The 144,179-nt window shown below is 36.3% G+C and overlaps 2 protein-coding genes across 4 annotated transcripts; one reads left to right on the top strand and one right to left on the bottom strand.

Moving 5' to 3' along the window:
* Positions 1–13,019: 13,019 nt before the first annotated feature.
* LOC145683518 (uncharacterized) lies at positions 13,020–39,227 on the bottom strand. Of its 3 annotated transcripts, none has more exons than XM_081754874.1 (3): positions 39,095–39,227; positions 24,051–24,563; positions 13,020–13,182 (listed from the first exon to the last, which is right to left on the bottom strand). In XM_081754874.1, the coding sequence occupies exons 2-3, from the start codon at positions 24,494–24,496 to the stop codon at positions 13,020–13,022; spliced, it is 609 nt and encodes a 202-aa protein (XP_081611000.1). In that variant the 5' UTR covers positions 24,497–24,563; positions 39,095–39,227. The 3 variants fall into 3 exon arrangements, with proteins under 3 accessions (XP_081611000.1, XP_081610993.1, XP_081610988.1); XM_081754867.1 differs by having other exon boundaries at positions 38,931–39,212; XM_081754862.1 differs by having other exon boundaries at positions 38,975–39,211.
* Positions 39,228–68,458: 29,231 nt separating this feature from the next.
* On the top strand, positions 68,459–131,447 carry LOC145665928 (calcium and integrin-binding protein 1-like). The gene is made up of 5 exons (XM_081733035.1): positions 68,459–68,638; positions 87,373–87,475; positions 121,769–121,916; positions 125,023–125,159; positions 131,143–131,447. Exons 1-5 carry the CDS (start codon positions 68,553–68,555, stop codon positions 131,251–131,253), a joined length of 585 nt encoding a protein of 194 aa, XP_081589161.1. The 5' UTR covers positions 68,459–68,552; the 3' UTR covers positions 131,254–131,447.
* The last annotated feature ends 12,732 nt before the right edge of the window (positions 131,448–144,179 follow it).

The raw sequence follows: 144,179 nt of genomic DNA, 5'->3' as shown, positions 1-144,179 counted from the left end.
CCTACGGCAACGAAAGCACCATTACCGATTATTATTATCCGTAGGGCATGACTGGAGATCTACGGTGCAAGATGATCAAAAAAAAAAAAAAAAAAGAATCCAAAATTTGGAGGAGGGGATAAGCACAATACTTTGCCTTCACTGGTTGACGGTATTGGTTCTATCATAATAAAATAACGAAACGACGCGCGTACACATACACGCTCACGCAAGCGTAACCACGAAACAAATAAAAAAAAGAACTAGAAAAATACACTGCACACGCACAAGCGTATGTGTACTGTAGAGAAAGACAATAACTGAAGTTCTCCCGCTGGTTGTTGGCGCGATCAACCGAATGTCGAAGGCCTTAAAAACACAATGCTAGGCTGCATTTAAAATGCGCGCGCTCTCTTCACTGCGTGACATCATTACCTGACCAGAATGTATTGCTGACCTGGGACCAATTTACATAGGCTGGCAACTATGTTTAAACTTCCAACCTTCTTTCTCTCGCTCCCAGAGGAAAAAACGAACACATGTTGTCCGTACATACACATACCTATTTTTCGTAATGGACTCTTCTACTTCTGTCATGCACAGAAGTGTCGAGGGACCTAATGTCCGAGGGTAGACAGTATTTCTGTTTTCTCCATATATTGTTTTGCGAAGGTGTGAAACAAATAACTGTACCATGCGGTTGGTAGGAAAATACTTCCCTCTGAGACATATAGTTATAATGATATGTATAAGCGAAAATATTATTCGCTCTAATACTAAGGAGTGCCTTTGACTTTATTTCAGACACACAATGTCAAATAGGACTTTGAAAGAAGAAGAGGCTTTGGAATTTCTATCTGCTCTTCCGGATGAACCGGTTGAAAGAAGAAGAGGATTTGGAATTTCTATCTGCTCTTCCGGATGAACCGGTTGAAAGAAGAAGAGGCTTTGGAATTTCTATCTGCTCTTTCAGATGAACCGGTTTAAAGAAGAAGAGGCTTTGGAATTTCTATCTGCTTTTCCGGATGAACCAGTTGAAAGAAGAAGAGGCTTTGGAATTTCTATCTGCTCTTCCGGATGAACCGGTTGAAAGAAGAAGAGGCTTTGGAATTTCTATCTGCTCTTCCGGATGAACCAGTTGAAAGAAGAAGAGGCTTTGGAATTTCTATCTGCTTTTCCGGATGAACCGGTTGAAAGAAGAAGAGGCTTTGGAATTTCTATCTGCTCTTCCAGATGAACCGGTTTAAAGAAGAAGAGGCTTTGGAATTTCTATCTGCTTTTCCGGATGAACCAGTTGAAAGAAGAAGAGGCTTTGGAATTTCTATCTGCTCTTCCAGATGAACCGGTTGAAAGAAGAAGAGGCTTTGGAATTTCTATCTGCTTTTCCGGATGAACCAGTTGAAAGAAGAAGAGGCTTTGGAATTTCTATCTGCTCTTCCAGATGAACCAGTTGAAAGAAGAAGAGGCTTTGGAATTTCTATCTGCTCTTCCGGATGAACCGGTTGAAAGAAGAGGCTTTGGAATTTCTATCTGCTCTTCCAGATGAACCGGTTGAAAGAAGAAGAGGCTTTGGAATTTCTATCTGCTTTTCCGGATGAACCAGTTGAAAGAAGAAGAGGCTTTGGAATTTCTATCTGCTCTTCCGGATGAACCGGTTGAAAGAAGAAGAGGCTTTGGAATTTCTATCTGCTCTTCCAGATGAACCGGTTTAAAGAAGAAGAGGCTTTGGAATTTCTATCTGCTTTTCCGGATGAACCAGTTGAAAGAAGAAGAGGCTTTGGAATTTCTATCTGCTCTTCCGGATGAACCGGTTGAAAGAAGAAGAGGCTTTGGAATTTCTATCTGCTCTTCCGGATGAACCAGTTGAAAGAAGAAGAGGCTTTGGAATTTCTATCTGCTCTTCCAGATGAACCGGTTTAAAGAAGAAGAGGCTTTGGAATTTCTATCTGCTTTTCCGGATGAACCAGTTGAAAGAAGAAGAGGCTTTGGAATTTCTATCTGCTCTTCCGGATGAACCGGTTGAAAGAAGAAGAGGCTTTGGAATTTCTATCTGCTCTTCCGGATGAACCAGTTGAAAGAAGAAGAGGCTTTGGAATTTCTATCTGCTTTTCCGGATGAACCGGTTGAAAGAAGAAGAGGCTTTGGAATTTCTATCTGCTCTTCCGGATGAACCAGTTGAAAGAAGAAGAGGCTTTGGAATTTCTATCTGCTCTTCCGGATGAACCGGAGAATTCAGGTACAGAATGCGACAGCTCAGACAAGAATTTGAATGATGATATAACTGAGGAAATGAGGGAAATACGCACACAGTCCAAAGCTAGCTCGGATTCTGACATGAGTGTTCTCTCATCACTTTATATGTTGGAAGCAGTGACTACTTATGAATCTCCTACAAGTGTTTGCAGCTTCGTCAGTCAATGACAAATTGCCGTCAGACATGAGTTTAAATATGTTGTCCCCGCTTCCGTTGTCAAGTTCGAACTTCGATACTGTAAACGATAACTCAATGAACGCGAAACACCAAACTACCCTTCCTAAGAATATTCCTGAATTATTTGATATAGATGATGACCAGCTTTCAGATTTGAGTGATGTTCCTGAAGCTGATGTTGTTCAAGCACCGTAGACTGAAGATCTGTAGTTATCATGAGAAGATACTCTTGTTTTCAGCAAAATGATTTTCCACTATCGTTCTCTAAATCGCCGGAAGTTACGTTTTCATTCAAAGATGATGCAAAACCGGTAGATTTTTTCGCAAGATTCTTTTCATTCGATGTCTTCGACATTATAGTTGAACAAACAAACTTGTATGCGAGACAAGTGCAAATACATCATTGGAAAGAAACATCAGTGACAGAAATGAGAGCTTTCTTTGGTGTTATGATCAGGATGGGCATCAAAAAGCTGCCTCGTCGTTGTGATTATTGGTCAAATGATCCTGAACTTGGAGATGCATCGATGTCGTCTGTCATGACGAAAACACGATCTTGGCAACTAATGTCAGCTCTACATTTGAACAACAACGATGCAGCTAAGAAACGAGGGAGAAGATGGCTATGATATTTTAAATAAAGTTCGACCATTGATTGATGCTTTATCAGAAAAATTTCTCATGGGGTATAAGTCAAGCTCAGTTCATTCTATTGATAAAAGTACGATTCAGTTCAAAGGTCGAAGTTCATTACGACAATATATACCTCTCAAACCTATAAGGTAACGAAGTCTGGTGTCGTGCTGATCCAGTTACTGGATACGCAGAAAAATTGTAAATATACACTGGCAAAGAAACAAGTTCATCTGGAAAAGAAGGACTAGGATATAGAGTTGTGATGTAATTGTCTCAGAATCTGCAGAACACAAAATCTCTTGTAGCATTTGATATATATATATATATATATTTTTTTTTACCTCAACGTAGCTAATGGAAGATTTATATAACAACGGAATATACTCAGTCGGTACTGTGAGATTTGACAAAGTTGATCTTCCCGATTTTATGAAGAAAGAGGGGAAAACTGCAAAGCAGTTGCCAAAATTAAAACAAGGAGAATTCCGAGTAGCTACAAAGAGTCATACATTAGCTATTCAGTGAATGGACAAACGATTTGTAAATGTACTTACTGCAGCGCATGACACCGCAAATGTGATTACTGCTCGGAGAAAACTGAAGGATGGGAGGAGAGTTAATGTTTTTTTGTAAAGCTGCTATTAGAGATTATATTGAGTTCATGAGAGGTATAGATCGTTTTGATCAAATTTTAAATTGTTATTTCACATCCCAACGAGCTAAGAAGTAGTGGCTCAGAATATTTTTCTATCTATTGGATACGAGCTTGACAAATGCACACATTCTCCACAAATTATTCTTCAGTCAACCTACGGACCATGTATCCTTTCTCTTGTCAGTTGCATGGGGATTACAAAAGAACTTTAGTAGCAGGAAAAGAATGCGTCACACCCCGTATCAATTTCAGAAGCGTTTTCAAACATCAAAATCTTACGGAGTTCCTGACAGTGTAAGGCTGGAAAACGTCAGAGTTATCTGCCAAACTATTTCTTACCATCGCTGTCGATTATGCTTCACGAAGGCTCACGAAAAACGTTCTAATCCGGAATGCACAACATGCAAGGTACCACTCTAATTTCATTTATCCAAGAATTTATGCCATGCATACTAATAACTTATACTACCGAGCAAGATTCCTTACGGCATACAGTGAGTGGTAGTGAGACGTAGCCGAGAGAAGACGTGTTGGTTTAACACCCCAGTGTACAGTGAAGTATGACATGGAAGTATTGGTGTATGGAGTGCCAGAATTGGCTTGTTCAGAAATACTGGGAAGGAAATACTGTGTAGTAACCCAGGTGTGGGTAGTATCTCAAAATCGAACAAAGCGTACTATGTGTATGGGTTCTTGCTATATTATTGATTTCAGAAATAGAGGAGAACCCAGGACCTCCTAATTCACATAAATCTGATATAGCAGAGATTAAAGATATGCTCGGTGCTTTGCGTAATTCGAATGATAGTGTTGTGTCAGAAGTGAAACGATTAAACGATACTGCGGCTAGACTATTGGACACACTTGAAAATATTGAGGGCAAGTTCGAAAGAATGTCAAAGGAAATTGGTGAATTACAAGATTACACGAGTTATCTTGTAGGTAAAGTAGAAGGCTTAGAAAATAGGAGCAGGAAACATTTTTTTTCCCCCATGGAATAAGTGAAAGTGCTAATGAAACATGGGGAAAAAGTGAACGCAAAGTTTCTGAAGTGATACGGAAATAAATGAACTTTATCTCGCTAGAGTCCATAGATTGGAGAGAAAGACCGAAACAAGGAATCGTCCTACAATATGTAAATTTTTAAGCGACAAGATAAAAAGAGTGTGTGCTACGAAATAGAAGCAAACTGAAAGGCTCAAAACATTTATATTGAACAGGATTACTCCTACAAAGTAAGACAGGAACGTAGGAAACTGCAGTTTTATTTAAACAATGCTAGGAGAGCGGGTTCGTATGCATATCTGCAGTTCAGGTACTTAAACATAGACGGGAGGAAATTCGCATTATGGGATCTGGAGAATGGAAAACACCAAAGAGACCTGGAGCACGAAGACAATAGGACAATTGTGTCGCCAGCAGAAAAGCCGGCGGTCACAGTCGTTCAACGTTCAATTGTCAGTAAGGAAACCCAAAATAACCCCATCCCTAACTCGTTTCCCTCCCCCTCAAGACAACGACGCAGAGTGCAAATTTGGTCAACCAAAAATCAGACTACACTAGATTAGAAAAATGCCTGAAGGGACAGTTCCATGTGAGTACAAACAGCAATGTCCATCTACTTAATCTTTCTTGTGACCATATTGAAGATAAAAATAATAAAAGTGGTGAAAACAAAATCAAAGCGAGAAATAAACATTTTTCATTTTATTTTCAAAATGTGAATGGATTTAGGAGCAAACAATCTGAATATTTTGCAAATGTACTATCAAATAATTATGATATAATTGCAATTGTTGAAAGTGAGCTGTGTGTTAGTTTTCATAATTCGGAATTTTTTCATTGTAGATACACTGTATTTAAGCAAAATAGAAATCTTGAAATGCTTGGGAAGTCAAAAGGTGGAGGGGTATTACTGGCGGTACTTAAAATCATAGAATATTTCATGTTAATTTAGATGGCAATGGATTTGGATGTATTCTCACAAAACTTGTGACAATAGTGTAACTACGAGGGCGGGGTGAAAAGTTCTCGACCTGACAATTAAAGACTGCGGATTTCAGTTCAAAAATAATTTTATTTTTCGACATAATCTTCCTTAACTTCAATACACTTGGTCCAGCGTTTCCTCAACATCAGCATTCCTTCCTGGAAGTGAGAGTCTGGAAGGTTGTGAAAACAGTTATCCACGACCCTCTCAACTTTTTCATTCGATGTGAAGCCCTTCCCATAAAGAAATTTCTTCGAGTTTAAAAACAGATAGAAGTCCGATGATGCCAAATCAGAAGAATATGAGGGATGACCGTACAAATCGTACCCCAAATCCCACAGTTTTCCCATTGCCAACACACCCTTGTGCACAGGTGCGTTGTCCTGGTGAAAGATGATTTTCTTCTTCTTCAAGCCAGGCCTCTTCTCGCGAATTTGGGCATCCAGCTGGTCAAGAAGGTTGGAGTAATATTCGCCTGTAATTGTTTTTCCTTTTGCAAGGTAATCAATTAACAGGATCCTTTTCGCGTCCCAAAACACACTGGCCATGACCCTTCCGGCCGATACGATACTCTTCGCTTTCTTCGGCGCTGCATCACCGGCTTCCACCCACTGCTTGGACTGCTGTTTCATTTCTGTCGTGTAGTGGGAACCCATGTCTCATCCATTGTTACATATCGCCGCACAAAATCGGTTGGATCCCTTTTGAATCGGTAAAAAAAGTTGCAAGTTGCTGCGAAAATCGTTTTCGCATTTGCTTTCGATCGGCAGTCAGCAAATGCGGCACCCATCTTGCGCAGAGCTTTCGCATCCATAGTTCTTTGTGCAAGATGTTTTACACCCGTTCCTCCGATATCTTCACACTCTCAGCTATCTCACTCACCTTCACTCGCCTGTCGTCCAACACATATCATGCACTTTTTCGATTGTTTCCGGTGTGGTTGCGGTTTTCGGCCTTCTTTTACCGTGGGTCATCTTCGAGAGATGTGCGACCACGTTTAAATTCAGCTGCCCACTTTTTAACGGTTGACATGGAAGGAGCAGTCCCCGTAAACTTTTGTCAACTTCGGATGAATTTCCGTAGGGGTTAGTCCATCCAAAACGAAAAATTTGATTACCGCAAGATATTCAAGTATATTCATTTTCACAACACGCAAGACGTCTAACTGCAACAATGCCTGCACACAAACTATGTGAGAGAACCAGTTGACACTTATACGAACAACTGAATAGCGCCCTCAGGCGAAAACAATAAAATTTTACTAATTGGAGTGCCATCTCTGGGTCAGGCCGAGAACTTTTCATCCCGCCCTCATTTGTAAGTTTGTGCTGTTTATATACCACCCGACTCCAATTTAATAGTTTATGAAATTTTTTTATCAATTCACTGAATCCAATTGCCTACTAGGGAGCACTATTCTTTGTATGAGAGACTTTAATCTTCCAGAGATAAATTCAAGTTTCTCCTTTTTGAATTCATCAGGCGCCTGGAAAAGTATTTTCAATTTTATTAATTTATTTAGTCTAAATTCGATTAACAATGTACCGAATAAGAATGACTACACATTGGACTTAGTAATTACTAATATTGATGACGTTTCTATTGAAAGAGTAGAGCATCCTTTGGTTTCTGAAGATAGGCATCATCCTGCTACCTGAAGGCTTATTGTACCTAAATCAACCATCAATAAGAGATAAACTGCAAAAAACAATTTGCAAGGTTTTAACTTTAGAAAGGCAAATTTTACTAAAATATACAATCAGGGTGGATTGATTTAAATCAGTCTGGTTTAAATCACGATTTAAACCAATATTTAAATCACTTGATTTTTTGAATAAAAATTGTTGATTTAAATCAAATTCCGAAATAAATTAATTTAAAGTGAAATAAGTAAAATCCCGTTTCTGTTCTGTTACTTCGATTATGGAACATAATAATCATATTACAATGAGACTCAAATGTATGTACAGCACAGTATGAAAACGAATGTTTCGTGCAGACGATGGTTAGAGAAAATCCCGTTTTGAACGGGTAACGGGGCAATCTTGCTTTCTTCTCTTCGTAACATAGGGTTTTTAAATCGTTAACTATTCCAACAGGGAAATCACCATAGACATTTAAGACGAGAATTCTTTTGTGTGCGAATCTGTTTGTTCCCAGATAATAGGGGCGTATTTAGAGGGGTCCGATCCCCTCTCCGAAACTTTTTAATTTTGTAACTTTAGGCGAAATTTATGTTTTTTACATGTATTTCGTGCCGCAAGCTAGTTCCAATTTTTTAAAAATTAGCCCCTACTAAATATTAGTAACAGTGTCATGTTGATAAACGTTGCTCTATTTTTATCTTAATGCTTAAGAAACACTGGGACTGAAATAGGTTAACGATTGGGGATTAATTCAAACTTCAACCCCAATACTTTCATTTAAATGGCATAATTAACATTTAATACTAATTCCTAATGTTTTTTCTTCAGTTCGCGACTTGTATTATATGAGGAGAAAGATTTGATTTAAAGCCACAAAATCGATTTAAATTTTAAAAAAATAAACAAAAATGCTTTTTTTAATAAAAATCATGATTTTTTTCCACCCTGTGTGCAATGAATTACTAAACGCTATCTGGAACGGCGTCAAAGATCTGAATGATATTAACGTGATTGTTGATCAGTTTTATGAAATTATTTATAATGCGATACGTGTAAGTGTTCCTTCTAAAAAATTCCTGAACAAAAATTATCCCTGTTGATATACGTCCAATATTATTAAAAAAATTAAATGTAAGTCCTATCACCATAAAAAAAAATGAAGAAACGGTATGGGTGATTTTTCGTTTCACAAATGGGAATTTTGTAAACTCCGGAAAGAACTGAAAACAGAAATAGCGTTAGCGTCTAAATCTTTCGTTTTTGAATCGGAACCCATGGCCCTAGTCAATTCTGGAATTTTATAAAAAGTAAAAATAGGTATCTTTCTACAGGCTTCCTTACGTGTAATGGTAAGGAACTGAGAAACAATAATGATGTTGTAGAGGAATTTGTTCGCTATTTTAATTCGGTTTATAGTAATGGCATAGCGCATTATAGATTCATGCCTGATGAGACAGCTTTCGCAACATTAGATATGTTTCTTTTAAATGAAATAGCTCTAGAAGAAGTCGAGGAAGCCATAAGAATGTTGAAACCCAAAAAAATCTTGCGGATCAAATGATATACCACAATACATTCTTAAGGGTTGTATACACATTTTTTAAACATCCGCTATATGCAATTATAAATATATCATTAAAAACAAGCGTGTTTCCAAACACGTGGAAAGAAGCCATAGTTTGTCCTATCCCTAAATCTATTGATGCGAAAGATATACAGAATTTTAGGCCTATTTGTATTTTATCAGCATTGCCAAGGTGTTTGAAAAAGTAATATTCAAGAGGATAATGTGTCATGTAAAACTCGTCATATTAGTACCAGCATAGCTACTTAAAGAATAGATTAACATCCACTAATTTAGCCATTATTACAGATTTTATTGCAAATGAATTGGATAGAGGGGGTCAAGTGGATGTGATATATACTGACTTTCCAAAAGCCTTTGATTTGGTAGACCATGATGTACTGTTACAAAAACTAACGACTTTTAATTTCTCTATGCGAGCAAAAAGTTTTTTCGCATCCTATTTGCAAAATCGTCAACAGGCCGTTATGTACAAAGGATATGTATCTAAAAAATTCACAGCCTTATTTGGAGTGTCTCAAGGTTCAAATCTTGGTCCACTCTTATTTCTATTAGCGTTAAATGACCCACCGCCTTACATTCATTATTCTAACACTCTTCTATTCGCTGATGACCTTAAAATATTTTCCAAAATCAATTCGCTTAAAGAATGTGCAAAACTGCAAATAGACTTATGCAATATTAAGAACTGGCGTGACAATAACAAGGTTAAGTTAAACGTGAATAAATGCGAAACTCTTTCCTTTACCCACAAAGAAAACAGCATTGAATATGGCTATTCTATTGAAGGAACTATTTTAGAGAAACCTACTTTAATTAAAGATCTAGGAGTGCTATTTGAGCCTAAATTAGATTTTACTTACCATATTGAAATAATTGTTAATAATTCATACAGAAATCTTGGCTTTGTTATGAGAATAGGTAAACAGTTTTAAAAGGATGCCAACGTTAATGAAACTCTACTTGTTTTGTAAGATCGCAATTAGAATATGCGACTCTGTCTTGGTCATCAAAAACCCTAAAACACATAGATATGACTGAACGGATACAATCAAAGTCCTTGAGATTACTTGCTTATAGAAAAACGGGCATGTATCCAAAATACGCCTTATTCAGAAATAGCACAAAACTTCAATATGAACACGTTGAAACAACGGGGAGAACATACAGATCTTTTACTTTTACTACATGATAAAATTGAGTGTCCGAATCTTACTTCGAAGGTTTAATTGCATGTCCCGTCAGGTAAAACCCGCGTAGGAAACAGCAGTACATTTTGCTGCAAAAAGGCAATAACAAATATTCTCGGTAAGTCTCCTATGTGGAGGATGAGTGCTTCCTACAATGCACTTGAAAGAATATATGTTATAGATGTTTTTGGAATGTCGGAGACAATATACAATAGCCTTAAAAATATATAAATGTATAACCTTGTTAAATACGTATATATATATATATATATATATATATAACTATGGGTAGATATGTTTTTAAGGAAGAACACTGTAACTGGGCCTAGAACCTGCTGTGTTGAATAAATAAATAAATACACTCGGGGGGGGGGGGTTAAATATGATGTCAATTTGTTTTCCTCTTCGTAAGTATAAACAACATCTTTACAATCTTTAGGTGTAAAAGTGAAACAAGAAGAAAGAAAATATGTATCACATTTGTCCGTTAGAAAGAGAGCTTTAGCAAAACTCATTAATGGCATTCTTTTTCTTTATTTATTACCAACTATAAAATTTTATTCGTTAACTAAATGGGATTTCTTAGTTCGTACTTTTCTTTTGTTAAACGGAATGAAAGTATGGAGTTGCGAAGTCTCAATATAGAAAAGAAACGTAAAGAATAAACGTAATGGCCCTGTTGATTACGTTTATAATTTAGAAAAGATATATTAAACTACTTGCACTTCCTCTTTGTACATACTTCCTTCAATCCAAATATTTTAATAACGAATCGTCATATCGCTTCTAAAGTCTAACATGAAAATCCAATTTTTATTATTAGTCTGTTATATAAGGTCTTTCTAATTCCAGAAATTGTTCAGAAAGTAAGATACAAAAAAAAAAAAAAAAGTCTTAAAAAGGATTTTTTACGTGGGCTCAACCTGAAGAAACCCCCACTGTAGCGAACCCTGACTAGTACCAAACAATGTATTTCATATCTGGCCATTCTGAATACACTCAACATATATAAACAAGTAAATATACAAGGTGATTGATAATTATGTACATAATGATTGACTGAATATATAGTATTTGTATTTCTGTACAAGATGTTTCGATATGGTAACACTGTAGCCTGAGAATGGAGATAACTGTCACTGGACTTGGAACCATTAGTGTATGACAAACAGGATGGTGGGGCTGAACGAAACATTCCCGAACAGCTGGATCGGTCGACGTGAGTCTGTGGAGTGTCCAGCTCGATCTCCCGACTTGCCACCACATGACTTTTTTTTCTTTTCTGGGGTGTTTTAAAACACAAAGTGTATCAACATCACATACGCAATTTGGCCCAACTACGAGAAGCTATCACGTAAGAGTTTTACAGGATACCAGTATGGGTACGTTAAGCTGATAACGTTGTGATAACGTTGCTTTTCGCCTCCAGGCATGTATCGATTTCCATGGCACTGGTGGACCGTACCATGGACAACAGAGATTAAAATATTTGTGAGAAAAAGTATGAGAGTAAGTGTTTATGTTCAAGTACGTTGCTAGTTTCTTTACCGGAGTCTTTGAAACACCATACACATAATACGGGTCACCCTGCACATCACAGGTATCATAATATGACTTATCTCCTTGATTGTCTGAAAAAAAAAAAAAACTTTTTTTTTTCTTCTAACACCTGACGCTTCCCAAGCTTCTTTATTTCTGAAGATGGTTTCCTTTCTTCAGCCTTTTTCTACCATCATTTTTAAATCTGCCTTGATTCTCTGAAAAAATCCCTGACTTTTTATGACTGATTTTATTTCCCTGATGTTCCCTCCCTTTTAAGATAAGTGTGAATCCTGTCAGTCCTCGAAAAACAAAATTACGTAAAATATCTATTAAGCTAAATAATACGTACCTTAAAGTAACTACCAGACGCTCTTCTGCTGATATTGATTTTCGGAATATCGTGTTTGCTTTCGTAAGTTTGTCTTCCAACTTCTTCAGCAAAATATCAAATGTGTTTCTCGTCATTCCCAGATAATCAAAAAATCTGTCATCACAATTTCTAATATCTTTATAAAGACGATAGAATTCGCCATCAGTCTCTCTGGTAGCATTTACTTCATTAACCCATATTTTTTTCACCTTTCCTCCTTGCTGCAATTTCTTTAACTTTCGTGGACGATTGTTAGAGATGACGGTCGAAGGATCTTGCTGATTTGTTACCAACAACGGGTCACAATTCATAGTAGAGCTATGTCCTTCAGTATGTACGAAAGCTGAATTCAACGTACACCTAGAATTGGAAGCATTAATAACACATGCATCTGATTGGATCTCATTATGGCACTTATCAGAAATATCGCTATGAGCTACTGTAGGACTTCTAGGCGCACTCATTTGCACAGAACTGGAATTTGATCCCTGAGAAAGAGAATTCTCTGAATGAGAGTGTTGTGCATGAATAGAAAGATGACTCTCTACTGCTTTTCTGGTCGTAAACCGTTTTTTACACTTTTTACACTGATACGTCCTGACAGTATAGTGCGTTCTTACGTGTTCTTTAAATAAAATTTTACTTACAAATGATCTATTACAATGTTTACACAGATACGAGATGCCATTCGTGTGACTGCGCATATGAATTTTAAGCATGCCTGGTTGTTTAAACTTTTTATTACAGACTCTGCATTCTAATCCTTGGCATTCATTATGGATGTTCATATGTGCAATGAAACTCGACTTCAATTGAAATTGCCAGTTACATATCTGACATTTATATGATTTCACGTCAGGATGCGTCAACAGATGTTCGTTAAGATTCTGAACTGATGTAAATCCCTTCTGACACTTTAAACAAATGTATCTCTCAATCTCTTCACTACGATTAGATAAAGTTGGATTATTTCTATTTAGCTTTTTGTCCGTATGTCACCGAAACTGTTTACAAACTTGCAGTTTTACTTGAGAGCCGTCGTTAAGGTACAAAATTTCCTGCTTTATCATTGTGTCGTAAGATGCTCCATCATATAGCTGCATATCATCATGATCACCAACGTCTTCTGAGGGCACTCTCTGTGTGTCGTCAACTGTCCTTTAAGAAAAGAAAGAAAAAAACTAAATTGAATTCTTGCAACTTAACCCCAAAGTAGTGTTGCCAACACTCAACGAGAAAAAGTAGCTAAAATCAATACCTAAAAATGGCCAGAAATGGCTAGAAAAAAAAATACAAGCTTCCGCGCTGAAACAATAATATATAAATCCAAATCCTATAATAACATAAAATTAAAGCAAAGAGATAAATATAATTATCTTCTTCTTCAGGTTGAGGTGAAGCTTCTTTTGTCTCGGTTTTTTGTACTGGACAGCTTTTGTTTCAACTAGTTGCAAAAATGTGGATGAAATTTCGTATAGAGAATAACACTTTCGCATACGGTTCAACACAATTCTCGCCATTAAAATTAAAGAAAGTGTTTTCGTTCTCAATCTGTTCCTGAGTCTGTTTTTGACTTTATTCACCTGTTTGAATACACGTTTCATTTCCGCGTTCGAATGTGGAAGTATTAAAAAAAAAAAAGTCAACGAAACTAATTCTGAAAATAAATTCTCTCCTCCAGCATCTGTGTAGCGATTTACTTCTTTCAAAAATTCTTCAGTTGAAACCTTATTTACTCATTTCATGAAATATATGTTCGCCACTGATTTTTAATTTTGTCGATATTATCTTCGAATTTCAGAGTAAAAGCTGAAGCTAAATCAGTAGACCTTTTCGCACGTTACAAATCCTTATTGGCATTGAAAAGAGAATTTTCTGAAGGATGTCCATATTATCAGGAAATCTATTTTGAATTTCTTTACTGAGATTGTTACTGAGACACGTCTTCCCCGAAAATTTTACTTAACGTCTACTGGTAACTTCCACGATTTGAGCTCATTCTCTGCTGTCTAACCAAGGTATGAGAAGGGATCAATATAACCATTACTGCTGTATTTTGGGGGGACAATTTTAGAAGTGGGATTTAGAATGTTACCACTTAGAGAACGAATGAAAATTTAGAAACTAGCAAAATGACACACAGAATATATCAAAAAAATGGTTCGAGTCAGAAAAATGGCTAAAAGCAAGAAGCATACGGCTAGAAAAGCCACTAATGGCTTTTTGGAAAATTTGTGCCTAGCCAGGTTCTCAAAGTGGCCAGATCTAGCCACCAGCTGGCTAAATTGGCAACCCTACCTCAAAGTTAGACTAAACCAAAGCCACTCTTACACAGTTTTGGAGAGGAAACCTATAATCTGCAACTGTACCACAAATTACTCTTTAACTACTATTCAAAACGGAGTAATTCCACATTCATAAGAGTATGTTCCTAAGTTCTGCGTTAGGCTTAAGCATCTGTACAGAACTAACTTCAACACACTATTTACTTAAAGAGAAATTTATTACTCTGTACTTCCACATTCCATAGATGAGTATCTGATTCTAATCTACTTCAACTAATGCTCATATAATCATATTAACAAAATGGAAGAAAGAGATTCCACTATGTGAGAGAACATACGAGATTCCATGAATCCTAATCCATCTTGATCTGATTAAAATTCTCCATGAATTGTTTCCATAGTATCTATGCTAGCAACCAGTATTCTAAGGCTAGTTTTAGACGAAAGCATTTATCGTAGCATTTCTCGTAGCAGATGTGCTGCCAAAAATTTCATATAATATTCTATGGCATCAAAAGTATATGGTGCTTTTAAACGGTAGCATTTTGATAAGCATCTGTCGTGACGTAGCAAACAAATCACTGGAGAAGAGCGCAATTATGGCTCTGAAATTAAGCGTGAGGTAGCTAAAGCTATAGTAATTGTAACAACAGTTCTCGCCGGTCATATTAAAAAACGAAAAGCACAAAGAAGTCTGTGGACAAAGAGGATCCCTACTCCAACTCATTTTTCTTTATTACAATTCAATTTCCCACACAAAACAAAGAGCACGGATATTTGGCACAAAATCTTTCGCTTCTTTTTAACACACCACGGCGCTGCAATCGGACTAGAAATGCTGGGGAAAATGCTTCGAAATAGAGCAGGTTCTATCGACAAGAAATGCCATAGGATATGCCATGGCATGGAAAATGCTATAGCATTTGCTACTTTACACGGTAGGATATCGATGATACGATTTTTGCTATGAGAAATGCTTCCGTCTAAAACTAGCCTACATCGAGGCATGTGCCAGTATTCCGTAACGTTGTGTCCCCGAAGCCTTGTAGCCTCATTCCAAACAGGGATTTACTTACATCATTTTATGAGTCAATTAACTGTACGGAAATACATGTATAGTATGCATACAAACAAAACAAACGTTTTTATCGTTCAAGATCTCAGGGAAATATTAATTCACAGAAAGGAGCACGTTGATCTCCCTTATGTCTCCTGATGGCAACAGCAAAAGGCTAATTTTCTTAACAGTGGCAACATTCCATTCGTTGAGAGTCCCAACTCGCGTGATTGCTAACACAATTTTGACAATTTTACTGCTGAAAAGAAAAGTTTGTTTAGATTGTAATTTTACCATATAGGCAACAAACATTCCCTTGAATTCATGAACATATTAACTTTACATATAAGAAAAGATTTAGTCTTTTAAAATTATTTTATAAAGAGCAAGAGCCAATGTTGTATTTAAGATAAGAATATAGCACTATAAATCAGTGACGGATCCAGCGGGGAACGATCGAATCGATCCCCCCCTCCCAATAGAGGAAACTTTCTTATTTTATGTATATAAATAAAACCCATCCCAGAGTTTGAAGCTCTTAAAAGTAGCTCTAAGTAGCCATGTGACAACCCACCGCCCCCCCCCCCTCCAGAAGTTGGTCCTCGATCCCCCCCTGCTATAAATAATCACTGAGTAGCGACCGTGTATTTAAATGACGATCCTCTCCTAAAATGTTACAATAGAACACTTTATATTAGTTGCGATATACCGGTAACTGCTATGGTAAATGAAAATGAAGAATTTTGAACCGATTAACACTGAAATATAATTTTTTTAATTAATCTTACTTATTTATGTTTGGCAACAGTGTTTGGTTTGGTAACACTACACATCTAGAAATTTCAAGTGCCCATCGGCTGATGGACATTATGAAGATACGTACAAGAAGATAGAATTAAGTGATTCCTAGCAAAAAAAAAAAAAAAAAAAAAAAGTTTAGTTCATTCATATATTGATAAGTGGATACCTCATATAAGAATTTATAACGTATCACTGTTAGTTTAACAACTATGTTACGATTTTCATACTGGTCTTTATAATACTCAACCATCTTCATAGAAACGGTTACAGAATTACACATTGTCCTCTACCCGCAGTACCTCTTGCATTTTGATTTCAGTATACCAAAGCTACATACATGGCAAAGATGACACAGATGGTGGTAAGTCACGTGAGGTATTTTACCTCTGAACAATTTCTAGGCCGCTAGATTGGGCGTTATTCTCCTACATCTCCGTCTGCATTGAAATAGTCCTCGCGAAGCCTGAATCTTACAACACCTCATCGTGGAAATAATCAAGTCGCATATCTCTCATTGTCGTAGGCACATGTTGATGCTAGTGGTCTACTAATCCACGCTTAATTGCATGCATGGAGAACATGCCCGCGACCGTTTAATGGATGGGTTCCGCGAGAATGTAACGCACCCCGCCCGTGGTTGCTCGTGCTTGGACGTAAGTCCTCGTGCACAAGTGCACCGCCAAGATTTGTCCCTTAATCTTGACACCTAAGTGTGTGACCCCCATTCATTGAGGGAGTGGGATACGCCCACTACGCGGCCAGACCGAAGTCCTGAGTGCCTACCAGTTAACCTACTGGTGGAGGCGGTCCTGCTAGCGAGTCAGGCCCTACCATACTTTGCAGGCATGGTGCCCGAGCGTTATAAGGCGAGCTCACCTCCCGCGCATGTTCACCGTTACCCAGGTTCTTGGGATTAGTTCCCATGCGCTACCGAATCCCACGGCATGACCAAACCCGGCAGAGTCCAACCCAATCCGGGAACCCCAGGCAATGCCCGAGGGGGCTCGTGTCCCGGCCCTGCCTGCCTCGTTCAACTGGCAACCGCCGTGTGTAGAGGTACCACACACACGTCGAGATGCTGTGCATCTCATCTCGGATGCAATGGTACGTGTTAATTCACCATTTGATTTTGGAACCGGCCCATATCCTGCAGGGTTACCTCCCCTCCGCGGAATTAGTACCGTTACCCAGATATCTGGGATTGGATTGGACCTTTCCCGTTTCCGTTTGGTCTTCCTGCAGGCAGGAGTCCGACTCTCCCCTCCCGGTAGGATCGTCCAAGCAATTCGGGACTACCTCTCTTTTACGTGACAGACGAAGAATTGCGAGAAAGGGAGGAAAAAAGCCTTTCGATTAGGATTAGGATTAGATTTCTAGACTTTCAACATCTATGGCCATGACAGTCCGTCATACATATGAGGAATGACATCCCTCGGCGAGCACATTGCCCGGGAAATTGGAGAGGAAGAAACGAATGAGGAAAGAAGGAAGCAGCCTGGGATTCTTAGTTAGGTACCATCCCGGCATTTGCCAGATGTGAATGAGGAAAACCCAGGAAAAACCTCACTCAGGATGGCTGACCTGAAAAAAAAAAGTGTTACACCATTTCGACCTGTCCCCACCGTGAATCGAACCCAGGACCGCTCGCACTAAAGGCGAGGGCGTTAGTGACTACGCTAACGCGAAGCCACGGGAATCCTTTCCTGGGACCTCAGATGCTCTGGAACATATCAGGGAGATTTTGATTTGATTTGTAGTTTAACGTCACTTCGAACAGCGAGGCTATATGAGACGGGACCTACTGATTAACGTGGAACCCGAACCACATGAGCTCCCGCCGGGAATCGAACCCGGGTCTCCCGCGAATGATGAAACACACACACAAACCCAGTGGATACGCAATTCCTATACGTCAGTACTCAAACTATAATATGTAGTAAGTAAATAAATATTCTAAAATCACAATGATATTGGTCTCTGTGGTACTCAAACTCCGAAACATCATGTATGGCTTAAAATGTTGCTTTATTAAGAACTTTATTACTTTTATAGATTGCACACGAACTAACTTGCGATTACATAATAATTAATCTTCAAACCTAAATACGATTACCATCCTTAACCATAATAAATACAGAGGAAAACACATTCATGTTGAGCACTTCCTTCCCAAAGGCAAATCTAAGCACTTTATTTTTCACTTCGTATTTCTTCTCTACTCGCCGTTGACGATCCTTTAGAGGCTAACAAGCTTAATATTTTCACTTAGTACATACAGAATGACCATGTAAGTACCTTTTATTTTATTATATCGCTCAATTACATAATGTTGATACACAGATAGGTTCAGATACCTATAGATACCGGGTTATTTATAAGTAAGGGTCAGTGAGGGTAATTATGAGACAGATTTCACAACTTTTCCACGTTACTCAACTTACATTAGTTTTGAAAGCAGTTAACCTAGGCAGCAGTTTAGGGTGCCAATAGAGTAACAATTTGCTGTCAAGAAATTTCCTGTCATTTCATAAGTTGATGAGTAAATATCAAATTTGTGCTATCTTATAATTTCCCTCCAAAAGGATAATTATGAGACACCGGATGGGTAACGTTTTACGTCCCACGATTATGCCGGCTAGGCTAAAGGAGACGGTGATAATGAGAAATGAATGAAATGGTGGAATGAAGAAAGTGGGAGGAAACGGGAGAACTCCGAGGAAACCCACGCACACTGTGTTTGTCCCCAGCTTTCTGTATGTGATACTGAGGTATGAAGGAGCCCAATTGTGAGAGAAAGAAGTCTTCGTTATTTTATGTTAATTACATAAAGATATACAAATATTTGGCAGAGTTATTAGAAAATAACTAAAGAAAGTGGAAATAGCTACTGATGTTATTCTAACATTTTTGTGGGTTGACTAAAAATAGGCCTGGTAGGCTAATAGGCCATATAAGATAGTTTCAGGTTACAAAACAGGCTTATGAAACAAATTTAGACCAAGTTCTAGGCTGTTTACTAAGAAACAACTTAGGCTGCTTCTATTTCTTTATGTTTAAGTACAGTATATTAATATGCAGCCTAAGTTATTTTCAACAAAATAATGTAGGTCTACAACTTCGAAAGTTACTAAGAAACAAAGATTATAGGACTACCTAAACTACAGAATACAGCTTTTTCGATACTTAACATAATAGGATACAGAGACAGATTCCAGAATGCGTCTCATAATTACCCGCCATATAAGCAAAATGAAATATAACAGCAACAAAAATTTGTAACTCTGAAACAAAAGAACAAAATACAAATTCAACTTAGCCTGTAACTGCTGACCTACCAGGCTTCCACCAAAACCCATTGGTTTCACAATATTGATATTACTGGACGAGTAGATATAAAAGTTAATGATTAGTGAATGATTAGTTAATTGATTTCAAAACAATTTTTTTAACGAGTTTGTTAAAAACAATTGGTACACCCAAAGTTTTGTAAACTGAAACTTAAAAATGTAGACAGAGCATTTTGAAGGATGTTACTCTATGCCTGTACTCTTAATTTGTATTTATCCTACACGGTTGAAGAGCAGTGAGGTGTGTCTCATAATTACCCTCCATAGGCAGTGTCTCATAATTACCCTCACTAACCCTATCTGAAACATTTTGAAAAAAATACAACAAATAAACTATCAAGCGCATACTTGATTTTAAAATGCTGACATACAGATACACTCAATCAAGCTTTTGTTACACATTTTAGAGATACTTGACAGTGATGACGCCAGCTTTAATTTCTTGGAGGGCAAGCAAAGTGACAGAGTTTTGGGAAGACTTTTTTTCTTTCTTTTAATACCGAAGAGGAATTATATCTCATTAAAACAAATATCTAGGGAGGCAGGCGTAGCCACCGAGGAGCACTTGCCCCTTCTTAATGATACTCAATGTGTTATTTTAGGTAATACTGCATAAATCTATACAATAATCCATTTCATTGCACGTCTGTGTTAGCATATCAGCGTCAAGTGGCCCTACGTAGTGTAGTCGCTAATGCTCTCGCCTTTGGTGCGGACGGTCCCGGGTCTGATTTCCAGTGGGAACACTCGGTCAAAAATGCTTTTTCAGGTCAGCGACCCTAAGTAAGGTTTTCCTCATTCACACCAGACAAATGCCGGGGTAGTACAGGTTCCAGGCCGCTTCCTTCCTTCCCTTTCGTCGCATAATATGATCGCCGAGACACATTATTCCTCATACGTTACGGGCTAACATGGCCACAAATGTTGAAAGCCCAGAAATCTAATTTCTAATACTAATTCTATTTCCCATATCACCGTCAAGCAGAGCCATATTAGCAGTGATACGGTAGCGAACATCCTGGATATTAGTCTGTAATAAAACCATGTAGAAGTAACAGTTTACAAACTCCCACAACATAATGTCATAAGACTGTTTAAGACCGAGGACCTGGTTGGCAACCGTATTACAGTTACAGTTATTGGTTATTAGCTCTGTCTCTACGTTTGCAATTTCTTTCAGATATTGCAGAAACCAAACAATGATACTAACATAATTTGTATACGTTACTTTCGAGACCTTCGTTCTTGCCCATTCGCCGCCGAAGTTTGAAACGTCGTAACTAATTCAAAGACCTATTCTTTCACAATGCGGAACAAAAATGAAATGAAATCTTTGAGTTTTACGTCCCACGATTATGCCGGTTAAGCTAAAGGAGTTGAGTTGATTTTAGTTTAGCGTCCCGTTCAGCAGCGAGGCTATGAGACGTGGACCTACTGATTAACGTAGAATCCGAACCACATGAGCTCCCGCCGGGTTAAGCTAAAGGAAACGGTGATAATGAGTAATGAATGAAATGGTAGAATGAGGAAAGTGAGAGGAAACGGGAAAACCCCGAGAATTCCCACACACACGGTGTTTGTCCACCACAAAGTTCACTTGGCGGGGGCTGGGATCGAACCCGGGATCCCAAGCATCAGAGGTGAACGCTCTACTACTGGGCCACCGCGGCCCCACAATGGGGAACATATCGACATTTATATTTTATTTATTTTTAATTTTATTTAGTTATATATTACATAGTGGTCCAAGATGACAGCACCGACCTCGAGAGTGAAAGAGTGACTGTGCTGGGACGTGGACTGTGTGGCGTAGTGGTCAACGCATCGGCACGGTACGCGTTGATCATTGGGCCATAATTTCCGTCCAGTCCTGGTCTAGTCAGTCACTTTCTCTCTCTTTGTGTTTTATTTATTTAGTTAGTTGTTCTCAGCACTCTCTCACTCTTTTGTGTTTTATTTATTTAGTTAGTTGTTCTCAGCACTCTCTCACTCTTTGTGTTTATTTATTTAGTTAGTTGTTCTCAGCACTCTCTCACTCTTTGTGTTTTATTTATTTAGTTAGTTGTTCTCAGCACCCTCTCACTCTTTGTGTTTTATTTATTTAGTTAGTTGTTCTCAGCACTCTCTCACTCTTTGTGTTTTATTTATTTAGTTAGTTGTTCTCAGCACCCTCTCACTCTTTGTGTTTTATTTATTTAGTTATTTGTTCTCAGCACTCTCTCACTCTTTGTGTTTTATTTATTTAGTTAGTGGTTCTCAGTACTCTCTCACTCTTTGTGTTTTATTTATTTAGTTAGTGGTTCTCAGCACTCTAACTGTGTAATTCAAAATTTAACTTTAAGTTAATGCCCAAGTTGAAAGTTCTGACTTTATCACGCACATCAATGTTTAGTTCCGTTTGAAAATTTCTGTACTAGGTAATTACGCCAAGAAAGTTTAGGTTTATTCTTTAAACTGCCCAATAATTCAAAGAAAGACGTGGAGAAATGGGGTAGAACTTTTAAGTAACCGTAACGCATCACCACTCTAGTTCTAACAAATGTTTCTGCCAAAGTTTGATTGAGATATCTTTCACGTCCTTACGTTAACAAGTCGGAAAACTGTCTTCATTCCATTCTGTCATCAGCCTATTTCACATGTTTGTAAATAACTTATTCTAGCCATTGTGGAGATTTCAAACAAACAAAAACACAGAAGTCTTTCGTTTTCGCTTTTGAAATTGAGCAGGAGACATTAACTTTTGATAAGTCCCGCTAATTGAGCAGGATACATTAACTTTTGATAAGTCCCGCAAATTGAGCAGAATACATTACCTTTTGATAAGTCCCACAAATTGAGCAGGAGACATTAACTTTTGATAAGTCCCACAAATTGAGCAGGAGACATTAACTTTTGATAAGTCCCACAAATTGAGCAGGAGACATTAACTTTTGATAAGTTCCGCAAATTGAGCAGGATACATTAACTTTTGATAAGTCCCACAAATTGAGCAAATAGATAAGTCCCGCACACACTCAAGTGACTTCGTAAGAATTCTCAAGTCCCTAAGTTGTTCATATTGTGTAAACTCGCCATTTCAAATGCATGAATTCCGAAAGGTGAAGTGTTCCTTTGTCACTTGTGATGAGCAAGTCTGCGATACCGTCAACTTCACATCTCTTTTGCTTTTTAATGCAGAAATTACGATGCACGTCTTTATCATTTTTGCTAAGATCCTGATACAGCTCAATCCTGAAAGGCTTACATTATTACTCTGTTACGAAAACCCGCCCCAGTTAATTGCGAGAATCCCTAGACTTGTGAGTGGCCAGCTGCTAAGCTTCTCCAGCACAATTCAATTCCTTACCTTGATCTTGGGTTCCGATCAAGGAGTAATAGACAGATAACTCTGATCTCTGAATTTAGCATGAAACGTCTTGATTGATTTTATTGAATCAGGCATCCTCTTCTGGAATTCTCACTGAAAAGGTCATTGCACAGTCACACCGGACGTTTTCTACATATTCCAAACCAATCATCCACTGCCAAACCACTGACTTAAAAATTTTACATACAAAAAATAACCCAAAATACATAACGGTTCAACATGCATAAGGGTATGTATACTATACATGGGAATATTAAAAAAATATACATGAGAATATTAAAAATATATATACACATATGCACTTACAAATATTTAAGACCCCGAATGTTACGTTTAGTGATTTATTATATAAAACTGAAAGTCACGATGTTTGTGACTTCACAACTCTTGAACCACCCAACCGATCTCGGTCAAATTTCCAACATAGATTAGGTTTGGCCCTGGGATTTTTTTTTATCATTTCATTTCGACGGTACAACGTAGGGGAGGGGGAGAGGAGCGAGAGGATATATAAAAATAAATAAAACTTAATAACTCTTGAACCATACGACCCATCTCGATCAAATTTAAAAAAAAAAAAAAAATATACGAGGTTCGGGATGGTTTTTATCTTTTCACTTTGATGATGCAACTTAGGGGAGGTGGGAGACATTTAAAAATGACTGAAACTGGCCGATATTAGTATCGAATATATACTTTTCTGGATCGCTGAGATGAACAATGACATTTCCGATGTCGTTTAAATCTAAATTCAACCCTGCAACTTGGGGGAGGGAGAGATAAATAAAAATTATCGAAAATGACCGATATTAGTGTCGAATCCATAGTTTTCGGTGTCGCTGAGATTAACAATGACACTTTCGATGCTGTTTAAATCAAATTGAGCTCCGCAACTTGGAAGAGCGGGAAATATATAAAAATGATCGAAAATAACCGACATTAGTATCGAATTCGAAGTTTTCGGGGTCGCTGAAGTAAAGAGTGACACTTCCGATGCCGTTTAAATCCAAATTTAGCCCACAATAATAATATTTAATTTTTACTATCATTTATGCCAAACACATGACATAAGGAAATGTGCTTTTAAAGTTTTTATTTCAACCCAGCGAAATGGGTAATGGACGCAAGTACCTTATTAAGACTCAAAAATAGTTAAAAAATATATTTACCTTATATTTTGTAATCCACCACCATCTAAATAAATATTTTCTAGGGATTCTGAAGATGATTTTGTTTCTTTCATTATTAAATTTGTATCGTTCATTGCTCCATTTTCCTCATGGGTAAATATATTTAAGCCATCGATTTCTGATTTTATATAAGAATTATTGGTTTGTGACAACTCATTCGCCTGTGCCAAAATTTCAGACGTCATATTTTCAGATTTTATTAGCAGTTCGTCATGTACAAAATCATTCTGACATTTATAATCCAACTCAGAAAGCAATGAGTCTTCATTACGTGCAAATGGAAATGGAGCTTCCTGCTTAGCGTTACACTGCAATGTATCGGATTCTTCCTTGAAATGATGGTCAATTTCAGGTAGATCCTCCGGCAGCAACTCTTCTTCACCCATCTCATTCTTGACTGCCACGAATTCCATTGTGCAATTCATTTTGACTTTATAAAGTTTATTTATTTCTCTATTGTCCTCGCTGTCCAAGTATTCATAACTTTGTCACCTTTAAAAAAAAAAAAAAAAAAAAAGATATATAAGTGACCTTCAATAATTATAAAGTGCAGCTAAAACTAGAATTAACAATAGGAGTTACTCAAAATTAAAGACAAATCAGATAATAAATATTTATATATTTTATTACGTGTATCAGGTTATGACGTATGCTGATGATGTATATATAATAGAGGACGGTAGGAGAACAATAGAAAGAAATGCAGAGGTCTTATTAAACGCTCGCAGGGACATGAGTTTAGAAGTAAATGCAAAATACACTAAATACATGGAAGTGCGTCGGGATCGTAATACTGCAAATTATGGATGCATTAAAATATTAAATAATACTTTTGATAAAGTGGATACTTTCAAGTATCTAGGATAAATATTAACAGACCAAAATCATATTCAGGAAGAAATTAAATTTAGACTAAAAGCAGGGAATTCGTGTTATTATTCAGTTCAAAATCTCTTGTCGCGAATTCTGTCGAGAAATTTCAAGCTTAAAATATATGAAACGATAATCATGCCTGTTGTTCTGCATGGTTGCGAAACATGGTCGCTTACTCTGTGGGAAGAACGTAGACTAAAAGTATTTGAGAACAAGATCCTGAGACGAATATCCGGACCCAAGAGGAACGGGAATGGGGAATGACGGAAACTTTATAACGAGGAAATACGTAATTTATAGCGTTTACCAAACATTGTTAGGGTCATCAAATGTAGGAGGCTCAGATGGGCAGGTCATGTAACCAGCATGGAAGAAAGTAGAAACGCTTTCAAAGTTTTAACTGGAAATACAATCGGAAAACGACCATTAGGAAGCGACCTAGACGCACATGGGAATACAACTTTAAGATGGATCTCGCAGAAATAGGATTAAAAAGTAAAAACTGGATCCAGTTGTCTAAGGATAGAAATCAATGGAGAGCTTCTGTGACGGCGGCATTGAACCTCCGGCTTCCATAGGCAGTAGAGTTAGTTGTTAGTTTTTTTTAACTTCCTATCTTTATTATTAACTTATTTTGGAGATAGTTTCAACAACCAGAATTAGCATGAAGACCTGTCTTGAAGGATTCATGTATAGTGAATAAGAATTCAAGTCTTATGTACAGTTGTCATGTTATAAAGATCAAACTACTCTTATCCGAATTTATTAGACGTACATATAATTGACGTAAAGTGACATAACAATCGTCGAAATCTGACAATGTGAAGAAAAAAAAAATATCTTGATTTTATATGAAATGATCCTGATAAAAGGAATGTCGATGTGGAAATTTGCCTCGCCAAACAAACAATGCAAAACAACGTTTGCAGTGCAAAATAATTCAATGTAACTATTAACAAATATACTCGAAAATCATCACAGGGTGAAAAAAATGACAACACCCTGAGATTAAAAAATGAAGTAAAGCCTAAAAGAGGAGTCTTTATTGTATGTTCAAGGGACGAGCAACAAAACTGAAAATACTGAAGAAAGACATCATAATAAATATTAGTAATTTATTATTATTATTATTATTATTATTATTATTATTATTATTATTATTAAAACTGCTACGCGACGCGGAGTTTATGTAAGTCGTTCGAGAAACGTGCATTTTTGTCTGATTTTCAATATAATTTCCACTTTAAGTTTCCTACATACTATTGATAACTAATTGAATGAAATTAAATGAAAATCAGTATGCCGTTATATAATAACGAAAATGTCTTTTTCTTTTTTGCGCAGAATCACAAATCACCATGACTAAAGAAAAGGAATCGAAATCTTTAAGTTTTACGTTCCACGGGTATGCCGGCTAGAGACAGTGATGATGAGAAATGAATGAAATGGTGGAATGAAGAAAGTGGGGGGAAACGGGAGAACCCCGAGAAAACCTACGCACGCGGTATTTGTACACCACAAAGTTCACTTGACGCGAGCTGCGATCAAACCGAACACCCTATGCACAAGAGGTGAACGCTCTACCACTGAGCCACCCCAGCCCCACCATGGCTAAAGAAGATTAAAAGTGATGTTATATAACAAAAATATAAGTACAAATACCTGTAAGTTATATGTTCAACTAGAGGAAATGTGTGATTTTTACCATGTGGACATTAGGCACATCACTTGTTTTTATTCTAAAATTTTAGATGTCAAGTTCGAGTGCGGACAAGATGTGAGCGTGGACTTTGCGTGAACGTATACGATACAATATAAAACCAGTCTAAAGTCCATTAACAAAATATATAAGAAACCGCGAACAGTAAAAGATCATACAATTCACGGGAAGTCCGGAGGGTACAAAATTAATTCTGTATGCGACAGTGTTTATATTGGACAAACGGACAGAACCATACAAACCATTAAATGAAGACACTCCATATCTAAAGAGACCTGAAATTGAAAGATCTGCTGTGGCTGAACAGGTCCTTGGTTAGATCCCAGCTCGTGCAAAGTGAGTTTTGTGGTGTACAAACACCGTGTGCGTGGATTTTCTCGGAATTCTAACGTTCCCTCACACTTTCTTCATTTCACCAATTCATTCATTTCTCATCATCACCGTCTCCTTTAGCCTAGCCGGCATAAACGTGGGACGTAAAACTTAAAAGATTTCATTTCATGTGGCTGAAAAGGAACACCAAATACACTTTGACAATACGGATGTACTCCATAAATGCAACATGAAAGGATAATTGAAGAAGTTATTAAAATTACAACACACACCAATAACTTCAAGAAAGGAACGGGATATCAGTTAAATTTTATTTGGAATGTCCTTTTGAGGATCAGAATGCCAAGAAGTAATCAGCAAGCAATAGCAACCACATACAAATATCACTACCCGTTTTTTTTTTTTTTTTTTTTTTTTTTTTTTTTTTTAATCTTTATCAGCATCTGAGGAAGCTGGCAATAACACTAGCTGGCATTAAAAATATGTGACGAATTACCAGAAACCATAGAGAAATATCAAACATCGTCGTGAGCGCTAATATATATATATATATATATATATATATATATATATATATATATATATATATATATCGGGTGACAGGTAATTCGATGCATTCCTTGCAAGGGGATATTCTACAAGTACTTTGGAACATTTTTACCTACATGAACCGGAATATATATATATATATATTAAAGCCATATTTTCCGAGTCCTTGTACCTCTAGTGTACATTGTTATTTTTTAAATGTTATGTTGATCAAAAGAAATCAAAGAGTGTAAAAAATTAAACATTACGGTTTAGTATAATTTATCAGGAAACAAACTTATAAAGAAATTTATGAAATAGGAATCCTATTAAGTCCGAATCAAGAAAAGGAGAGGACAAAGGTCATAGTCGTGAAAAAATTAAAATTATTCCTTAAAAAAAAAAAAAAAAAAAAAAACCTGAATAATACTTTTTCGTGTGTGTAACAAATAAAAAGATTTAGTGGAAAAGCTGAACAAACACCGTATGCGTGGGTTTTCTCAGCATTCTAACGTTCCCTTCCACTTTTCTCATTCCACCACTTTCTTCATTTCTCGTCATCTCCGTCTCCTTAAGACTAGCTGGCATAGACGTGGGACGTAAAATTTAAAGAATTTAAAGAATTCTTTTTTTTAATTTCTTACAGTGGAGAAACTCTTAAATAATAGTGAAACTAGGGTTAAACTGAGTTACCGATGTTATTTATTTATTTAAGATTTCTTCCTAATTCGAAGCGACGAATTGATTGGTACAGGTCCCGATTTCTGGAAATGAACATATCAAGATCAAAAGAAAGAAAGAAAATCTACCGTACCATTACGCTTCGGTGGATTATTGCGTGCATATCTCTGCCTCTTTCAGTGCATTTTCATCACCAATAAAATCGAAATGAAACCAAATGAAATTTACAGTTTAACGTCCCACAATTATGTCCATGGTTAAGAGAGACGGATGATTTAAGTGACATGAATGATGATGGAAGAATTGGTGGAATAAGAAAGAGGGAGGAAACGGGAGTCAGGGATCGAACCAGGGACCCCACGCACCAGAGGTAAGAGCTCTATCACTGAGCCACCAAGCCTCCCAAATAAACTCGAAGTTAAACTATTTGATTTGGGTCTCTTTCTTTTATCTTGAATCGTCTCTAGGATTTACATCACATTTAGTCAAAAATCTAGACAGTCTCATCCTCGAATTTCAATTCATAGTTACGAATTGTAAGACCATCCGAAATAGCAAACTTCATCATCTTTTCCTTCTTTCGCTGTTAAATTTGCTGTCTATCTCAACAACGCGGTCTCGAGACTTCAGTTTCTAAGCTAACTGAAGGCGAAGCAAGCTGTTCCTGTTAGTGTAGTGCCTGGCGCACGTGGTCCCGGCGTGGATTCTCGGTGCCAGAATATACTTGAATTTGACCAACTAATCAAGGTAAACCAAAGCTATAATGACTTCAGATAATATATTAACACGCTCAGAAATTGTTACAATAATTTTACTTACAAATAACTTTAATTTCTGAAAACACCTTGCACTTCCTAGCTTATCTAATGTAGCCATTAGTTTGGACAAGGTGTTTTTCGCACTGCTTGACCCTTGACACTTTCCTTATGTTCTTTTTTTTTTTTTTTTTTTTTTTTTTTTTTTTTTTTTTTTTTTTTTTTTTTTTTAACCTCCATGATCAAGGTTCCAGGGAAGACCCGAAAGCTAGGATGTACAGCGTGTTTTTAGGGATTTACACTAATCTACAAGTAAAATAATTGTGAATGAGTGTGTTGTCTTCCAATCTCCATTGCGGAATAGGTTGAAATATGTGTGAAGAACGCACGGTTAGATGGGAATCTATGAGTAAACTCAACATTCTAATTCAGAACTTATAACTAACTATTTGGCTCTCAATTTGACCACGATGTGATCACCTCCAGAAATCGGAATATACTTCAAAATTAATTTCTCGCATTAAATTACGTAGGAATCTTCGGGGGGGAAAAGAAAGAAAGAAAAAAAAAGTACCCCAGTTAAGTTCCATTTAAGCGAAATCTAAGATAATTTCAGATGTAATGGTGCGGAGGTAGAACTATATGAATATACTAGCGTTTGGCTAGCTGGGGGTTCCGCCCCCAGACTCCCAATTTTTCTCGGCCTCGCACCTCTTGTGTATCAGCCTTTGCAACAACAGTGAATTTTGTGCATTTGCTTTTCATAGTCCCTTAATTTACCCAGCTGAGAGCTTCGCCCCCACAATCCCGCCTTTACTCGACCTGTAGCCTCGTATCTCTTAAACCAACAATTCTACCGAGTTTCAAGCTTCTTTTCCTATTTCAGTTATTTAAAAGTTATGATTTTGTATCCTAAGAAAACGCCTATTTAAATAACATGGGAATTTCTTCTTTCCCCTTCATACCCTTAAAAATTAAAAATATTCACTTCTGGCAATTTTCCTGTCGGTTAGTCCTGGAAGGCTACAATCATGCCAAATTTCATCATTTTAATCCTGCCGGAAGTGCCTAAACATTTTGGGGTGTAGAAGATGTCCTATATAAATACCATGGGAAAGATTTTTCAGTTCTCCATAAAACCACTCTAAAGTAGGAAATATTTATTTTTACTGATTTACTTAGGCAACGCTAACGAAAACGTACAAACATACCGGATTTCAAGGAAAAAAATACGTAACATGAGGAAGTCAATCAAACTCGTGTTCGAGATTTCATGCTAAGGTATGCAGAACTCTCTGACACTGAAGTTGTGAAGCACTTTCAAAAAGCAGAACTGAGGTATGGAACTGTCTACAGAATTGAAAAAGATCAAAGATGGGATTTCAATGAGAAAGAGAAAAGGGGGAGAAAAGAAAAATGATTATGACGAAAAAAAAATCAAAGAAAAGATTGGTCAATGATGGACGCTAGCGATGAATTTACCATTTCAAGTGCTGTACATGCATTAAAAGTGAGTCGTGATGTTATGAAGAAGTGGCTACTGGAACTGGGGATCAAAAGGAAGACAAAAAGGATGCTCTATATGCAGGTCAGAAACAAAAGAAAGTCATTCCGAACAAAATTGAAAGGGAATGAGTTTCATATCACTAATGATGATAGGAACATAATAATGGCTGATGAAACATATATTGATATGAACGGGAACTGATTTTAGTGGAAACATATCGCGCTTTGAATCTGGTTACATTCCTCTCCCTGAATCCATAAAATTTGAGTTCAAAACTAAATTTCCACAGAAACTACACATCTGGATGGCAATAAACAGAAAAGGTTATTCTCGGCCATATTTTTATAAGTAATCAATGGCTGCAATTAATCAAAATATATATCAAAATGAATGTATTCGAAAGAGACTTATCCCATTTACCAGAGAAAACTATCCGAAAGGTGATTAAAACTTTTGGCCTGATTTAGCTTCATCTCGCTATGCAACAGAGACACAGCAGCTGCTGGACTAGGAGAGAGTGCAGTTTTTGCGCAAAAACAACAATCCACCAAATGTGCCACAAATTTGTCCCATTAAGAAATTCTGGGCTCATTTGAAAGCAAAAATATTCCAGCCACCATATACATCAAAAAATATGTTTGGAAATAATATGTCAATTCAGTGCAAACTACTTCGAAAAGTTGATGGAGAATGTGGGTCTAAAAGTCAGAGCGGCTCCTAATCAAGGCTTTCTGTCATTAACTGATTTCATATGATTGTTGAATATCTATTGTATCATATGTAAAACAAAAACTGTGACCTTTCATGTGTAAGTAAACAAAATATGGCAATTCAAAAATGTGACTCATTTGAATCCACAGCAGGTTATACACTTTATTCATACTTAAACTACTGTGGATAGAGATATGACAGCAGCATATATTCCGCAAACATTAATCTATATTTCCTAAAGGCATTAGTGCTGTATCGCCGGACCACATGAAAATCGACAAAGATAAAGAGGTATTATTCAGTTTCTATCACTAGTTTCTGACCCTGGCTTACTTGGTAGTGATTATTGTTCGAAATAAAGTGTGGATGTATCACATAAAAACTATTCATTTACCACGAACCAACTTGGGCTAGGTGGCAAATAAAAAACACGAATGCTATCTAACCGAGTCAGGGCAGGAGGCCTGAGCGGCAGCAAGGGCTGCGTCCGTAGAGAGCAGAAGTGTTAGCGGCAGTAGGTATATGCATAAACGTCGATAGTGGAAAAACATCTTATGTGACATAAAATGCATGGCTTATGTGTTGCACAGCTTTCGGAAGATACTAAATGCCATCCAAAAAGTTCCAAAATGTACTAAATTAGATCAAGTTAGATATTCCTCTTCTTTTCTGTAGTTTCAATTCGTTTCGACACTTACAACAAATTGTTCGCCTGTTATTCTAACGCTCGTTTTTTTCTTCTTCTTCTTCGATATATATCAAACACGATATGTCACAAGCTTCTAATTTACCATCATTTCTATATTGCCTGTAAATCATAACAAATATACCTCTCTGCCAAATAGTCCCTTACGTCTCTACATACAGTGTCGTTTACAACATCAAAAACAATCAACAGCAACAACCATTTTCTTAACTTCAACTATTCCACTCACCTGACTCTCACTTACTCTTCCTTAAAAAAAAAAAAAAAAAAAAAAACTAATTCTCCACTTCACCCGGCAAATTTCCTAAAATTGGTCCAGCGATACAGCACTTAACCCTTCCTAAATAATACAAGTTAGAGATTCCATTTCAAATCATCCAGGCAAACCACAATTGGTCCCCATCATAGTCTCAGATTTCATTTATTTTTTTTATATAGGATCTACATGCAATATTATTAGACCCATATTTTTTCTTTTTGCTGAAAAAAATTTTCCTTCGATATACAGCCTTCCAAAATGGCCACCTTCCTCTCGGATTGCTCGAAAAACTGAAAAACATGTCAAATTAAAAGTTTTGTTGTAGAAAAACGAGTGTACTTAGTAACGTAATCGCAATAGCAGGAAGAGTATAAAGTTGTATGTTTCGTTGGAGGGCCAAAATTCGTCTATTGGTCCAATAGGAATCGCGCAATTCACTCGCAATGTTGCCAATTTTGATGAAATTTTTGCTAACTTCAAACATTTGTTTTTCTGTCCTCACGAGCAATATCAACCATCTGCTTCTAGCATCGAAATCTACTCCATAAGGTCTCTTGAAAATGTAAAGGACTTACGTTTCTGATTATTACATCCCACATTATAGCATGATGAAAAGCTGAAAATTGCATTAAGACGCCATTTTCTCGAAAACCCCACCTTTTAAAAATCTGAATTTTTTTTCATGTATTGGAGAAGTACCTAAGTATTTAATATCCATTAACCTTTCATGCGACTGCAGCCCCTAAAATTCGCAATTAATTATTGAAATTTCGATTTTTGTACTTGCAATGTAAATATTTCCTATGGGCATTTAGGTCCTATACACAGGGCGATTTTGAAAGGGAGTATGAAAATTTTGAGAGATGAATCCTGACATCAAATCCAGTAGAAAAGTTCCTATAAACATGAGTCGAATTCCGCTTCGTTTTCGAGTTACAGGGTTTCCAACTCGGGATCCAAAATCGGTTCGGGACAATCGAAAATAAAATATATATTTCGCGTTAAATCAGAAACTATGTGTTAAAGCTTTGATAAAGTTCAGAAAGTTGATTTGTCTCAATATGACGATTTTTACGTGCGTTGCAATTCAGTTGGCAGTGTTGCCAATTTTCTAGAACTTTTATTTGTTTCCAAATGACACTACGTGGATTTTATTTGATATTTGGTATTCATTAATGATTGCCAACATCACCCGAAGCACAATTTTCCCTCACATCACCACAGTTTTCGAAAACTTACATGTATTTCATTAAAAGGTTTTATCTCGTGCGTTATTGATAGTTTGCAACATTACGTGTGAATTTCACTTGATGTTTGCCATCATTAGTAAAACGAAAATGTCGAATATAAACTACGTCTGTGTAAGTTGTAATAATAATAATAATAAGATGAAGAAGAAAAATATTTTTTATTATTGCAAAACCTCTCGTAACTCCACGCATCAAGTTCTAACTTAATCAAGAAGTTCTGCTGCAACCATGAAATAGTTTATTACGAGATTCGGTGTCGTGAACATCGTCCTAGTGTTCTCTGGAACCATAAAAATTGTTTTCACTGGTAACATGATTGTAGTGCAGTAGTTACAGTGTTTGTGTGAATAACAATGGGGAAGTCCTACACAGAGAAAAGTCCGTTCTCCGTACAGCGGTATATTGTACAAATATACGGTATCCTCTTGCTTACTTTAGAAATCAGTACGGAGCATACGTTATCCGTATGCTACATAGGCACTGCCCTTAGATGTTACATCATGCCGTTGCAGGATGTCTGACATCTAACAGTTTTCCGTATATCACATGTATACTTATGTTATCTTCGTCAGCTATATGTTATATACGTCCATTTGTATCTGAGATCCTGACCGCCTACATTGTTTCATACAGAAAGTACGTATAGATGGAACACTTATACAGAAAGTATTATAAAACATGCATTTTCAGTTATACGTCTGCTGTACGTTGTCCAATAATTACAGGAATTACGCATGTAACCTATCTTTTTAAGTGCGCCACCTACAATTTTTCTCTCAGTGTATTACAGTAAGGACCGTATTAAATGTGTTGACGATTCTAAAAGGCATAATATAATTGTGTACAGAAAGAATTCTTGACAAATATTTTATCTTGCGGTAAAATATATGTATTGCGTACAGCGCGTCTGCCAAAACGTACTATTAGTAGAGGATGATTATTCGTGTAAAGAAGCTTTGAATATTTACAGTGAACAACGTGAATGTGTGTGATATATTGGTGATCACGAAAGATGATGTAAATATGAAATTATGCACCAGCAAGATAAAGAATTTGTTCCTCTGAATGTAGATTTGGAAACCATTAACCAGACAGTTAACATGCTAAACCTGAATGTGCCCCCATTAAAACGGCCGTTATCGGTGAAACCACATCTCAAAATTTTTCATACTGCCTTTCAAATCGCCTTGTGTACAAGACACAAATAATCATCCTCCCCTAATAGTACGTTTGGGCTGACACGCTGTACGCATTCCATATATTTTACCGCAAGATAAATTTTTTGTCTAGAATTCTTTCTGTGCACAATCATCTTACGGCTTTTAGCATAATCAACACATTTAATACGGTCCTTACTGTAATAGGACTTCCCCATTCTTATTCACACAAACACTTAACTAGTGCACTACAATGTTATGGTACCAGTGTAAAAAATTTTCATGGTTTCAGAGAACACCAGGACGATGTTCGCGACACCGAATCACACAAACTATCAATAACGCACGAGATAAAACCTTTTAATGAAATACATGTAAGTTTTCGAAAACTGTGGTGATGTGAGGGAAAATTGTGCTTCGGGTGATGTTGGCAATCATTAATGAATACCAAATATCAAATAAAATCCACGTAGTGTCATTTGGAAACAAATAAAAGTTCTAGAAGTTGGCAACACTGCCAACTGAATTGCAACGCACGTAAAAATCGTCATATTGATACAAATCAACTTTCTGAACTTTATCAAAGCTTTAACACATAGTTTCTGATTTAACGCGAAATATGTATTTCATTTTCGATTGTCCCGAACCGATTTTGGATCCCGAGTTGGAAACCCTGTAACTCGAAAACGAAGCGGAATTCGACTCATGTTTATAGGAACTTTTCTACTGGATTTGATGTCAGGATTCATCTCTCAAAATTTTCATACTCCCTTTCAAATCGCCTTGTGTATAGGACCTAAATGCCCATAGGAAATATTTACATTGCAAGTACAAAAATCGAAATTTCAATAATTAATTGCGAATGTTAGGGGCTGCAGTCGCATGAAAGGTTAATGGATATTAAATACTTAGGTACTTCTCCAATACATGAAAAAAATTCAGATTTTTAAAAGGTGGGGTTTTTGAGAAAATGGCGTCTTAATGCAATTTTCAGCTTTTCATCATGCTATAACGTGGGATGTAATAATCAGAAACGTAAGTCCTTTACATTTTCAAGAGACCTTATGGAGTAGATTTCGATGCTAGAAGCAGATGGTTGATATTGCTCGTGAGGACAGAAAAACAAATGTTTGAAGTTAGCAAAAATTTCATCAAAATTGGCAACATTGCGAGTGAATTGCGCGATTCCTATTGGACCAATAGACGAATTTTGGCCCTCCAACGAAACATACAACTTTATACTCTTCCTGCTATTGCGATTACGTTACTAAGTACACTCGTTTCTCTACAATAAAATTTTAAATTTGACATGTTTTTCAGTTTTTCGAGCAATCCGAGAGGAAGGTGGCCATTTTGGAAGGCTGTATATCGAAGGAAAAATTTTTTTCAGCAAAAAGAAAATATGGGTCTAATAATTTCGTATGTAGTTTCTTATTTTAAAAAATGAACTAAATCTGAGACAGGCCTGTGGACCACCCTGGACGATTTGAAATGGAATCACTCGCAGATTTACATCGTCATAAGAATAGTAATTTTACGCGTAATATGAGTAAGTGTATATGAAATAGGACTATATTATATATTAATTTCCACCAGTGGAGTATTTCTGCATATGTAGGGAAGCTATATTTATGTTTACAAAAGTAGGGTTACCGGTCTGAAACCGTTGAGTGCTATAAGTACTGGTCTAGAACAGGTCCGAGTTGTTAAGGTTAAAGTTAGGTTAGTTTTGTTAGGTAACGTTTCATATTTCTGGACCTATTCTCCGGCACTTAACCCGAGCTCTGAGTACTTACTGTAGCGATTACAGCTGACATTGAATTTGTGTCACAAGAATTATTTCCTATATGTCATACATGTTGAAACGCTGCGAAAACCACTTTAAGGTATTCTAATTACAGCATAAAACTATGTCTGAACTACTGCTTATAGTGGCGAGCTAGCACAAGTCAGTGCGTGGTTCTCGCAGCTTCGCCCTGCCCTGTCGGAATAGATACAATACTTGCTTGTAATGGCCATCTAGCACAGTCTGGTTCTGGTTTTCACAGTATACCTATTTATACTCATAGCCATTAAGCCCTCCTAAAGTCAATCTGTACCCAGGAATGCAACTCTACCCGCCAGAAACAAATTATAATCCACTAGAAGTAAAATTTCCTCTTAAAAGCAGTACATAAATATTGAATTCGTGTATTAGCCCCTAAAATAGGATAGGAAGTACTTTCACTTCACTGTTTCTTTTACTTTTGTATTCATATATAAATGACGTGTCCACTTCATATGCATTGTAATACAGTGCTAAATGTATGAAAAAAGGACGAAATAAATACAATACATTTCATATACAGTGCTTGTTTTCTTACAAAGTAATTCGGCTTATCACCAGTAAATGTTTAGCAGAAGGAGTCCAGAAGTACGAAAAAATGCAAAATTTATGCAAGTAGCTACTTAGATCTAACATAATCTAACCTAACTTAATAATAATAGCAATAAGCGAAATTCTATCAATTTTTCGAAAATTATCCAGGACTATACACTAACATACTCTAACCTAAAGTAACGTAATGCGAACATAAACTACCGACATTGTAACAATTTTAGGAAGAAAGAAAAAAAAAAAAAAAAAACAGCTGGGCCCTTTCTGCTAAACATTGAAACAATGGTGTGGCCCTACCAGGTTAATAGTACTTATTTCTAGTATAAATATTACAAATATATAGACGTACATGTTTGGATGTAATTAAAGACACATCAGTTTGCGGGTATATTATCAATCAATACACCAATTATTTGGGGATGCACTACGGAAATAATGTAGAATGCCTTCGGGAACCATATTAACCAAGAAACTGACGGATTTTGGTAATACTTAAGAACAGCTACTTCTAATCTCCAGTGCACGAGGATATTTCTTACTGTTGCACTATCTACAGAAATGATTCTATTTCATGTACAAGTGGCAATAGCACACAGAACAAACCCAGATCATGTTGTATTCACACTCCAACATGGAGTGAGAATACACCATGATCTGCGTTTCTTATGTGTTGTATTACCACTTCTACATCAAATAGCATCATTTTTCTACGAAGCGCAACAGTAAAAAGTATCCACGTCCACGGGACATGCAATATGTCTTTTCAAATCCCCCACACATAGTCATACACGAAGTACAAAGGCACATTATTATTATTCCCATACGATATGAAAACAGATATTCCTGACCTTAAGTACAAGGACAAGTTGAATGACTCATTAACTAATTAGAAGTCAGTCTATTACCGACTTTTTAACATCCTAGATAGTCAACGAATAATCCCTAAAAGTGTGGAGTTTCTCATCCTTCCCTAAACGGGAAGTGCAGCTCCTTTCTGCAGGCGCCAGAATTAAATATAAAGTAATACAGCTGTATTTTAGGTTTACAAGTGTAGATTACCAGTGCAAAATCATTACAAGTGGTTTACAACACATAAAACAAGGGAATGATATCAAAGATCAAATGCTCTTTTCCATCGGCAACATATTTCTGCACAGTGTACACGACGTGTAATTTATGTTTAAAAATGCAGCGTTACTAGTATGAAACCATGACAAATGCTCTTGAAACTCGTATCATTGCCAAAACCCACTTTTTTTCACTACACTCGCTTATGTGTATACCCACCTTCACTGACGCGCCTGCTCCCTTTAGACGCACCCCTCGAGTGGCCCTACCAGCTTTACCCTACCCTAACTCGTTCAGATAGCATTCATTTAGACAGATAGATTGGTAGCCGTATTTATACGCAAACCGTAAAAGAATTAGGATATAGTATACGTAAGACCGTCTGAGTTCCAGAAGAAGCTGGACGCTCATACTTTTAGGGATTATTCATTGAGTATCTACGAACTTAGAAAGGGGGTAACAAACCTACTTTCATTTACCTATCCACTGATACGAAAATAAAAAAGAACGTACCTATTTGCCCTTGTACTTTATATGCTATAGCGCATTACATTATATGCAACAAGGATTTTGGTCTGCATCAAGATATAAATTTAAAAATATTTAACATTTTTCGAATCGAAATCAACAAAATTTATTCTAGAAAGTAAAAATAGAATGTTAAGCACATATAATGAAGACAACGCAGTGATTTAATTTGGTAACGTATAAATATATAATATGAAGTATCCTCGCGCACGGAAGACAGGGGGTTCTCATGTATACTATTACCAAGAATTAGAATTCTTCAACAATTCTTCTTAGTGATACGCAACCTGATATAAGTAAACCTGTACGGAATTTTCTTTTTATTATTAATAGTTGACAAAATATTGTAACTTACACGATAATACATTTTACTCAAAAAATTTCAAACCTGTGTCCCGTTAATTACCTGCATGAAATGTTAGCACTTCATTTAATTTCTAATCTACCTACCATACATACATATCTTTTTATTATTGTACGTGAGTGCATAAATTATTCTGATCTAATTTTTCTCTGCAGAAGCAAATTGTAAGTCTTACAACAGAAAATCTTAAATAATACAACACGCACTTCTGTCTTGACACATTGAATTTATTGTTTACATCCGTAGCAGGGTTGGAATCAATTCAATTTGCTAGTATCGGGTGTGATTTTGCTATTATTCCATACCGACGACGAGCGTAAATGGAATGAGAAGCAACGCAACACTGGGAAACAGTCTTGCCAGACCGATCAGTTGGAAAAGCAGAAGATTCGAACATTAAAAAAATAAAAATAAAAAAGAAAAAGAGAGAGAAAGCAGTAGACACATAATGGGGCGTTTACACTTGGTCGATTTAGTCGCACGGCTAAATCGACTCGCTGCATTTGCGATTAAATCGAAACGACTAGGCCGAATCAGATCGGTGGATGTGTTCAATTATTTCAACCGAAATTGAATACTGCTTGTCGACTCGCTCTCCTCTGGTCGATTCGAAATCGACTGAAAATTCTAAAGATTTCCAAGCATAAAGTAATTGGTATAATTTGCGGTGTTATAGCAGAAGAAATAAGGGACGAAATTAAATAGCAGTGACAAGAAAAAAGAAAAGAAAATGGTGTTGAATAAGGGAATTTATATTAAGAAAACATTATTTAGAAGCATAGTATACGTGTACTTTGATGAAATAATTTTCAGTAGAGAATCTTTGTGTAGGTTTACGACTTGTCATGGTTCCACAGTAATAACTCGAAACTTGTAAACATAAAATATACTTTACTATATTATAGAGAAAGACTCCGCTGGTGAAATTAATATATTACACAGTCGTCTTTCATATGGAGTCACTCATCATAACCGCAGTATACCACTTGTTAACATAAAATTCTGCTCACCAGTGGAAATAAATATCATATTAATCTACTTTCATCTATAGCCAACTCTTTTTTACCATAAAACTGCCATTTTTATGACGGTCTATTATAAACTTGCACTAGACAATGTATTAAAAAATCATTAAATAATGAAAAAATGATATGATTTTTTAATTAACATTATCTCGTAAAATTGAGAAGTTCTTTAGTAGCATAATCATTACTAACTAACTAACTCTATGGCCTATGGAACCCGGAGGTTCAGTGCCGCGTTCACAAAAGCTCTCCACTGACTTCTATCCTTAGCTAATTGCATCCAGTTTCTACTTTGTATTCCTATCTCTGCGAGATCCATCTTAATATTATCCTCCCATCTGCGCCTAGGTCTTCCTAGTGGTCGTTTTCCTATGAGTCTACCAGTCAAGACTTTGAAAGCGTTTCTACTCTCTTCCATTCTAGCTACATGACCTGCCCACCTAAGCCTCCTAGACTTGACGACCCTAACAATGTTGGGTAAACCGTATAAACTACGTAGTTCCTCGTTATGAAGCTTCCGCCATTCCCCATTCCCGTTCCTCTTGGGTCCGAATATTCGTCTCACGATCTCGTTCTCAAATACTTTCAGTCTATGTTCTTCCCTCAGCATAATCATTAGTAAGTGGAAACCGTGCAGTTCCAGTTTAGGTACACATACGTAGAATCATAATGTAACCATTATCTATATTATCTTTGTATCCATTATAATGAGGAAGGCTATGTTGCATAGCCGAAACTATAACACAAACACATAATTTTAAAATATATATATACTGCTTTGGTCAGTTGGAGTTTTATTAGTAATGTATCCATGTCTCTCAACAGCAGTTTTACTCTTGCAGAAGGGCGGACTTTACTGGATGCAGATTTACTTTTAAAAGGCTTACCTGTTATCGAAACAAGTACAGCGTAGTGCCATAAAAGCTAACAGTAAATAGCTACAAAAGCAGAGTATGTTTAGTACAAGGGGCCCAGAAGCACGTAAAAAACAAAATTTACAGGAGAAATGAATGATGCAAGTACTTAGACGTAACATAACGTAACCAAATCTAATCTAACCTAACATAAACTAACCTAAGCTAACCTGAACTAACCTAATATTATAGAAATAAACGAAATTCTATCATTTTTTGCATAATTATTCGGAACCCCTACACTAATTTAACATAAACTAATCTAACCTAACCTAAACTAACTTAAGCTACCCTAAACTAACATAACCCACTCTAAACTAACCGAATGTGAACAGAAATTACCAAAATTGTAACATTTTTTTAGAGAAAAGAGCTGGACCCCTTCTGCTAAACATAGGCCCTAAAAGCACTAAACAACTTGTGTTAGGTAGCTACTAAAAGCGAGAATTTGGATTTAGGATTTAATTTCTGGGCTTTCGTCATCAAAAGGCATGTTAGCCCGTCACGTTTTTCAGGGATGACGTCCCTCGGCGAGCACACTGAAAGGGTAGAAAGAAAGAATTGAGGAAGGAAGAAAGAGGCCTAGGATCTATATTACGCACCACCCCGGCGTTTACCTAGTGTGAATAAGGAAACCTCATTCAGGATGGTTCGCATGAAAAAGCTTCTAAAGTTTTTCGATCGAGTGCTCCCACCGGGAATCGAAACCGGGACCGCTCACACTGAAGGTAAAGTAAGAATGGTATTTAAAGCGCACATACTAGGAGCATCAAAACCCTTGCTTAGCATAAAATAATAGATTATTTTTCACAGCTCAAATCATAACACATACCACGTTACTAACGGGTGCAGGTTTTGTTTTGGTGCATTCTATTTTGGAAGATTTACAGACAAGATTCAATACTTAGCATGGAAAAAAAAAAACATGTTTATAAGGAGCAAATTTCTGCAGGTATCAGAATTAAATACAAAGTAATACACCAATGTTTTAGGTTTACAAGTGCTTTACGATGGATAAAATAAGTGAATGCGTATGAAAGATGGCTCTATTAGATGCTATTTTCCACCTGTGGAATATTTCTGTACAGTGTACAGGACCTCTATTTTATGTTTATAAGTGCAGCGTTACTAGTATGAAACCATAACAAGTGCTATTGAAACTCGTATCATTGCCAAAATCAACTTTTTGCCACTACCTTCGGTTGCGCGCACACCTACCACCGCTGGCGCTCCTGGTCTCTTCGGACTTTTCTCCTCCCGCGCTACCACGCGGACCCACCAGCTTCGTCCTGTCTGGCTCCGTTAAATAGTATTTTTCTTTCATTGGCCACCTAGCAAAGATTGGTTTGCGTTTCTTAACTGTAGGTTTTATTCTATGCACCCGGAGGCCGTATTTATACGCAAATCGTAAAAGAATTGTAATTTTTCAGCAATTACTTCTTGTGGCTCCTTTGGATTTTATCTATGCTAAGTGAGGTATTTTCATGGTGCCCACTGGAAACTTTTTATGTTATAATAAGAAGGATATTAGTGAAAGATTTATAATTTTTCAACAATTCTTTTTAGTGGTGCGGCAGAAGTAGACCTGTACGTTCTAATGGAGCTTATATAATCTAGCGTAAAAACGATACGCTTCATGAACTACCGTAAACTATCTTTTCTTGGGGTATATCTTGCACACCTGCACCTGACCTTTTCGAAGCATTTTAATATTTTTAATTTTATTACGTACATCAGCAGTTTTGATTTTTTAAAATTCATTTGATGAATAAATCTAGTTCTGTTGCTCTAGTAGCAATATTTCTGTAAAGAGTATTTTTTGTATTCCATAAACATTCATTTTTCTCATATAATTATAAAAGTAATTTAATGTAAAATAAGCATAACCTCATACCGGACACTTTTCCTATTCCTTGAAAATGTTTTGGAATCAGGTGTTTACACTAGGCAACCTAGTCGCATTCGCTAGGCAATCTGATCGAATCGACCACAGAAAATAGAACGTCTTTCAATTCAGTTGCCAGTCGATTAGTCGCTTTCGATCAACAAGGATTAAGTTGAATTTCTGTTTACACGGTCGATTAAGTTGAAAGTGACGTCAATTCAACTGAATCGAACGCAAATCGACTAAGTGTAAACGCCCCATTAGAATGTACAGGTATACTTCTGCCGCACCACTAGAAAGAATTGTTGAAAAATTATAAATCTTTCACTAATATCCTTCTTATTATAACATAAAAGTTTTCCAGAGTGCACCATGAAAATACCTCACTTGGCATAGATAAAATCCAAAAAAATTACAATTCTTTTACGATTTGCGTATAAATACGGCTTCCGGGTGCGTATAATAAAACCTACAGTTAAGAAACGCAAACCAACCTTTGCTAGGTGGCCAATGAAAGAAAAATACTATTTAACGGAGTCAGACAGGACGAAGCTGGTGGGTCCGCATGGTAGCACGGGAGACCAGGAGCGCCAGCGATGGTAGGTATGCGCGCAACAGAAGGTAGTGGAAAAAAGTTGATTTTGGCAATGATACGAGTATCAATAGCACTTGTTATGGTTTCATACTAGTAACGCTGCACTTGTAAACATAAAATAGAGGTCCTGTACACTGTACAGAAATATTCCACAGGTGGAAAATAGCATCTAATAGAGCCATCTTTCATACGCATTCACTTATTTTATCCATCGTAAAGCACTTGTAATTATTTTACACTAGTAACCTTACACTTGTAAACCTAAAACATTGGTGTATTACTTTGTATTTAATTCTGATACCTGCAGAAATTTGCTCCTTAAAAACATGTTTTTTTTTTTCATGCTAAGTATCGAATCTTGTCTGCAAATCTTCCAAAATAGAATGCACCAAAACAAAACCTGCACCCGTTAGTAACGTGGTATGTGTTATGATTTGACCTGTTAAAAATAATATATTATTTTGTGCTAAGCAAAGGTTTTGATGCTCCTAGTATGTGCGTTTTAAATACTATTCTTACTTTACCTTCAGTGTGATCGGTCCCGGTTTCGATTCCCGGTGGGAGCACTCGATCGAAAAACTTTAGAAGCTTTTTCATGCGAACCATCCTGAATGAGATTTCCTTATTCACACTAGGTAAACGCCGGGGTGGTGCGTAATATAGATCTTAGGCCTCTTCCTTCCTTCCTCAATTCTTTCTTTCTATCCTTTCAGTGTGCTTGCCGAGGGCCGTCATCCCTCAAAAACGTGACGGGCTAACATGCCCTTTGATGCGGAAAGCCCAAAAATCTAAATCCTAAATCTAAATTCTCGCTTTTAGTAGCTACCTAACACAAGTTGGTTAGTGATTTTTGTAGCTATTTACTGTTAGCTTTTATGGCACTACGCTGTACTTGTACCGATAAAAGGTAAACCTTTTTAAAGTAAATTTGCATCCAGTAATGCAAATCCGCCTTTCTGCAAGAGTAAAACTGCCGTTGAAAGACATGGATACATTACTAATAAAACTCCGAACAAAGATAATATAGATAATGGTTACATTATGATTCTACGTATGTGTACCTAAACTGGAACTGCACGGTTTCCACTTACTAAAGACTATCCTACTAAAGGATAATGTTAATTAAATCATATCATTTTTTCATTATTTAATGATTTTTTAATACATTGTATAGTGTATGTTTATAATAGATCCTCATAAAAATGGCAGTTTTATGGTAAAAAAGAGTTGGCTATATATGAAAGTAGATTAATACGATATTGATTTCCATTAATGGAACATTTTGTAAAATGAAGGTAAGCAGTATTTTATGTTAAGAAGTGGTATACTGCGGTTATGATGAGTGACTCCATATGAATGACGACAGTGTAATATATTAATTTCACCAGCGGAGTCTTTCTCTATAATATAGTAAAGTATATTTTATGTTTACAAGTTTCGAGTTATTACTGTGGAACCATAACAAGTGCTTAAACCTACACAAAGATTCTCTACTGAAAATTATTTCATCAAAGTACAAGTATACTATGCTTCTAAATAATGTTTTCTTAATATAAATTCCCTTATTCGACACCATTTTCTTTTCTTTTTTCTTGTCACTGCTATTTAATTTCGTCCCTTAATTCTTCTGCTATAACACCGCAAATTATACCAATTACTTTATGCTTGGACATCTTTAGAATTTCCAGTCGATTTCGAATCGACCAGAGGAGAGCGAGTCGACAAGCAGTATTCAATTTCGGTTGAAATAATTGAACACATCCACCGATCTGATTCGGCCTAGTCGTTTCGATTTAATCGCAAATGCAGCGAGTCGATTTAGCCGTGCGACTAAATCGACCAAGTGTAAACGCCCCATTAGGGTGGCGAACACCAATCGAGAGTAAGTGAAACTAAAGTAGTAAGTTACTAAGAGAGAAGGAAATTGGCGACTTCCAGTCGAGAGTATTGAACTAAAGGAGTAAATTACTAGAGGAGTAAAATTTTCATTTACTACTGTAGTAAATCAAAAACTAATGTGCGTGGAGAAAGGGAGATACACACCGCAGAACCGTATATTCCAGAACCCAATCGAATAGAAGTGGAAGCCGCTATAAAGAAATTAAAGAAACACAAATCTCCGGGTGTAGATGAAATTCCGGCTGAGTTAATTTTAGCTGGAGGCGAAAAATTGTGGAACAAGATACACAAACTCATTCTCCTTATCTGGAACAAGGAAGAATTGCCACAAGAGTGGAAAGAGTCAATCATTGTTCCAATTCACAAGAAAGGCGACAAAACTGACTGTAATAATTATCGAGGCATTTCTCTTCTGTCAACATCCTATAAAATCCTTTCAAATATTCTGTTAGCAAGATTGACCCCATACGCGGATGAAATCATTGGAGATTATCAGTGCGGATTTAGACGAAATCGATCAACTATCGACCAAATATTTACCATTCGCCAAATACTCGAAAAGAAGTGGGAATACAATACCCCGGTACATCAACTATTTATTGATTTTAGAAAGGCTTACGACTCGGTTAGGAGAGAAACATTATACAACGTTCTTACAGAACTTGGAATACCGAGAAAGCTAATTAGATTAATTAAGATATGTTTAAGTGAATCCCAAAGTAAAGTCCGGGTAGGAAAATTTTTGTCCACGAGCTTCCACGTCGAAAATGGCCTAAAACAAGGAGATGCGTTGTCGCCATTATTATTTAACTTTGTGCTGGAATACGCCATAAGGAAAATCAAAGATAGCAACCAGGGCTTAGAGTTGGACGGCATTCACCAGGTTATGGCATATGCTGATGATGTAAATTTAATAGGGGAGGATAAGAGAACAGTAGAAATAAATGCAGAGATCTTATTAAACGCTTGCAGCGACATGGGTTTAGAAGTAAATGCAGAGAAAACTAAATACATGGAAGTACGTCGGGACCGTAATACGGCAAATTGTAGAGGCGTTAAAATATTAAATAATGCTTTTGATAAAGTGGATACTTTCAAATATTTAGGATCAATGTTAACAGACGAAAATCATAGTCACGAAGAAATTAAATGTCGACTAAAAGCAGGGAATTCGTGTTACTACTCGGTTCAAAATCTCTTGTCGTCGCGAATTCTGTCGAGGAATTTGAAGCTTAAAATATATAAAACGATAATCATGCCTGCTGTTCTGTATGGTTGCGAAACATGGTCGCTTACTCTGAGGGAAGAACATAGACTGAAAGTATTTGAGAACAGGATCCTGAGAAGAATATTCGGACCCAAGAGGAACGGGAATGGGGAATGGCGGAAGCTCCATAACGAGGAACTACATAGTTTATACGGTTTACCCAACATTGTTAGGGTCGTCAAGTCTAGGAGGCTTAGGTGGGCAGATCATGTAGCTAGAATGGAAGAAAGTAGAAACGCTTTCAAAGTCTTGACTGGTAGACCCATAGGAAAACGACCATTAGGAAGACCTAGGCGCAGATGGGAGGATAATATTAAGATAGATCTCGCAGAGATAGGAATACAAAGTAGAAACTGGATGCAATTAGCTAGGGATAGAAGTCAGTGGAGAGCTTTTGTGAACGCGGCACTGAACCTCCGGGTTCCATAGGCCATAGAGTTAGTTAGTTAGTTAGTTACTGTAGTAAATTTATTTCCTCCAAGATTGCCGGAGAGCACCATCAAAGAGTACGCTACTATATTAGTATCTTACGGAGTAAATAAGACCAAAATTTACTCCTAAGTAGTAGTAGGAGTAAAGTTAGAGAGTAATGTGTTTTGTTTGGTTCTGCGTGGTAAATATCGAATTCTATGGATTAACTGGACTACGAAGAATATATGGAGATGGAGGAAGAAGTAGACATAACAAGAATGGGGGTTTCAATGGAGAGAAGAGATCAATTTACAATGTATAGCGACAATGATTTCAAAGGGCGGTTTGGGTAGCGTAAGGAATCTTTTGAGACGCTGCTTGGCATGTTGGAGCTGTTACTGCAGCACAGTGACGGCTAATGTTAGTGTTGCAGCGTTGCGCAACGACCAAAGTATTTCAAGAAAAAATATTATTATCAATAGTAGTAAAGAACAGAAAAAAAACTTTTTAATACTCGCATATATACACTTTAAATAACATATTCTTTACTTCCGTAACTGTCCGTTCAATTAACACGTTTTAAAAAGCGAAATATAATCCGTCACAGAGTCTCTAATTTATATTGTGTTGCAGCGAGGATACAACGACCAGATTCCTTCAGCGCGGCAATTGGAGCGAATGTTAAGTCTCCTTTCCCCCATCTCAGAAGTTAAAGGGACTGGTCGTTGCAGTGCTTCTGCAACACAGCACGGTTTTCAGTGAACGAGAAGGGTTTTCGTGCTAAATAAGATTTCTGAATTTTATTTCACTAGCAATGAACAAATGGAATTTGTTTTTATGCATTTATTTTTAAATTACAGGACCATACTGAAGTAAATCAATATCATGACCATTAAAAAAAAAAAAAAAAGTGATGGCAGAATTACAAAATAAGAAAGAAAATATCTAGTAGAGCTGATAACAAATGAAAGTAGACCCGCATTTACAAGTTAATCCTTATCTTATATAGATAATGAAGGCTTCTTCTACAGTAGTTTATGAATCAAATATTAGTAAGTCAATATGTACAATCCCGCCACCCCCTTGTGGATAGTATTTTAGTATATACATATTTCTTTTATAAAATAAGTATATTTTATACTCTCGATAATTTCCACATAAAACTGTATGATGGGGAATGCCACATTGAATTTGAGACTAGTTAGCAATGCTCAGGGGCGTAGCCACGAGGGGGGGCCACCGGGTTCGGACCTCCCAAAAATTTCGAAACTCTGCTATCGTTTGTAGACTTTCCTAAGGAACTATACTTGTTTAACAGAGAAACGATTGATGTAAGCTAAATATTTTATTTTACGCATCATCATGTACTCTCTCTTTTCATAAAACAATCGTTCTATCATTTTTTTGCTAAGAATATAGGTGGCAGTAATTAAGAATTACTTATCGTCTTTTCGGATGCAGAATAAAAAAGGTATATATTGCGTAGACGTATCGAACCCCTCCCAACACACATTTCTGGGTGTAGAACTGGCAGTGCTGCTTCTGTTAGGTGTACATTATGATCCTACATCGGGCAGGTTTCGAGGTTTCCTTCCAGAACATATGATACTGATAAGCATTTTTCGCCTCATGTAGAAGTATATTGTGTTCATCGTGCATTGCGTAACAACCAAGACGGATGATTTGGAATGTAGTTTTTTTTTCTTTTACGCACATGTGTGTGTATTGATGTATGAATATGTGACATTCGGAATTCATATACCAGTACCTCTTTTGTATCAACTGTTTTGGTTTTTAATTATTAGATTTAATTTTATTGTGTGTGCTTTAATTCTGTAAATAACCTACACATTCTGAATGAATTGTATACCGTGACTTCTGTAAATAACTTACAAAAAACATTGACCAGCTTTCAACTGAGGAAAAACTTGCAATTAAGGCTTAGACAAAACAAGCAAAGGACAATTCAGGAGAGTATTTAAAAAAAATCCAGTTTAAATTTACAGGATGTTTTATGGTAGTAATGTTGTTTGCACTAGATACATTTCCTCAATTTATTTTAAATTTTCCTGGATAAACTGTGAATAAAGTGTGTTCAATGTACATTTTTTATAACACTAATCTCTGTTACGAACTCTCTTCAGTCAACGCTGAAGAGGAATTCGAATCACTGTCAGGGACTGAGTTTGCTAGAATGAATCGTTCGCAATAATCTAGAAAAAATATTTAGTGAATTTACAAAGCTTTTGAAACTAATATTAACTGTACCTATGGCGTCAGCAAAAGACGAAAAGTATTTTTCTACATGAAAAAGAATTGACACTTTAAAGGAATTGAATGTTGCAAGAAAGGTTATCACCATTGGTTATGCTTTCCATCGAAAAAGACCTGACAATAAGAATACCAGAGTTCAACCAGCATGTATTATGCAGATCTGCTCCAATCAAAGAGAGGATAATGAACTTACTAATTAATTAAGGTGATTAATCGGATAAAATGTTCTGCATTTTTTATTTTTTAAAAACAGAATTTTATTTAATTTAACATGTCACATAGCATTTGCATCTAAAGTTATGCTGATTAGTCAGTGAGTCAACTTTATATCTTCTGTCTCCGGTCGTTCGTACTGCAACACCCGAAACCACAATCCACCGGCCGCCACTGCTGCAGCATAATTCTGATAGGAACCGTGTTTTGTTTCCTAGGCTTCAACTCCTATGTGGATTGCGAATCTTTCGCACTGGTACTTATCAAATCGTAGTAGAGGATCTCATTAACACCAGGGCCGGATAAAGAGAGCGGGCCTCCAGGTGGATCGGGGCCTCCACTCTGATCAAAATCTCAACCGGCTATTTATTAAAAATAATCATAAAGATACTATCATTATCATAAAATAAAATATGACCAAAAATATGAAACATTCCCTTGACTTTCCCATTGTATTCTCATAGAAATGTGCTAGGTTAAGTCAGCAGGGCCCACATATTTTTTTTTTTTCTAGTCCCGGGCCACCAGATGAGTTAATCCAGCCCTGATTAACATCCATCGTAATACTGCTGGAAGAGCTTTGATAGACGGTTCAATTGCCTTAAAGCCACTGTGTGTATCCTTGCCACAGAACCAAGAAAATATATCAAGGAGAAAAAGGGAATTCGATCGAATTGGTTCATTTCCGAATGTCATAGGGGCCATAGATTGTGTACATATACCCATACTTGGTCCTTTTGGAGCACATGCAGAACTATACTGAAATCGCAAGAATTTCTTTTCTATCAATACACAAATCATTTGTGATATCAATATGAAGATTTTGAACGTGGTAAGCCGTTGGCTGAGTTCCATGCATGATGCACGCATTTGGAACAATAGCAGAATTGCTGCAGAATTGGAAAACGAACAATACAATAGGTTGCTTGTTGGAGATAGTGGGTATGCTCTCTTCAAACATCTTATGACTCCTGTGTTTCGACCCCATACAGGAGCCGAAGAGAGTTACAATAGTGCCCATATTTCTACAAGATGTGTACTGTACTTGAACGTACATTCGGTGTTCGGAAGAAACTTTTCCAAATTCTCACTAAAACAATACGATGTAATCGAAACAAGTGTGGGAATGTTATTGAGGCTCCTGAAGTTCTGTACAACTTTGGAACAAAAGTAGGAGATGTGTTTCACCCTGATGCTTTGCAGTGTTTCTTTCAGAAAAAAAATATATTCTGGATGGGCACAATTAGTATTCGGAGGGGAACATTTTTTTACATGGTACTATTATATTTATTATTAGATTCTAGACGTATTATTTAACTCTCTTCCGGGGGGAAAACTCTGAGTTTCCGAGGGCAATGCCCTCCCCCCCCCCCAAAAAAAAAACATGTCTGGAAGAAACGCTGTGGATGTGAATGACATCAACCAATATACATTTTAGCCAGAAGAAGATGGTGCAGGACAAGGTGTCAGAAAGTCTATTATGCTTAATTATGTTAATTAAAATTGCAACTAATTTGCTAATAATAATGAATTAGAGTTTTCCTTCTTACATGAATAAATAAGGCACTGGATCGTTACTAGTGCTGTGAAATGTGACCCATGTTATGTATAATTTTACAGTTATGTTTCGTTTCTTTTTCTTTCGTTTCTTTCTTTCTTTCTTTTTCCTTTTTTTTTTTTTTTTTTTTTTTGCAATTAGGGGATTAAGATCAAGGATCTTATAAAATAGAGGACCTGCCCCATATATATCTTCATCCTATTAAATAATGAAGCCAAAAAACAATCAAGCATGGCACGTCTGATTGGCTGCTCTCGTTTCCGACATCGTCTGATTGGCTACTTTCGTTTCCGCCATGATTGTTGGCTCAAAACATTGCGATCTTATTGGGCGGAGTGGGCAGAATAAGGGTGGCAAAACTGTGACATATGGCTTCAAGATTTTCTTGTAAGGGCAGATCCTCTATTTTATAAGATCCTTGATTAAGATTTTCATTTTATTTCTTACTTCAGTACACAGAGCTATACAATAAAGATGTTTTGATTATTTCTAAGAAAAATAAGATGTCTACTTTTATAATTTTGAACGTATTAAAAAGCAGGAGATCTAAAACAAGAACGTATTAACCATTGGAAACAACATCAAACAAATATAAAACATATTTATATTCATTTACAAAAACATAAATTTCTCGAGCACATTGACTGAAGAACCGGAACCTGAAGTTTGTTCCATTTCGTTCTTGAATTCGTTCTTCCATTTTAAGGTTATGCTTTTCTTCCATTCTCTTTGTCTTTCAATTAACAACATTTTTGTATTATATTCCTCTTGTATTAAACGCATTTTTAACGAATGAAGCTCGTCTGCTTTTTCCAACAACCTGCTGTTCTTCACTACAATCGCATGTAACGCCTTTTTTCATGGGCACTTCTTCTGATAAGCTTCAGCTCCCAATAGGAAACGAAATGCACGTGCCAGCAGTGGGCAGAAATGGCTTACTTCTTTAGTAAAAAGGCGTTACAACTTTAGTTACTACTAAAGAAGTAAATAGAAATTGAGCTCTCCAACAGTTACTAAAAGAGTATATTACTACGGAAGTAATTTAGTAAAGTAGTCCAGACTAAAGAAGTAAGGGTTACTACAAGATTAATTTATACTAGTTTGGTTCTCGCAATCCTTAAACTATTGATTTTGCAAAACTCACTGCTAGCTTCTCACTTTAGGTAGTGTATATTTCCAACGAAGGGGGGGGGGTGCATGTGCACCTTTGCACCCCCCTAAATCCGTCCTGGTGGCATCATTTGAGTGCAAACCCAGGGGGACCAAAAAATGCCATTATATTAAGGGGACAGCGGTCAAAACAAGCGATCCAGAATTCATTATTAATTTAATTTCAAAATAAAACAATACATAGAAAATATAAATTTGAATTTTAATTACTTCAAAATAAGTTTCATAAGGAAAATGTTTTCCGATGAATAGGTAATCTTTTCGAAATAGAAAGACTCTCATACCCTCTTTTATATTAATAATGTTTGATACACACGTGTGTGAAGTAAGACGTAGAAAGAGCCAAGTTGGGTGGGAAAATATCATACACCTAGCGATAGTATAGCAATATGATACAGTTACACACAATCGTAACCTAAGACGATTTTTCACTGACGATCATGGAGAAAAGCTCGAACCTAGTCTTCCAACCATGGGTAAAACTGGTTCTGAAATGGTTGGGTGACACATGACCTCCCCCCATACATATCTTTACTTACTGTGATTTTTAAGAAGTGAGGGCATAGGCGGAGTTAGGAATGGGTTGCTGGGAGGCACGGTTAATACAAATCAGAATTGAAGGATCTTATAAGTAGCATTTTTGCTTTTTGTCAAAAAGTTGGGAGGCAACACCCCTATGCCCCCCATAGCTCCGCCGTAGATATTTTTTTTTTTTGGAAGTGAGGAACGACGTCCCTCAGCATGCCCTTCACTTTTACCCTGCTTCCAACCCAAATCCCAATCTAAACAACACTTACTCGTAAATCTTACAATAAGTCATAAAGATCGCCAACCATCATGCATATAGAAGATAACGTACAGTTGTATCCTTGTATTCATATTATATACATCAAAGCTCTATAACTATATGCTCTACAGAGCCTTGGGTATGCATACAGAGAAATTTAAGAAAAAAATGAAAATTCAATATTAATAATAATATATTTCTTTAACTTCTCGAAGTAAGGAAAAAGCAGGAGATTGTTCACTTTTCATTTTCTTTCACAGTAGATCAGTAGAACGTAGAAAAAGCAGGAGATCTCCTGCAAAATCAGTAGCTCTGGCAACACTGCTGGAAAAGATAATTCTAGACCTCGGCTGTATAAGGCGATAACCCACAGTTTCCTTATTTTTGGAAAAATGGAATTGAATGTTTAAGAGCATTGCATGTAGTTAATCTGCTGCAAGAAAGTTCTCAGTTTACAGCTTCCTCAAGAACATGTATCTCTTCTGCTTATTCTAAATTTTTGTCTATTTAGCATTCGAATTACAGATTATACAAAAATAAAATTAAAATAGTTTGTTTGTACTTATTGATGGTTATCACCACTTACGTGCATATGCATTGTTAGTTATTATCTTTTATAAGAAAAGTACTTTTATTGATGTTTCAATTCGAAGTTTTATTTAACGCTTGTAAGTACCTGTGACACAGATCGGGATAGAGAGGAGGAAGGAATTAGCTTCGATCTATTTGAAGGTACATCTCGGCATTTACTTGATTTGTCCAACGAAAATATAGTATTAATAATAGCACTTATTACATTGTTTCGTAAATACGTTGATGGCAAAGCAATGGCTAGCTTTTGACTGAAAAATTACATTTAACAAAATGCTAATTAGAAATCCTTAATCTAGAACTAGTGGCACAGAGATACCTTTCATATTCTATACGCAATCATAACACTACTTTGATATACAAAATCTGACAAATTTTCACTTCAAATTAGTATTATAAGCACATTTGCATTTGTACTTGTAGCTGGATATTTAGTTTAAACCTGCGGCATGAGGTACTTTATATGCTGCTTAAGTTTACCCACTACCAAGTCATCTAACTCCCCTACTAAAACTACCTATTGCAGTATGAAGAAGCAAGTTAGGCTGTGTAACTAACAATATTTCAAATCCAGCACTACAATGGTCAATAAAATCGTTAATACACCCGAGTCTATTAATATAAAATATATCATCGAGAGAAAAAACGAGTTTGAGACTTCTGCATTTCACTCTGTAAAACTTCTTACGAACACTTTAACGAAATGAAATCACTATAACAACATATCAGACATTAAAACAGTAGCAACTGGAATAGTTTACTCCCTTTACACTACGCAAAACGCACTAATTTCTTGTAGTTACTTGTAGATCTACGTAGGTACTTTTATCTGAAATCCACTATCACTACCCATCACATTAATTGTCGTAAGTATGTAGTCCCGACAGTTCTATTCATCAGTAGAGTCCTCAGACTGTTCATCTGAATGTACTTCCTGGGAAAACCTTTGTTGTAGATAGAAGTCATGGTACGCTGGAGGAATCCATTTCAGACATAACATGACATCATCATATTTTATTTTATGGAGTGGAATTTTCGAAGTATACTTTCTCACAAGTGAAATAGATGACAAGTCAATTTGATGTCTATCTCGCTTTTCGAGACTGATGCTTACAAAATCGTTGGAATCTGGTGCATGAGAAGTTGACACTGCCAAATTATATGGATGATACTTCTCATATTTCATTCTTGCGACTTCACTCATTTTGTAAGGGCTTCCACTTTCATATTTGGTTGGTTTTCGAATTGCGCCGAGAAGACTCGAAATTTTTTATAAAAATGTTTACGTACAACTTTAATATTCATGATTGCGGCAAAGAACAAGGATAATGCTTCCTATGGGATGAATCTGTTGCGGGTCGAGGGTCTGAAGAAATAGCAAGTTGTCTTCATCGTTTCTTTGAAAAAACTGACTTAGGTGGAGAAACACTAACAGTGTTCTCGGACAATTGCTGTGGAGAAAACAAAAACTGGGTACTTGTGTCTTTTGGCTGCATCTCTTGAGTAGCGAAAGGTTTAATACCATACAACATTGCTTCCCTGTTGTTGGACAAACTATGTTGCCGTCAGATAGGGACTTTGCAGCTATTGAGAAAAGCAATTAATCATAAACAATTGCGTTTATGATTAACATCTCTCATTTGAATTTGAATTCTATTTGAGGCGTTTAAGCATCTCTGCCACAGCGCGGGATAGGAGAGGGGAGGTTAGTCAGTCAGTGCCTAGTTTTGTGGGTATAAACCCATCATTTGACTGACTAGACTGAGGGAAGCCCTAGAAAACCAACCCTGAAGTAGGATTCTGTTCTTAACATTCATTCTCACAAACATATTATTATTATCATTAGTATTTTTGTTGCTGAAGCACAAAAGCACAACTCGCAATTCAAATGGTCGTGAGCTCAACGTACCGACCTCGCACCGTAAGGGTTAAACATATATTTAGCAAAAATTGGCGTAGTTTTATTTTCCAACTTTTTTTTTTTTACAATATAAACATTTTATAAAATAACATTCAAAGCTGAAACAGTATTAACGTACAAAATAATGGATTATACCTTATTTTCATAACCATACCTTATCAGATATCAAGAATACTATATCGCGTATCTTGTAAAAATGTAGAGAAAGTAAAAGAAACGAAAACGATAGAAATAGTTACAAATTTCATTATGGAGTGACCCCAATGAGAGTTCCTAACTCGGAAACAGTACAATAAATGTAATCCTATTGTACCAAACATAACCGCATGCACTTTACCCGTTGCAATAATCATTCTTGTACTGAAACTGAATCGTTTCTACAAACAAGCAAGCAAGCATTTTTTGCCCACGCAAAAAGGATGTTCAGCTCTCAGAAAGAGACCCTTTTCTACCTCTCTCATTCTATTTCCTTGTCAAAAGAGAAGCATAACCTAGTTGGAGGGAAAGAAAATTTTCAGACAACCATATCCATCTCACATGTTGCTTCTTAAGATCATTCTGACACTTATTGCCTTTGTTCTGTTCCCCTGTCTCACTTTCTCCTCTCTTACCCCCCACAAGAACAAAAATCATTGATTGCAAGTGTGAAATAAAACGCGTTCGTCACGTAGTAATCAAATCAAGACCTACAAATAGCTGATTGTGTTTCTTTAAAAAGTAAACAGCAAGTCGATTTAATAGCCCGCGTAGTTTCAACCGCAGGACGACTTCCTCCCATGGTGTTTAAATGACGTCATTGCTTCATATTTTTCGTTTCGTAGGCTGGGTATGAGATCTACACATTACACAGGGACCAAAGGGGAACATACCAAAAGTTGAAAGCTAAAACAAAATAACGTCACATATGCGTAGTTACTGAACATACCACTTGCCTTATTCTACGTATAATCCTTGGTAGAGATGCAAAAGCTGTTTCATTTCTAAGAGCTTAGTACTCTAGCTTCTAACGCAGAAGTTAAACTTATGTTTTTCTATATATCCGTCAAAGCATACGTTTTTCAATATATCCGTCTAACCGTACTTCCACATTTCTGTTATACTGTAGCTGTGCAACGATTTAGCAATAATTTTCCGGATACAACCTTGAATACTAATTTATACAAATAATCAGTAGCGGATTTAGAAACGTACTTTGGGACGGGTTTCTCTGATTGTTTCATTTTCTAAAATCTCCTAATTTTATTTGGGAGGAGCTTGAAGTTTATGAGTACAGGCATAACTAATACTGTATTTCGTTTCGTTTATATATTTAGCGATAATCTTCCGGATACAGCCTTGAAGATCATTTTATACTGAGAAACAGTCGCGGATTTAGAAAAGTATTTTGGGAGGGTTTTTTTCTTACTAATGTTTAGTTTTTCTAAACATTCGTAACTTTTATTTATCGGCAGCTTAAAGTTTATGAGTAAAGGCATAACTAATAGATATTTCATTTGTTTTAGACATTCCGTAATTTTGGGGAACAGGCTTCAGTCCGAAAGACCGCCCCCCCTAACCCTCGCAAAACCGTCACTGCTGGTAATTAGTAATAATAACGATTTTAAAAACAATAAGAAATGAAGTCAGCCAACTCACAGTACACGCACTATTTCTACTTCATGGATGGAATGAATAAAAGTTTTGTCAGAATGGTCGAATGCTGAGTTGAATTCCGGACTTCTCGATAGAAGCGCAAAAGCTCCAGTCAATCATGTTTGTTGTGCAGTTGTATTTATCTTAACTTAAATATATTCCGTAGTCCTTTTTTTGTTTGTGTTGGTGGGGTGGGGAGAGTTCCATACTGATATGAAGGGTGTGAGCCAAGAACATGGTAACTAACAAATTTTCAATTGCTGAGTTACGCAGCATCAGATAGGCAGCAACGCATACCGCTTCGTTTAATCCCTCTTGTATAGACTTATGTGAAAAATCAGCTTTCCGACTTTCAAAATGGATTGTGCAGCAGAAAATTTCTAATTTCTTAAAATAGTAAAATTATGGATTACCATGTTCTTATCTCACACCCATCATGTTCAATCCCTCTTGTTAAAAATACAGAAAACTTGAGGACTGAATAAACCGTGATCGTGCTTATATAAAACTGTAGAATTTCAAGAATATACAAAACCAAAAGCTCTAGGTGTGCAGCCTTTAAGTGTATCATATAAATCTAAGTATTTTTCTTATGTTTTATTTTAATTTTATTTTGTTCCAAAAGGAGGGTATGGAATATTTTGAAGTAAAAATACTACATAGAATTTTGCTACTTATTTGAGTATTTTTTTTAAAAGTAGTATTTACTTTTAGGGTTGGCTGGTTTACACCAGCTGTTTTTCTTCTTTTTTAAAAATAAACAACTGGTTTAAACCGAAAAAAAATAAAAGGTACGAAAAATGCGAATCGTGTGAACTTCATGGTGACGTTTCCATACATCAAACCATCTGCATAAGTTTTATTTCATTTTCACCTTTTAATCAAGGTGTCCCATGTTCAATTCTCGGTCGAACCACAACCCTTCTTTCATGCGTAAACAAAATAGCGGTTCGGATGTCACTTTAAGCGAAAGTCTTCTCCTTGATAACCTCGGTATTACGTAAGGATGTTAAGCCTGAACATACGAAACGAAACTAAATTGTATATTTCTGTATGCCTGAATGCCTGTTGTTTTATAAAGAAGCCAAGGTTGCTTAAATATACTGATATAAATTGACAAAATTTATCGATTGCCTATGTAGCTTCCAACACTAGCTTGGATTGTACTTTCAATGATATGTACGCACTAAATTTGTAATTTAATACCTCAGTTTTAGCGTACTGATTATGATACGTTGACCTTTAAATTTTACATGCAAAGCAATAACAGGATTTTTTCCGTTATTGTTTTACATTTAGAGTAATGACGTGATTTTCCCGATGGCTAGGGCGGGAGTTTCTCAATTTGACAAATTTACTGACCGGACTTCTTTAAGCTTATGTGACCTCTTCCAGCATAACCCCGTTGTTGCATTATAACACCAAGGCGAAACAAACTTATTTCTGTCAATATGTAATATAAATACATAAAGCAAAATATCTAAACCCAAAAAAACCTGGTTTAAACCAAAAAAGCCTAGTTTAAACTCCCCCCCCCCAAAACGGGTTTTTGGCATTTTCAAAAACAACCATAGCTCTTGCCAACCCTGCTTACTTTTGTATGTAGGAGGTTTAAAAAAATCTTATTATATACATTGGTTAATCCTTTGGAATTCATAATGTAAATATGTTGAGAAGTAAAACTGTTTGAAATATCTTTTCAAAATTCATGGTTTATTTTTGAGGTTTTATATTATTATCGGCATCAACCACTAATTAAATGACTTTTTGTGTTGTAGAGAAGCGAAACAAATTCTGGTTTATCAATTTAAAGCAGAACTTTCAAAAAAGCCCAAAATTTCCCAAGCAAAAAAGCGAAGCAGAAAAAACCGAGTTTTTTTCCAAAAAAGCCTGTTTTTTTCCGAGCTTTTGCATCTCTACCAAGGATTATACGTAAAATAAGGCAAGTGGTATGTTCAGTAACTACGCATATCTGACGTTATTTTGTTTTAGCTTTCAACTTTTGGTATGTTCCCCTTTGGTCCCTGTGTAATGTGTAGATCTCACACCCAGCCTACGAAACGAAAAATATGAAGCAATGACGTCATTTAAACACCATGGGAGGAAGTCGTCTTGCTGTTGAAACTACGCGAGCTATTAAATCGACTTGCTGTTTACTTTTTAAAGAAACACAATCAGCTATTTGTAGGTCTTGATTTGATTACTACGTGACGAACGCGTTTTATTTCACACTTGCAATCAATGATTTTTGTTCTTGTGGGGGGTAAGAGAGGAGAAAGTGAGACAGGGGAACAGAACAAAGGCAATAAGTGTCAGAATGATCTTAAGAAGCAACATGTGAGATGGATATGGTTGTCTGAAAATTTTCTTTCCCTCCAACTAGGTTATGCTTCTCTTTTGACAAGGAAATAGAATGAGAGAGGTAGAAAAGGGTCTCTTTCTGAGAGCTGAACATCCTTTTTGCGTGGGCAAAAAATGCTTGCTTGCTTGTTTATAGAAACGATTCAGTTTCAGTACAAGAATGATTATTGCAACGTGTAAAGTGCATGCGGTTATGTTTGGTACAATAGGATTACATTTATTGTACTGTTTCCGAGTTAGGAACTCTCATTGGGGTCACTCCAAAATGAAATTTGTAACTATTTCTATCGTTTTCGTTTCTTTTACTTCCTCTACATTTTTACAAGATACGCGATATAGTATTCTTGATATCTGATAAGGTATGGTTATGAAAATAAGGTATAATTCATTATTTTGTACGTTAATACTGTTTCAGCTTTGAATGTTATTTTATAAAATATTTATATTGTAAAAAAAAAAAAAGTTGGAAAATAAAACTACGCCAATTTTTGCTAAATATATGTTTAACCCTTGCGGTGCGAGGTCGGTACGTTGAGCTCACGACCATTTGAATTGCGAGTTGTGCTTTTGTGCTTCAGCAACAAAAATACTAATGATAATAATAATATGTTTGTGAGAATGAATGTTAAGAACAGAATCCTACTTCAGGGTTGGTTTTCTAGGGTTTCCCTCAGTCTAGTCAGTCAAATGATGGGTTTATACCCACAAAACTAGGCACTGACTGACTAACCTCCCCTCTCCTATCCCGCGCTGTGGCAGAGATGCTTAAACGCCTCAAATAGAATTCAAATTCAAATGAGAGATGTTAATCATAAACGCAATTGTTTATGATTAATTGCTTTTCTCAATAGCTGCAAAGTCCCTATCTGACGGCAACATAGTTTGTCCAACAACAGGGAAGTAATGTTGTATGGTATTAAACCTTTCGCTACTCAAGAGATGCAGCCAAAAGACACAAGTACCCAGTTTTTGTTTTCTCCACAGCAATTGTCCGAGAACACTGTTAGTGTTTCTCCACCTAAGTCAGTTTTTTCAAAGAAACGATGAAGACAACTTGCTATTTCTTCAGACCCTCGACCCGCAACAGATTCATCCCATAGGAAGCATTATCCTTGTTCTTTGCCGCAATCATGAATATTAAAGTTGTACGTAAACATTTTTATAAAAAATTTCGAGTGTTCTCGACGCAATTCGAAACCCAACCAAATATGAAAGTGGAAGCCCTTACAAACTGAGTGAAGTCGCAAGAATGAAATATGAGAAGTATCATCCATATAATTTGGCAGTGTCAACTTCTCATGCACCAGATTCCAACGATTTTGTAAGCATCAGTCTCGAAAAGCGAGATAGACATCAAATTGACTTGTCATCTATTTCACTTGTGAGAAAGTATACTTCGAAAATTCCACTCCATAAAATAAAATATGATGATGTCATGTTATGTCTGAAATGGATTCCTCCAGCGTACCATGACTTCTATCTACAACAAAGGTTTTCCCAGGAAGTACATTCAGATGAACAGTCTGAGGACTCTACTGATGAATAGAACTGTCGGGACTACATACTTACGACAATTAATGTGATGGGTAGTGATAGTGGATTTCAGATAAAAGTACCTACGTAGATCTACAAGTAACTACAAGAAATTAGTGCGGGTTGCGTAGTGTAAAGGGAGTAAACTATTCCAGTTGCTACTGTTTTAATGTCTGATATGTTGTTATAGTGATTTCATTTCGTTAAAGTGTTCGTAAGAAGTTTTACAGAGTGAAATGCAGAAGTCTCAAACTCGTTTTTTCTCTCGATGATATATTTTATATTAATAGACTCGGGTGTATTAACGATTTTATTGACCATTGTAGTGCTGGATTTGAAATATTGTTAGTTACACAGCCTAACTTGCTTCTTCATACTGCAATAGGTAGTTTTAGTAGGGGAGTTAGATGACTTGGTAGTGGGTAAACTTAAGCAGCATATAAAGTACCTCATGCCGCAGGTTTAAACTAAATATCCAGCTACAAGTACAAATGCAAATGTGCTTATAATACTAATTTGAAGTGAAAATTTGTCAGATTTTGTATATCAGAGTAGTGTTATAATTGCGTATAGAATATGAAAGGTATCTCTGTGCCACTAGTTCTAGATTAAGGATTTCTAATTAGCATTTTGTTAAATGTAATTTTTCAGTCAAAAGCTAGCCATTGCTTTGCCATCAACGTATTTACGAAACAATGTAATAAGTGCTATTATTAATACTATATTTTCGTTGGACAAATCAAGTAAATGCCGAGATGTACCTTCAAATAGATCGAAGCTAATTCCTTCCTTCTCTCTATCCCGATCTGTGTCACAGGTACTTACAAGCGTTAAATAAAACTTCGAATTGAAACATCAATAAAAGTACTTTTCTTATAAAAGATAATAGCTAACAATGCATATGCACGTAAGTGGTGATAACCATCAATAAGTACAAACAAACTATTTTAATTTTATTTTTGTATAATCTGTAATTCGAATGCTAAATAGACAAAAATTTAGAATAAGCAGAAGAGATACATGTTCTTGAGGAAGCTGTAAACTGAGAACTTTCTTGCAGCAGATTAACTACATGCAATGCTCTTAAACATTCAATTCCATTTTTCCAAAAATAAGGAAACTGTGGGTTATCGCCTTATACAGCCGAGGTCTAGAATTATCTTTTCCAGCAGTGTTGCCAGAGCTACTGATTTTGCAGGAGATCTCCTGCTTTTTCTACGTTCTACTGATCTACTGTGAAAGAAAATGAAAAGCGAACAATCTCCTGCTTTTTCTCTACTTCAAGAAGTTAAAGAAATACATTATTATTAATATTGAATTTTCATTTTTTTCTTAAATTTCTCTCTATGCATACCCAAGGCTCTGTAGAGCATATAGTTATAGAGCTTTGAGTTATATAATATGAATACAAGGATACAACTGTACGTTATCTTCTATATGCATGATGGTTGGCGATCTTTATGACTTATTGTAAGATTTACGAGTAAGTGTTGTTTAGATTGGGATTTGGGTTGGAAGCAGGGTAAAAGTGAAGGGCATGCTGAGGGACGTCGTTCCCCACTTCCAAAAAAATATCTACGGCGTCCCTCACTCATGGGCGGAGCTATGGGGGGCATAGGGGTGTTGCCTCCCAACTTTTTGACAAAAAGCAAAAATGCTACTTATAAGATCCTTCAATTCTGATTTGTATTAACCGTGCCTCCCAGCAACCCATTCCTAACTCCGCCTATGCCCTCACTTCTTAAAAATCACAGTAAGTAAAGATATGTATGGGGGGAGGTCATGTGTCACCCAACCATTTCAGAACCAGTTTTACCCATGGTTGGAAGACTAGGTTCGAGCTTTTCTCCATGATCGTCAGTGAAAAATCGTCTTAGGTTACGATTGTGTGTAACTGTATCATATTGCTATACTATCGCTAGGTGTATGATATTTTCCCACCCAACTTGGCTCTTTCTACGTCTTACTTCACACACGTGTGTATCGAACATTAATATAAAAGGGGGTATGAGAGTCTTTCTATTTGGAAAAGATTACCTATTCATCGGAAAACATTTTCCTTATGAAACTTATTTTGAAGTAATTAAAATTCAAATTTATATTTTCTATGTATTGTTTTATTTTGAAATTAAATTAATAATGAATTCTGGATCGCTTGTTTTGACCGCTGTCCCCTTAATATAATGGCATTTTTTGGTCCCCCTGGGTTTGCACTCAAATGATGCCACCAGGACGGATTTAGGGGGGTGCAAAGGTGCACATGCACCCCCCCCCCTTCGTTGGTAATATACACTACCTAAAGTGAGAAGCTAGCAGTGAGTTTTGCAAAATCAATAGTTTAAGGATTGCGAGCACCAAAGTAGTATAAATTGCTCTTGTAGTAACCCTTACTTCTTTAGTCTGGACTACTTTAGTAAATTACTTCCGTAGTAATATAACGCCTTAGAAGCAAAAATCAAATATGCCGGGGTACAGCTTCTCTAATTATCCTATTGAAGCTTTTTATGGTGCGTTCTGTAGGGCAAAGAGGAAGCTTTCAGGTAGTGGTATGTTTGTTTCAATGTAGCCAGTAAGAGGGTAATATAATAGATTGGAAAAGGGAAATTTTCCGAATTTTTCACCTAATAGTGGGAATTATTTGTTTTGGCTGGAACGCTGCCATCAGACAGACGAAAACTATCTGAAAATAAACCGTTGTACTCCAAGAATATATCCTACAAGTATCATGGCGATATATAACAAAGTAAGCATGAAATTTAAAAAAATCTCATTCTACCCCAGAAATTCACCATTTTCTTACCATTTACAGAACATGGTTTATTATAAACCTCAACTGTACTTCCCCTAATTATTCTAGTGAAACTTTTTATGGTGCGCTGTGTAGGCTAAGAATAAGGCTGTTAGATACTGGTACATTTGTTCGAATGTAGCCAACAAGAAGGAAATAATAGAAATAAAAAAGGGAATTTTTCCCAAAATTCGCCCCTAAAACCTGGAATTAAAATTTTTTGTAGCTAGCAACACTACTATCAGACACACACGAACTATCTTAAAATAAGCTTTGGTATCCCTCTAATATATCCTACAAGTATTGTGACGATATCTAATAAAGTAAACATGTCAATAAAAATATCTCATTCTACCTTTTAAAAAATCACAGTTATCTCTCCAATTAGAGAACAAGGTCAACTGTAAACCTCAACTGTACTTCCCCTAATTATCATATTCAAACTTTCTATAGTGCGCTGTGTAGAGCAAAGACGAGACTTCCAGATACTGGTACGATTGTTCCGATATAGCAATCAAGAGGGAAATAATAGAGACAAAACATATAATTTTTCCAAAATTTCCCCTTAAAATCTGGAATTAAAATATTCTGTAGCTGGCAACATTGCTACCAAACAGACGGAAACTATCTTAACTTAAACATTGGTACACCACTAATATAATCTACAAGTATTATGGCGATATTTAAGGAACAAAGCTTCTAATTACCAAAAATATATTACGGTAAACAGAAAAGTAACGAAAAACTAGAAAAATCAACGGCTAGAACATAAATACGAATTTTACGTGCGCCCCCTAATTACCCCATTGTAACGAGTTGTACTTTCGTTTGTTAAGTAAGGACAAATGTTCGATTGGCGTAAGTTGACTTGCACTCGGACGTATAGGTACGGATTTATAAACAAAAAAATTCTAATGTTTTGCCCAAATATAGGAGAATTTTAATTTTCCTAATTGGCAACACTGCGCGCAGGCCCGTCCAATTGATGTCAACAGTTAGGTATCCATCCGAGGTATCTACCTGGCAACTCTTAAGGATGTCTTTTTACAACGAAGGAAGCTACAGGGAAAAAAAGTAAAGGAAATTCGAAATTAGAAAATTCTCGAATTTTTGACTGGGGTGAAATTTGAGAAGGAAATTCGACACCAGAAGAAAAAGAAATTAATATGATAAACTATAGTCCAACCACATTTTGCAAGAATAAAATCTCGATATCTTAATTAGTGTTCACACTGGAGCGGATTAAACAAGTGACACACCTGTGTGTGCCACTTTGGGCACCTGGGCCACCGAGTATACATTTGATTACATTTTTTTGACTACTAACTCGTGTTGTTGTTGTAGTTATAGTCTCGACTAATAATAATATCGTTGTAAACAATAACTATATAAGGAAAATTTTCTCTCCGTTTTACATCTTAGTTCCAACACTGTTGGTGAAAAATGTAGGGTGTTTCAAAATAAATTTTGGGGTTTTAAGTCTTCGTAGTACTTATTACATTTTACGTACAATTATAAGCAATGCATCAAGTAAAAGAGCACCTCAAACAGTCTTTGCTACAAGTGTTCAATGTGAGATTCATTCGTCACACGGCTCACATCTAGTCGATAGGCGAGAAAGGCCTATAAACTTTCCGCCATATGGCACAAACACATTCGATTTAGGGGAGTCTCGTTTGAACTGTACCATCTCCTGAGGATTTGCTGACGGCCAGATGCAAACATTATGAGTGTTCACATTAGTTCTTAGGTGAAAAGTCGATTTATCGCTGAAGACGACACGATCCAGAAAATCTTCATTGTTATGGAGCAATATTTCACTTGCGAAATTGGCACGTAAACCGTAGTCTGTAGGCTTTAGACCTGTAGCAACTGCAAACAATAAAGACGTAGCCGCAAGCGTCTCCTTAATATTCTTCACACAGACGATTGCACTGTACAGATTCAGTTTTTATTAAAACACAAAAAGGTTTCTGCTCTCTAGTCTCCATTTTTGCTACTTGCTCTTTCTAACGGCAGACAGAATAAACAATGCATGTACATGCGTGCGTACAAAACTGTTTGAGTTGCTCTTTCATTTGATATAATATTTATAATTGTAAGTTAATTGTAATAGATACTACAAAGTTTCAAAACCCTAATATTAATTTTGAAACACCCTGCATTACTTCAAATTGAGTCATCCTATATTCAGGTCCTAGTCAATTTGTCGCCTCGTGCAATGGCATAATTTTCCGCCTCCCCCTTTCTTCAGAAGAACAAATCTTAGAAGTCATGATTTTAAGTATGCTACTCCAGCATGAACAACAAAGGTGAGGGTAAGTGCAGTCGCACTCAGAAAGGCTTAAATACTTACTAAAAATGCAATTCCGTTGTGTCTGCTTTTTCTTTAAATGTTAATCTATTATGATAGTGAAAGATAAAGCAAACACACCTGCAGAGGAAAGATGGTAATCCTTTTTATAAAATTCACTATCGAGCTTCAATCTCAATGTATCAGTTTGCAATTCCAGTGCAACTAACTCTTTTATCTTTATTTCTCGATTTTTCTTCTACATCTTCTAACATTTTTTTAAAAAAAACTTGTTTCTATCTTCACTGATAAGGAACTTGCTTCTAACAAAAACAAGACTACTTTCATATCAAAACTGTGATAACTTACTAAATGGAACAGATATTCACTACTATTCGAGAATTGAATTCTTGCATTTGACAACAATCAAGCAATTTGTGCTCGGATTTATTCGACCATTTGCTTTAGCATTGTCCATGTGGCCTAAACTAATGCAAACTAAATATAATTTATGAATGTAGTATTCAAATAGAAGGTCAGCTTAGTAAATGTAACTACCATCATCATGAAGTCTGTTTCCAACAAGAAATATTTAATTTAAATAATATACTTATGACAGATTTTGCCGGACCATCCAAGCTTGCCGTTCCACGCAAATGCACGTGTTGCATATATACAGTGGCGTATTTAGGGGGGGCTTCCGGACGTAAGCCCCCCCGAAATCTTGAGCTCCTCCGTGGCTAAGCGGTTAGCGTACGCGCCTTTGGCGTTGGAGACCCTTCGATTCCCGGCGGGAGCTCACGTGGTTCGGATTCCACGTTAATCAGTAGGTCCACGTCTCATATAGCCTCGCTGCTGAAAGGGACGCTAAACTAAAATCAACTCAACTCAACTCAACTCAATCTTACTATAGTAAAGTATATGAAATATCTTGCAGAATTTTCACATTTTCAGGCAAAGCCCCACCCCCCCGAAAGTTAGCAAAGCCCCTCCAGAAACAAAATCGTAAATACGCCACTGCATATATGGTAGAGCCGGCTCTGCATATCATATATATCTAATCGACAAATTATTATATATCACATTTGAAAAAATACTATTAGGCAAATTAGTATTAGTTTTTACCTTTAGACAAGTTATTGGAATTTTATACTGTTCGTGACATTATTTTCGTACTTATTAAAGTCCTGCTTTTACGAAAAAACATAATTTCATTTCTACTTTTATTTCTTAGTTGATATTGATGAAAACTGCTGAAACCCGAATTGTTAATAGGTATGGTATTCATGTAAATTGTAAAATATTTGTAGATTATCAGTATCTAGCGTTTAATTTATGTTGCATTTTACGGTGATTACACCTACATAAAAATATTTCATACTTAAATAGACGTAAGATGCATTACAAATGACTATTTGAAAAAAAAAACGAAATTTAGAAAAAAACGAGAGGCAATGTTTTTTTTCTAAAAAAACGTACATTTCTGAAAAAATACGAACCGTTTTTTTTTATCTATTTACAACACTAAGTGTAGTGATTTCTGTAAGAGTCTAACCATGAGAAGTCAGCAGATATTTGCGTCGACTTCAACGATTAAATTGGTTAATTTTGCCTGGATTTTAGCTAAAGATTCCAGGTTTTGAAAGTCAGTAAGGTGTTCTCACAGTTCAAGACCGGAGGATCTCGAAGTATGTGAATATCAGACTTAGTGGGGGTCCGAGGACCTCCGCCAGAAAAGTTTGAAAACTTTCCCTGCTGAAAATGAAAATGGATGTTATGTTTGTTTGTTTACCTTTTTTTTCTTTCTTCCGCTTTCTAAATTTAAAAATCTATTTCTGAATGAGAGTATGAGGACATAACCAGGGAAGTATTGGGGCTCTGATATTCTTAGCCTACTCTAAGTTTTCATCACACCATTCTTAATACCGACCATTTATGATATAAGAAGTGTGGAATTTTTAGCTGAAAATTGCGTGGATTGATGCTAGTTCGATTTGTCACTTAAAAAATCATCAGCTTCCACAATTCAGGAATGTTACCTGTTTTATCTTTGTTAATATCTGACAAAATTTTATAAATCTCCTCTTCACATTATGAAAATGCCGGGCTCGATTATCATTTAAGAAATACGGGAAATATTATCATTTCCTCTCTTGTTATTTCTTTCTTTTCATCTTGTTTCTTCTTTTTTTATTTTTCACTTCTCTTTTTGTGAAGCACCGGAACACCCACAAAGACGACTATACGATTTTAGAGTATAATGAATATTTGGCCCAATAAATTCTGTGGCGCGTACCCTCTCTAAACGTATTATCTAAGTCCATGATAAGTAACCAGACTGTGGAGTTTATTACAAAAAGTGGATAACAAATGTTAACACCAAGACGACGTAGTTCCAACTTCAACCGCAGGAGGCTCTGGTGTATAAAAGCACAGAAATGATAATAGTTTATTTGTAACGACACAGTTACAAAGAGAAACATTCAGTGCGTGATTTCCGCAGAAACAAGATCTTCAAATAAATTGCATGTTGTTTAACTAGTTTCCATGGGTTCAAAGCACAGTATTTTATCCGAAAACGAGATCGCAGAGTATATAGACCTAACTTATTTGACAAGAACAGAAATTTTACGGTGAGTAAAAATTGTAATTTATTTTCAGGTATTTAATTATTTTTTAATTGTAGTTCATTCACTTCTGAAATACACAGAAGATAAAGGGAATATAAATAAAATTTTACTAGAATAATTGGTGTGATTATGGAGTGAAACATGGTGATATCCAAAAATGTTGTTTCGCTTATTAGAATTGACTGCGATCTAGCATCGAACTCAGGATCATAGCTTCTCTAATGATCACCCTAGAAGTGAACTACTATCCACCCCCTTTAATTAATATTTCACTTAAAAGTTACCGTGGAAAAAAAGAATGCATGGGAGAATGTATAAATGAAATAAATGAACTATACCAACGTGTAAAATAATTAAATGGAATACAATAATACGAGTACAGTAGTATATATATAATTGTTATTCTTTAGTGAAGTTCATGTCTCTTTTTGGCACCGAGTCTATATGAAAAATGAAATGATATCTTTAAGTTTTGCGTCCCACGATTATGCAGACTAAGATAACGGAAACGGTGATGATGACAAATGAATGAAATGGTGGAATGAAGAAAGTGAGAGAAAACCGGAGAACCCCGGGAAAACCCAAACACATTGTGTTTTATGCACCACAAAGTTCACTTGACGCGGTCTAGGATTGAACCAAGGTCTTCATGCACCAGAGGTGAATGCTCTACCACTGAACCACCGCGCCCCCCAAATGTGAAAGGAAAGAAGTGGTTTGAGACCTGTGTTAAATACCATCCCGGTATTTGCCAAGTGTGAATGAGGAAAACCCAGGAAATTCCTCACTCGAGGGTGGCTAGCCTTAAAGAAAAAAGCTTTTTGACGGAGTGTCTGCACCGAGAATCGAACCAAGGAAAATGGTTTCATGTCTGCAGGACACTGTGTATCTATTTTAGCCTTAGTAACTAAAAGATAAGTATCTTTGTAGCACTAATGATGCCATCACCTAAAATAACTTACCGTCTGAGATAGAATTTTGTCTAAGATCTCTGATTTTTTTTTTAAGTGTTCTCTTCTTACACCAAATAGTTAGCGTGCTGACCTATGATGGTCTCGGTCCTGGTTTCGGATCCTGATAGGGATACAGAATGTTTTGTGTCATCACTCCGTCGTCAGACAACTGATAGCATCGTCAACTAAATGGTAGTATATTCAATTTAGAAAAGCTATTAATAATCAGGGGTTAATGTACTCACTACACACCACCGAGTTAAAAAAAAGAACATTTTTTTTTTCAGTTATAGTCCTTTGTAGATTTCGACGCTGCAATTTTTTTTAGTTTATACTAGCAGTAAGCACCATCGTTGAAGGCTATTAATTCAGAGCAGATAAAATGGGAGGACGAAAATTGTGCTTAAAGAATATCCCCACAACCACTCAATTCCCAGATTTGTATCCTCTCCTCTTACGTAAGCTCGCGAAACCAAGAGGTAAAGTTGGTTGCATGCATCCCAGGCGTTCTTAGAAACAGCATGAAACGTGCATACATTTTCTCCCCGATCCCTGTAAATTCCCCGTTCCGAGCCAAAAATTGATAAAAACGACTTCATACATGGTTAGACCTGGTAAACATCTATCTGTGACAGGAGTAAAAGTGAGGGGGAACGCGGGGTATGCCGTCCCCTCACCTCCAAAATATGTACAGCGTTCTCCTAGTCCCTAAAAAATCACAATGTGCAAAGATAGGCAGGGGAACTGTGTGACGTCCCGCTACCTTTTCAGATCCACTTTTACCCCTGATCTGCATATGCAAAAAGTTTATGACATACACATTACTTTATTACTATTTTAAAGATTAGCTTCTGCTGTTATGTTATCGGTAACATCTATCCATACTCAAAGTTTAAATTACTTAAACAAATACATTTCTAGTACTATCTGTTGTTCTTCTTACTTTTTTAAAAAAGATATACATATAAATTAGAACATACAGACGTCTTAAGAACATTCATTAGAATAACTATGTTTCGATAACAAAAATACGTACGTATGTTAATTCAAATCATGGTCAAGGACATTAGTACGTCAGAAGATATAAAAATATGTGATTCGCATGGGCTACCGCTTAGACTGTACTTATACCAAATAAAATAATAAACACACTTATTTTTCTTCTAGTGTAATGTAGCAATGGTGTAGTGTTTAATTATATGGTTCATAAATTTCTGCCGTAATTTCCTGTTTAGTAAGTCTAATTTATAAACAATGGAAGCCAAAGTAGAGACATAAATGATTGTAGCAAGATTGCCTCCAAAGCGATTTTATCCATTGCCTGGACAGATTCTATACCAGTGATTCTTACTCGATGTGCCGCGGAACACTAGTGTGCCGCAAAACTTTCGAGGCAACGTGACAATGGAGGTAGAAAATAAGTAATATATATATATATATATATATATATATATATATATATATATATATATATTATTCAATGGATAATTCAATATACATTTGAAAAAAAAGAAAAACATATTCCAAAAGTCTAAAAGATACTTATTTTTCAGCGAAGTTCAAGAAAGGATATTAGTAATTAATGCAGCGTTTCCCAACCTTTTTCAACTTGCGGCACACTACAGGTGTAACTTGAACTCTCGCGGCACACCCATATATATATATATATATATAATTACCGTGGTATTTTAATGTGATTACTAATTTCCTTCTTACAGAGAAGAAAGCTCGATCACTGATTTTCCCCCGTGCTAAATCATTATACTTATTTTTCATTCTAATTTTAAAATAGAAACCAATAGCAATGAAATATAGGACTCGGGTTTTTAAAAATCCACTTTCTCTTTCGAAAGCTGTATCTAACCTCTAACTAAAAGAGAAGATCACTAAATAACGAACAAATACACAAATCTCCTATACTTTTAAAACACAAATGTAGGTAATTTGTATGCATGCTTGCTTTGTTGAATTTATTGAAAGATATGTTAAAATTTCAAGTTACGAAATAGTCTGCAACAATAAAGAAGTAATAATGGTCATGACAATGATAAATACGTTTTTCAACATTAAAAATGTACAGAAAAGTAACACAGTATGAAATTTAAAATTGTAGATTTATAGTAGAGGTTCATAGTAATGTGAAATATAAATATACATTTTCCCCTGTCTTGCAATTTGGTTCGTATAGAATTAATAATTTGTTTCGATTTTTTCGCGGCACACCAGCGGCCCATTCGCGGCACACCAGTGTGCCGCGGCACACCGGTTGGGAAACGCTGAATTAATGGCATTCTGCTGCAGTGTTGCCAACACGTACGTTAGTGTGCAAAGGTGCAAAGGGTACATTCAAACAAATGAGATTGTGCTGTAACTCTGAAAAGGTCGAGAACCACTGAGCTACATTGAATCTAATCACTTTCAAATAATTAATGTACTTGTTCATGGGATAAGCTCCAGTTGCAAATGGTATAGAAAAATAGCTGGAAGAAAGTTGTTCATGGACCCTTTATTTCAAAGTGCAATTTCATTATTTGTGTGCTTCTACTAGGGACGAAATTCAGGACTAAGGATCTCGTTATGAAGCAAAAAGCTAATCATTTCAGAACTTAGGCCTCCTTTAAAATTGATTGATCTGTAATTACGCCCTTAATCATCACTTTTTTATATATAGGACGATTAAAACAGTTTGTAGTAGGGTATGAACCATTTTAATGCGTTTGATGACAATAACTAGGTCTCGAACCCGAGACTATGTGTACCAAAGGGACGTGTTCTGTCCACTAGACTAGAATGGAGCGTACAACTTAGTTTAAGATTATTCTATATCTTCAAGTATAATCAATATGTTTAACTCTTTTTTTTTTTTTCAATTAGCAGTAGTCACATTGCTTTGTAATCCTTTGCAATGGAAAATACTTCGTATATTTTAGTAAAAGTCACAACAGGATCAAATTCAAGGAGTATATCAAGCTTTGGACTTTCTTTTAATTCTCTCCTTATCAAATCATGTTATTAGGATCACACTAGTGGTCCTTATAAGATTGTAATGTTATTAGGATCACGCTAGTAGTCCTTTTAAGATTGTAATGTTATTAGGATCACGCTAGTAGTCCTTATAAGATTGTAACATTATTAGAACGCTAGTAGGCCTTATAAAATTGTAATGTTATTAGAATCACGCTGGTAGGTCTTAATAATATTGTAATGTTATTAGGTGAAACGATTATACAAGTATTATTACTAAGGCCCGGAAGTTGAGGAAAAGTCCTCTTGTTTACGAGTGCCCGAAGACGAGGCTTAACATAATATATGATCATTTTGGGTCATTGTAGGCCAGAAAATAGTGGATTTTATTTGTCCTTTTTTGGCTTTGTCGGTGTGTTTTTTTTTTTCGTTTATTGGTCTTTTTTAAGCTTTTAGTAGGTCTTAACCAGTGTTGCCAGACAGGGAAAGCAAAATTACACACATCTTCCGTCCAAATTGCACAATTTTACACACAAGCTGGAAGACAGTGCACACAACATTACACATTACATAACTACCTATCTATATGTATATTATTTCTAATGGCGTACATACCTATACGTACTCTCATGTCCAAAATGATTGTCGCATATCTATAACAGGCTTGTTGTGCGAATATATTTGGATAATGATATCGCAGGATACATTTAACACTCTTACTATGTGTATAATCGGCAGAGACATGTATGTGGTAAATTTCATGTTAAAAGATCCGTAAATAAGAACAATATAACGAAAAAAAAACTTTTTTTGTCCATTTAGCAACATTTTAATGTACTCATTCTAATTTTCGTATTTATAATTTTTTCTATGAAATTTAGCACACATATACATTTCCCGATTATACACATAGTAACAGTACTAGAAGTACCTTGCGAGTTTATTATCCAATTATATTCGCACAACACGACCGTTATAGATATGCGACAATCATTTTGGACATGAGTGTACATTGACCAGCCATTGTTCAGGGATTCAACGCTTGATTTACTATTATTATTATTATTATTATTATTATTATTATTATTATTATTATTATTATTATTATTATTGTAAAACCGTCACCTTCCCGCCCATTGTCACTTTCATTTTACTTTCAACCATGCGCGCCGACTACGTGGGTGCTCCAGGGCTTCGGCATCCACGGCACACCCACAAGATTTTTAGCTTGAACCTGGGTTTGAACCAGTTTCTCTTGCGTTTAAATCAGTCGTGTTACCGACTGAGCTAGGGCAGCCCAAATTTATCCTTATAGTACCGATATATTTTACTTTCTCACAGCACAGGCCTTTATGACAATGTTCATAAAATATTTTAACTAAAAGTAAATCAATCAAACATCGAGACTTCTCTGAAAACATATAGGCTAATATGACCCGCCACTGATATGCACCCACATAAATCTTGGAAAGTCTGCGCCATTGCTTTCAACGTACTTAATGTTTTTAATTGGACATCGGCCACTCTGTCGTTCATCTGTTTGCAAAATGGCATTTTCTTCACAAGTGCTGAGAAGACAAGACTTCTTACCACCTCTGCCTCATGTTTTGGCCAACATCGAGGGTCAACATTCATTCACATTGCTTGCTTGAACAAAGCGTCTTTGCTTGACCCGCCTCTGAAAAACAAGAAGTGAGGTACCAAGGAAGCAAGATAGGTTTCATCATACTGTAGAGAAAAGAACAGGAGATTAACAATAATAAAAAATAACTTGTTATTTTCTCTGTGGTTTTATTGCGCTGGCCTGGAGTCAGGCGTTGGAGCTCGTAGTTTTTAGAAGGCAATTTTCAGGGGGAAAAAATGGTGGAAATAATGAATATTTGAATGAAAGGTGCTTCGTAAAAGTCATCAATGATCAAAATTTTTAATTTTGCCAAATTACACACAAAATGCACACAAATTGGCATTACACACAAAATGCACAAACAGGCCATAATTGCACACATTTTGTGCAATTACACACACATTGGCAACGCTGGTCTTAACGTCTTTTTTTTTATTTATTTATTTTATTTTATTTTTATTTTATTTATTTATTTTTTTTTTTTTTTTGCCCTTCATCTTTCGACAATAAATTTATTGGTCATTAAATCGAATCGCTACCACCTCTTAAACATCTTTTCTTCAGTAAGAAAAATTCAAAAGATAAGACATTCTTCAACGACTGGACTGATAAGACCAGACCTGCAACAATCACGAGTCAGATAAGGAGGCTTAACAATGTCCTCCAGCAAGGGGGAGTAAGGTTGGGGAAGTTTTCTTATTTTAGTTAGTAAAAATGAAAAAATGAAATCTTTGAGTTTTACCTCCCACGGTTATGCCGATTAGGCTAAAGGAGACGGTGAAGATGAGAAATGAATTAAATGGTGGAATGAAGAAAGTGGGAGGAAACGGAAGAACCCCGAAAAACCCACGCCCACGGTGTTTGTCCATCACAAAGTTCACTTGGTGGGAGCAGGGTTTGAACCCGGGACCCCAAGCACCAGAGGTGAACGCTCTACCACTGAGCACCGCGGCCCTTTTATTTTAGTTAGTACTTCAGTTTGTGGAAGAAGGACAGACCGTTAACATACCAGAAGCTTGTATTTCTTGAGCATTATATCCATTAGATATGTAATTCTAATTAAATTGGTCTTATTTTACGTCCTTTTTGTCAGTTTTTAGGTCCTTTTCTTGATCTTTTTATAGATCCTTTTTAGACAATTTTTAACTCTTCAACTTCCGAGCCCTAATTATTACTATATATTTAGTGCTTTGGTCAGATTTGATGAGTTGATTTTGGGTTTAACATCCCGTTTAGCAGCGAGGCTATATGAGACGTGGACCTACTGATTAACGTGGAATCCGAACCACATGAGCTCCCGCCGGGAATCGAACCCGGGTCTCCCACGCCAAAGGCGCGTACGCTAACCGCTTAGCCACGGAGGAGCTCTTTGGTCAGATTTATTTCATTAAAATACTGGGGAATATTTCCAAAACTATAATGAACAAGTTATGACATTTTTATCTTGAAAACAGGGAAAATGGATTAAAAGTAAATGTATAATATTGTCAGCCAGACCGTAATCATGGTAGTCATGAAAGGAGAAGAATTTCCTTTACTCATGTGAGTGCAATGGCCTGAAATTAGTTAATAACAGTCGTGTGAGTAATGTGATGTGCATATGTTCCTCATTACTTTAAAGAACCAGTGTTGTTTGACGGTTGAATGGGCAAAACATACGGCGCCACTGTAGATCTCATGTCAGTTAGAAACAACAAGAACCACTTGCGAATCATCAGGCAATTACGAGATCAAAAAAAAAATGTACAGAAAAGGAACTCAACGAAGAAGTCGAAAGAAATAGTAAAAGCAAATGTAATATTCTAAATATTACGTATTTCTCCAAGGCTTTTAGGTGGCGTAAAAATGGAGAAATTTAATTCACTGTGGTTGAAAAATAAAACTATGACAGTTTTACACAAATACGCTTTCAAGAGCTCCGTCCTGGCTATGAGAATAACAAACATACTCTCAGTGTGAACGACCGGGTTCGATTGCAGGTGAGAGCTCATGAGAGCCAAATACCACTTGAAACTATAAGTATGAGCTATCAAAATGTTTCGGTTCTTTCAAAATGATGTGAAAATGGAAACTAAGCAAGAGTTCACTGGTTATATGGTTAGCATTAGGTGCAGGAGATATCGGTTCGATTCCCGATTGGGTACCTAAACTCATTCAGATGCCACATTAGGTTCAAAGCGTCGGAGCTGAAGGAGTTCTTAAACTTCAGTTCATTTAATGAATCAATCTAAAGCATCTAAATGAGAAATAAACTTATACAGGGTGTTCAAATATGGGTCACAATAGTTTAGGAACTGATTTGCCACATCAAAATATGAAAAAAAAATTCACATACACCTGTTCTTAAAAGTGGAAGTTTCGGAGTCATAGAGTGCCGAAAACGTGATACAAGTGAACTTTAAAAGTTCATAGCTTCACTACTATGGGACCTATCGTAGTCGTGTCAAGTCATCACTGAGGAACTAGTATCTGAACTATCCAAATATGTATGTTTAAGAATGCTCCAGTATTTGCACACTAATTTTGAGAGAAGTAGGTGGAGAGTGATTAAGTAGTAGCAAACAGCTTCTCTAATAAGTGCAAGCACAGGAGGTTCTGAAAGATAAAAAATGAAATGAAATCTTTGAGTTTTACGTCCCACGGTTATGCCGGTTAGGCTAAAGGAGACGGTGATGATGAGAGATGAGTGAAATGGTGGAATGAAGAAAGTGGGAGGAAACGGGAGAACCCCGAGAAAACCCACGAGCACGGTGTTTGTCCACCACAAAGTTCACTTGGCGGGGGCTGGGATCGAACCCGGGACCCCAAGCACCAGAGGTGAACGCTCTACCACTGAGCCACCGCGCCCCCCTTCTGAAAGATAAATATTTGAATAGTTCACATACCAGTCCCGACCTTGACCCGACTACGATCGATCCTATAGTACTGGAACTATGGATCATTAAAGTTCATTTTTTTTACCCTATAACTAGGAAACTGTGCACTTACGACCAACTCAAAATATTTTGATAAATTTTTGTAACACCCTATATATATCTGGTTCGGTTATATTTGCTCAATCAGAGTTGACCAAACTTTAAGCTTCAGCGTTTCTTCAAAAAAATAAGAAAAGCATTTTTATAGGTCAACATCTTACGCTCGTTGTGTTGGAACTGAGATATAGAGATGCAAAAAAGCCGGCTTTTTTGAATCGATGGTTTTTTTTTCAGATAAAAAGCCGGTTTTTTTGGGGAAAAAAACGAGAATTTTGGAAATTTTGGCTTTTTTCATTTTCATGATTTTTCTATCTAAATAGCTTTCTTATAGTATATTCTATACTTAGATAAGAATTTCATGACCTAAATGCCATATTTCGCTCTAAAATTCACCATCAAAAAATCAAATGAAATCTTTGAATTTTACGTCCCACGGTTATGCCGGTGAGGCTAAAGGAGACGGTGATGATGAGTAATGAATGAAATGGTGGAATGAAGAAAGTGGGAGGAAACGGGAGAACCCCGAGAAAACCCACGCACACGGTGTTTGTCCACCACAAAGTTCACTTGGCGGGGGCTGGGATCGAACCCGGGACCCCAAGCACCAGAGGTGAACGCTCTACCACTGAGCCACCGCGGCTCAATTCACCATCAAGATGGATGGAGCACATGTTTTACGAATTAAAGCTAACATGAAGAATGTAGTATTTGAGGGCAATTTTAGAGGCTATTTAACTTTATTTTAACTTTTGAGTTATCGATATTTTTTCTTCTCGATATCATTTCAGTTTGTCGTCTGTTTCATTTCTAAGAGCTTAGTACTCTAGCTTCTAACGCAGAAGTTAAACTTACGTTTTTCTATATATCCGTCAAAGCGTACGTTTTTCAATATATCCGTCTAACCGTACTTCCACATTTCTGTTATACTGTAGTTGTGCTACGATTTAGCAATAATTTTCCGGATACAACCTTGAATACTAATTTATACAAATAATCAGTAGCGGATTTAGAAACGTACTTTGGGACGGGTTTCTCTGATTGTTTCATTTTCTAAAATCTCCTAATTTTATTTGGGAGGAGCTTGAAGTTTATGAGTACAGGCATAACTAATACTGTATTTCGTTTCGTTTATATATTTAGCGATAATCTTCCGGATACAACCTTGAAGATCATTTTATACTGAGAATCAGTGGCGGATTTAGAAAAGTATTTTGGGAGGGTTTTTTTTCTTACTAATGTTTAGTTTTTCTAAACATTCGTAATTTTTATTTGACGGCAGCTTAAAGTTAATGAGTAAAGGCATAACTAATAGATATTTCGTTTGTTTTAGACATTCCGTAATTTTGGGGAACAGGCTTCAGTCCGAAAGACCGCCCCCCCCTAACCCTCGCAAAACCGTCACTGCTGGTAGTTAGTAATAATAACGATTTAAAAACAATAAGAAATGAAGTCAGCCAACTCACAGTACACGCACTATTTCTACTTCATAGATGGAATGAAGAAAAGTTTTGTCAGAATGGTCGACAGCGTTGCCACATCTAGCATAATGATGCTAGATCTAGCATAATTTGTATGTCTTTAGCATCTAGCATCTTGCTTTTAGCATCCTGCCCAAATCTAGCATAATTTCAGGAAGTTTATCAAAAAGTCGCAAAACCTGGAGATGAGAAAGAAGTTAGTAATGGGAAGAAAAAGAACGGCAGAAATGTCCCATGAATCCTGTCCCATTGATTCATACAATCGGTAAACCATACAGGCAGCCTTATTGTTCGAAGCAAGTTCGAAACGGCGGGAGGTCATCCCTTTACCGATACCTTTAGCGAAGGGGCGTGGGAATAAAAAACAACTTAGTGTTTCTGAAAATGAGTTTTATTGCAGACAGTACCTTCTTGATGAAATATACAGCACACAAATGCATGTGCCTCAAACGCCTTTCGGCATGTTTTTGACCCAGTCCATCCCAGAGATGTATTTTTTTTTGGTAGCTCCACCCACGGTTTTCTAATCCTTTGACTACGAGGTCATTTTCTTTCAAAATATGTAAAAAAAAAAAAAAATGCATTCATTTATACGACATATTTTTCTTTCTTTATTCTTCTTAGAAGCCAAAAGATGTGAGTCTGGCAATGACTGCACTAGTTTCGTTGAGTTACAGAGATTTGATGCGTTAAGTATTGAGTTCTATCCTCGTATTTTTGCGCTCTGCGTATTTTAAGGTACATTATCGCATCTTAACTTGGGTTTTCTTTTCTTTAAAAGCTTCTGAATCAGTAATTATGAGGATCTAGCATAATTTGATCGAATCTAGCATAATTTCGATCAGGTTTTGGAATAATTCCGAGCTATGAGTCTGGCAACGTTGATGGTCGAATGCTGAGTTGAATTCCGGACTTCTCGATAGAAGCGCAGAAGCTCCAGTCAATCATGTTTGTTGTGCAGTTGTATTTATCTTAATTTAAATATATTCCGTAGTCCTTTTGTGTGTGTGTGTGTTGGTGGGGTGGGGAGAGTTCCATAATGATATGAAGGGTGTGAGCCAAGAACATGGTAACTAACAAATTTTCAATTGCTGAGTTACGCAGCATCAGATAGGCAGCAACGCATACCGCTTCGTTTAATCCCTCATGTATAGACTTATGTGAAAAATCAGCTTTCCGACTTTCAAAATGGATTGTGCAGCAGAAAATTTCTAATTTCTTAAAATAGTAAAATTATGGGTTACCATGTTCTTATCTCACACCCTTCATGTTCAATCCCTCTTGTTAAAAATACAGAAAACTTGAGGACTGAATAAACCGTGATGGTGCTTATATAAAACTGTAGAATTTCAAGAATATACAAAACCAAAAGCTCTAGGTGTGCAGCCTTTAAGTGTATCATATAAATCTAAGTATTTTTCTTATGTTTTATTTTAATTTTATTTTGTTCCAAAAAGAGGGTATGGAATATTTTGAAGTAAAAATACTACATAGAATTTTGCTAATTATTTGAGTATTTTTTTAAAAGAAGTATTTACTTTTAGGGTTGGCTGGTTTACACCAGCTGTTTTTCTTCTTTTTTTAAATAAACAACTGGTTTAAACCGAAAAAAAAATAAAAGGTACGAAAAATGCGAATCGTGTGAACTTCATGGTGACGTTTCCATACATCAAACCATCTGCATTAGTTTTATTTCCTTTTCACCTTTTAATCAAGGTGTCCCATGTTCAATTCTCGGTCGAACCACAACCCTTTTTTCATGCGTAAACAAAGTAGCGGTTCGGATGTCACTTTAAGCGAAAGTCTTCTCCTTGACAACCTCGGTATTACGTAAGGATGTTAAGCCTGAACATACGAAACGAAACTAAATTGTATATTTCTGCATGCCTGAATGCCTGTTGTTTTATAAAGAAGCCAAGATTGCTTAAATATACTGATATAAATTGACAAAATTTATCGATTGCCTACGTAGCTTCCATTAGCTTGAATTGTATTTTCAATGATATGTACGCACTAATTTGTAATTTAATACCTCAGTTTTAGCGTACTGATTATGATACGTTGACCTTTAAATTTTATATGCAAAGCAATAACAGGATTTTTTCCGTTATTGTTTTACATTTAGAGTAATGACGGGATTTTCCCGATGGCTAGGGCGGGAGTTTCTCAATTTAAGAAATTTACTGACCGGACTTCTTTAAGCTTATGTGACCTCTTCCAGCATAACCCCGTTGTTGCATAATAACACCAAGGCGAAACAAACTTATTTCTGTCAATATGTAATATATATACATAAAGCAAAATATCTAAACCCAAAAAAATTTGGTTTAAGCCCAAAAAAAAGCCTAGTTTAAACTCCCCCCAACAAACGGGGTTTTGGCATTTTCAAAAACAACCATGGCTCTTGCCAACCCTGCTTACTTTTGTATGTAGGAGGTTAAAAAAAATCTTATTATATACATTGGTTAATCCTTTGGAATTCATAATGTAAATATGTTGAGAAGTAAAACTGTTTGAAATATCTTTTCGAAATTCATGGTTTATTTTCGAGGTTTTATATTATTATCGGCATCAAACACTAATTAAATGACTTTTTGTGTTGTAGAGAAGCGAAACAAAATCTGGTTTATCAATTTAAAGCAGAATTTTCAAAAAAGGCCCAAAATTTCCCAAGCAAAAAAGCGAAGCAGAAAAAACCGAGTTTTTTTTTTTCAAAAAGGCCGTTTTTTTTCCGAGCCCTTGCATCTCTACTGAGATACGTGATGAAAGACGAAACATAGATACCATCAAACAGCTCAAGGGTTCGAAACCAAGAAAACCCAAAATGATAGTAATAGGCTATCTATTTGGTGGTATCTTTCTTTGATAGGCTATCTTCTGTTCAAGTTTCATATGTCTAGGACTGTTTACTGTGTCCATGTGAGCATTAACCTTTGATTTCTCCCTGTTAATAAAAGAGAATATGACTCACTTTGCCTCAAAGCAATAAAAGAGCATGAACGAACAGTATTGCTTGGTTTCAGATATGTCCGTAGGCTAGTAATTTGTGTTCTTTCGCTGAATTAGGAGATTCTGAGTTCAAATCCGACGACCGGCCATCCTGACTGTAGAGTTCAGTGTTGCCAAATTGGGCTATAAGTAGGTGATTGGGCGATTTTTTTAAGTGGCCTCGCTATCAAAATTTGAAATTGGACAACATGCTATTTTTTGTGCTACTTTTAATTATCTGCAGGCTACAACTCTTAAGAATCTGCTACTTTCTTATTTTGGTACAGTATATGAAATCATGAATTATTAGTTTTACATAATACAATAAAGTTCTAATAAGTTTTATATAAAAGTATATTGTTTCTTGAGCATCCTATTTACAATAAACAATGGTTTTACTAAAACCAACATGTTCGATAATACTTCAATTCTTGTTTCAATATTTTTTACTCCAGATCTGGCAATACTGGATTTTTATTAACTTTGCGTTGTTGCAGTATCCCTGACCTCTCTCAGAGCCTCAGTTTATGCCTAGGTTTAATAATTATACAAAGCTAAGTAAACGTGAATATAAGAAATTTACCATATTAACATAATGAATAAGTGAAATTACAATGAAAATTTAATTCATGGCTCCCAGATAAAGAATTTAACAAAAGAATTAAAGAAGTTAGGAATAACACAGAAAAAGCATACTTTAAACGTCGTAAAGTGTATTTCAGAGCCCACGAAACTGTCTTAAACAAACAGGTCTCCTTGGAAATGAGAAAGGTAGCCCATTTTATACTATCACAGTCTTCATAGTTAATTGCACAGTACAGTTCTACTGCTTCTGATGTAGTATGGAATTTACTCTAATACGCCACCGCCAACAAACTGCGGTCGCCGCCTGACCATTGCCAACCCAAACTTTTGACGGATTAATGAAAGTGTTTAGCTGCAAAGTAATTCACTTTTATGTTCAGGCTACAAATAGTTCAAATCCGCTACTTTTGGAGCATTACCTCGCTAATTTTTAATATTCAGATCTGGCAACACTGGTAGAGTTACAAGTGTCTTGTTCAATTTTATTAGGAAGTGCGAGGATGGTACCTTTTAATAGAGGCCCTTGCCGACTTCTTTAGACTTTTTTCTTTTCGAATGTATGTTTTCTATCTGCACCAGCTCGCTTTATTAGGCAAATAAGCGTAGTTAGACTTTCAAATCATATTTGTTCGTTTCTGCACTCTTAATATATTTAATTGTTATTTCAAATGGAGTATTAACAGGAAACTGTTGTCCTAGGAAAGGGCTATTCTTAGCATGCAGACTCTTCGTCATGAAAATTTCCTCATACGAAAACTTGTTTCATTGATCGAACTTGTCAGCCATTTTTTTTTTTTTTTCAAGGCAAAGAGAAAACAAACACTTGAATTTGCAAGATCTTGAATCAGACGCGTCGCTTCCATTTACATTCAATGAAGACGACAATAAGTCAATTCTCGGAGTAAAAATAATGAAACCAAACTAATAATATTTGATGAAGCATCTTTGACATGGGATACCCGGTTTCAATTTAGCGGTGGAAGTTTATGTGGCTCGGATCCCACGTTATGCTGTAGGTTCACGTCTCATGTAGTTTTGGTACTGAAAGAGACGCTAAGCTCCAAATCAACCAAAGCAAGGTAGGTTTTTGACTTATTAAATGACGTACACTTTTAGGAAATAAACAAGTGTGTGTAAAAGTTGTATTTTCCTTGTGGCTTTTGATAAGCTGTTTTATTGATAACAACGATTTATTTCCTTGAATTAAACAATAAAATTCTTATCTCGTTAACAGCACATTATAAACAAAATTACTTATCTTATATTTTTAATCAAATTTTTAAGGCGATAACTTCCTAACGTCATTCTTGGATTAACTGTTCTATAAAGTTCTTATCTGTAGTTTGATATAATGCAAGTCTGCTATCCTGTTATTCGTATTGTCCTTATAGCCTGTTTTACAGATTATTATCGTAATGAATGTCAACGACAGATATGAGCTTAAAATATTGGGTGCCAAAGAGGTTCAGATAGGGATACCTGCAGGCTGGGTTTATAGGGCCCATACACTATCAGTTTAACTGAACGAAAACCTGATCGTGACGTCAGAACTGAAGGAAAAACTGTGCGAACTGAAGGGATTCATTCAGTTCAGTCAGTTCTTCATGCGGTTATTTGGACTGAACAAACAGCATTTTGCTACGATAACTGTGCTATTAACTGAAGGAAACACACAATTGTCTGTTCAGGCCCTGTCATCATGGCAACTAATAAAAGTGAGGCATTGTTGGCTTTTATTGAGGCCTACCGTGCTCATCCCGAACTTTGGGACATGCAATATGTGCATTATGCGAATAGATATGAAAGAGGAAGGCGTATGATATGTTACTTACAAAATTAAAGGAGTTGGAACCTCAGGCGACACGCGATACCGTTATTTAAAAAATAAACAACCCACGGTTGGCATTTAGGAAGAAACTGCGGAAAATGAACGAATCCAAGAAATCGGAGACTGGAGGTGAGGATATGAAAAATGAAATGAAATCTTTGAGTTTTACGTTCCACGGTTATGCCGGTTAGGCTAAAAGAGACGGTGATGATGAGAAATGAATCAAATGGTGGAATGACGTGGGAGGAAACGGGAAAACCCCGAGAAAACCCACGCATACGGTGTTTGTCCACTACAAGGTTCACTTGGCAGGAGCCGGGATCGAACCCGGGACTCCATGCACCTGAGGTGAACACTCTACCACTGACCCACCGCGACACTGGAGGTGAGGAAGTGTACATTCCAAAAGCTTTGGTATTTCAAAGAGCTTAGAAACCCACTCCACAGAACATCTGATGAAACTGAAGCTACTGAACTCAAGGAACTGAAGGGTTGAACTCAATTAACTGACGATATTCCACACACTATTAGTTCAGGTCATCGTACGATCGGTTAACTCAGTTTCTAGCTCAGTTGGACTGATCAGTTAAAACTGATAGTGTATGGGCCCCTTTAGGGTGCAGGCTGCACCCATGAATTGTTTTTTTCCAAGGGTGACAATTCTTTTCACATTGTTAATGAAACAATGGAACTTTCAATTATACCAAAATGATTCTTTTAAATTTGTCACTGTTAATGACACAATTGATCTTCAATTATACCATAATGATCCTTTTAAGTTTCGCATTGTTAATGATGCAATCTAACTTCAATTATACTATAATGATCTTTTTAAGTTAGGCATTGTTAATGATTCAATCTAACTTCAATTATACTATAATGATCGTTTTAAGTTTGGCATTGTTAATCGCACGATCGATCTTGAATTATACGATAATGCTTTTGAGAACGCTTAATATAATAAAACTTAGTTTACAAATGAAATTAACCAGGTCTTGTGACAATTAACTCCGGTTATTACAAAAACCGGTTATTACAAAAACCGGTTATTTTTCATCCCTAACATTAAATCCTTTATCCATGTAAGAAATTGCAACAAAAGTTGCAAAGATAGAAAATAACATTTCTTTCTTGTTCGATTAAACATTGTGAGTTGTCAAGCATATACAATCCATTATCAGGAAACCACCTGCAAATACAATGTGAAACATATGACTGGGAGATAAGATTAACACATATCTTTATAATAGCAATAAACTTCTCGTCGATCAAAGAATATTGTTCATAGACTCAATGTGCAATTATTGTCAGAGCTAAGATAATATGACATGAACTGATGTGGCATTTTATTGCGATTTTATGCGTTATGTCATCTTTCTGAAATATTCAGGTTTTTTGCTACCGTTACTCACTATATAGATGATAAGCTATCCACGTACAATAGCCATTGTTTTTTTTTTTTTTAACTTCTGTTAGTCACAATTATTTTAGTGTTATATAGTAAAACAACAGCTTTACCAACCAAATTTCATTTATATATCTATTATGATTCCCCGTTCATTCGGTAGACAAAAAAGAATCAAGATCTATTTAATGGATTATCATCCATTTTGGCTCGAATCGTAAATTAGAAACCGACTTCGTTGATGAAGGTAATCCATCCATCGGAAGTGGTAGAAATTAACCATTTCCGGTTTTAACGTAGAACACTATAGAGCAAAAACGATAATACGGGATGTTCCAAAAAGAACATAGCTTTTAAAATGGCCGCCATTTTTGTTCTCGTAAATTGGCAGCACTGAGCATTACATGATTTTTATCTGTTGTTTTTGAGGTTAGTCGTTATGGAGCGCCGAATAGCGCCTGATCGTCGTCTGTTTTCTGCAAGGATGTTATAAAATAGAGGATCTGTCCATACAACAAAATCGTGAAGCCATACGTCACAGCTTCGCCACACCTACTCTGCCCACTCCTCGCCACTAAGATCGCAATATTTCGAGCCAATAATCATGGCGGAAACGAGAATAGCCAGTCAGACGTGCCGGCACATACGATGCTGGGTTGTGTTTTGGCTTCACTGAGTTCATATGATGAACATACGTCTGGGCAGATCCTCTATTTTATAACATCCTTGGTTTTCTGTACAGGTAGGAACTGTATGGACTTGGTACAAAAGAGATTCCCTGGCCGGGTGATTTCTCGCAACGTGACGTGAATTGGCTACCCAGAGTCTTGTAATTTGACAGCACGTGATTCCTTTCTGTGGAACGCCAACAAACCACGATCACTTCCAGAGCTCAAGGCCGAGTTACAGCGTGTAATTTCAGAAGTAGAGGTGCAAACATGCCGAAATCTTACGAGAAATATCATACAAAGAACGAGAATGTGTCTGCAGAGTCGTGGAGGGCATTTGAGTGATATATTTCATACATAATCACAGGTTGCATAGACTGGAAAAGAATATGTCAATTATTTAAATTCACCAATAAATTTGTATAATATTATGCATTCAAGAGCTGCGTTTTTTATGGAACGCTTTTTAGATAGCGAGAAGTGTCATACGAATATATTTTATCTACATAGACCGGAGACGATGAGATAGTAAAAATTTGTTTTAAAGTGTTTTTTCCGTTTAACATCCCAGGAAAATTGTTTTTCATATTTCTATGTCGACATTTTCAATGAGACTCTAAGGCAGATAGGGACAATTTTTAGTTCGTCTTTTATACTAATTGGAGGATGACCTATAAAATCTAGATGGACTTTAAAGCAGTGGTCAACTTTGAAATTACTACCAGGGGCGGCTTTATAAGGTAGTCACAAAGTCTCGTGCCTTCCCCCAAAATAAGAAGGAAAATAGTTAATAAGAAAACTAATGAAGAACAATGGAATAAAAGTTTTAGTTATTTTAATGTAGAGTCTGCAACCATGATTAATGTCCATGATTAACCTATAACACGTGCGTAATTGAGGAGTCAAAGATTATATTTTCATAAATAGGAAAATTATAAATATACACACATTAATAAGTTTACTAATAAATGGACTCACTTTTGTAATCCGAAGTAGCAAGAAAGGAAGTAAAATGTGTGAAAGAGAGAGAAATAACAAATTAAAAAGTGTGTATTTGGTAATTACTTCAACACGGTAGAGCTTATTTTTACAATTGGTATGATTGTTGGCATCTTACTTTGGTATTGATATACCATACTGTCCATATTGGCTGAAATTGATCATTGCTTTAAAGTTTGAAGAGTAAAATGATTTTTTGAAAATATCATCTTTGTTTATATACAAATGTTTAATAGTTCATTATTCTCTGTCTGAATTTCCTATAAACAGAATTTACAACAGATTTCGTGAGATCAACCCAGAGACAGTGGACCACTATAGAGAAGCCAGGTTCCCAGTATCCGAAGTGATTCATTACTTTCCTGAATTTCAGGTGAGTTAATTATAAATATAATTGTTGCTTCTACCTCTTTATATAATAACTCTAAGCTAAATAACTAATAGTACTCATTCGGTTTGTCTATCGTTACCTGAGAATGTAGCAGGGCCACAATCAGTGGTTTAGCTGGGCCGGAAGGTTGTTTCGAGAAATGTTTATCTCAGTTATTCTGTAGTTCAGTAACAAATTGGTTCGTGAATTGTGTGCATTTTAGCCACTACGTTAAATATCTTTTCCAGCTAAATCACTGGCCACAATTAACCGTGATTCCGCATCATCTGATTCAAAAATTTGTATTTTTATGTGTAACGCCTTTCTATTTCAGGTGTACCCATCATGGCGCTGCTGTCGATGTGTGTTTTCCCGTACTTTATTCGGAACAAGTACACTTTATGGGACCTATCATAGTCGAGTCAAGACTTTACTTAGGAACTAATGTGTACGCTATCCAGAAATACATGTTTCAGAATCCTAAGGTACTCACTTAACAATTTTTATAGAGACAGTTTGACTACGGACATATAATTTGAAATACTCAACAACTACCTCTATAAAAATTGAAGTACCGCAGGATTCTGAAACTTGGATATTTGGATAGGGCACTAGTTCCTAAGCGAAGTGTTGATCCGACTATGGTAGGTCCGTATTGGAGCTATGGACCTTTAAAGTTCATTTTTTCATGTTTTCGGTAACCTATTGTAATGATTTGGTAGAGTCAATAATGGAACGAGATTTATCCCCTTCACCAATTTATTATAAAATTTGTTAAAATACAGATGTCTTTGATTACAGAGACTAAAATAGTGTCTATCTTGTTATTGACCAGATGAGAGGAAATAGGTGTTTTGCGCGGTGCCCCTTCTCTCAAGACAGTCTCCAAGGTACCTGCTGGTTCTGGTGAGTCTTGAAGGAAGGCCCCCAGCTCAGAGCACCTTCGCGAGGCTTGGTTGTAGTAAGGATCCCAAGTCCAATGCTACCTCGGGTAAGGATAGGTGTACCCCTAGTCCAGTGCGACCTAAGGACGGTGTAGGTGATTTGATCAGTTGGACGACTGATGCTGGGTCCCTCGGTGGTTGGGCTTTTATTTGTCCTCTTCGGGTCCTCCCGTGAGGTCCGTCTTCTTTCGGCGTTCCTCGGTGTCTTTCGTGTCGGCTTCTTGTCTGCTAGGCTGTTTACAATCAATAGCACGTGTTGTGTTGACATGTGCTTTTGTCATGATGTGGGGATCCTTACAAAATATATAACGGCTCGTTATGCTTATGAACTTTCGTAGTGAATAGTAGTAAAACGATTATTTATAGAAAGCAATAACAGAGGAGGCCTACTAGATCGGAACATAACATGCATTGTCCTAACATGCAAATATCGAAAGTCTACAATATATTATATGGGGCACCCGTAGGATTTTTTTCCAAGAAGGATCAAAACCACGATATACAAACACAGTCGTGAAAATACACACACTTGAGTATTATAGAGAAGCGCCGTTGAAACCCCAGATTTTTTTTTTCTGGGGTAGAATTGACATTTCTCTATATTACCACTCCAGTTTGCCTAAGCAAGTAATATAAACCGCTTCCGGAGAAAATAAATTAATAGAAATTGATATAATTGCACCTCTTTTCGATGTTTCATGTAAAAACATAAAGTAGACATAAAACAGACAAATCTATAAAAAAAAATAAAATAAAATAAAATAAACTGACTATGTTTGTGACTCTTAATCTCTTGAACCGCCCAACCGACCTCGATCAAATTTTCAACATAGATGAAGTTCGGTCTTGGAGTAATTTTAGCATTTTACTACGACAGCACAATTTAGGAGAGGGGGAGGAGGATATATATTGAAAATGGCCGAAATTGACCGATATTAGTGTCAAATCCATAGTTTTCAGGGTCGTTTGAAATGAACAATGACACTTCTGATGCCATTTAAATTGAAATTCAGCCCCACAACTTGGCGGAGGGAGAAAGAGAGGTATAAAAAAGATTGAAAATGACCGATATCAGAGAGTGCTTTAGGAATAGTGAAAAGTGACTGCCCAACGGAATATATTACTAATAAGAAATGTAGAACTCTAAGAGGTTTATATTATTGTGTAATCATCCTATCTATACCTTTATCAGTAGCAACATAATTTATAAATATTTTAATACCAGTTAGGGATGGTACCGAGACCGAGACGGACTTTTATATACCGAGACGAGACCGAGACGGACTTTTAAATACCGAGACGAGACCGAGACAGACCTCTATAAATCGAGACGAGACCGAGACCGAGACGGACTTTTATATACCGAGACGAGACCGAGACGGACTTTTAAATACCGAGACGAGACCGAGACCGAGACAGACCTCTATAAATCGAGACGAGACCGAGACGAGACTTAGGTCAGTCTCGAAAGTCTCGGTCTCGTCTCGAATATTGATATTGATAGATACTAAAATTGCCTTCACTCAAAATTTGTTTCGTTGCTGTGTTAGATAATATGAGAACGGTTGACTGATGTACAGTGGCGTATTTAGGGGGTGGTTATCGGGCTCAAACCCCTCCCGAAATAAATTTGTGATAATTTTTTGCATTGCACGTACAACGCAAATGTTTCTTACTCGTTCCTCAAGCCTCTCCCGAAACAAAATCCACTGCTGATGCAAATAGAATTCCCTCTGTGTCTATATATATATATGGTCGTGGTGCCACCCAGGTGCATAGGTTCCCGAGGCCCAACTTTAATTTTAAGTGGAAGCAAGGGGTAAGTGGTCCCTCGTTCGATAGACCTTGAAAAACTAAAAAGCGTTGTGGCAAAAGATCTTTCATATCGGACATTGTATTCAAAATGACCGACAAGACATGTTGCCCCTATTAGATACAGTAAAACGTGCAGTACCACTAATATGAAAACGGTTGAACATAAATGAACCGAACAAAAACTCAAATAGAAAATGTCATGTGGCACATCGATTGATATTGTCGCGGAGGCTTCCAGGGCCACCCTTCATGGGAGCCCAGGGCGCAACCTCAAAATTGTAAATGGAAACATGGGGTGAGTGATACCTCGTTCGACATATCTTTAAAAACTAAATAGTGCTGTTGCAAAAGATTGTTCATATGGGTCACTGTTTTCAAAATGACAACCAAGACATTGTACCTGCATCAGGTAAAACGTCCAGTATCACTAATATGAAAACACCAGAACAAATATTCGAATAGAAAATCACAGAGGGTATTCATCATTCTATATCTCGGGAATGTTACAACAGTCGAAAAGATGATTAGAATGAAAGTGCCATAATGGAAAGGAAGAAATTTAACTCCTAGAAAATTATCACTCCAACCTCACTCCGTGAGTGAAGCGAGAAGGATCGGTGAAATTGCAAATGAGAACCTTAGTTTTTGCAAAATGTATTTACGAAACAAAGTTATTTGAAAGATGTTTTTATAAGAGATAAATGTCTCTGTAATGGGATAAAGTATGTAAAATTCTTGTTAAATGATACCTTTCATTTTGATTGCAGGCAATGTTTTGATGCAAAAATGAATCAACTGAAATGCGAAATCAATTTGTCGAACAATGCAATTTTAGAACAATGTTTACAAAGTTGGTTTTGTTCAAGAGTCGTCTGCATGATATTGGTTCGCTGCTTTTCTTCTATGTCTTCTTGCATGTGATAGAATATGAGTTTCACTGAGATGTCCACAGTTACATTCCGAATAACTTTCAACGGTAATTTCAGTTGTGATCCTTAGTAACGAAACGGTACATACTGATGCAGATATATCCCAAAAAACTTGCACGAATTGCGTTAAATTATCAGGGGCGAAGGGGCGGGCAAAATGTTGTTAAACTTGAATTTCACCTTATTTTTAATCACCTTATTTCACTTTATTTTTATTCATTATAGTACCAGTCATTTGTACACACAAGTGTTTCAGACAAACCATATCTATTGGAAATAAAAGTGAGATTCTCATTTGAGATTTTACCATTTATTCCCGCTTCACCCACTTACGGACAGAGATCGGAAAGATAACTTTCTATCATTTCCTCTTTTGCATCATGTTAATTACACTTTAATAATCTTTTTCTCCGTTGCATTATACTCGAGCCGTGGAATGATAAATACCCTCTGTGCTTTCCTATACGAGTTTTATTCTGTTCATTTATCTCCAACTATTTTCATATTAAGGGTCTAGGGGTACTGGACGTTTTATCTGATACAGGCACCATGTCTTGGCGGCCATTTTGAAAAAGTGCCCGATATGAAAAATATTTTGCCACAACGCTTTTTACTTTTTAAAGATCTATGGAACGAGGTTTTACTCGCCCCATGTTTCCATTTAAAATTTTAAAGTTTGGCCCTGGTTCCCATGAAGGTCGGCCCCGGGAGGCGACGCGACAACACCATTCGGTTTGCCCCATGGCATTCCCTGTTTGAATTTTTGTTCGGTTCATTTATGTTCAACCGTTTTCGAGATATCTCCGTGGAAAGATTAAAATGGGCCATCCTGTATATATATATATATATATATATATATATATATATATATATATATATATATATATATATATATATTATAAATGCTGAAATTTTGTACCAAGTTGGGAAATTCTTCTAGATACTCTGCAATATCACTAAATAAACAATGTTGCTAAAGCAAAATAAAGTTGTATTTTCTCAAATTGCGCTACGTAAAGTATTACATATTTCTTATTTAGTTATTTAATAAAACCACAATAGCCCATACATTATCTAGTGTAACAAAGGACAACACAGTACCATTAACATCAACATTTTGGAAATCTCTAATAACTCAAATGCCATGGACGGTGCAATGCGCATCAACTGTATCTTACTGTCAATTACTGTGATCATGGTATAATATATTTCGAATAAATGAAGGAACAAAGTTACAAGAAACGAAAAATTTAAATGTTTCTAAAGACTTTACTTCGAAAACGCGCTGACATATCACGACTCATCATGCAGATGCTTCCAAATCGTTTTAAATCGTTTCAGATACCAAACACATTGGTAGTGATTGTTATACTGCTTAAAATGACGTATTTATATTAAATGTTTATAATGATTATTGCTTTCCTTTGCTTCTATAACATTACAACAATAGTTTTTGGTGGTTTTAATTACGTGTCAGTTACATTATTTTAAGCAGTGTTGCCAAATAAATTGCTAATTATTATTCTAAATATGTGCAAATAACGTAGATAAACTGCAAATTTTTTTAAATTACTCGTAATTTGTTTTATGGTGCAAGAATGCTTTCAAGAGAAGAAGTTTTTCATCATCTTTGGCCTACTTATAATGTTAATGTTTAAGTCTTCGTTCCAGCAATACATATAAATGCAAATTGTAACTGAAATTAAATGTAACTGATACATTTTCTGTAACACTAGTTGTTTCCCCTAAGCCTTAGGCCTGGTGTACACTTCAGATTAAGACCGTGCTTAATTAAAAGTTCTAATTACACACTAATTACATTTCACTTGCTTTAGTTTGACCACCCATCACCTCAAACGCTATCCATACCATATAGCTATACGCAATTATTCAAGGACTTACAGTTAGTAATACACAATGTTCACGTTTGTTTTGTTTTGTTTTAGTTTAACGTCCCACAGTTATGTTAGGGCGGCTAAAGAAGACGTGGAGCTAATCATTATAGTGGAATCCGAACCACTTCGGTCGTTCAACTTGGGTTCTTCCCAGTTGCGGACGTCTTAGTTGCGGACGCTGCTCTTATCTGTTAAAATCATTCCCAGTTGCGGACGGACAGGTGTTGCTTGGAATTTCCATGACTCGATTACAAAGCAACCAGAATTGTTAGTCCCAATTGCGGACGCGTGCGGGAAAAGAGGTAAGATCTATTGATAACAAGCAGCAACGTTGCCACATTTTTCATTACATTATATTTACTACCCTGCCCTCAGCAACAAGAAGGACTTTTTGTTGTAAGAATACAATTTGCTGAAAAGAGATTCATTCAGGGGTGTAGCTAGTAAGTTCTTATAGGTGCATGACTTTTTCAGGGGCCTTAGCCTTTTTACAATGTCGAAATAAAATTCTCCTCACAAATTTTTAGTGAGGAGAATTTTACTTCAAAAACTAAGATGGGAACCGCCCCCCACACACAAAGATTTCGTACCCTCTATGCAACTTCCCTTCACAGTTAACCAGGCTTAGGACTGGCAGTGTCAATGTTGAAACTATTGGCACTGGCGTGTTTACATGTTGCAGGAGAATAGCCACTGTCGAATATTATGCTTATATGAGAATGAGCTTGCAGTTCTCCTTTGTCAGGTAGTGAATTATATACAATATTTACACAAAGGTACTCAAGTCTCTGAACATATGCTATGCATCGCAAACACTTCTTGGTGTTACCAGTATCCTGAAATTCCGCAAAAATTCTATGCATTCTTTTGTCTAATAGTATTGCCGATTTCTTTCTTCTTTTCCCGCCAATTTTTAAATTCAAACGATCGTACAGAAAGTTGCTGTGCCGAGCTTCATCCTTGAGAACTCGGACTAACTCTGAGACATTTGGGTGTGCTTTGTTTATAATAGAACACAGTCAGTTGTGCCAGGCTTCGAGTGCGTTGTTCGTCCTGTGCCTTTTGTTATGGCAGTTCCAAATCTCTGTAGTAAAAGTCGAGTTCTCCAACCACTGGACGACGAAATAATCATACAATTGCTGCAATTTACTGTTGCATTGTGTGTCTTCTTGAATACACAGCCAACCATCAACGACTTTATCTATTGGCAAGTGTGTCAAAGCAGCACACATTCTGATGCACAACCTAACCTCATCATCATTTGTGTACTCTTGTATAAGCCCTACTTCTTGCACTTTTCTCCATAGGCACTGGTTGAAATGAAAATTGCATCCTTTAACCTGCGCTTCTGGAAATACATACCGCAATGCGTTTATGGATGACTCTTCGAAGTCAACCATTATTCAATCCGGTTTCCACTCAGGGACTTGTCCTTAATTTCTGCTAAACGTCTCTCGTATATTTGCTGTGTTTTGCTTGGCAGAAGAGCAAACACAATCGGAACAATATTGGTTTCTTCACCGCTGTTACCAAAGTCGGCATGCACTGTATAAAACTAGGCAAACTGTTTGCTGCACGTTTTGAATGTTCCATCCATAAAAACCACTTTACAACTTGCAAGAATATTTCTTCCATTTCTGCTAGCAAATGCCAGTATCCTGTCTTCGCCTACATCATCTAAAAGAAGAAAATTAAATCCATCTCGAAAATGAAGAATATCAGAAGAAAGTTCAATATCCTGAGCTGAGATGTGTTTCCTGATTGATTACTGCAGCGGTAAAGACAAGACTTTAAAGAAGAATACTGCGGCACGTTAGCTACCAAATCATAACCCTGGTCATATAAATCAGCGAACTCTTCTTTATATATTTTCCAAATAGGTTGATGTTCCCGGACTCGCTTCTTTGCGCTGGATATTTTCTTCTTTACTTCAGCTACTTCAACGTCCGGTAGACACGAATGTTGTGAAACCCAGAGCACAACATTGTCTTTCGTTGACATTCGCCCTTTGCAACTTTTGGATTTGTCGTAGATGCAAGCCCAAGTAATACTTCCATTTTTATTCCTCCTGTCGAAAGAGAAGTTATTTAAATTTATTAGTTTTGCATGAAAATTTCCCTCACTAAAATTTTGCTGGGATAAATGAAATTAAATAATGCACAAATCTGCAAAATAATAACAGGAATTCTGATGTAATTTACATGTATTTCATTTGTACTTAATGGATAAACTAGTGGTTAGCAGTATCTCTAATATTACATAGCTTTATAATTATAGATGTTCGTATACTGACAAATTTGAATTCTTTATATCGAGGCAGGGTAGTAAATGTAATGAAATGAAAAATGTGGCAACGTTGCTGCTTGTTATCAATAGATCTTACCTCTTCTCCTACACGCGTCCGCAATTGGGAATAACAAGTCTGGTTGCATCGTAATCGAGGCATGGAAATTGCAAACAACACCTGTGCGTCCGCAACTGGGAATGATTTTAAGAGATAAGAGCAGCGTCCGCAACTGGCACGGACTCGTTCAACTTTATCCCTACCGGAAATCGAACTCGAGACCACACGAACCGAAATCAAGAGTGCTAGCCGCTAGACCAAATGAGAGTCCTCACATTATGTTGATTTAAATCATTCAGTCAGTGTTGCCAGATCCGAAGATGAAAAAGTAGCGTGTCTGTACTCCGAAAGTAGCGAATTCGAACTATTTGTAGCCCAAATATATAGAAATGAATACTGATGGTGCTAATGAAATAATTTAATATGAGTTGGAAAATGTGCTGGACGTATTGCAAGAAGAAATTATGATCGACGGACGAAAACAATTCTAGACTGGATACCACAAGACAAAAGAAGCCTAGGAAACCTCCGCATACAAGAAGGTGTGACGAAATCAAGAGCCACTGAGGAGTAACCTGGAAAAGAACTGCCCAAGTTAGATAGTTGTGAAGACATGGAAAGACCTTCATCCAGCAATAGATTGATAATGGTTGATTATGATGGTGATGATTTTATTATATCTAAACCTCGGAGGTAAACTAAACCAAGTCATAATTTCGTAATTTTACAGAAGCGAAAAATCGGTTCCTCAACTAAGACTATATATATCGGATAACTTTTACTAGGTAAGGTAGGGTAAAAATGGATCCAAAATTTAATGAAAGTCATAGAGCGAAAAAAATTTTTTTGACTATTCAATCCATCATGTTGCAGCAAAACTACGAAAATTAATACAAAAGAAAACTAAAAAGTTAAGAATCACTTGTTTTGGCGAGTGAGAAAAAATAGATACAGGTAACTCGAATTACCTATATACTTATATAATAAGTATGTCCATGTTTCGCAAGTAATTTTTAATCAATATAAAATTTCAACGTAATGAACGCAAGATTAGTTTTCTCGAATAAAGATTGCATGCACCGTTGAGAGCTCAGGAATAAGATTAATCTTATGTTACGGCACTGGATATGTGCTTACGTAATGCATTACGACCTTATGAACTTGTATAAGAAACAGAATGCACTTACATTGAGACGCGAACTATGCGAAACATCGGACTTTGAATCTAACTTGTTTTGTGATCCAACTTGAGACCTCGCATAGCAAAGGTGTGTGTAGTAGCTCTCACCACAAGGTTCAGGACGTTCGTGTTATAAAGTGTCAATTAAACACAGAGATGTGAAACGGTAATATAGCATTTCATCAATTTCAAACAAAATACGTATATTGTAGTAATAATTTACCCTATTTGTTAAGATAATGAACGTTATGTTTTGTTTTTAAAATTACAGTCAAAGCAGAATGTATTGAATAATAAATGAGAAATTGTAAAGTTTCAATTTCGGTACGATTAAATATATTCGTGCTGCTATGTGTTGCGTTATCCGTTAGGAGGTATTGAACAATTCTGATTCAAAGGAAGGAAATAAACTACTGTATAGTACTGGAGTTAATTTAATAGAGTTGTATAGGCAGTTCTGAAGCTATATGAGACGAAGTCTATTGCTGAAAGTGAAATATGGGTTCTATTAGGGTTTTAGGGTGATATACCCACTGATCATTGAACCTGGAATACGCGCATGGAAAGCATTAGCACTAGCAAATTGGCTATGAAGAGGTACATCATACCATATTTCTAAGTCAAAATGAAAGGAAAAAATAAGCGGAAACGACAGACTGTACGAGAATAATACTTTCACTATTTTAATTTCACACTATGTATTTCGAGACTTTCGAGACTTTCGAGACGAGACCGAGACTTGGTACTCGAGACCGAGACAGAGATCGAGACAAGCATCTGTTGACCAAGACGAGACCGAGACCGAGACGGTGATTTTTTACTCGAGACGAGACCCAGACCGTTATTTGTCAACCGAGACGAGACCGAGATTGTACAAAGTCTCGTCTCGTCTCGTCTCGATACCATCTCTAATACCAGTGGTGACCTATGTAATTACCAGTATTTATTTTACAACTATTTTCAGCAGTTATCTCTGAAATAAGTACAAAACTAAATTTAAATAAGGAAACGACATATTATGATAATTTATTTCATTTCATTAAAATTTTAAAGATGAATTAGAAATTCTGTTAATTCTCAATGGAAATATGGATTACCAACAGGGTCGCACCTACACATTTTCTGGGAGGAGTCCAAGGTTTGAGAGGTCCAATAATATTAGACATTATATTTATATAGTATCGAACAGGTGTTATTTTACAGCCAAAAAGACTAAAAGTAATTTTTAAGTACTGTCACCTATATTCTTATGAAAAACGATAAAATTTGATCGTTTTTATCAGAAAAGAAATGGTACAGATGATGAGTATGGTCAAACCTTTAGTCTATATCAAATATTTCTCTGTTAAATAAGCATAGTTTTAACAAAGCGTACAAATGTATGTCGAATTACGAAATTTTGGGAAAATTCGGAGCCGGTGGACCCCCTCTGATTATGAATATAGGCTATATTACAAATATTGTAGAAAAATTAATGATAAATTGTTTAAAATATATTCGCCTTTTCACTAAAAAAGCAATCTGCTTCAAGACAAATAGCAGTGATCCCCTAATCTGCTTACTATTTTCTGGTAAGTTGCTGAGCACAAGAATTCTTGCGTCAATTTTCACAAAAAGTGGAAGTTGCTTCTCCGATGCTCACAGTACAGTTTCAGTGACAGTAGTGTTGTGGCAGTAATTGTGCTCTTTGTTAAAAGATGGCATTAGGTGTTGCGTCTGAAGTCTCGTTCACTTGTTGTAGTAGAATATAAAGGTCGTTACAAAATCTGAGCTCACATAGTCTCTTGATAAGTATTCTACAATAGTGTAAGAAAATAAACGAGGGAGGTCACTTCAGACTTCACTTAATGGGGCAAAAGCACCACCGACATAAGACTTTCAGGTTTTGTACTAGTATATCAGTAAACAATCTATTTAAGTACGGTATATGTATTCCTCAAACTCTTGGGGGAGTGATTTGCCCCCTCCTGCCCCCCGTAAATGACGCCCCCTGTAATAAACCTAAATCTCCAGGTGAAAAAGGTTGTCCTTATAGCCCAGTCAATGAAGGTCAAAAAACATCAAAGTTCGGAAAAAATTTGGGTAAAGCTGATTTTCTCCCAAGTGATAGACCACTATGAGGGGAACATTTTCCCAAAAGTCCCCGCCCCTCCCCCTGGAGCTTCTCCCCCCATGCCCTCTCAAAGTTAAAAAATGGGCGTTTTAGAAAAAAGGCCATATCTTCAAACCTAATTGACATATTGACATGCTTCTTTTTTTCTCGTAATCTGTGAAACGTGCTCTACAATTTCGTATTCCTTAAAGTTTTTCATAAACCTAATGGTTTCTTGGCAATTTTAACCTAAAGAGTAAAAAATGAAAAAATCGCCCGCACCATTTTGTTTTTCCTCTTATATTTCCTTAGTGAGTTGTGATATGGAAAAATGTTTCAAATAAATCTTAAAGAGCATAAAATTATCTTTCCAACGGTGTATATATTGTGGGGGTTACTCTTAAAATTAGCCATGTAGCGAGGTAAGTTTGAAGACGAGCGGGCTCAAATTTTCGCCTCAAATATCATGGAGGGATAAAATGCATAACACTAAGTAAATGTGTTAAAACAGAAGTGGTGGTGAAGCGAACTCCGTTGGGAACATTTAATCCTGAAACTATTCGTATTCTTTCGTATGCCAAAAAAAAAGTCACCGTAGTGGGCTCTCCAATATTTTTGTGGAAGATTTTAATGTCTTGAAAGTTACCAGAGGAATTGAATGTCGAACGGTACACCCCATATTTCCAATGAATGTTTTGTGGATTGTAGGCGCAGGTATGCAGCCTGGGTGGAATGGATTCATGACCTCCGTAATGAGTAGAAGAGAAGATTGTGAGGATACATATATATTAGGAATTCCCTTTATAAACATGGATCCTAGCAATCCATCAACAATTTTCTCTGCTCTCAGTTATGCTGCAGAACAATGTCAGAAGCAACGCCGTGCCTGTATTGTTACGTTCGATCAACCATTGTTTTTAAAGGCGGCTGAAATTGTAGCGTCAGTAAATCCCAACAGTGAAGTGTCAAAAATTATTGTGAGGCTAGGATGATTCCATCTATTAATGTCTTTTATGGGTGCTATTAGAAAGATAATGGAGGGGAGTGATTTGGAAGACCTAAGGGCTACAGTTTACGGTAAACTGACTGTGAACCACATTTGAATGGTCACGCATACGCAAGAGCTGTCCGAGCATATAGCCTTACTGCTTGTGCGATTGTTAAAGTGATGAAGAGCAGTTTTCCTGAAATAAATGGCTCTCTTGCATATTTGGAAAATATTTTTAAAGATCTTCTTGAAAAGAGTTTTAATGAACAAGATGTTCTAGAAGAACCATCTGTTAAAGAAGCTTTGAGCAAACTTAACGATTTCTTGCAGGAAATTAGAACTTTAAGCAGAACAATTAAGCTGTGGGTTAATCTCCTTAGGTGCATTGACCTTATATTGCTGTTTATCTTTGCAGAAAGATCAGGAAACTGGGATTTACATATGAATACAACAATTCAAATTCTCCCATATTTTCATGCTGCCGGACATCTCCCCTATGCTAAATCCGCCCACTTGTATGCACAAGAGATGTGCAAACTTGAATCAAAACTCACAGATCAGGAACTAGTTCTCTTTAAGGAGAAAGGATTCTTCACTATTAGGCGGAAAGGCAAGCACTGGTCAGGAACGTGGTCTGATATGTGCATAGAACAAGATTTGATGCGACCCATGAACTCTGTTGGAGGACTGACACATGGCCATGGCATTACTGACAATACTCTTTCAAAATGGGTACTTGGAGCACCATTCTTTCTCAAAGTCCATGAGGCTGTAGAAGATTTTTTCGGAACAGCAATGCAGTTTAGCGAACAGCACGTGTAACTACGAGAATCCAGAAAGAAGAAAGACTTGTCAGACTTACAGAAGTTTACAGCTTGGTTACAAGAACACAATCCTTTTACAAAGTTGTCTGGCGAACTGATCTCTTTGGCCACTGGGTTTGTTTGTGATGATCAATACTGTGATCAAGCATACGATGTCGGTTTGTCTACTATGAACAAAATTAAAGGTAAAAATTTCCAAGAACTCAAACTGCACAGAAAAGGTGAAGACACAGGCAGCACAGAAGTCAGCAAGAGTAAGATCAAAAGAGGTCAATATCAATTCTCAACAGCTTTGTAATCGGATATTGTGTGTCTGTGATAGCGCCAGCAAATTAAAGACATATTTCGAATATGAATTGGCAGTACGCCCACCAACTCTGTTTGATGAAGTTTCTCTTCGAAAAGGTACAAAATCATCCTTGATGAAAGTTTTTGAAGAAGAAATCATCGAAGAACTAGATGTAAAGGATGCAACATATATTGTAGACGGAGGGTTTCTTCTTCACCATCTGCCATGGCCAAAAAATTGTACCTTTGGAGCTGTCTTAGAGAACTATTGTACACATGTTCTTAATAAATATGGTCAAAAATCTATCGTTGTTTTTTATGGTTACCCTAGTGAGCCTATCACGAAAAATGAAGAACAAAACAGGAGAGCGGCGAAAAAATCTTCACAAGACATATTTTTTTTTGTCAAAACACAGTCTGTGCCACGGGAAAAGACGAGTTCTTAGGTAATAGAAACAATAAGAAGAGATTATCGTTGGCTCTGGGGTCTGAACTCGTGAAACGGGGATTGACTGTAATTACAGCAGAGGAAGACGCAGATGTTGACATTGTAATGACGGCCATTCAACAGTTGAAAACTGCTTCAAAAGTTATTGTCGTAGGATCTGATACTGACCTGGTAGTCTTACTTACTGCTTTGTCTCCTGAGAAAGAAAGTGCTTCTGTTTACTTCTGTAAAGAGAAAGGTGGTGTGACTCCGAACACACGGTACTTCAGGATCGAAACATTGATTGAAAAGTTTGGAGATTGCCGGCAACTACTTTGTTCTGTCATGCGTTTACAGGATGTGACACGACATCGTGTTTTTATGGTATGGGCAAATGAAAAGTAATAGATACGTTCAAATCACCGGAATTTCAAAACTGGGCCAGAGTGTTTTTGGATATTTCAAAATCTAAAGGAGAAATATTATCTACAGGTGAAAAATTAGTTTTGGATTTGTATGATTTGGGAAAGTACTCAAATTTGAATGAACCCCGATACCACAGATTTTTGTCTTTCACAAAGAAAAGTTCACTAAGATCTAACTTTGACCTGGCCAAACTACCTTTAACTTCTGAAGCGTGTAATGAACATTCGCTCAGAGTATTTTTGCAAGTACAGAAATGCATGGGCGGCGATTAGGGGGGGCAAGAGGGGGCAGTTGCCCCCCACTTTTTTTAAGTGACCACTTAACTCTTTTAAATTATATCATCCATTTTTTTGTGATAGGCTAGAATCTTCATTATTCGATTTAAAAAAGTTACCAAAAAAGCTTTTTACTTCTTTTTTTCTCAAGTCTGGAGGCATTGTAGAACACGTTACGTCGCCTTTCTGCGTCGAGACGTAGAGTGTGATGACGTCATAACAAAAATATTTTTATGACTTTTTTATTACTTTTTGCAGGCCTTACTTTTGTACCTAGAAGATTGAAATTTTGCACACACATTCAGTGCACCCCTTAATATTTTCCAGATTCTTTTCAGATTTCTGCGATGAAACAGGGGTGTCTAGAGGAGACAAAAGTTAAAAAAAGGATATATTTTTAACAAAGATCCCTTTTTTCGCGATTTTCCCTCCTCAGATACATGATGGAGACATGTGAATGGTACCGTTTAAAAGGCTGTTCTGTTCCAAAAAGAATGATGTACGAACCATGATTTTAGTATAAATAGGGATTTCTCAGGGAATTGTTACCTGAGATCCTTTTTATATGGGAATCTGGAGTATTGTAGAGATACTATTTTTGGCGGGCTTACTTTTGCACCTAGAAGATTGAAATTTTGCACACACATTTAGTACACCCCTTAGTATTTTTCAGATTTGTTTCAGATCTCTGCGTTAAAACAGGGGGTACAGAGGGTCAAAAAAGTACAAAGAAGGAATATTTTTTAAACGAATAATCCATTTTTTCATGATTTTCCCACCTCAGGTACATGATGGAGACATGTGAGTGGTACCGTTTGAAAGTATTTTCTATTCTAAAGGGAACGATGTACGAACAATGATCATAGGATAAATAGGGATGTTTCAGATAAATTCTATATTATATCCGGGTCATCTGGGGCATTGTGGGAATGTTCTTAGCTCATTTGTAAACATTTTCCCACACTTAGTTTTCAAGATAGAAGCTTGAAACTTTTTATACACATTTAGTACACCCCTTTGTATTTTTCAGTTGATTTTGAGATCTGTGCATTAACAAAGGGGGTCCAGAGGGGATCAAAGTTTGAAAAAATCCAGATTTCCCTCAAAATTTCCCATTGTTAGGAACACGATAGGAAAACGTAAACGGAACCGTTTGAAAGGTTGTTCTATTCTGAAGAGAATGAGGTACTAACCATGATCCTAGGATAAAAAGGGATGATGCTGTAGCTGATTGACTGAAATTCAATAATTTACCTTTAAAAAGCAATAATTTAAAATGGTTAATGTATATAGTTTCATTTGGAAATGTAAATTTTTTGCATATATTACTGGTTCATAGAAAAAAGATGGTACCATATAATATTTGTCGTTACGTAAGTGTGTATTGGTTATTTGTCTTCCCGTGGAGTTAAGACAGCTACAGGAATTGCGTTTTAATTGTAATTCAAAGGAATTAATATCACAATTGCATCGTAGCATATGCTTGTAGTATTTACTGTCTTTCATTTTCTAAGAGTAATAACATACATTTAATGGTAAGTGTGGAATTAAAAATTAAGTTGTTCATTAATTCCCAGTTTCAATATAACTTCTACAGAACAAGCCTCATTATTCATTAGTGTGATTAATAATATCCTTTCTATTTATGTTTTACAAATATAGGAGTATGTTTAGTACAAGGGGTCCAGAATCACGTAAAAAACACAAAATTTGCAGGAGAAATGAATGATGCAAGTACTTAGAGGTAACATAACGTAACCAAATCTAACCTAATCTAACATAAACTAACCTAAGCTAACCTGAACTAACCTAAACTTACCTAATATTATAGAAGTAAGCGAAATTCTATCATTTTTTTTTGGAAAATTATGCGGGATCGCTACACTAATTTAACACAAACTAACCTAACCTAACCTAAATTAACCTAAGCTAGCCTAAACTAACCTAATCTACTCTAAACTAACCGAATGTGAACAGAAATTACCAAAATTGTAACATTTTTTAAGAGAAAAAAGCTGGACCCCTTCTGCTAAACATAGGCCCAAATATATTATTAAATAATTTGATCACATAATTTTTCTGACAGAATTATAAGATGTTCATGAGCAAGGAATCAAGGGTTAGTACCTATGTGCGTTGCTCTTGTCAATTTACCTAATTAAATATGAAACACGATATACGGTGTTTTAACTGAAAAAGATGGTATCCTATTAGTTATACAACCTTTCGTCAAAGTGTTAGAAACAACCAGAGACAGTAACATTGATATACACATATTCAGATCATATCTTGCCCCCCCACTTTTAACGTCCAATCGCCGCCACTGCAGAAATGGTTAGGAAATAAACTTCCTGACACAGAATGGGGGTGGAGGATAGAATTAATTAAAGAAAACGGACGCTCCAAAAAGACATTGAAACCTATTCCCACATCCAAGCCATTTGCATCAGACGAGCTTCTGTACATATCATGTTCGCGTAAGCAAGGATGTAGGCAATACTGTAAATGTAAAATAACTAAAATAGATTGCTCTGCAATGTGTGAGCACTGTATGGGCTGTCTTGCCTAAATTCACATTTCTATTCCGAGGAAGAACTTGTAGAATCATCATCCGAAAATTAAATAGTATGCTGTATAGCTACGGAAGATTAAGTTGAAAATACTGCAGTAAGCATAGCGGACATGTTCGAAATTGAAATGTAAACATAATAAAAAATCTTATAGATATAATTTCATACACTAATTGACTGAGGAGATCCAAGGCAAAAAATAGGGAAAGGAAGAGCAAACAAAATATTTCAAATTTTTATAGTTTATTTGTTTATCTAGAAATTATTAGATTTATAAAAAAATAGAAAATAAAATAAAATAACTTTATCACTTTTTAAGAATAAAACAGAATGTGAAAATTATCAGTGTGTTGAATAGTTTTGGAGATAATACCTTTTGTCAAAAACGCTTATTTTTAAATTTGGAATGGTAATGGGAATAGAGTAAGGGTTAAAGCTTCACAGGGGAGACAGGACTAAACAAAAATGCTTTTCTAACAATGCAGTGGTTTATTATTTTTAAAAAAGCTTTGTTATTATTATTTTTTTTTCTTTCGAAATGAAACATAGTGACTGATATTTGAGGCGAAAATTTGAGCCCGCTCGTCTTCAAACTTACCTCGCTACATGGCTAATTTTAAGAGTAACCCCCACAATATATACACCGTTGGAAAGATAATTTTATGCTCTTTAAGATTTATTTGAAACATTTTTCCATATCACAACTCACTAAGGAAATATAAGAGGAAAAACAAAATGGCGCGGGCGATTTTTTTCATTTTTTACTCTTTAGGTTAAAATTGCCAAGAAACCATTAGGTTTATGAAAAACTTTAAGGAATACGAAATTGTAGAGCACATTTCACAGATTACGAGAAAAAAGAAGCATGTCAATATGTCAATTAGTTTTGAAGATATGGCCTTTTTTCTAAAACGCCCATTTTTTAACTTTGAGAGGGCGTGGGGGGAGAAGCTCCAGGGGGAGGGGCGGGGACTTTTGGGAAAATGTTCCCCTCATAGTGGTCTATCACTTGGGAGAAAATCAGCTTTACCCAAATTATTTCCTTGCAAAAACCTTTATTGACTGGGCTATTAGTAGAATTGCTAGTTGAATTTAAAAAAAGAAAATAAAAACGTAAATGGAGCCTCAGAGAACATTCAATATTACGAATAACTTTGAAGTTAAAATGTACAGTAGGGGTGCACCCACGTAGGGTCCACCCAGTACTGGATTTACGTATAAGCTAACAAGCTATAGCTTAGGGCAGAACTCTCTTGCGGGCCCCAAAAATTAAAGAAAGCAACTGGTTGTACATTTCCAAAATATAAGAAAATAATAAATAAAATATACATATAACAACAACGCTTCGTGTTGTGTAGATTAATATGACGTAAGTGATGGGGTCCTTTCTGCTAGCCTGTTTCCTTAAATTTTTATTTTTTCCATTTCTGTACAGTGTGCCTACGTTCATCTTGATGCCTTCAATAGCTTAGGGCCCCACGAATCCTAAATCCAACTCTGGGTTCACCGAATCCGAACACCCTCAAAACTTCCTACCTCAACACACATTTATACCCTTTCTCAATAAAACTATATTTTTTTTTAACAGGGAAATGATTGATGTAGCATGAAAATTTGATCTTACACCTCATCCTTACTCTTTCTCTTAGAAAAACAATCTAATTCTATCATTTTTTTTTCTGAAAATACATGTGGAAGTATTTTACAATTGCTTATCGTCTTTTCGGCTTGAGATTAATACCCGTTCAATACTATATAGACTAAGTGTCTTCTAGCATTGGACCACCGCCCCCAACAAAAATCTCTGCTGGGTGCCTGACAAGCCCGCAACCAGCCACAGAGGTTTGGGGAAGCCATGAATATGTTAAGGGGACCAAGTCATTAAAAATTCTCTTACACATAGCTAAATTGTGTTCTTTGTATTAATAATAGCATTTTGTGTTAAAGTTTAGGGGGGAAGGCCCCCTAGCCCCTAGAGATGCGCACGAGACGAGTCGAGACATGATTTTCCTAACAAAATTCGAGTCGAGACACGGCTCTTGCAATAGAAAAATATACATTTTTCGAGTTTTGACATCACTTTTACAGCACATTTTCGAGACGAGACAGCCACAAATCTTGTCTCGTGCGTATCCCTACTAACCCCCGTCTAGTTGCGGGCCTGGTGCCTGATATACAGGATATTGTCAAAATTGAATTTGAAATCAATAATCAAACTCTAGAATTAAATAACGATTAATGAACTGAATTTACTAGTAATTTCACAATAATTGATCAAGAATATTATACACGCTTCCGTTATATACAATATATCCAAATCGGTAAGACCAACACAGAATGTGGGTGCGGACTCACATTGCGTTGACACTTTTAATTGTTTTTTAAATAACATTAGTTTGATTTAACTCATAGTGTACGTTTTGACTCGCAACGTTAACTTCGCTAACACAATATTTCGGAGATTGTAATATAGCAATATCTCGTACACTTCAAGATTTTACTAAATAGGATACAGTAATAATCATCGAAAAGAAGTGTAAATTAATCATTTTCCATTTATTTATTTTTTTCCAGGAACGATTTAGATTGCATGCTTAGGTTGAGAGGGGTGGTAATATGGAGAAATGTTTATTCTTCCAGAAAAAAAAAATCTGCGGTTTAGCGGTGCTTCTCTATATTACTTACTTCGATGCATGCGTGCGTGATGCGTTATATATTTTGTACTCTATCTCATTAACTATACTACACTAAAAATTTTTCATAGGTAAATTTACAAAAAAAAAAAAAAAAAAAAAAAACGGTGGTAACCTGTTTGCCAAACCTCTATGTAATTAAATTTACACCTATAAAATAAAATTACTAATATGAAATGGTGTAAAATTACATTTTTATCAATAAAAATATCATATTTTCTTGTAAATTCACTGTAAATTTGTGAAAAAGCAGCAAATTTTGTAATTTAATCTAAGGAAATGTATATCAACTTACCAAATGAAGGGTAAATGATTTTACATTGATATTTGGCAACATAAGCGTGCGAACGTGGGGACAAGTGGGGGCGCTCGCCTCACCTAATGTTTTGGCATTGCGGTTTTTTTTTTCGATTTTTTAAAATAATTTTCTCATCTAATAAGGATTATACGTATTTCACTAAAACGGACCCTGGAATACGTCTGTAATCATCGCTATACAAAGTAACACTTTGATCTTTGCAATACGGTACTCGACCAAAATTTTCCGATTTAATTATATTTCAATCTTTCTCCCGTTTGTTTTCCCCCAGCAATATATTATCACACACACACACACACCTAACACATTATCTGTAGGCGCTGACTTTAAAAGGGGGGGCTAGAAGCTTTTCTGCTCCATCTCTCCAAACTAAAAGCAGAGGAGCAATTAAAAATAAAAACTAAATTATAAAGAAAGTAATGATTACAAGGCGGTTGCATATCTTCAGGGGTACTGGTTTTGACCTGCCCCCCCCCTTAATTCAAGGGTCTGCGCACGCCTGTGTTTGGCAATCAAACTACATTTTTTTTCCAGTGTACGTTCTGCCGTCTTGCTAGCGTCACAATGAAGATATTGATGAGAGTATATTAGGCAATAAACAGGCTCTTCTTACTGGTAGTGATCGAATCGTTCAGTGGCGAAGCGTTTTGCCCATCACTAGATGAAATGAAATATTTCAGTTGAACGTACTACAATTATGGCCATTAGTCTAAGGGAGACAAATGAATTAGGCAAGTGAATAATAATGGGGAAAAAATCGGTGAAATGAGAGAACGGGAGTACACCGAGTAAATCTACGGACACAATGTTGTTTACCAGAACCTTACTTGGCTATAGATTGAACTAGGGACCTCATGCACCAGAGGTAACTCTCTACCACTGAGCCACTGCGCCCTCTCCCTTGCCCATCCCTACAATATACTTCAGTTTCAAATATAAGATGTGGTTCTTGTACAGAATTAATTTCTTTTTTTTTTTTTTTAATAGTTTATCTCGCATACTTTGAGCGAATTCTCATTGTGAACAATGGAAAATAACTTAGAATTTCGAGCATTAGAAATAGGGCTTTTCCTTTTGTTCTGCGTACAAAATTTATGAAGAGCTTCTCCGTGGCTAAGCGGTCAGCATACACGCCTGTGATGTGGGAGACCCGGGTTCGATTCCCGGCCGGAGCTCATGTGGTTCGCCTTCCACGTTAATCAGTAGGTCCACGTCTCATATAGCCTCGCTGCTGAACGGGACGTTAAACTCAAAATCAACTCAACTCAACAAAATTTATGAAAGTCATTTGCTTTACACTAATATGCCAAATTCAAGTATTTGCATGTCACGTTCATTCACGAAAACAATTGATGCAATAAAAAAAAATTCTATCAACTAAGGTCGATCCGCTTCACTCCAAAGTTTGCAATTATTACATACCCATTTTTATTTTATTTTCTTATTTATTTATTTATTTATTTGTTAGTTTCTGGCATACTTTAAATTTCTAGTTCCAAATCCAGAAATCTCTACATGCTTGCGACATAGAAATTATTTAAATTTCCATGAAACTTTTCTTTCAGTCGAGTTTATACACCTGAGAAGCGTGCAGTAGTAGAGGAAAATGTGATTCGTTCTTGTGTTGTAGCTACAGCAAGTGAGAAACAAATGCATAATTTATTTTCGCTTCCCAAACAAAACAAAAACATTTTGAATTTATTACGCATGTTATTATTTTACTTACATACATGATCGAAGAGTAATTTTTTGTTGTTGATGTTGTTGTTTTGAGAAGCTAGAACAATGGGTTTGTGAATATTGTTATGAAAGACTTTTTATTGAAACACATCAACGCTTTTCCACTCAAATGCTTTGGCGGTTGTTTCCTGTTGAGGAATTATAGTTGCCAACTTGTTCAGCAAATATTATCATATTACATAGTGTTGTCCAGAGACGAGAAATTCGAAGATTCCTGGTTCGATACTACCCCCCCCCCCCTGTCAAGGGAGATTTGTGGCTAACATTGTGTGTAAGAGTTTTGTCGTAGTTCTCCCCTTTCCTCCCACTTTCGGCATTCCACTATTATCATCAATGATCACCATCAACTCCCTTAGCCTCGGAATAACCGTGGTACGTTAAACTAAAAAAAAAGACCAGAAATACATTTGTAAATTCAAGGCAAGACTAAAAACATGACAATTCTCGTCTCGTTTTCGAGATGAGATGAGAAATTTCACGAACCTCGTGGGAAATAATAGTTCATTCAAGTGTTAGGTCTCAAATACTGTGTTAGTGTTACCTGATTCAAAATATACAAGAATCTGTCACTTTACCGTCCCATGATTATCTCCTTTAAGGCTAAGGGCAGGGGCGGGTCCATGGGGCGATCGGGGCAATCGCCCCCCAGAAGAGGAAACTTTCTTATTTTATATATAAATAAACCCATCCATAAAAAGTTTGAAGCTCTTAAAAGTAGCTCTAAGTAGCAGTATTACTACCGACCTCCACCCCACCCCCAGAAGTCCGTGTTGGATCCTCCCCTGGCTAAGGGAGACGGAAGTGAATGACGATAGAAGAATTGGTCGAATGAGAATGTGGGGGGATATCATATAACCCAGAGAAAACCCACGGACATGACTTTGTCCACCATAATTTTACTTGACCGGGGGTAGAACCAGGGACCTCCCACAACTGAGGTAAGCACTCTCTCACTGAATCACAATGCTTCTTTCATAATATAAAGTATTGATAAACTGGTTGTAATTACAATGAAAGAACATTTATAGAATACAATTTTCTTTTCCAGAAATAAGTTGCTAAATATTCAAACGAAATAACTACTTTTCTACAGGCTTACGAAGAATTTAAGAGGCCTTATAATTGCGAAATTAAAATACCGCTAATTTTACAAGTAATTCTGTGATATCTTCAAATAGATAAAAGATAATCGAAATCTGGAACAAGAGCAACCTAGACAATATTATTTTGCATGAGGTACTGTCATCACGAGTCACCTAGTAGCTTTCCGTTTGCAGCCATTTTGAAACGCGAAAATAAATGCCGGGTTTCTAAATGGCTGCAAATCGAAAGCAGATAAATCAGCCGTTATAACGGTATCTCATGTAAAATAATGTTGTCTAGGGTGCTCTTGTTCCACATTTCGATTATATTTTATCTATTTGAAGATATCACAGAATTACTGTAAAATTCCGCGGTATTTTAATTTCGCAGTGATAAAGCCTCTTAATGATCTTCCCTTCTTTTCTTTTCTTTCGTTCTTCTTTTCTTATTTTTGTAAAAAATGAAATACATTATAATAATAATAATGGTGAGATTAAAACGTTTTAAAATGCAATGGACACGTTGATCGAAGGCGCGTCCACGGGTGTTCAGCGAGTCCAGACCTCTCCTCCCGAAAAAAAAAATAAATAAATAAAACTTCGTAACTGAACATACATTTGCACACGTTCTTTATAAAACCGTACTTGTTTCGCAGAGAAATACTTGACATAGACTAAACATTAAACCTTATTGGTTATTTGAACTATTTCTTTTCTGATAAAAAAAAAAAATCTAATTTTATCATTCTTTGTGTGTACTTAAGTAAAAGTATTTGTATCAGTATCGTTTTTTCTGCTGTAGAATAGTACTCGTTTGATACTAACGGGGAGCGGTGGCTCAGTGGTAGAGCGCTCACCTCCGGTGGACTTTGTGGTGAACAAACACCGTGCTCGTGGGTTTTCTCGGGGTTCTCCCGTTTCCTCCCACTTTCTTCATTCCACCATTTCATTCAATTCTCATCATCACCATTTCCTTTAACCTAACCGGCATAACCGTAGGACGTAAAACTCGTCCGTCATTTCGTTTTCGTTTGATACTACATAAATATGGTGTTATGTATTATTAGCCAGGGATGCAAATAACCTCTCGCCCAGTCGCCCGGGGCGAGTGGTTTATCGGTGCGGGCGAGTATTTAATATCATACCGAAGGTAAGTAAATGATTTCTATTGTGGATGTATGCTAATAGTTTTTTCCTTGGGCTAGTAAAATCTCGTTGCTTATTTGCATCCCTATATTAGACTCTTCCCCTCAAACTTTGCACTCTCCCAACAAAAAAAAAAAAAAAAAAAAAATCTGGGTGCGTGCCTGATGTTGATACTATGAGAAGAATGCTGAATATTAAATCTGTTTACGAATATGTTGTGAGATAGACCTTCTGGCTAGAGCACGAAAAAGATAGGAGTTTCGCATAAGGTATTATCTTCGGAAAGTGCAAAACAAAATCACAAAATGAATTGAGTTCACAAACGTGGAGATCTTTTATTTGTATTGAAATCAGCATTCCGGGTTATAATGTATATTAAAGATCTAATAAATACTATCACTAATAACCATAATAATATACTACAGTCCTGTTAACCCAATCTCGATTAACCAAATTTCCAGATAACCGTATCGCTAAAAGGGAAAAAGGAAACTACCACAAAAATGAGATAAGAAAAGAAAATATAATTTTCTTTCACAAGCTGAATTAAACTTGTTTTAGACCCATAGCTTTAATTTAGGAATACTCAGTTCTAATTTGCAGTTTTGAAGGCATCATATGTAATCAACAACGTCTACTCACGCTGAAAATATATCAAACAAGCTTTCTGTATTCCGGTTTAACCGAAGCATTATCATACATTCGATTAAACGGCATCAGTGGTCGAAGTGAGACGGTATGCGCTAGTATATCATACCGCCTCTGGTTTCTCAGTGATGAAAACATACGCATACCGTCTCTGGTTTTTCAGTGATTAAAACATACCGTCACTGGAAAGTAGATCCTAGATATCTTTAATAACACTCTTTTTATACACAGTAATTAACGAATAACTTTGCACGTGAAAATATTTTATTTCGTATGTAGAAATGATTTCTGAGTTGACAGCACCGACATTTTTGCTATCTTTATACTATCTTTTGTTTTTAAAATGAGGAGTCTTCAAAAAAAATCATCTAGTTTATATTTTGATGTTCCTTTTTTTTTTTTTTTTTTTTTTTGTATTCTTGCCTTGCCGTGTGTGTCTTTTTGCCTTAATGCATATAAATGCTGTGGCATAGGCAGATTCAGGAGCTAGGGAGCGGACCTTCCAGGGATTTGGAATGTCCCACAGTCAATTGGAGAACCTGTCCCACAGGGTAATATCCACATTCAGTTTTTGAGTATTTGCGTATATAATTCTCTATAATACAACATAAGGAAATGTTTTTTATTTGTTTCAGAAAGTTTTTGGTGGGGGATCAAAGTCTCTCCATACCCCTCATACTATAGAGAAGCTCTCCAATGGTTTTTAGTCATTATGCAAATAGAAATGCAATCTTTTAGGCAACACATCCTCACTGCATTTCAACATTTAGATATATCGAGTCAAAATCGTATTAACGATACCGCCTCTGCTTTTTCCCCACTTCGAACACTGAACGGGATTCTAGTGTACAGTTCGTTTTAAAACATAATGTCCTCGTTACATGCCTTCTTCTGAAGAAAGCTATATTTCATGGGGCAGTAGTTCTCAAACTAATTCCTATCACGACCCCCATTTTATCACATCCTCTTTATTGCGACATCCTTATAATTCCTGGTTTGTAATAAGCTTGTGTGGGATTTTTAATATACCTATTGCCGAGATCTCATTATATCCATCTATTTCTATAATAGTAGAATACATTTCTTGAATATAGTGGATACAGTAACTTCCTTAAAAGCGAATGGATTAAAACCAAATTTGGTCTGTTCATTTTTATTACAAATATCAAATCCGATCCCTCATATTGTTTCAAAATGGAGGCCGCTAAAAAATTTTAAAACTTCAAAACTCCCTTAATTTTGAGTTATATGATAAAAAAAAAATAAAGTGATTTCTAATTTTGGTTTGAAATACTTGCACAGTTGTTAAAAAAAAAAAGTTTAATATTTTAAAATGACGATAATGTGCGTCACCGAGATTGAACTGGGAATTGCCGCACTAGTGAAATCACACCATATTGACAAGGAAGGGTCACGCAGTGGCTCCGCTGAGATCCGAACGAGACAATTGTGTTTGCATTTGATATGTTATAATTTGACGAATCCCAAAGTTATACGTGCCACCGGGCGGAATGTCGTGAGTTACAACATATTTTGTAATATAAAAGCTACAAAGCTGACAGAATAGTTTGAACCGAGTCATTTGTTCGGAAACAGTTGAGTAAATGGAAAACTCAAACAATACGTATCCCATCATTTTCAACAACAAACATTTTTGGGGTAAAAACTTTGTCCCAGGGTCCCCCGCAGGGTCCCAGACGGGGTCCAACTAAAAATTTTCAAATGGCAAGGGGGGTTAAGTGGCACATCATTTGAAAGCTCTTGTAAAATGAAAGAAAATGCAGCAAGTCTCGTCTCTCTACGACGACCCTGTGCAAAATGGCGGCGGGTCAAAATGTAAACAAAAACTTAATTGAAAAGTCCATGGTTACCCCTATAAATCGGAAACGGTGAGAGAAATATGAAAATAGAAAAGGGAGTGTGGCATTATTTTCAAAGTGCAACAATTTGAGTTAAAGCGTCTTGTCCCAGGGTGCCAACAGGGTCACAGGTGGGGTCCAACTAAAAAGTTTCAAATGGCAAAAGGGTTAAGTAGCTCACCGTTTGCAAGATCTTGTTAAATGAAAGTAGATGGATCAAGTCTTGACTTTCTACGACAACCCTGTGCAAAATTGCGGCGGGTCAAACTGTAAACAAAAGCTTAATTGAAAATCTATTGCCACCTTGAATCCAAGATGGCCGCTTAAAACCTATGTCATTCATAACAGTAGAAATCTAAATCTCTATTTTTCTCTATTACGTATTTAGAAATAATAGGAAGACTAAAGAACAATTGAATTTCCATTCACTTCAGCTATTATTTCATTCGGTAACAACACATATATGTTTTGTTCTTAATGCACGTTCGTCACGGTTCTCTCGACATTATTTACTTGAATATAACGAATAACGCTCGCTTCTCCAACACCAGTGGTGTGAGCTGGATATGCGTTCGATACATAGTGCGACATTTTGAACCCAGGATGTTGCGTTTTTGAACATTTTTCATATTTTAGTAACTTACTAATCAACATTAATGCCAAATTTGTTTTCGTAGCTTCACTAGTTTGGTACGCTTATCCTTTCGATATAGGTTTGAAGCGGCCCTCTTGGATTCAAGGTGGCAATAGATTTTCAATTAAGCTTTTGTTTACATTTTGACCCGCCGCAATTTTGCACAGGGTTGTCGTAGAAAGTCGAGATGCGCTCCATCTTCTTTTACTTAACAACAGCTTCCAAACGATGTCCTACCTCTCTTGCCATTTGAAACTTTTTATTTGGACCCCACCTGGGACCATGTGGGGACCCTGGGACAAGACGTTTTCACTGTAATCGTTGTACTTTGAAAATAATGCCACACATCATTTCCTGTTTTCACATTTGTCTTACCGTTTCCGATTTATAGGGGTGACCATGGACTTTTCAATTAAGTTTTCGTTTACACTTTGACACGTCGCCATTTTGCACAGGGTTGTTGTAGACTTGCTGCATTTTCTTTCATTTTACAACAGCTTTCAAATGATGTACCACTTAACCCCCCTTGCCATTTGAAAATTTTGAGTTGGACCCCGTCTGGGACCCTGCGGAGGACCCTGGGACAAAGATTTTACCCCAAAAATGTTTGTCGTTGAAAATGATGGGATACGTGTTGGCCGAGTTTTCCACTTACCCAACCGTTTTCGAACAAATGACTCGGTTCAAACTATTATGCCAGGCAAATTTTTTGTAGTTCTTACATTACAAAATATGTTGTAACTCACGATATTCCCCTCGGTGACACGTATAACTTGGGAATTCATCTAGTTATAACATATCAAATGCAAACACAATTGTCTCGTTCGGATCTCAGCGGAGCCACTGAGTGACCCTTCCTTGTGAGATATCTCATGAGCTTTCAATTTTAATTGTATTTCAATATACAGGTCTTGTTGCATTTGTATTTTTCTGGTTTTTCAATATGCAGTTCTCATTAGTTTCATATCGTATCTCTTTCATTTAAATTGCTTTTTAAAGAACTCTGCACCTGTTGCATTGAAAATGTTTAATAATCTTTTTTTTCTTTTTTTGTTCTTAACAATATGTATAAAACAAAATATGCCTATCAGAACAAAAAATATTTATAAATATTTTCCAGTATTAGATTCCAACTATATTTCTCTCTTCCGCTTATCTTTGCCACCCTATGAAACCTTCTCGCGAACCCCCTAGGGGTCGCAACCCCAGGTTGAAAAATCCTGCCATAGGGAATACAACCGTAATATGTTGGTAAATCTTCAACTAAAAATTAAGTGATGCCCTTCGAATTTCCGTATTTTATTCAATGTTATGAAAATGCAGGCAAGTGAGTTCTACGAATGTCTTCTGCTCCTGAAGACGTCATATTTGAAATCAACTATATATCTATCTATCTAAACACCCCGGACAAAACATTAGTCACCCCCGCGCGAGAGCAAGACTGCTTTGACAAACAGGTACAGATGGCGTATTGGTCGAATCACATGGCGAAACGTGCATACACTGCCTCGAGTCGATCAGAGGGCATTACTATGGAGTTACACAGAACCGATCGAAACGGTGTGACTGCGGTAAGATGGGGAAGACCGCGGACGTGACGGAGTGGCAAAAAGGGGCAATCGTGTTTGGCCCTGCCCATGGCCACACAGTGATGGAAGTTCCCCGATTTGTTGGTGTTTCGCGGCGGACTGTTCAAGTGTCTACAAGCAGTGGTGTAACACACGTGGCCATGAAACACGACGCCAGAACTGTGGTCGGAAAAAGATCCTCACAGATCGGGCCCCAAGACGGGTTGCCAGGCTTGTGAATCGAAATCGCTTCCAAACCCGCCAGGAATTACTGAAGTCCGTGAATGAAGGCCCAGTCCACCCTGTCAGCGAGAGAACATTAGGGCGAGAACTGCATGCAATGAACATATGGAGTCGGGTATCTCGCAAAAGGCCACAGTTCACACATGCACATAAAGTTGTTCGTCTGCAATGGGCTAATAATCATCAAACATGGACAGTAGCAGACTTGCGCCGTGTCATATGGTCTGACGATTTTGCCTGTATTCGAATGACGCCCGGCGTCGTGTCCACCGACGGCCACATGAAACATTTCACCCGCAGTGTGTGGAAGGTCAGGTGCAGGCCGGGGGTGGGTCTGTCATGCTCTGGGGGTGTTTTTCGTACTATGGGGTTGGCCCACGCATTGAGATGTCCACGAACATGAACCCAGTACGTTTATTTGAACATCCTGGACGAGCAGGTGTTGCCCTTCGGTCACTTTCTTCTCGATGACTTTGCTATAGACACCCCCATTTTTCAAGACAACAACAGCAAGGTTCACAGAGCTGGACCCATATGTGACTGGTTTGAGGAACACTCCGGTACCCTACCACACCTCGAATGGCCCGCAAAATCGTTGGACCTCAACCCAATTGATCATCTGTGGGACCAGTTGGAACAGCGGGTGAAACGTCGACATCAGTATCCCCGACGTTTGGTGGAATTGCGTGATCTTGTCCTCCGTGAGTGGGTTCAACTGGATGTGACGGCCTTGCAGATCCTTGTGGACTCCCTTCCCAACCGCATCCAGGCGGTTATCCAGGTCAGGGTCGGCGCTACACGGTATTAACGTAAGAACCAAGGGGAGTGACTAATTTTTGTCCGGGGTGTATATACAGTGGCGGATCCAGGATATAATCAAGGGAGGAGCTAAACCATAGTTTGCCCCTTTATCCAGTGTAAAGCAGGATAGAAGCCCATTTTATCCAGTGTATACCTGAACATCAAGAGGGGGATATAGCCCCTATAGCTCCCCCTTTGGATCCGCCACTGTATTTTTACCAAAAATACAACATGAAATCAAGGGTGACTTTAGGATTTTAATTTTGAGTTGACACGCTCCCTCGCTTATGGATACGTTTGATTGATTAATGACAGTAGCAGGGGTAAAAATGAGGAGGAACGTGGGGGGACGCCGTCCTCCACTTCCCGAAACTGGCGTCTGGGTCGTCCTCCCACTTTCTAAAAAAAAAAAAAAAATTACAATGGGTAAACATAGACGCGGGGAACGGTGTGACGCCAAGCGTCCCCCTACTTTTTCAGATCCACTTTTACCCCTGGACAGTAGGAAATTACTTTTACAGTAGTGGTTGATGCTATTTATTAAATAATTATCTGCTATTAATATAAATAATGGAAAATATATTTACTCTTTATTGTATCTTTTAGTTTTTAAATATTTTTCAAAATTTTTGGGCAGGCCCGTGTCTACCCCGCCTAACCGCTAAAGCCACCACTGCATGAAATTCTTTATAATGAAATACAATTTATTCAATGAAATAGAATCAATTTTCACTTCCATAACAGTTTTATCTCTTATTATTTAACCCTTTATGACCCGAATTAAATATTAATTTGAATTTTAATATATTTGTTTCGTATTTCGGTTCTAAATGCGTACAAGTAACCATTAAATCGATCGATTTGATGATTATCATCATGGACCACGTGTTTACACTTAAGGGACTTTAAAGTCCCGTCAGGCAGAAACGAGTTTACATAATAATTGTAATATATTTTTGGTTCGGATGTCTTTCTAATCATAAATTTTACTGTCTTAAGGATAAAATTAGAAGCAATTCTTAATACTATGATCATGATTTATTGTTTGTACCTTTACATACAATTTCTGATTTTTCTTCTTCAATTATGTAAATAAACATAGAAATAATAACTGAATAAAATTTCAGTACAATATTGAGTGATAATGCAACATACAGCACGAACCACTTGTAAAATACAGAGGAGGTTTCTTGATAACTAACATTACGTATGTGTATATGTAACAGAATTGTGAATGATATTTGAGTACTAATAGTAACAACATTTTTGAGTTTACATCCAAATTTTCGAAGCAGTCTGCGTTGATTTACTCACATATGATGAAATTCAAAGAAACAATTCTTCTTTTCATTCACACATAAAAACACATTACACAGTCCACATTTGGAGTGTGGTCTCGATTCAATCTTCTTGAAAGAACAAAGTTCACATCTAGCTCTCTCTTTTACGAATTGTGGTCAATGTGTACCTCGATTTTGAAACCTAATATTATTGCTTACGGAAAATTTGGATTTTCTTCTCTTGATTGGTCCCACTCTTGGTGATGAGTCCTGCTTTGGTCTACCACGCTTCTGACAGTGTTTACGTCCTTTAGTGAGTAGTCCTTGAGTCACCTGAAGTTTGAATAACAGAAAAGGCATTCTCCAATAGAGGTCGCAAAAGATTATAAATGCGTTTACCAATACAATTTCAAGAAATGCAAAGAAAAGTCGGTGCCACCATTTTTTTGCTCTTCTATCAGGATCGTAAAGGGAGCGAAGCATATCGGCCTTATCTACACCACCCATGTGATTATTATAGTCTTTGACGACTAAACGAGCTAGAATGTTTATCCTTGAGCCATCTTTCGTCTTACGTTCTACAGTTATGATTTCAGTACCATGATAATTTGCTTGGATACCCATCCTGGAATATCCGAGGCAACGAAATGAGGAATATTTAGTATTTACAAAACATTTTTCTTATTTAGATATCACCGAAAACAAATTTCACTGTAAATAGAGCACACCACTTATAGCCCGAAAAGGTAAATCCTGATGCCGCCTCTGCCTACAAGCCTGACGGGACTTCTGGGTCCACCTGTAATTTTATGGCATAATACGCGCAATAATACAAAAATTGTTAAAATTTACATTTGTGTTATTTATACTATACCTGATCAAGTAACAAAAAAATCCACGAACGTCTGAAGCTTCAAATACTACACAAAAACTAGACTAAATCAGAACACACTCGACTACGACTCACAAATAAACAGCATGCTTCTAACGGGCGAAATTGTATTTGTCATACATACACAGCAACGCTCATAAACAGCTTGTACCATCTTGTGAGCGTTCCTTGAAGAGTTTGAAGAAAGACTTGTTAGTCCCGACAGGTTGCTGGCAACACAAGGGCTATTACGTAATAGGAAACGTAACCTTGAAACACCGGGACTTACAAGTCCCGACAGTCGATAAAGGGTTAAGGAATTTTGTTCCAAGACAAAGATGCTTCTTTCTTTCATGTTAAAATGTAAAGAAGAAACTTTTTTTTTTTTTTTTTTTTTTTTTTTTAGTTTTAGATTACTGACTAAAATGTGTTTACATATTTTCTTAATCCATTAAACCATTGCGCTTGAACTATCTTAGAACACGAGTTATTGCATGGTCAAAGTTATCGAATTATTTGATTGCAGTTAAATGTGTAAGCAGCACTGGTATCGTGGTGAAAGAACTTTCTGTTTCATCCGGTAGATGTCAACCATTTGTGGAGTTTGCTGCTATCTGCTGGTGGTATCTGTAACTTGTAGCAGTCTGGCTGGAATTGTATATTTTAATTTAAATCGAAAATGACGGTACTAAAAATACTCAATACTTTCTTGTTTCTTAATCTTAGTATTGTTCGACTGTTCTAATTGTAACTTAATTTTTAAGTTGTTGTCCGTGTAATTGGAATTAACGAAAGCTATTTGTAGCCAATTATAGGATCTAATTCTAAAACCAGTGCAGGGAAAGCATGGCTCCACTGACGACTAGGGTTCGGGTTCTGGTCAGGCCTGTATCCACGGGGGGGTCTAGAGGGGCGGTCTCCTAAATTTTTGCTGGTCCCGTAACATTTTCACGGTAAGCTTTCAAATAGTTGTTTCAGAAAAAATGTTCCGGGGGGGCACACTTAGTATTCCGGGGGGCACTGCTGGTTCTATTCCATTTATTATTATATTATAGACGTATTATTTTGGCCTCCTCCATGGGGCACTCCCAGAGCCCTCCGAAAAACATGTCTGAAAGAAACACTGCTTACAAATAAACTATAATATGGTGATGAAATATAATATGGTTGGATCGGGCCCCCGTAACTTCTAATTTCTACCCCCCCCCCTTACATTTTTGGGCTGGCTACCGGCCTGGTTCCGATCGCGAATAATCTTTTAATTCGGAATGATTCGGGAAGAGAACTGAAAAACGTTTGAGATATGATTTAGAAACATCGTTACCTAAAGATTCTTAATAACTAGAAACGAGTTGAACAAGTGTGAAACAAGAAGTCGAGACAGCCATCTGTAGCAGTTTTGTTACAAAAGCAATTTTCTCTTTTTCTCTGCAATTTCGCTTTTCTTTCAATATGAATTTCAGTTCCATATCAATACCATAACAACATTTGTTATTTGTAGTATGTTGTGTAACAGAGGCGCATCAATGGGAGGGGGGTCCACCGGGTCCAAATCTTCCCCCAAAACTTAATAATTCAACACATATTTGTAAACTTTCTCAATAAAACTATACATATCTAATAGGGAAATAATTGGTCTAGCATGAAAATTTGATCTTACAGTTTATCTGTACTCTTTGTCATATAAAAACTATCTAGTTCTGTTATTTTTTTTTTCTGAAAATATAGGTGGAAATATTTTAGCATTACTTATAGTCTTTCCGGGCGTAGAATACTGGCCGTTCAATACAATATAGATGTAGTGGCATATAGTATTGGAACCCCTGCCCCCAAAGCTTAGGTCCCTACCAACAGAACGTTTCTGGTTGCATACCTGTTGTGTAATGATTTGTGTATCTTTAAACGTTGATAAATGCTCTTCGGTGTGTTCCTATCATATTAATTTCTTGTTTTTATATTATGAAACACATAACACTAAAACAGATTTGAAATCTAAACTTAGTATGAAGTAGTGTTGCAGACGAGACTTGGGAATTTTGTCGTCTCAAAACAAGGGCGCCCATCAGGGGGGCAAGGTGGGGCGCTTGCCCCCCCTAGAGTAAACTGTACTTCAGAATATCGAAAATCCAATAGAATTTTTACATTAGTTACAGCAAAATTTGAAACTATTTTTGAAACGTCGCTTATACTTGCCCCCCCCCCTTCCTTGGAAACCACAACACGGGCGTCGAAAGCTCAAAGCTAGACGTGGATTTTCATATTTCTCATCTCGTCTCATTTTCGAGAGAATCAAGATGATGAGACGAGAAATTTCTGTCCTCGTTGGCAACGCTCTTCTTAGTTAAATAGTCTAGTATTTTTGGTTTCATTTCCTTCAGTACATGTTTGTAATCACAGCTATTCTTCTGTTTTCAGTTTAATCCTTTCTCCGATCGGATTTTCCGTGTATTTTCCTCTCAATCCGATGGCTGTTTTTCTTTCCACGACATGCTAGACCTCTGTTCTGCTCTCTCGGAAGACACACCAATCACAACGAAGGCTTCGTGGGCGTTCAAAATTTTTGGTAAATAACAATCAAATATTTCGTCTTAAAAGTAGTCCTAAAATATATTTCTATACACTATTTAAACTATCTCGCTAATTTAAGATACAAACTGTTTCAATGTATTTACCTTTCTAATGTTGTAACGAAAGCCATGAACTTTTGCTGGTTACTGTGCATGAAATAATTCCAAATCCCCTGTCTCAAATCCAATTATGTAATAGGTTAGCGATAAATTAATTAAATTTATTCATTTATTTACGAGCACTAGAGGATTAGTCGTAATTATAGTGTTTAAAAATTAATGTACCTATTATCTATTGAAGATCAATCTTTAATTTTTCACTTAATGACATTATGAATACAATATTGTTAATGTTTGTATTATTTACTAGGTTAAGCAAAGCATATATTATCTACAGGTCATGTTTAACCCTTCAATTTGTGGTGTTATCAGTAATGGTTCTTCAGGGAAGCCACATCTAGAGTCATAACAGTCGTCTATACAAGTGGTGCAAGGCACCAGAGCCCCCGGACGAAGGAACCCCTCACTTGTTTGATGAAGTTTATATTACTTACGAGGTGTGTTTAAAACAAACCGAACTTTTGCTATAACATCTTTATTGCTCATTGTACAACATTTAAGCACTGCCCCCCTCAAAATAGTTCCCTCTACTGTCAATACACTGTTCCCCCAACGTTTCATCCATTTTTGTAAAGCCTCCTACTACGCACTTTCTGAAATGGTGCGCAGGTCGTTTGTCACATAGTTTGAAAACGATGGCCTTTTAAGGTGATTTTGGGAATAGGAAACGTCTGCTCGGGCTAGGTCCTAAGAATAGGGTGGATGGGGCACATCGAGAGATTGATGTTTTGCCAGATAACTGCTGTTTAGGAGCGAAGCGCGAGTGAGCGCTCAGGCACGGTGCACCATCCAAGTCTGGTTTTCCCACAGTTCAGGCCTCTTCATGTGGGCAACATTCCTCGACCGCGCCAAAATGTCCTAGTAAAACTGTTTGTTTACCATGATAATTACAGAAACTTGATGTGTTGAATTTGAAAGATACAACAGATCAGCTGATTTGTTTTGTTTTTATGTTGTTCCCCGTTTATGGTCTACAGAAGGAAAGAGCGTACCATTCCTGCAGCAATAGGTCCCGAAGAGAGTAGAATCCTAGAACTAACTGGAAAACCATATATATGAATCAATTTAAGTGGCCCGTTGTTATGGCTTCTGCCAAAGGAATGAAGCTTTAAATGCTACAACTATTCAAAATAACTCGTTGCTTCGGAGGGGTTAAATATCCTCCCGCACTGGGTCCAACTCGCTGGTTGAGGGCCCACAAATAATTCATGCTCCAGAGCCTCGAAGAGATTTCTTACGCACTGGTTACATTAATAAATATTCAAATTTTATCGTTGCAATAAAGGAAAGAAAACTTATGTAATGTAGTAATTCTTGTACAGCTTTCTGGAGCTATACAAGACGTCTTCCCTTAGTTTCTAGCGATATGCAATAGATATGTGGACAGTGTACGAAGTCTTGCCTTGCCGGTTACATCCATTACGGAAGGACGCCACTGCCCACGTCTGACGGGTTTTCTGCACCCATAAAACCTATTCCACTTCACCCTTGCTGTCGGCGGTTTTATCCGTTTCAATTTTCAATGCTTTGTTCGCTCCGTAGCCTGCAACGTGGGTGAACAATAAGAAATATTAGCTACATGCTACACATGTTCTTGTTGACAGTATCTGTTAATAACGTAGATACTGAAAGCTTAGACTTCGCTTCAGTCGATGCAACTGGCAAGTTTGAAGAAACGATATTTTGTGTTTTGCTTTTGAAAGTTTTTTTTTTTTTTTTTTTTTTAACATCTTAATTTAAAAATTAGTTTTGTACGTGACGTAAATTACGTATAATTTACATTAAAAAAACGAATAGAGTAAACTATCTTGCAATCCCTAAGTGCACTAACGTAATTTACTAATAATATTTTTATTGGTGTTTTAGGTTTTCTTTCCGATGGATTGAGGAGTCTAGTAAGAGGAGGAGCTATGCCACTTCGAAAAGAAATGGAAATAAATTGAGCTTTCTAAAGTATCGTGTTGCATCATGAGTTGTATAACAAAGTGTCAACTTTTTGCTTCTTAACTTATTGCTAGGTAAATTATGCAAAAGGAAAAATATGAATTTCAATGTAAATAGCATTTATTATGAAATGCATGGTATAATATTTGTAGTATATTCTGTGGAAAAATCAATACAGTACATCAAAGAGTTTTAACACGACTTAAATACTTTTGCCTAAGTGTAAATCATGTTCGGAGGTATAGAGAAATAGCATGACTTCTGGAGTATTTTCACTGTTCATTGTTTCTGTGGATATTAGTTTTTGGTAAACACCATGAAAAACTGGGCGAGTATAAGGCATTATTTCCATGAGGCATTTTAACTTCAGGGCTGATATCGGTCGCCCATGTGAATAGAGTAGTGGTATTTCTTCAAGCAGTGTAGTCACATAAGGATAATCAACCACGAGATCTCTTCCGGTTTTGGGAGGGATGAAATGGCAACTTCAAGAAGAGTTCCATGTCAAAAATAGGTGTATTTGAAGAAGTGTATGCCTGTAGTGTTATATCAAATTTCAGAGCAGTTATTTTCGTGGTATGAATGGTAGCACCGGATATTGTAACACCACTCTGTACTATTTTAATGTTCAAATGTTGGTACGTCCTCTAATGCCATCCCAGACACCATCAGTAAGAGGCATAACTCCTCTCACTCAAAATGCTGCTGAGGATATACTCATGAACTCAGAATATCAGCTGCAGAAAACGCGGGAACTATGCCACATGATTTTAGTTCACATTATAGATGACATATGGGAATAGAATACTAGAAATTGCAAAAAATAAAATTTTCAACATTTGTTGCATAGCTCCCTCTCTCATAAGACCCCTCCATTTTACTTAATTTTCAATCGTTGTTTGCAGAATCAGGTAGATGATAAAAATCCTACCGGTGTGTGCAGGGAGTAAAAATTAGCTTTAATGTAGAAAATTAGAGTGAGAATTATATTCTTTGATACACAATATGAACTTGCATGTCTATCCTTTTCAATTGCAGATTTTGATGAGGACAACTGTTTGAATGAATATGACCTGCGAAAAATCATCACTCGGCTGACAGTCGAAATGGACACAAGGAAAAATGCGAAAGCTCTTTCCCTGGCACAATATGAATACGAAAAGGTCATTGCTTCGGTGAGTACAAACTGTTTTCGTTACAAGTATTTATTTGTGTTTTTCATTTGCTTTCTCTGTGGGGCTTCAAATTTGCTTTATCTTCAAAATAAACATATATATATAAAGTTGAGAAACTGTAACAGATAATGGACACTCAAATCTAAAATTGATATATTAAAGGTGAACTGACGATATGAGCGCTTAGGCAAATTGTCCTTGTCACGAAGAGGCCAACATACATGCTTCAAATAAAGAAGTGAAAACAATGATTAAAAATAAGACTTTCAAAAAATTGAGTCTATATCTACCTTCTATATAAATATAATTAAAAGTGACTATGTTTGTGACTTCATAATTCGTGAACCACCCTACCAATGTCGATCAAATTTTCAACATAGATGTTTTTTACAATTTCACCTCGCCGGTACAACGTAGGGGAGGAGGTGGATATTAGAGGTGGAGGAGGGGGATACTATATTAGAGGGAATTTGACTAAGGGCATCTAATTTGAAGTACTCACCAACTACCTCTGTAAAAACTGTTGCAGAAGTACCACAGTGATTCTGAAACATGTATAATTGGATAGGGCGCATACTACTTCTTAAGTGAAGTCTTGACTACGGTAGGTTCCATAGTATTGGAGCTATGGACCTTTATATTTATTTATTTGAGGGGCCGCGGTGGCTCAGTGGTAGAGCGTTCACCTCTGGTGCTTGGGGTCCCGGGTTCGATCCCAGCCCCGCGAAGTGAACTTTGTGGTAGACAAACACCGTGTGCGTGGGTTTTCTCGGGGTTCTCCCGTTTCCTCCCACTTTCTTCATTCCACCATTTCATTCATCTCTCATCATCACCGTCTCCTTTAGCCTAACCGGTATAACCGTGGGACGTAAAACTCAAAGATTTCATTTCATTTTTCATTTATTTATTTATTTAATGTTTGCGGCAGCCTGTAACTCCGAAAGAAAGCATTTGTGCACCCAGCTTGTTCTATACTTTTCGTCTTATCTTGGTGCCAGGGATCTCCTCCCAAACGTTGTCGGTGTTGTTTTGAAACTCCCTGTATATATAAATGATCGAAAATGACTGATATTAGAGGATGATTCAGAAATATTAAAAAGTGACTGACTAACAGAACATAATACTATTTTATTTTAATTTTAACGCAGAGAAGCAGGTAATGGACGCTGGTAAAATATAATTTAATATAAAGGTTAAATAAAACAAAAACATCTTTAAAAAATAAATAAGAGATCATGAAAAAATATAGGCTTTCTCGTTATTATTGTAATAAAAGTACACAACTTTGTAATAAAAGTACATAAAATTTTGTCTCTGTATCCTTCATTTAAAATAATTAAATATGCAAGAAAAGAAAGGAACTGAGGACATAAAGGGGTAAGGATTACCATTATTAGACGCAGTTTTCCATATATCGGAATCCTTTAAGGTGAGAGACATAAATTCTATATGGAAGATACAGATGAATTCTATTGGAAAGGGACAAGAAAGAATCCAAAATGTTGCTCATAGCAACATGGTGGAGCGAGCATTGGTAGTTTGTAATAGGAACAAAGACAGTAAAATGCTACTACCGAACTATTCCTTCGATGACAAATTTACACGACTTAAAAGATGCGCTAATAAAAGTATGATTTATTTTAAAGAAAAAATTAATTAAGTTTAGTATTATTTTGTAGCTCAGTAACGTTCGTTGATATTTTTGTCAGTGACCTCCCAATATTTGCTCAGAAAATTTTGAAACTGTTTAATTCTGTTAGTTTCAGAGTAACTTTCAACGATTGACAATGAGCATTAACCTAACCTTATCCAATTCAATGACTAATCTTAAACTTAACCTAACTGAAACAATATTGTTACGTCATCAACTAATACATTAAAGTTTTATGTATACACAATCACAAATTCTTATTAGGCAACAAACTTTAAAAAAAAACTCCTATTAATATACGAGGAAGAATCAGAAACTAGGTTACAAGGATATTTCTGGAGTTTCGTTTGTTATAGAGGAATGAGGAGTTTGTGGTAATTTTAATACATGGAGTTGACAACTGTGTAGAGTTTCAGTCACCCGCCACCGACGGCGCTATTTGTTGGTAAACACAAATGGCGGCTCATTTGAAAAACTAGTCTTGCGAAGAAGTTCGCTCAGTTTTTCGATTTCTGGAGGCGAAACATGTAACCATGGCTGAAATTCAACGGCAGCCTGTAGAGGTTTAGGGACAGAGTGTAATGTTTCGTCAGTATGTCGCAAAATGGTGTCGAAAAAACGTCACCGACGAGAAACGCAGTGGCAAATCCAGTACGGTATCAACATATTTGAACACAGCTCCCGTGGAGGAGCTCTCTACAGCCCAGATCTCGCTCCAAGTGACTTTCACCCTTTCCTACTTGAAGAAGCACCTTCGTTTCGGACGAGAAGGTGAAACACTTCGTTACAACGTGGCTGAACACGCAAGAACAGGATTTTTACCGGAAGGAAATCTTCAAACTCATCATCCACGATGCAACAAGTGGTTTAACTGATATAGAGACCGTGTCGAAAAATAACCTAATGTATGTGCTATCTGTTTGCTGTATTGATTGTATGAAATAATATGAACACGTTTCACTACAGTCTTTGTAACCTTACTTTCTGGTTATTCCTCGTGTATCAGGTTGTCTAAAAAGTATTGAGCCTTTGGAGAACAAAATTTAGAATATATCTATTGTTGTTTGAAAACAACATTATGGAACCACATATGCTTCGATAATCTTCTATCATTCCTGCAGCAAAACTGTAATCCCGTTGCTGCAGAACTTCTGTACTTTGTGGTCAAAAAAAGTGACACGTGGTTTTCACAAACCTCTTTTGAAATAACTTAACTTCGTTCAGGGAGTTCTGCAGAAACCGAAAGAAGTTATAGTTTGATGGTGCGAAATCTGGTCTATTAGGTGGATGCATATAAACCTCGCAGCCAGGTTATTTCATTTTCTGACGGATTCTTGTATGTGGTCTGACATTGTCATCGTGGCACGCATTCTGTTTACCAGTTATTTCCGTTTATTTTGAATTGCTAGAGCCTTTCTATTTCAAGTGTACCCTCGGAAAATATGTGAAACATACTTTATCCCCAGCCCCTCCGTCCTCTTATGGAAAAAATCTTCCCTTTGCTTTGGGGAAAGAAGTGAATGATCTCTGCTGTGTCGCCAATTCATTCAGTCGTTTAGTTTTGGCGAGTGAAGACCGTAGGCTACTTAGAATGACTGACAAGCCAGTGCACAGCGAAACCTGTGAAATAATACAATGTAGCGACTCTGTCAGCACCAGAGATGTTCACCCTCGAGAGGGTGGCCCTCTCGAGGGCATCCTCACCCTCAAGTTCCCTCGCCCACAGTGACGCGAGGGCAAGGGAGCGCGAGGGCGAGGACAAGTTTTGGCCGCGAGGGCGAGGGTGCGTGAGGGCGAGCACAAGCTTCGATGGCAAGGGTGAGGGTGCGCGAGGGCGAGGACAAGTTTTGGCCGCGATGGCGAGGGTGCGCGAGGGCGAGGAAAAGCTTCGACGGCGACGGCGAGGGCGAGGGTGTGCGAGGGCGAGGACAAGTTTCGGCAGCGAGGGCGAGGGTGCGCGAGGACGAGGACAAGCTTCGATTGCGAGGGTGAGGGTGCGCGAGGGCGATTACAAATTTTGGCCGCGAGGGCGAGGGCAAGTTTCGACAGCGAGGGTGAGGGCGCGCGAGGGCGATGGACAATTCCATTCGCGAGGGCGAGGGTGAACGGGGGCGAGGGCCAACTGCTACTGCGAGGGCGAAGGTCAGTGAGGTCGAAGTAAAATGAACATCTATGGTCAGCACCGAATCATTGAAAAACCCCGGCCAAAGCAACTTACCATCCTCTTTCGAGGGAAGTACGGGAAAACACATCAACAGCAGCGCCAGAAAGGGCACACTTGAAATACAAAGACTCTAGGTTCGCTCTCATTAATTGTGTACAGTACATGTCCGAGTCTATCGTTTTTCCCGGTAGCAGCAGCTTGTGATACAAGAAGCTCTTCCAACCCTACCAGACGCACGGCATAACCTTCTTGGGCCCAGGTGGGCTTTGCTAGACTGTGAAGCTTGTCCTCGCTTAAACCACCATCTTTTTTACACATTGTTGTCATAACCTATGCACTTTTCATCACTTGTGATCAACCGCTTGAGAAATGTCTCGAGTTGATTATGTTTCAGTAGAGGTTCGCAGATGAAATTGGATCGAATAAATTGTTTTGAGCCAGATCGTGTGGCGCCCAGATGTCGAGCTTCTCTTTCTAAAGATATGCCACATTGGCTTGACCCCTAGTCTTCCGTTGCAAGCGCTACTATCGGCTGAAGGAATTCCACTCGCTTTCTCTTGCTTAGCAACAGCTGAACCCTTATTGCCTCAACGCGTGGGTGTGTGAGGGTGTGAGCTTTAGTTTGCATTTTTGCCACGGCTCAAGACATTTTGGAAGCACAATAGCTAGCTTTCTCAAAATGGTTGTTACACTGGTTGACTATGAATATTTAAGTCATTGGCAATGACATGACTGCTTACGTGATAATCTTGCTCGACTTTTGCCAGAATATCGTCCAGTTTTGTTGTAATTGGTCGCTCACTGCGAGGAGCATCATGAACATTGAAATTTCCAGAACGAAAGACAATGAACTCTCTTCTGATTGTTGCTTTTGATAATGTATCTTACCCATGAGCACAAATTCTTTCACAAGCATGAGCACCTTTTGTGACTTTATGAAAATGAAATTGTTAAATATGGTGCAGTTCGGGCGGAAAATTCACACATGCATTCCGAATTATCATAAGCATTCTAACTCGTTTTGCATACGGTACCTACTAAGCTTGAACTGTCAGCTGGAACCTTATAAAATCCCATCCGAAAAGGGAAAATTCCCATTTTGTTCTTAAGTTTCCCACGCGCTTTACCACAGTAGAGTCCCGAGAACTTGTCACTCGATACTGTACTCTACTAACAATGTATTGCCCTGTATATCTTATTTCCATCAGAAGTATTTTGTTAACTTCCATTTTACGCGGAAAAAGGTATTTTGCTTTTTTTCCATTATGCTGCAATTACAGGACTACACAGAATAAACGAATGATACACGAAACATGTCATTATCATTTTAAACTGGCCCATTCGAACTGTTGAACGCTTTGAATGTCGTTAACTTCTTACAACAGCAACCACAACAGTTCAGACTGTAACTTGTTGATAGGAACCACAACATCTATCTGCAACTGAAACACCACTTTCAGAATTTCCCCTCGTCACCAGGCCCGCAACCAGCCACAGAGGTTTGGGGGGTCATGAATATGTTAGGGGGGTCAAGTCATTAAAATTATCTTACAAATAGCTAAATTGTGTTTTTTGCATTAATAATAGCATTTTGTGTTAAGGTCTGCGGGACCTTGAAAAGTTTAGGGAGGGACAGACCCCCTACCCCCTGGTTGCGGGCCTGCTCCTCACTAATACCATCTACTGTTCAACAGTGATATCACCACTTCAGCTGTACAGTAAACAAAATGAAGGATATATATATATTAGTGGTATAAACATTAAATTAAATGTTCTAGAACTCTGAAATTAGGACTTCTACATCAATTTTGCGTTTTTCGAGCGTGAGTCTAATAATTTGAACACGTTTGTAAGTATATGAAACATTCCATAGATGCTGCCAATTTTGACCAAAATTCCCTTATCCCTATTCAAAAACTTTATGACAAGAAATCCGCCAAAATGAGGTTTTCTCCATGAGTTGGCATCACTGGCTGTCATATGATGTTAGGCCTGACCTGCTGAGACTCATATATCCTGAGATTTGGGCCACTAATGCCATCTCGTGTCCAAAAGGCTCAATACTTTTAAGACTACCTCATATATTACCTTGACTTTTCATGGTTTACAAGTGAAGTGTGTTATCTTATCAATGTTAATACTGGTTTATTATTATTTTTTTTCTACAGATTTTGAAGGAGTGTGACTTGGATCAGACAGGTTCCATTACGGTAAAAGAATTTGTTCATACAATAAGCAAAATGCCTGACTTCGCAGCGACCTTCCGGATACGATTTTGAACTTTTGTGCTTCAGTTTTGTTTTAGGACTTCTGCAGGACTTTAAGCACATTATTGCGTATACGAGCTGAATATTTTTGGTATACACTAATGACAACAGACGATAAACTGCAAAATACATCAGAATATTAAAATCATTCTGTATATTTATCGTGTAAATATCTGTGTTTACTTTATTATGATACTCAGAATACACTGTTTTTTTTTTTTTTTTTAACTTTTTCGTAGTCTTCCTTTCTCTCCCTTTCTTTCAGTATATATGACCTGTTTATTTGTTAGGAATTTAAGATCCAATGATAATGCGCCGAGGCTGAGACATGGTATTGATGAGAATGAACGAAATAAAAAAATGCAAATGAAGAAAGTGAACGGAAACGAAATAACTTTGAGGAAACTTATTGTACTATCCCGCACATTGTTCTACTGTATTTGTAAACATTTACATTATGTATAAACAATACTACATTCATTTACTACAAGCAACTATGAGAAACAGACGACAGGAATCAGCGCTACCATTTATCACGTGATGGAAGAGGAACACAAGCACTGCCGCTACACAGGAGCAACTTTAAAACACAGAGGATCACCACGTCTTGTATCAGTCTACAGCTGATCAACACCCCTTTCCTAGCTTGCTGTGGAGCTTCCAGAGAACCTTAACCTGACCTCAAGCCTCTTAACTTGTAGTGGAGTTCTGAGGCCTCTTGCCCACTTAGCTTGCAGCGGAGCTCTGTTGGAAATTTTTCTCATAGCTTTGGAACTTTTGAGAGCTTTCTTACCACAAAAACATCCAGCTTGCAGCAGAGTTCTGTGGCTCCCCTTTCCCGCTTACATTGCTGTGGAACTATGCGTTACTCTAACCTCTCTTTACTTGCAGTGCAGCATTGAGAATCCTACCCCACCTCCTTCAGCTTGCGGCAGAGCTTTGTGAGTAATCCTTCTCTTGATCATCCGGCCTAGGGACACCTTCTCACCCCAATTATTAAACAACTTCGTACTTACTTACTAGGGAAGTACTAGAAGTGGTACGCGGGGATCTGCATGTGTTATATATCATTGAAAAGGTCATACCGAGTACACCTTACATGTAAAATATCTCGCTTGAATCGAGCCTGTAGGAGGCGTGGCGAACATTTGAAGATCAGAACAAGGCACGCTTGGAAATACCAGAAACCGTGAATAAAATAGGAAGTTATGATCTAATTGTTTTGAGACGTTGTGTATATATAGGTTTAAAATTTAGCTGAATACGAATCTGACATCAAATGTTTACAAATCAAAATGGCGGATCCACCATGGAGGACAAATTCCAAAAAAAATCAAGCTATGGATCTGAAATTGGGTTTATAGAGATATTCGACGTTGCTATGTATGAATCGGACACCGAAAGTGTACAATTCAAAATGGCGGATCCAATATGGTGGACAATATGCAAGACACTGTTATGGAACTGAAAGCAGGTAGGTAGAAGGTTTCATGGTCGCGGAGTATATGTTAAAAGTGCAAAATGCAATATGACGGATCCAATATGGATTACCAAAACTGCATCAGTACAGAATGGACGTATGTGTATCGAAACGAGCCTGGACTCCGTCTCGATCTCGTCTTGATTTGGAAAAGCACATCTCGGTCTCGAATTAGAGACGAGATTGAGACTACGAGACTCGTAGTCTCGATGTCGGTACCATCCTGACTTATGGGAGTGGATATTTGTCATTCATATGGGTTACAAGCGTACACAGGCATAATGTCAAACCGGAAAGACAGTTATGAAAGCTTAACGATGTTTCAAACTCCAACGCGCACTTTTAACTGTTATTGTTCGGATCTTGATGATATCTGCAAATAATCGCAACGTACCCTCCAGGCGCCATTCAAGCAAGGCGTTACAGATGTAAAGTGCACTCGGTGCGAGCTTTTCAACGATATATAATACATGCTGATCTCCGCGTATCTCTTTGGAGGCGGAGAAGGGAGTTCGTACTAAAATAATTATTGTCTGTAGTAGGAAAAAAGTGATCGATCTGGCTCAACATAGAACAACATTGGCCATATGAGGCCAACTCACAAGCCCCTGGGAAAATGACCACCGTGCACCGTGAGCCCACGGTCTTTTACGACCTCCATTTTAGGGGTGAATTTATTCTCTGTTATGAGCATTTTTAAGGGGTGTACTCGTTCTCTTTTATGAGCATATTTTCCAACCCCTATTCGAACATAGCAGATAGCACATAGAAGAGCAGATAACACATAGCACTATTTTAACATAGTAGGTAACATAAGATTACGAAGACATATAAGAGCAGAAGACTACATAACATAGCAGACCTCCATTTTAGGGGTGAACTCGTTCCCTTTTATGAGCACTTTTCCAACCCTTATTTTAACATAGCATAGAATACACTGAGACTATGAACATACAGCAGAACAGATAATACATAGCACAGCTAATAAAAGAACATGGCGTATTTTCCAACCCCTATTTTACCATAGCAGAAATTACACTGAGACTATGAACACACAGCAGATACATAAGACTTGTTCCACCCTTATTTAGAGTATGGTATATTTTCCAACCCAAGGTCTTTTACGACCTCCATTTTAGAGGGTGAACTTAGAAATTACATAAAACTAAGACAATAATGAGGTTGTATTCGTTCCATGGAAGATTAAACATAGTCCATTTTAAAGGGTGGGCCTATTTTCCAAACATAAGACTACGGAGGGAGGGTGTACTCGTTCTCATTTTTCAACCATTATTTGAACATAACAGATAATACATTCGAACTCTATAGCAAAGATTCTTTTTAAGGAGTGAACTTGTTCTAACCTATATTTGAACATAGCAGAGATGATTATTTAAAGAATGCGAAACTTCCGTGTTTTGTTATCAGTTACATAATAACTTCCGCCATATGTAGATAATTCTCATTACGTCATTCATCCGGATTTTAAAAAACATTGACCTAGTTTTCTCTTTAACAGACAATAACTTGTCATTCAACGATAGGAATTCCTGAACGTAATGTAATCAATCACAAAGGTATAAAAAAAGGGGAATTCCCGAGGATGACTCATACTATTGCGCAATATTACGCAATGCGGTCAGACAGGTATAAAAGACTGACCGACATGTTTTTTTGTAATCACTTCATGTTTACCGTGTGAAGCGTAAAGTTCAGATATTTTTTGTGTGTGTGCGTTTATATTATTAGTGTGGTTTATTAATAGTGTGGTTTTGTTTTCTTTTGTAAGTAAGACATTTTATAATAATAATATTAATATTATATTATAAAAACTCTGTTCAAAATTATTATAGTAACTTTGAAGAGTTAGTTAAAAAAATGGCAACAAAAAAGGTTAAATCAAATACTATTAATTCTGATACTCTATTTAATAATAATTTAAAAAAAAATATTTTAAAATGTGATACTGATTTAAATGAGGATAGTGGATGTTTTTTAAAGAATAAAAGAAAAGACTGTTTAGATATATTAAAACAGGAACAAGATAATTCAGCATTTAAAGTAAATTTTTCTTTGGCTACAACTTTTGTAAAACCAGTAGATTTAGAAACATGTCAATTCTTTGTAAATAGTGGTAACGAAATTATTTTGCCGAGTACAGGTGTGAATTCTAGAATAGAAAAACTATTTAATAAAATTTTAGTTGAACAAGAAAATAGAGCAATTAAGAAATCAGGGTGGTCTTTATGTTCTGAACCAAACCATCACTTAGAAATTAAAATCAGTAAATATGATCCTCTTTCCGCTTCTTCTTTTATAAAATTACCTCAATGGATTTTATCCAAAAAGAAATGTGTTTTAAATATTCAAAATAATGATAATAGATGTTTTATGTATAGTATTCTAGCTGCGTTGCATCCCGCAAAAGAACATTCACATCGTGTGAATAATTACATACAATATATTAATACTTTATTACCGTTATTTGAAAAAAACAATATAAAGTTTCCCGTTGAAATAGAACACATAAGCAAATTTGAACATATGTATAATTCCGTATTTCCTAAGGAACAAATTTCCATTAATATATATGGCATTAACTATGATCATGAAACTATTTTCCCGTTACGTATAAGCGAAAACACAGCTGTAGGTAAACGTATAGATTTACTGTATTGTGAAGAAAATTGCAACAGTCATTATTGTCTTATAAAAAATCTCAATGCGTTATTGAAGAGTCATAAATAGAAAACTTATGTAAAATTACCTCAATGGATTTTATCCAAAAAGAATTGTGTTTTAAATATTGAAAATAACGATAATAGATGTTTTATGTACTGCATTCTAGCTGCGTTGCATCCCACAAAAGAACATCCACATCGTGTGAATAATTACATACAATATATTAATACTTTATTACCATTATTTGAAAAAACCAATATAAAGTTTCCCGTTGAAATAGAACACATAAGCAAATTTGAACATATGTATAATTCCGTATTTCCTAAGGAACAAATTTCCATTAATATATATGGCATTAACTATGATCATGAAACTATTTTCTCGTTACGTATAAGCGAAAACACACCTGTAGATAAACGTATAGATTTACTGTATTGTGAAGAAAATTGCAACAGTCATTATTGTCTTATAAAAAATCTCAATGCGTTATTGAAGAGTCATAAAGAGAAAACTTATGTAAAATTGCCTCAATGGATTTTATCCACAAAATGTGTTTTAAATATTGAAAATAACGATAATAGATGTTTTATGTACTGCATTCTAGCTGCGTTGCATCCCACAAAAGATAATCCACATCGTGTGAATAATTACATACAATATATTAATACTTTATTACCATTATTTGAAAAAACCAATATAAAGTTTCCCGTTGAAATAGAACACATAAGCAAATTTGAACATATGTATAATTCTGTATTTCCTAAGGAACAAATTTCCCTTAATATATATGGCATTAACTATGATCATGAAACTATTTTCCCGTTACGTATAAGCGAAAACACAGCTGTAGGTAAACATATTGATTTATTATATTTAAACTCTCATTATTGTCTAATAAAAATATCAATGCGTTATTGAAGAGTCATAAAGAGAAAACTTATGTAAAATTGCCTCAATGGATTTTATCCACAAAATGTGTTTTAAATATTCAAAATAACGATAATAGAAGTTTTATGTATAGTATTCTAGCTGCGTTGCATCCCACAAAAGATAATCCATATCGTGTGAATAATTACATACAATATATTAATACTTTATTACCATTATTTGAAAAAACCAATATACAATTTCCCGTTGAAATAGAACACATAAGCAAATTTGAACATATGTATAATTCCGTATTTCCTAAGGAACAAATTTCCATTAATATATATGGCATTAACTATGATCATGAAACTATTTTCCCGTTACGTATAAGCGAAAACACAGCTGTAGGTAAACATATTGATTTATTATATTTAAACTCTCATTATTGTTTAATTACAAATTTAAATGGTTTAGTCAGACATCAGTTAGGTAGTCATCAAACATTTATTTGTAGACGATGTTTAATATCTTTTTATTACAAATCAAAATTAGATGAACATGACAAATTATGTAAAGAACACACTCCAACCAAAATTAACATGCCGAAACAAGGAGAAGTTTTAAAATTTCGAAAATTGAAATTGTTATTACAGAATGATGTGATAATAATTGCAGATATGGAAAGTTTATTAAAACCTATAAATAAACAAAGTGGATCTCATACAATACAAATTCACCAACATATACCATGCAGTTTTGGTTATATTGTATGTTGGAGTAACAACTATATGAAATCAGATTTAGTTATTTATCGAGGAGAAAATGTATCGATGAAGTTTATGTCTGCTATGGATAATGAATTAAGAAAAATCATAAACATATTAGATCAACAAAAACCATTAATACCATTAAATAGTTCTCAGTTACAGGAGTTTAACCTATCCACTGAATGCTCGGTTTGCGATAGTAAATATACGAGTAACAATAGAAAAGTTAAACATCATAACCATTTAACTGGTCAATTTATTGCCACGGTGTGCAACAATTGTAATTTACAAATTAAACGTCAAAGTAATTTTATCCCTGTCTTCTTCCATAATTTGTCTGGGTATGATGCACATTTATTTGTGAAAGAATTAGGTTGCACCCCTGGAAATATTTCTGTAATTGCTGAAAGCACTGAGAAATACATAACATTCTCTAAGCACTTTAATTTTAATGGTAGACCTATCGAGTTACGTTTTGTAGACTTATTTAAATTCCTACCGTATAGTCTCAAAAATTTGGTGTCAAAATTAAAACCTGAGCAATTTGTCTATACAAAGCAATATTTTTCCGATGAAAAGTTTCCTTTAATTCTCCGTAAGGGGATTTATTTTTATGAATACATAACAAATTTAGATACATTTAAAGAAACTGAATTTCCTGGAAGAGAGGCGTTTAGTAGCAAATTGAATGGAACACAAATTTCCGAGACTGATTATCAATATGCAAAACTGATTTGGCGTGTGTTTAAATGTGAAAATTTAGGGGACTACCACGATCTATATTTAAAATGTGATGTACTTCTCACAGCAGATGTGTTGGAGAATTTTAGAAAGACATGTTTAAATGCTTTTTGTATTGATCCGATTAATTGTTTTACTGCACCTGGGTTGGCATGGCAAGCCATGTTATATAGAACAAAAATTGAACTTGAACTTTTATCAGATATCAATATGTATATGTTTGTAGAAAAATCGATTCGCGGAGGTATTACTCAAGCTGTGTTAAGGTATGCCAAAGCTAATAATCCTTACGTACATGATTTTGATGCGGAAAAAGAAAAATCTTATTTACTGTATATTGACATGAACAATCTGTACGGACTATCAATGATTGACTATTTAGCATAAGGTGGTTTTCGGTGGGAGGATAAAATTGACAATTGGCAAGACAAACATAAAATTATCAATTGGCCCACGGAAAGTGAATGGGGATTTTTTCTAGATGTGGATTTAGGGTATCCAAATTATTTACACGAATACCATTCTGATTTTCCGTGTGCTCCAACTAATGAAGTTCCACCGAATGGTAAATATTCAAAATTACTATTGACACTTAAATCGAAATCGAATTATATCTTGCATTATAGAGTATTACAATTTTATCTAAAACAAGGTTTAATATTGGTAAAAGTACATAAAATATTATGGTTTCGTCAATCTAAATGGCTTGCATCTTATATTCAAGAAAATACTCAACGCCGTGCACATGCTACAATTGAATTTGAAAAAGATTTCTATAAGTTATTAAATAATTCTGTATACGGAAAGACAATGGAGAATGTATGAAAACGAATTGATATAAAATTAATTAACAATGAAAAAAAGTGTAAAAAATTAGTAGCGCAAAATCAGTTTCAAAATTGGGTAAAATTGGCTGATAATTTGGCATTGTTTCATATGGTAAAAAAATTGGTAACCCTTAATAAACCAATTTACGTAGGAGCGACAGTTTTAGAATTATCAAAATTAGCTATATATAACTTCCATTATAATATAATGAAACCGCGATATGGAGATAAAATTAGAATTGCATATATGGATACTGACTCTTTCATTTACCAAATTAAAACTAACAATTTTTATAACGATATAAAAGATATGATTGAGTATTTTGACACCTCAAATTATCCTGAAAATAATTCTTTATATAGCACACAAAATAAACACGTTTTGGGTAAAATGAAAGACGAATTAGGTGGAGTTCCTATGATTGAATATGTTAGGTTACAAGCAAAAAATTATGCAATAAAAACTGGTGAAAATAAAGAATTGAAAAAATGTAAAGGGATCAAGAAAAATATAGTTAAAGAACAAATTACGTTTAACGATTATAAGTCATGTATATTTAAAAACGAAACGATCTATAAAACACAATTTGAAATTAAAAGTAAATACCATAATTTAACAACAAATCAGGTGACAAAATTAGCGTTAGATCCGTATGATGACAAAAGAAAAATTTTAAATTGTAATATACACACTGTTCCTTAGGGGTATTATAATAAAAATGTAAAATGTACGATTTGTATATTGTAAATACGATATAATTTTTTTGGATATATTAGTATTAAAAAATATGTCACAATCAGTTCGAGAACAAATAGTTGCAGAATTACATAAAAGTGCAAGACGAAACTATCCTCGAATACCCGTTATAACGAAAGGGATTCATGATTTATGGCAAGCTGATTTAGTTGAAATGAATAGTGGAAAATTGAAAGGTCTAGCAAAAATTAATCGAAATTTCAAATATTTATTAACTGTGATAGATACATTCTCTAAATATGCTTGGGCTATTCCTGTGAAAAATAAAACTGGGAAAGAAATTACACAAGCATTTATAACAGTACTGAGAAAAGCAAACAAAAGCCCTAAATTTTTACAAACTGACAGGGGTCGAGAATTTTATAACTCAGAGTTTCAGAAGGCGATGAACCAAAATAACATTAAACATTATTCCACGTACAGTGATGTGAAAGCAAGTATTATTGAAAGATTTAATAGATCATTACGTAATTTAATGTGGAAAAATTTACACTGCAGGGAAATTATAAATGGATTGGCATTCTACCGGAATTACTACATAATTATAATAATACTATTCATTCCACTATTAAAATGAAACCTATCGACGCTATTAAAAAAGAAAATTAAAAACATCTATTGACAAACATCTATTGCAAAAAGTTTTCTGTGATAAAAAGAAAAAGTAAATTTAAGATAGGTGAATATGTAAGAATTAGTAAACTTAAGCGTCCTGGTTTTGATAGAGGTTTAACACGCAATTGGAGTACAGAAATTTTTCGAATTGCTAAAGTTTTCTTCACTAATCCTCCGACATATCACTTAGTAGACTCAAATAATAAACCTATTGAAGGAAGATTTTACGGACACGAATTACAATTAACGAAATTTCCAAAAACATATTTAATTGAAAAAGTGTTGCGAAAGAAAAATAATAAGGCGTATGTGAAATGGTTAGGTCTGCCAAAAAGTGAAAATTCTTGGATTGATTTAAAACATACTATATTGTAAAAAAAGAGAAGTCAAGAATTTATAGGTGAAGCATGTAGTCACAAGTATTTTAAATTCTAGCAATGGAATGGAAAATTCCTTTTACATGTATGGTAGCAGGTCCTACAGGTTGTGGAAAATCATATTTTGTTAAAACATTTCTTGACCATTATAGTAAGTTATTTAAAAATATTGTATGGTGTTATGGTGAATGGCAACCGTTGTATGAAGTAGGTAAGGCGAAAAAACCTCACGAAAATGGTAATTAGTTTTTCTAATTGAACTCATGAAAGAGTATGACGTATGTAATTATTCTGGATTGATAACACGTGTTAGATGGTGCCGTTGGCGCCATTACTGTCTGGTTATGCCGCGACTTTCCTTTATACTTTTGCCGCTCGCCAAAAACCTCACGAAAATGGTAATTAGTTTTTCTAATTGAACTCATGAAAGAGTATGACGTATGTAATTGAAGTGATAAAGCGTGGCAGATGGTGCCGCTGGCGCCATTACTGTCTGGTTATGGCGCGACTTTCCTTTATACTTTTGCCGCCCGCCCGCTTTGTATATATGCCGCACGGTAGTTGTGGACGCTAATGGTATTTTCCTTTTATAGATATTGGCACACTTTGTATATTTATTTAATATTGTGACCTAAGTAAGAAGAGAAAGTTACTTACCTTTGATGACACGCCCGCTATTTTGCTGACTATTTCCTGGTTGTTTGTTGTTGCAATTGTATATAATTTATTGCCATATTGCAGTGTTGTCTGTAATGAGAATAATTACAGTGATTTTTTCCCTAAATAGGTAAATTTTCCTTTTTTAGGGATTTTTTTTGTAGTGTTGCAGCGAAAAAAGGTAACTAGATTTTTGATAATTTGTATGCAAGCTATTGAGTGTTTCCTTTTATGTACAGTGATTAGATGGTGATGATTTTGACTTTAACGTCCCGTTTAGCAGCGAAGCTATATGAGACGTGGACCTACTGATTAACGTGGGATCCGAACCACATGAGCTCCCGCCGGGAATTGAACCCCGGCCTTTCACGCCAAAGGCGCGTACGCTAACCGCTTAGCCACGGAGGAGCTTGTACAGTGATTAGACTATGTATAGTTACCTATAATATAATTTTTACGTAATGAGACCAAACCCTAATTATGAATTATACTTTTACTTTCTATTAGATTAATTATGAATTTACCTTGCACTTTTTTTTATTTATATAATTGGAAATGGTCAATATTAATGAACCTATAATACTTACCATATGTATATACTTACGTATGAAAAATTGAGCTTTGCCACTTGTGGTTTTTGATGGACGGATTTGTTTTTTAATATGGCGGCGTTGCGTGATCGTTGAACAGAGGTTCCTCCATAGTAGCAGTTTGAAAATCCGAATACACGCGTTTTGCTTGTATTGCTTTTTTTTTTTTTTTTTTTGTTCGTCGTCCCGTTTAAAGGGTTGTGCCCTTTCTTCGGGTAAGTGCTGTACTGGAGATCAATTGTCTCTATGGAAATGTAGGTGGTCTAAGGGTTGCCAGGTTATTTATTTCTTTATTCATCACATTAATATTAAACATACATTGATTGAAATGATTCCAGGAGAGAAAAAACATATATATAACACAAACAGTAATAGGTTAATGGCAAGAAGACACTATTTGCATTTATTACACAAACACTTAAACACTTAATTAAGAGGAAAAGAAAGTTGAGGGCTGCAGTAATATAATGAACAACTGTAATGAATGGATGAAATGCAGTGCTTTGGACGTCACATCACAAGGTTATGTTATTTCAGACGAATGAGGTTATCTTCTGTTCCTGGGGCGATTCAGGAACTGATGAAGAAGAAGGAGGCCCTTGTTAATAGGTATTACTGTGCATATGATGGATAGATGTGAGATCTTGTATTGCCGTATAGATTGATGCTAATTAAATTTGTGAAGAATTTGGCTGAGCGAAGGTGCATAGTTTAATACATTATTGCATTATGTGTTTAATTTATATTAAATTTTGTTCTAACATGTGTTTAATTATTATAAAATTGAAATAATAATAATAGATAACCATACATTTTGATAAAGAAAGCAGAACCCCACAGTACTACGATATGTACAATTGTGCTGCCATCTATTGGCAATATTTGCAACTCCATTTAACAGGCACGTTATATGGGAGACTGATACAGAATGTAGGGGAGACTTAAGGTGAATTACATGAGATTTTGATGTACAAGGAAGAGAACAGAATAAAGTAAATAGAGAAAATATTATTGTTTATTGAATTGAAGCAACATTTAAGCGTAATATATTAGTTTGTAATGAGGTTATTAAATTATGTTTAACTGGATACGTATGCACTCTGTAGGGTAGTTTATTATTAGTTACGATCTTTTTATTTAATAATAGGGTGTGTAGAAATATACTGAATCATTATACAGTAGAACAAACTTATATTTTATTTTATAGACGCACCTATGTTTATACAAGGGTGCAGTTTTTTTAGTATTGGTTTGCGTTAGCGTATTTGAATGTGCGGAACGGCACATGATGGATTTGGAACGACCGGAGTATTACAAGTTTGTATTTGTTGGAGGATTTTGGTACTACGGTTTTGCATTGATGAATATATATCTCGCACAGAGTGACGAGACGGTGAAGATTGTCTTTATGCTAATTGGCGCCCACGATTTCATTTTGAAAGAATTAGATAAATAATAGCTTGAAAATATTTTAAATTGGATTACGGTATGAAGCATAATATTTAAGTATATTGTATTTGCTATGATTGAGAACCGAAAAATATATATGTAATTGCTACTATGGAATTAACAAATACCAGAGATAAATACATTAGCTACCATTTATTGTATGCTGGATTATAAGAATATAGTTCTTATAATGTTTGGTTTAACTGCTGAGAAGTGTTATATGTTGAATGATTTGCTGCAGGAATTGGTTTAACTTTGAAACAACAACAAATACATTTGACAGATAATTGACGTATTTGCAACTATTGAAATGGATATAAAATGTTTTATGTAAGTAAAAATATTTATTTTTGTAAAATAGAATTGTTATATATGAATGTAGGCCCTATAGCGTTTTAACACAGACCCTGCGATTTTCAGAAAGAATTAACGATTACACAAAGACGATACGGAATAGATGCTTTATGTTACATACGGAAACACGCCAAGGACTATTTGATAAATTTTGCTATTTAGGAAATAATATTTTACACAAGAAGGTGTTTTTTTTTGGATATATCCTACAAGAGAAACAACCAATGTGTTGTAATTATATGACAGAATAGGACAAACTGCGTACCACTTTGAATGATATGTGTATTTAACGGGTATGGAATTAATTGCAGTATTTTTTTTATTGAACTTAGGGTAATAATATAGAGCTAAAATTTTACAGGTAAGGTCGTGTGTTTTATTAGGATATATTTTTTATAACTGCGCATGTACTATACTTGTTTATTACAAAATTTGATACATTTTACCGAATTAAAATTGTGCCGCATTTTTAGCAGGTATAAGGTTTTTTACCTTGGTGCTGATTAAGATATGAAAAGCTTGCATTTTTCGTATTTTTTGGAATAATATTGTATACAAGAAGATTCTATTGGATATATTCTACAAGGAAAACAAATAATATGCTGTAATTGTGTGACAGAATAGGACAATGTGCGTACCACTTTAAATATTATGTGCATTTAAGCGGTATGGAATTAGTTGCAGTAATTTTTTATTGAACTTAGAGTAATAATATAGAGCTAAAATCTTACAGGTAAGATCGTGTGTCTTATTAGGATATATTTTTTATAACTGC

This window comes from Thermobia domestica, chromosome 1, assembly GCF_964235325.1.
Source record: "Thermobia domestica chromosome 1, izTheDome1.hap1.1, whole genome shotgun sequence".
In the NCBI taxonomy this organism is placed as follows: Eukaryota; Metazoa; Arthropoda; class Insecta; order Zygentoma; family Lepismatidae; genus Thermobia; species Thermobia domestica.
The sequence above is the reverse complement of the archived record's forward strand: the minus strand, read 5'-3'. Positions and strand labels throughout refer to the sequence as shown.

What these genes read in the sequence shown, in the direction of transcription:
- LOC145683518 (XM_081754874.1), bottom strand. Translation starts at nt 24,496, where the DNA reads ATGAATTGCACAATGGAATTCGTGGCAGTCAAGAATGAGATGGGTGAA. An exon ending in GGTGGATTACAAAATATAAG is followed by an intron (nt 13,183 to 24,050) that starts GTAAATATATTT and finishes CTTTTCTTAAAG; the next exon opens with GACAGTTGACGACACACAGA.
- LOC145665928 (XM_081733035.1), top strand. Translation starts at nt 68,553, where the DNA reads ATGGGTTCAAAGCACAGTATTTTATCCGAAAACGAGATCGCAGAGTAT. An exon ending in ATTACTTTCCTGAATTTCAG is followed by an intron (nt 87,476 to 121,768) that starts GTGAGTTAATTA and finishes TTCTGTTTTCAG; the next exon opens with TTTAATCCTTTCTCCGATCG. An exon ending in GTGGGCGTTCAAAATTTTTG is followed by an intron (nt 121,917 to 125,022) that starts GTAAATAACAAT and finishes TTTCAATTGCAG; the next exon opens with ATTTTGATGAGGACAACTGT.